Genomic DNA, 142,643 nt, shown 5'->3' with positions numbered 1-142,643 from the left:
CCAGAGTCCAGTACAGTGCTGTCAAGAAGGCAGCCTCTAAATATTGTGCATATGTACTGATATATTCAATCTTTGTACAAATGCATGTTTAATTTCCATGACATAAATATCAGGCTGCAAAGTGAATCCATATACATAACACTGTCTGCGTTTATGCTGAAGCTTCACCAGTCACATGCTGTTCAGTTTGGTAAGAAGTCCTAATGTTCAGCCTGGATTGGAATGTATACAAACACAGCTGCCAAAGTGGAGACTTGCGTTTCCATGCGCTCACACAATGGGGTGCCAAATACCTTTGCTTAATCTTTGTTTAGTTCTTTTCTTTGATGTTGTAGCAGTGCAATTTTTCTACTTTATTTGGAATGGAATTATTTGTGATGTGAAAACATAGTGGACACAATCCTAAATTGAACCCCTCAAAGGCATTCTGTTGTTTTGTGGTCTTGTATATTACACAGGAGACAGTTAGTATATGTTAATTGTTTGCTTGTCAGAAAATCTTACTTTTCAGATGACTGGATATTTTGATGCAAAAACTCAGTGAGATCTATTGAAGCCTGATGATCTTTTGCCTTTGAAGTAAAACACTGTAATGAATTAAATCAAAATTCAGTTCTCCTAAACATGACATGAATAATAGCCTACATATATATCCTGAAGAGCTAGACTATTGCCATTTTTTTTTAACCTGTAGACTTGCGTGAGATTTAAAACTCCTTGTACCTTGGCAAGTGGGCAAGTCTTTTCAAAGAAACATGGTTTACTGGAGGAAATCAGTTAGTTTTGAGAGATTGCTTTTGCTTTTCTTCCCCGCAGTTCATTGATTTTTGGTGTATTCACAGAATTGCGTATCATCAAAATCAGTCTTAGAATATTTTTAGTATACTAAAAAGAAAGTACACACTTATTAGCAGTAATTTCCCATTTTTTCTTAACTCTCCTCCCTTCCAGCCCTAGGCAATCATTAACAGATTCTCTGTCTCTATGGATTTGCCTGTACCAGACATCCAGTATACATATGTATATATGGAATCATACAATATTTATATGGAGTCATACATACATACGATATAGGATCATACATTTGATCCTTTGTGACTGACTTCACTTAGGATAATGTTTTCAAGTATCATCCATGTCATAGCATGCATCAGTATTTCAGTTATTTTTATTGTCAAATAATATTACTTTGTATGGATACACTACATTTTGTTTATTCATTCATCAGCTGACAAACATTTGAATTGTTTCCACTTTTGGGCTATTATGAATAATGCTGCTATGAACATTCATATACAAATTTTTGTGTAGACATATGTGATATAGGTTTGGATCTATATCCCCACCCACATCACATGTGCAATTGTAATCCTCAATGTTGAAAGTGGGGCCTGGTAGGCGGTGATTGATTCATGGGGGTGGAGTTCTCATGAACAGTTTAGCACCATCCCCTCGGTGCCTTTCTTGTGATGGTGAATGAGTTCTCACAGATCTGGTTGTTTAAAAGTGTGTAGCACCTTCCCCCTCTCTCTTCCTCCTGCTTCAGCTATGTAAAGTGCTGACTCGCCCTCTGCCTTTCGCCATGATTGCAAGTTTTCTGAGGCCTCCCCAGAAGCAGAAGTAGCTATGCTTCCTATATAGCCTGCAGAACCGTGAGCCAATTAAACCTCTTTTCTTATAAACAGCCTAGTCTCATGTATTTATTTATAGCAATGTGAAAATAACTAATACAATATGTTTTTATTTCTCTTGTGTATGTACATAGGCATGGAATTACTGATTTATATGGCAAATCTATGTTTAACCTTTTGAGGAACTATCAGAAAATTTTCCAAAGTGACTGTACCATTTTGTATTCCCATTAGCATTGCATATAATTTTTTAACCATCAAAATAATGGTATATTTTTGGAATTCATATAAACTTTGAATTTCTATATTTAATAATACTCAATATTTGAGTAAAATCTAAATAAAGAAAAATTTTTAACTGTTTAGAAATTATAGTTTAGAATCCAAAATATTAAAAGCTAATTGTTTTTGTTGTGTTTTTTTTATTAGTGACGGAGTCTTGCTCTGTCACCCAGGCTGGAGAGCAGTGGCCAGATCTCGGCTCACTGCAACCTACACCTCCTGGATTCAAGCAATTCTCCTGCCTCAGCCTCCCGAGTAGCTAGGATTACAGGCACCTGCCACCATGCCCCACTAATTTTTTTGTATTTTTTGTAGAGATGGAGTTTCACCATGTTGGCCAGGCTGGTTTCAAACTCCTGACCTCAAGTGATCCACCCACTTGGCCTCCCAACGTGCTAGAATTACAGGTGTGAGACCACAATAATTGATTTTTAAATTCTGATTTTAATATCCATTTCTCAAGCCAGGCGCAGTGGCTCATGCTTGTAATTTCAGCAGTTTGGGAGGCAAAAGTGGAAGGATTTCTTGAGGCTAGGTGTTCAAGACCAGCCTGGAGTATATGGCAAGACCTGATTTCTTAAAAAAAAAAAAAAAAAAAAAAAAAAAAAAAAAAATTTAAATACGAATATTTTTTGCTTTATTACATATTATGATATTTTGTAAGATTACAAGCTGTATATGAAGTTCAGAAAATTCAGTTATAGCCTGCCATTCATTCCTATGTTATAATTCAATGCTCTCCTATAACCTCTTACTAAATAAATAGGAAGTCTATTTAGTAATCAAAAGTAGAAAATATTAACCATCCCCATCATTTATAATTTCCATTTTTAATATACAAAATTCTTAATTTTTTCCAGATGTTTACCACTTGTATATGCAAATAAATAAAACTAAGAAATAATTACAATTTTTCTCTTAGATATAAAATACATTTTAAACTGGTCTTCTGATACTAATAGTTTAGCAACCATTATTATGGTCAGATTTTGATACACACACTCACTCACACACACACACACACACACACACAGATCTGTAGTCATCCCAAGATATTTTGGTGGATCATTTGTACTTTCCCTATACCTCTGCTTTAGTATAAAATATGTTTTTTTCCAGTATGAGACAAAAACAGTAGGATTGAGTTCTGTTTTTTAGTCTAGAACATAAACTATTCTCTACTTAGCAGGAATTCAAATTAAACACTACTTATCTTTGTAATCATTCAACATACAAATTATACACATAACTTACTAATATTTCAGATTTTTCCTGAAACATGCCCTTATCTTACCATACTTAGTACTTAGGATACCTTAGAGAAAAGTTTAATTGAAGAATTACTGAAATGTTTGAGAATCTGGCTTTGTACAACCTTTCTATCTAATGTCTTAAGGTATGATTTATAACATAAGTGATTTATCAGTCTCCCAGGCTGATGTAATCTTTTAAGTTTATATAGTGAAGAATCACACTATGAGTTTAAATAAGCCACCCAGCATGCTTTCAATTTATGTCATAGAGAGCTGCTTCTCTAAAGGAAATACAAAGACTCATATAGGTTTAATATTAGGTGATCACATGGGGCATTAAGATAATCCCATTTTCTACTAATCAGTAGTCAGCTTTAAACAGAAAATAGCATGACAATCCCCAACATCAGTTTTTTCTCTTGTGAGTGTTAAACTTTAGACTTTATTTCATTCCCTGATTTTGAAACTGCATCTGGATGCCTTAAGACCATAAAATTCTTCTGGATTGAGTATGTCATAAATTTGCTGCCAATTCTCAATAGATCCCAGACTGTAATTAAACCTTAAACTTTGTATCTTTATGATAAATGAAGCATAGTAAGGGATAATTGTGCTAAAAACAGGAAATGTACTTTCAAAACAAGAACATGTTAACCTCCCATATAGATACATATATATATATATATAATTTTTTTTCTGCCCTCATCTGTCATAGTTGAAACTTTCTGAAAGAACCTACTTCCTTCCTTGGCTCATGGTGAGTTGCCTGCATTCCACATCCCAAAGCAAGTCAGCATGTAATCCAGACAGAGCTTTTACCTGAAGTAAGCCAAGTTACAGATCCAAAAATTACTAGTTTAGTAATCTTCAGCAAGTAAATCTCTTAACCTAACTAAGCCTCAGTTTCCTCTTTTATAAAATAAGGATAAATCACACAGATCTTGCCCTTTCTAGAGGGCAGTTTTGAGGATAATTGATAAATGTGAAAAACTACTTATTTTTAAATAACCCTGTAAACTAACTGCCTTGCATTCATTTATTTAACATATGTTGGTTTTTAGAGAAATGCAAAATTTTTTTTCAAATATCAAATTTAGGTCTCGGTTTGGTCATTAAATTACTTGCACATAGCCAGCAATTTTATCTTTCTCTTAGAAATGATGCTGCATCTTTACTCAGTTTACGTGCTTTACACCAAAAAAGTCCATAGTCGCTGGGCGCGATGGCTCACGTCTGTAATACCAGCACTTTGGGAGGCCCAGGCGGGTGGATCATGAGGTCAGGAGATCAAGGCTATCCTGGCTATTATGGTGAAACCCCATCTCTACTAAAAATACAAAAAATAAACCAGGTGTGGTTGCACGCGCCTGTAATCCCAGCCACTTGGGAGGCTGAGGAAGGAGAATCGCTTGAATTCAGGAGGCGGAGGTTGCAGTGAGAAGAGACTGTGCCACTGCACTCCAGCCTGGGTGACAGAGGAAGACTCCGTCTACAAAAAAAAAAGAATTCCGTAGTCTAGAGTAATAATTGAATCTTAATTGCTTATAACAAAAATGCTGTTTTAGTTAAGTTCTGTGGTCTTCAGAGACCTAAAAAGTAAAAATAATCATATATTAATAAAGTACTATTTTATCTAACAACTATTCATATTATAGCTAGAGTAACTTCATTCATTCTCCCCAAAATAACCCAGTAAGGAAAATGAGGCACAAAGACTCTAAGGCACACTTAATTTGCTCATTTATGCATTCTACAAATCCTTTCTAAATGCTTATCAATTGCCAGGTTTGGTGGTAGAAACTATGAGACCTGCAGCCCTGTTTGATTCTTCCTTTGATCCTGCACAAGGTAAAGAGAGTGCACTTACCACTTGTATCTTGGATCTTCCTTAAAATCTTGTTTTACTTTTCGCAACACAAACTTCTGTGCCAGAGATGACCTACATTCACTACAAGTGAAAGTAAGACCTACATACAGTCGTGCTATCTACCAATACAGCTGAGCAGTCACAACTCCTTCTTCCTCCACCTCTGTCCAAGGCCTCTTTTAGTTCTGTAGACAAGGATCACAACATGGATACATACTGGCCTGGATTGTAAGCATAGTGGAGAAGCAGTCTCAGTGTCCCCTGCCAGAGTAAACAAACCTGTCTCTAGCACCATCTCTTCTTCCTCCCTCCCAACAATTAAGGAATTGTACAAAGCAATTTGGTTTTTAAAAATTCTATGAATCTCAAAATATAGGCTTTTCTCCAAGTGTCTGTCTTCTGTCTTCTTTAGTACCTACGTTCCATCTTATCAGTGACTTGAAATTTATCCTGCACTGACTTCTGATTGCTTCAGTCAGTGATTTCCAGCTACTTCTTGTTCTATTAGTTTCTAAAGACCTTACCCTGAGATAATCTGATTAAGTAGATCTGAGTGGGAAAACTGTAAAATCTTTTGACCATCACATAAGAGTTGTAGCCTTCAGAAACTTCTAATTTTCACAGTGTGTTGTTAAAACAAGCATTCTGATGAAAAATGAAAAGGTGAGTTGGGAGCTATAATATATAAATTATTAGTCACATAGAAAGGTAGCCGATCCTGCACTTGTTTTTGTTTAAGTACAGCTATAAAATAGATACAAAATCAAGCAAATCCAGGTTTGATTATATGTACGTTTCCTTATTATTGTCCTTTCTATTCCCAACCAGAATGCTCATTAGTGCTGAAATTCTTATATAAAATTTACCACTTTTATAAATCATTAACATAGGAGGCACAAAACAGCTATGTTGCCCAAGAAACAGCTTTTATTTTAATGCATCCTGCTAGCCTTCAAGCATTCTCTCCCCACTGCTTTCTGCACATTGTAGCATTATGTTCAATAGCAGTTTGTAGACTGTGAGTTAATCAAAATCTATTACCTGCATAATCAAACATGACATATCTATTAGTATATCTATCTTGTAATCTAAAAATTCCAGCTTTAGCAAAAACGGCTGCATTTAAAGAAAGTAACCTCACCAGGTGATTCTAGTAACAGGCAGTTATGAAAACCACTGTGTTGAACTAGTCTATATGTGTACATGCATATCACTATTACTGCAAACCTATGTACTACTCCAGAATCACATCTTCTGTACCACACTGATTCTTCCTTTTGTGATTCCTTTTGTGTTGTTACTCTGATTAAACACCTAAGAACCTTAGGACTCCTCCCTGACCCCATATATCTTATAAACTTTTAGGACCTGTCAATCTTCTCTGCAAATTATGAAACTCCTATTTTCCCTTCAATTCATTTCCTCTGGATTACCATCATTTAGCGCTTCCATTATCACTAATCAGAAATCTTACCATGCCATCTAACTAGTCCTATTCTCTATTCCTACCCACTCCCACGCACTGGTTTTTTGTTTTGTTTTGTTTTGTTTTGTTTTGTTTTTGCCAGAGCAATCTTCATACAGCACAGATCAGGGCTTGGCAGTCTTCAAGTGAAAAAATATCTTTGATGACTATTCATTCTGTGACTGGCATGATCCACCTCTTGAGCTTAGAGTTTGGGAAGGTCACAACTCAATTTTTCAAAATAAATTGCCTCAGGATAAAATGCTGCATTCTCAGAAGACTAGTATTTTTCCCTCGAGGCCTTTCCTCCTTCACTGAATGATCACAAAACCATGAGAACTTAATTTTAAAAGCCAATCCTACTTCAAAATGCTTTGTGATGATAAAAGTACACAGTAATGTAACCAGTCATCCAGCAGCCTGTTTTTCAGCCACCATTGTTTCAGTCTGTGCCATGCCATTGTTGTTCTAAACAGGTCTTCCTGTCATAAGGCACTATTGATAAAGACTTCTGCAATGGCTGCAGTAGTTCTAACACAAAGGAAGAGTGAGCCTACATTCAGAGTAAGTCCACCATGCTAGAAAGACAGAGTAAGGAGGGACTTTTGGATTCACCTACAGGATATATAGAACTAGGCCTTCTCATCTCTGTGCAAACTCTGATGTGAAGTCCAGGTCACCAGCCCAGGCTCCCTCTTCTCTTATACAAGTTCCTAGTTGGGGATCTTTCCTGCTGGAGACCTTGCTTAAGACCATCACAGTGTAGAAGAAAAGATCCAATAGGTAGATTTTTAAAATTCTTTTTCACCCAGATGTTTCTTGGGCTCCAGACAGTGATAATCTAGATCACGGTCTAGCAGAGGAATTAGACATGACAACAAAGAATTTTAATTATTTTTTAAAGTAGAGGTATATATATGTATATACCTCTACTTTATATATATGAAATAGAAGTGGTACAATAAAGGACTAATTTATTCTGGTTGGGAAAGTTAAGGAAGTCTCACCAAGTGCAGCTTCTGGAACCTTATGCTCAATGATAAAAAGATCTCCAGATGGATAAGGTTCGGTGCACGGCTGCAAAGGGAGTAGATATGAAACATTATGGACATCACATGAAAAAGCATAAAGATATGAAATAGTATGGAATGCTTGGAGAAACCAGAGTTTTCCCATGAGGATAGAGCACAGAAATGAGCATTGGGGAGTGGGAAAAAGGGAATTTATCCAGATTGGGTTAGAAAACAAGTCAAGAAACAATAAGCAAAGGCTTACAAATTGGGATATTACAACCTCAGGGAGCTATGGAGATATTTTAGGAGTGTGTAAATCTGTAGTATAAACATGGTACATCTTGCTGAAACATTGATTTCTCTTTCTGAGGGGGAAAAAGGAATTTATAGTGATTCTTTTTCTTTTTAACACCAAAAGTTAAATGTCATTCTTTTAGTAATAGACTCCTTGTTTCATTAACACTTAATTGAATAGGTTGGTTTTTTGTTTTTCGTTGGTACTCTTTGGGAGGTAATCAGTGACCTTTTCCATAATAATTTATGGCAAGAGACTACTGCATCCAAAGGTTAGGTCAACCCTAATCCACTATAATTCTTTAGCAGTATCTTAAACTTTTTAAATCCTATTTTTAAAGCATAGAATGTATAGAGAAAAGTACTTATACTATAAGTGTACAGCTTGATGAACTACAACAAAATAACCGTGTCTATGTAACCAATAACCAGGTCAAGAAATAAAACATTACCACCTATTTTTAAGAAGTTTTGCTCCATGCCAGGTAATCTACTAAGTGCTTAATGTGGATTTTGTCACTGACTGGGTATAGGTTAGTAACATTAATGAGTCATCAATGAAAGTGCAATTGCCTGACAGGTTGTTCCTGTCCACTGCCCAGAAAAAACCAACACTAAGAACAGCAGGAGTTGAAATAGTGAAACAGTTTCATAATTGCAGGGCCAGCCAAGCAGAAAGATGGGAGAAGTTTCTCAAATCCATCTCCCTGAATTTGGAGGCTAGAGTTTTTCAAGGATAGTTTGGCAGGCAGAGGGCTAGGGAATGCAGAATGTTGACTGGTTGGGCTGGGGATGAAATCATGGGTTCAAAGCTGTCTTATTGTGCTGACTCAGTTCCTGGATGGGGGGGTCACAAGAATAGTTGAGCCAGTTTCTTTGTGTGGGCTACCAGTCAGAGTGGTGCCAGCTGATCCATCAGAATGTAGAGTCTGATAGCTCAAACATCTGTTAAAAGAAAAACTTCAGCCAAATTAAATTTAAAGGAGTTTAATTGAGCAATGAATGATTTGCCAATTGGGCAGCCTCCAGAATCATAGCAGATTCAGAGAGTCTTCAGGGATGCCTCGTGGTCAGAACAAACGTATAGACAAAAAAAGAAAGTGATAGAAGTGACATACAGAAATCAGAAGTGAGGTATAGAAACAACTGGATTGGTTACAGCTCAGCATTTGCCTTATTTGAACACAGTTTAAATACTCAGCAGTGTATGGCTGATTGAAGTATGGCTTCTGGGATTTGCCAAGATTCAGGTACTGTTACAGGTGCATAATCCTAAATTAGGTTTTCAATTTTGTCTACCTATTAAATTAGGTTGCAGTTCCTCCACAAGGACTCAAATATAGAAGATTGGAATCCTTCTCAGGCCATATTTAGTTCACTTTAACATATCAATCTTAGGTTTTACAATAGTGATGTTATCCATAGGAGCAACTGGGGAGGTTAAAATCTTATGACCATTGGCTACATATCTCCTGAACCATAATTCTAAACTTGTGGTGAATTCATTAATTGCACAAAGACAGTTTTGGTCCCTGAGCAAGGAGTGAGTTAATTTCAGGATGAGACTATTATCATATTTGTTTTAAAGTTAAACTATAAACTACATTTCTCCCATAGTTAGCTTGGCCTACACCCAGCAATGACCAAGGATAGCTTGTGAGGTCAGAAGCAAGATAAAGTCAGGTATGTCGGATTTTTCTCACTGTCATAATTTTTCTATGACAGACTTCTTTTACTTTTGTAATTTTTGCAAAGGTGATTTCAAAAGAAGTCAAAGTTCCTAACCAATATATTCAAGTCACTCATTATCAGGGTCCATCTTTTTCCTTGTATTTTTCTCATGTCATACAACCCTATGTTCTAGTTTATATATAAATTACTTGCCATTTCCATGGAACACATCCTGATTCTCTCCTACAACTTTGCCTATGTTGTTTCTTCCTAGAATCTGTAGGGCCCTTAACTTTCCCTTACCTTCCCCCAGCATGCATAGGCACAAAGTCTTTTTTCAGAATCCAGTTTCAATACTATCTTTGCCATGATGTGTGCCCACTCTTCCTCACTGAAAGCAAACTTGGCTGCACACAGTGGCTCACGCCTGTAATCCCAGCATTTTGGGAGGCCGAGGCGGGCAGATCACGAGGTCAGGAGTTCAAGACCAGCCTGACCAATATGGTCAAACCCCATCTCTACTAAAAAATACAAAAATTAGCTGAGCGTGGTGGTGTGGGCTTATAGTCCCAGCCACTCAAGGGGCTGAGGCAGAATTGCTTGAACCTGGGAGGTGGAGATTGCAGTGAGCCAAGATCACACTAGTGTACTCCAGCCTGGGTGACAAGAGCAGGACTCCACTTCAAAAAAAAAAAGAAAGTAGATTCACATATTCAAACATTTCCACAGGACTTTATGTTGTAGAGGCCAAGTTTCTTGGCCTTTAGAATGAAGAGCCAACTTCCCAATGAGGTACAGAAGCTTATATACTATCCTGAGATTACAGAAAGAATGGAGGCTTGGATGCTGGTAAAACAGCTTATGGGAGGTAGGAGAAGAGGAATTCTATTCAGAGGCAATATAATTACTAGAGAATGATTAGATTGGGGAACAGAAATTCACTTGTAAACAGTTCTCTTTGGAATTTAATGATTTTTGGAGACAGTTATTAGCTTAAAAAAGGGTCTGTTCAAGTGTGGTTACATTTTTGGTCTTCTTTCCTGTAATGAATAATAACATAACAAGGAAGGAACAAGAACATTATTCTCTTTGGTGAGCCCTTAAGTGGACAGGGGGGAAATCTCTTCCAGTACTTGTTGATCTCTAACAGTTTTGAGTTTAAATATCTTATTATATTAGGGAGCCACGTGTTGGGGTGAAATATTTTTATTTTCTTCAGTGTATACCCTTGCTACAGCCCTTATCTTTTTCTACGTTGGATTATTGTTATCCTAATTTGACTAAGTTTGTTGAAGACAGGTTTACTCATGAATCATTTTCTATCCACTTAACTATTAAAATCTCATTTTAAAGAATTAACTGTGTGTAGGAGTCCATTTTCACATTGCTATAAAGAACTACCCGAGTCTGGGTAATTTATAAAGAAAAGAGGTTTAATTGGCTCATGGTTCCCCAGACTATACAGGAAACATGGCTAGGAGACCTCAGGAGACTTACAATCACGGCAGAAGGCAAAGAGGAAGCAAACATATCTTTACATGGTGACAGGAGACAGAGCAAAGGGAGAGGTACTACACACTTTCAAACAACCAGGTCTCGTGAGAACTCTATCATGAAACAGAACTAAGGGGATGGCGCTTAACCATTAGAAACTACTCCTATGATCCAATCACCTCCCACCAGGTCCTTCCCCCAACACTGAAGATTATAATTCAACATGAGATTTGGGTGGAGACACAGAGCCAAACCGTATCACCATAACATTTTGTACATGTGACATTTTGACATGCTGGTCATTTTACCAACCAGCACATCTATTTTTAGCCATAAAAAATAATTTGGATTTGCCTATGTCCAACAACTTGAACATCAACGTAAAATAACTATTTTACATATAGTAAGCATTGAGGTATTCAATATATATTTTCTTAATGTAGACTGAAACATAAAATACAATAACAAGTTGAAATTTAAAATAAATTAAGGTATAGAAGACTCTTTGTATTAGTGGTATATTGGATTAGACTTTGTATATTAGACTTTTGAACCACAACAGAAAACTCACTTAAGTTTTGCCATATTCTCCATAGGCAACCAAAATATATTATTTATAGAGTGATAGATATGTTGATATTCAAACACATGATATACTTCTTATTTTTTTCTATAATAATCTTTCCTTATTATCCATCAAGAAAAAAGTTTCTAGTTAAGCATACTGTTTTTCATCAGTACCTGAGGACTCAGAATGGAAACAAAAATTCTACCTGACTTATAACTTTAAAATGACCCAATTATATATAATTTTAAAATGCCATTCAAATGCTAATTATAAGGTAATGAAAAAGTAGTTTATTATTGACCATCATAAATCAGTTATTTCTTCCTTAGAATTAGTAAATTATATTAAAATTATTTGATTTATCCTTTGTCTTCCACATTATCACCTGCCTAACCTGGTCAGCTCCTCCATTTCCATTACGTATACACACACACATACACACACACACACACACACTATGACAAAGGTCAAGTTACAGTTTTCTAAGTATCTGTTTCAGTACTAGCCCACTGCTTTATAACATATTTGTGGAATTTGTCTTTAAGTATGTGAATTAATAACATAAAATATTTTAGGTTTAAAAGAAATGTAATGAAACCTTCTCTTCCTATTATTTTCCCCAGACTCTTAGGCCAGTCTTTCTAAACTGTCTTAATAAAATTACTCAGTGGGTAGTTCCTTGCAAAAAGAACTAATATATTGTTTATTTGTTTTGTATACATCCATAGAGTTCATTTAAAGATATCTTAAGTTGTTAGGAATCCTTTAAAAATTGAGGATGGTTGGTACTGAGGCAATATTTCTACTCTGTATCATTTCATATCAAAATATTTTGTCTTAATTAAAACATACCAAAGTGCTATGATATAAATTCTCTTTTGAGCAAAAACTGAATTTCCCTCATTAACTATAGAGATGATTTAGATTCCAGAATTTGAAATTAGTTATCTAATTTCCTTATTCTGTCCTTTTTTTTTTCTTATTGAGACGGAGTTTCATTCTTGTTGCCCAGGCTGGAGTGCAATGGTGCAATCTCAGCTCACTGCAACCTCTGCCTCCCAGGTTCAAGCAATTCTCCTGCCTCAACTTCCCAAGTAGCTGGGATTACAGGCATGAGCCACCACGCCAACCTTATTCTATTTTTTGCAAAGGAAGGAGCACTTGTAATTATATATGATTGTTCTAAACAATTATTTGAAAAGTGATTGTTATATATTTTATATCAGGCACATAAGAACCCTTGATAGTAAGATTTTGCTTTATGTAGACAGATAAATATATAAGGGACACATTTTATGAAATTAAAATGAGAAATTTCTGCCCTTTCCCAACTCGTGATATTTTTTTCATGTCTTGTTCAAGGGGAGTAGTATGATAGTGGTAACCACACACACACTCTGATATTTGTACCTTCACTCCTACCACAGGATGACCACCAGTAATAAAACAAATAAACAAATATTGGATAAAAACAAAAAAATGTTTAAACCAGAAATGCTTAAACAGAAAAAATCTGGCTGAAGCATGAGTTAAACATTGATGGTTTGAAGGTAGAGAAAAATTATTTTTCTCAAAATTATAATGTTTCTGCCTTAAAAGTTGTAAAAGTCTGAATACTCCTTTGGGGCCTCCTGCTCTTGGGTCCCTTGAATGGGACCATTAGGTATGAAAATATAGCAACTACCTGACTATTAGTCTAACTAATAGTGAAATAACTGTTAAACTTAATGCAGATATTTTACATTAAAAATTAGGCATTCTATTGTATAATATTGCATTCAAAGTGGTTTCTCCAAGATTTGTTGCCTATTTAAGAATAAATAAGCATACATCATTTGTATTTCCTCTGTGTGAAATTTTGCCTTCAAAACTATCACTTTTTTGTGGAGGTCTGTGGATTCCTTTTTGAGTAGTTATTCTTAGGATAAGCATTCATTCAATAAATCCACTGAATTCTTACTGTGTGCCACACAGACATTACTATAGATATGGGGGATAAGGCAGCACACAAAATGGACATTATCTTTGCTTCCTGGAACTTACAATAGGAAATAAGAGGGGGTGGATAGTTAGAGAAGGAACATAATAGACACAAATCATGTCAGGTAGTAACAAGTGCAAAGAATAAAAACGAAAGCATAGTAAGGAATGGAATTCTGGTGAGAGAGTACAAGGCAGATACTTTAGATAAGGTGTTCAGGGAATTCCTCTCTGAGGGGGTGCTATTAGAGCCTGGAAAAGAGCTTAACCTCAGAAGCAGAGAGACTACATGAGAGGCTCTGGAATTTGATGGACATCAATTAAAGACACAGCAGTGGTGGTGGTGAGAAGTGGTCAGTTTGAATGCATGTGTTAACAGGACTTGCTGAGGGGTCATGTGTGATGTATGAGAAGGTAGATATATTGGGTTCCAGTGAAGGTGATAGAATGAAAGGAGCATGTTTAGGAGCTAAGATGCTTACCTGCCATTCATTTGTGGAGTTCAAGAAAGCCATCTAGGTTGAGATGAATTTGGGAGAATATAGATTAAGTCCCTAGTATTGGATGAAATTATGAAATGAAAAAGAACAAAGACCTAAGGAGCTTTGGAGTACTCCAAGAAGAGGTCATGGAAACTTTTAACAGAGAGGATTAAAATGTTCAAGGAAGAAGACAGAAAATTACAAAAGCGTGGACAGAGCTAGATTGTTGAAATAAAACGTAACACACAATATTGGTTAAAATTGGAAAGAATTAGGATTGTTCTGATGTGTGCCCCTATTGAGGCCCTGTTGAACTGGATGTTCTCACTGTCAATCATCCCAGTGTAACCAAGTCCAAGTAGCTTAGTTTCAAAATGCATATTGAAACTTTTTCCTTTCTTGGGTTTAGCCTTGAAACATACTTTAAAACTCTGTTTCCTACCCTTCCCACCAGAAACTCCCTTACCCGCTAGCTTGCCTAAGCCTTTTTTTTTTTTTTTTTTTCCTCAGACAGGGTCTTGCTCTGTCATCCAGGCTGAAGTGCAGTGGCATGGTCTCGGCTCACTGCAGCCTTCACCTCCCAAGTTCAAATGATTCTCCTCCCTCAGCCTTCCGAGTAGCTAGGATTACAGGTGTCCACTACCTTGCCTGGCTAATTATAGTATTCTTAGCAAAGACGGGGTTTCATCATGTTGGACAGGCTGGTCTTGAACTTCTGATCTCAAATGATCTGCCCACTCAGCCTCCCAAAGTGCTGGGATCACAGGCATGAGCCATTGGCCCCAGCCCCAGGGGCTAATCTTAAGACAAATAGACACAAAGATCCAGCTGTGAAATTCCGGAGATTATCTAAAGGTGGTTAATCTACAACCTGGTCATTGTTGAGAATCTGATGCCAGCCTGAACTCCAGGTAGACCATGACTGAAGACAGCCACCAGAACAAGACACATAGACCTTGTACCCAGCACCACTCCCACACACCTGCATTCCAAGTTCCCCGTTTAAAACTACTCTCCCCTGCCTAAAGCTTGGGATGGTTCCTTTGAGGCCTGAGCCCAGCCATTCTTCCATTTTTCAGCATTTTAAAAAAAGCTGCTTTCCTTTTACCACATCTCACTTCTCATGCTTTGACCTCTTGAGTGGTGAGCAGCTGAACTTAAGTCAATTATACTAGAAAGAGGCAGATAAAGTTAGGAAATAGGGATATGGAAAGTGAGGCTTGTGTAGTGTGGCATGATGCCTTTTTACCACCGGGCGTCGTGGTAGTTGGGCCTGAACTCAGGTATGGAGAGACATGAGGCCTTCTAGAGGAAGGGGCAAACTGTCCTGTGACTTGGAACTGGGTGGAGCTAGGCCTTGAAGCTGTCCATAAAAGAAGTTCAGGAGGAGGGTTTAGACCTGTGGACTCTGGAAATTCTTATCTAGGACCCATTCCAATTGAATTTTGAATTGTACTTCCCTTCTGACATCCTCTTTTTAAAGTTTTATCAAAAATTGTACCCTGGCTCTATGCTACCATGGATGAAAATGAATTAACCTAAATGTGGACTCCCTATAATACAGCGATTAAGAGACTTGGAGCCAGACGCAGGAGACAAACTCCTCCACTGCTTTTTAGCTGAAAAATCAGTTAAGAGGTAAATTAACTAGTATAGGTAAGAAGTCCACAATAACCAGATGCAAGTAGTAGAAATGGGAATGGAAAGACATGGATTAAAGGGAGATTGATAGCTAATCATAAGTGGGACACAGGAGAATTTTTTAAATGTCCCTGAAATTTCTACTTAGGACAACTGAATAAATTGCTGTCGCCTGAAACAGGAACTAAAAGAGGAAGGTCATGTGTTTAGCAGGGATAATAATAAAATGATAGAAGGGAATGAGTGTTTATATCCCTCTCAATGCATAATAAATATGCAGAGAAACAACTGAAGTGAGGTATCCTAAACATATATATCTACACACACACACATGCTATGGCAAAGGTGAGGAAGGACATGATTTCAGTATGCACATGCTTAACTTATGTATATCATAAAAAATCAGGCTACGGAAGAGAGGAAGAATGCTATATGCATCTAATTTTTATTTTTTATTTTCACAGATCTGGGGATACAAGTGCAGTTGTGTTACATGGATATATTGTGTAGTAGTGGTGAAGTCTGGGCATTTAGTGCACCCATCACCCAAGTAGTGTACACTGTACCCAACAGGTAGTATTTCATCCCTTACCTTTCTCCCACCCTTTCATCTTTTGAAGTCACCAGTGTCTATGATTCCACTCTATATGTCCATGTGTATTCATTGTCTAGCTTCCACTTAGAAGTGAGAACACAGGCATTAGATTTGATCTGGGTCCTGATACTTAATTCAAAAAGAGAAACAAGGTAAATTACTCAGTTGTAAACTTACCCACTTCTTATTATTTCTTAAAAGTGTCTAATCATTAATTATCTGAAATACTTACTTAAAATAGAGATCACTGGCTCCTCTCCTGATGATTCTGATTTGGGGGTTCTGAAATACGAGGAACCAGGAATCTATATGTTTACAAGCATTAACAGGTGATTCTCATCCTTAGCCAAGTTTGGAAAACTATAATTAAAGGCAAGGTTCCCAGAGCCCCTAGTGCCTCAGTAATTTTTTCATGGTACCTCAGGCCAAAATAAATACCCCAAATTTCTATTTACGAAGTTGATAGATCCAAACTTGATAGTTGTAGTTGTTAATAAAGTCCAACAGATGTCACTGTGTTTCCCTCAAAAAGTTTATCCCACAGAACCCCTAGGAATTCCAAGGCACCCCAGGGCACTGAGGCACTGTTTATAAGCTACAGCCTAAAGGGAAATTTTTTCTGGCATAGTATATAAATAAAATCTCTGAATGGGCCTTCTATAAGATCATGCAACAAAGTGAACTTTGTGTTCCACAAATTTCTTTGCTTTTAATATCATTTGTTGCTGTTTTCATATGGTTTTTATATATAGAACAGGCATACTAAACATTTTTCTACAGAGGCAGAGAGCAAATTTATTTTGTATGTGTGTGTTGTGGGGGGCACAGATGACCTTGATTGCATATTCTTTTCTTATCCATTCTCTTGCAACCCTTTAAATACATAAAAACCATTCTTATCTCCTGAATTTGATCTACAGGCTGTAGTTTGCCAACCACTACTGTAGTTTTACAACCTAGAGTATCACATTACAGTGCAATTCAGTGAGGGTGATTCTGCAAGATTGGAAGCCCTCAATGTGTTTGTTTTCCTTTTTTCCCTTTTTGCTCCAGGGAAGACTGTGCAAGGAATACTGGAAGGCCCTACTGATTTCAAAACTACTGTAAACAGAGGGTTACCATAGAATTTTCTTGCTCAAAATTCTTGATTTAAGGAAAATCTGCAAGTTATTCCTGTTTAATAAAGAATACCTGCTGAATTTCCAAAAGGAAATAGGTTATTGCACTAAGCCCTTTAACACTTATTTGCTGATTATGTGAATGGCTAATGAGATTCCACAATCTTAACTAATAAGGCAATCCTTAGTTTATAATAGATTCATGTTTACAGAATATGCTATATTTCTAGCTCTTATTCCCAAAATTAGTGTGGCTGTCTTGAAATTATGCATTGTACTTAAACCTTGTATTTTATGTCGGTTATTTATTTATTTATTTACTGAGACAGAGTTTTCCTCTTGTTGCCCAGGCTGGAGTGCGATGGTGTGATCCCGGCTCACTGCAACCTCTGCCTCCTGGGCTCAAATGATTCTCCCGCCTCAGCCTCCTGAGTAGCTAGGATTACAGGCACCCACCACCACACCCAGCTAATTTTTTCTATTTTTAGCAGAGACGGAGTTTCCCCATATTAGCAAGGCTGGTCTTGACTTTTTAGAGAATCCAGTATGACAATTCCGCATGTTCCTATGCTAGTCACAAAAGAGATAAATATCACTGGCAATAGTGGTCTTGAGAAAAACTAAGATATTTCTTGAGGAAACTCCAATTCATATTTAAAAAGAAAAAAAGTACACTTTTTAAAAAGTGTACCATATAGACTCTTCCAAGTTACAATCTCTTGCAGCCTCCACCAAAAAGATGTTTGTTGATTAAAGCTTTCCTACAACTTTAAGTCATTACTTCTTTTACACATTGTCGTAAGCACCCTGAAATTACCAATGATAAAATTTTATAAATTTATACATCCATTTACTTTTTCTCCCATAGAGATTCCAATATTCCACAAAGCAGGGACAGTGCGTTTGGCTCACCTCTATCTCCAAGCACACAGAATGGTGTCTATTAGGTGTTCAATAAATATTTGTGAACTTACTGATCAAAGACAAAATTACATTTAGTCAGAATCATCCAATGAAAAGCATTATGCATTTGACGACTAGTAGACTTAGATTAACAGTTTGAGGACCACTGCTAATTTTGCTTGGGTCATTAGAAACATCCTTTTAGGGCTGCGGCGGGAAAATCCTATCTGGCCGACCTCCCTTTCTGTTATGCGCCTTTGCCACTCAGCTCTGATGAAGGAGCAGGTAAAGGCCAAGGAGGAGCAGCGATTTTCTTTTTCTTTTTCTTAATTTGAGATGGCGCTCTTTCGCCCAGGCTACAGTGCACTGGCGCGTGCTAGGCTCACTGCAACCTCCACTTTTCGGGTTCCAGCGATTCTTCTGCCTCAGCCTCCCAAGTAGCTGGGATTACAAGCACGCGCCACCATGCCCAGCTCATTTTTGTATTTTTAGTATAAATGGGGTTTCACCATATTGGCCACGCTGGTCTCGAACCCCTGACCTCTGGATCCATCCGCCTCGGCTTCCCAAAGTACTGGGATTACAGGCGTGAGCCACCGCACCCAACCCAGCGATTTTCTTGGCCATTTTCTTACCAACAGAGGCCAAAGGAAGCAGCAGTTCACTACATGGTGGGTTACCTTCGCAAGGAAGTTGCACTGGGCAGAGATGCAGCTCAGCAAACAAATCACTGCAGCAATTTCGGAGCTTTTTGACAACGCGAATTTTTTTTTTTTTTTTTTTTTCAAGACGAAGTCTCGCTCTGTTGCCAAGCTGGAGCGCAGTGGCATGATCTCGACTCACTGTAACCACCGCATACCAGGTTTGAGAGATTCTCCTGCCTCAGCCTCTTGAGTATCTGGGACTACAGGTCCGCGCCACCACGCCCAGCTAATGTTTGTATTTTTAGCAGAGATGGGGTTCCACCTTGTTGGCCAGGATGGTCTGGATCTCCTGACCTCTTGATCCACCCGCCTCGGCCTCCCAAAGTGCTGGGATTACAGGCGTGAGCCACCGCGCCGGGACAAAAATTTTGCCAAAGACCTAGAAATGTTTGCAAGACATGCGAAAAGAACCACCATTAACACTGAAGATGTGAAGGTCTTGCCCAGGAGGAATAATTTACCACTAAAACACATCACAGACAAAAGTGAAGAGCTCGTTCAGATTAATGTAGAACGAAAGGCACACAAGAAAAAGACGATGGAAACACAAATGCAGAGGTAGAGGGAAGTTAAGAATTAAACTCTCGCCCGCTGCTTGGAAAATGCAGCTTTCTGTAGGTAGAGATACCTAGTATGTGTATGGCCGCAAAGGGAATTTTGAAGGGATAGAGGTTTAAAAAAAGGCTAGATGGCTTTTTGTGTTGTTTTCCAAGTCGTTAAACTGCAAACGCTAGTTTTAAGAGAACTGGACCCTCAAGCAAAATACATCGATGTCTCACTCCAGCACGTACAAATGGTGTGTAGTTGAATGGTATACTGGAAATAATATCTATTGGAATTAATACAATTGTGTGGGCAATTTGAAAGGGAAAAAAAAATTCATCTTTCAGAGTGTATTTCCTTATGTGTCAAACTGCAATATTTCTACCTGTCGCCAGCTCCCGGGGATGCTGCTAGAATCACGCGGAAGAGCGGGTTCATTTGCTCTACAAACAGCGAAGGAAAGTGCAGACCAGTCCAGCCAACCCAGGCCACTGAGGCCAACTACTGAGGGACCTCCACGTCTCCTCCCTGTGTACGGGACCACCCGTAACAGGTGAACTCTGGAACGCCTAACCTCGCGTCACGGGGCTGCTGCCCCGCGGACGCCCTAGACGTCCTGAGGGAAGGCGGGGCCCGGTGGCGCCAGTGCCAAGATGGTGAGCCGCCGCAGACCCGGCTACCGGGAGCAACCGCTCTGGCGTGAGGCCGGAAGTCCCATCCTACTTCGCCGGCAGCTAGCGCGAAGCTGACTGGAACTCGACCTTGTTTTGGCGTTGCTAGGAGACGCGGCTCCTGCGCGCCCCCCACCGGCCGGCGCCTGGGCGGCGCACAGGCAGGGGGCGGGGCCTGTGGCGTGGAGCACCGTTAGGGCAGCCTGGCGCGCGGCGCCCGCCCGGCGCCCAGGACTCCGCCACCGCCCACGCCTCCCTAGTGCCAGCTAACAGGTATCAGCGAACCTCCTCAGCGGCTGAGAGAGACGCCGAGTGAAGAGGAGGGAAGGACGGTTAGTCAGGTGAGCCGCGGCGGGGTGGGTGGCCAAGGGCGACCACGCCCTGCCGAGGGAGAAGAGCCGGCCGTGTGCGGAGGGGCGGGGTGAGGGGATCCCGCTCCGAGGAGGGTCGGCTTACCCGGCGGGCGCGCCAGGTCGGATCTTCTGCGCCTCAGGGACCCACACAGCGGGCACCCTCGGGCCAGCCGACAAAGGGTTAACGCGTTGGCGGTGACTGCGGGCCCCGGATGTGAGAGCCTCGGCTTGGCGCCCTGGCCATGCTGCAGGTGCGCCGGGCCGGGTGGAGGCGGCAGGCTGGCGGCGACGTGACCGCTCGAGGCCCCCATTCCCCTGCAGAGGCCGCTCGGCTCCCTCCGAGAACGCCGCCTTTTCTAACTTAAGGGCAACAGGTGGTGCCGGTGGACCAAGAAAGCGCCCGGCTCTTCTACGCTGGGAGCGGCAGTTACCCTCACCAATTAGGGAGCGGAGGCGGGAGTTGCATGGCTGCTCTGATGCGGGTGACCAATGGGATTTGGAATTATGGGTGGACCGGGAGGAGTGGGCGTGGTCGGAGTCTGAGTCCAGCGTTTCTAGTGCGGCAACTGCCAGAGCTGCTTGGAGAGCTGAGCTGGAAGGACGTTGGGTGTGCTTCGCTCTGCGTAGAAACGCCTGCCAATGCGTTCCCATTTGGACCCAGACTCCATATCGGGAGGTGAGAACGTTATTTTTAAAGAGATGGGAGATAATAGTGATCTTGCAGTGCTGTTAAGCCTGTGGAATTAGATTCCCAAGATAGGACCTATGAGTTTTCTGCCAAATAGGCACTTTGTGGTTACCGCGACTTAGACCAGATACTGGTGACTGTGTTCTTTCCAGAATGAGGTCTTTGAGGTTTGGGGACCCAGGAGAATAGCATACATATTACTGCAATTTAAGTAAACCAAATAATTTCAATCACTGTTATTCCATCGTTTGCCTTGGATTGTATGCGTTTTCATATACGTTTCATCTCTTCTGGTTTGTTTAGCAAAGCAAGTTGTAAGCTATTCATGTTATTTTAGCAAAATAGAATAAACCTGTTTACTGTATTATTTCAGAAGAATAACTTATCCCTTCTTCCCTCTCCCAGCAGTCTTATAGCTGGATCCCCTACGAAGACAAGTTCTAAAGCAAGAAGAGGAAAGCATTTCAATTTGGGACATTTATTCACAGCTGGAAATGGGGAATGGGCTGTCAGACCAGACATCTATCCTGTCCAGCCTGCCTTCATTTCAGTCCTTCCACATTGTTATTCTGGGTTTGGACTGTGCTGGAAAAACAACTGTCTTATACAGGCTGCAGTTCAATGAATTTGTAAATACCGTACCTACCAAAGGATTTAACACTGAGAAAATTAAGGTAACCTTGGGAAATTCTAAAACAGTCACTTTTCACTTCTGGGATGTAGGTGGTCAGGAGAAATTAAGGCCACTGTGGAAATCATATACCAGATGCACAGATGGCATTGTATTTGTTGTGGACTCTGTTGATGTCGAAAGGATGGAAGAAGCCAAAACTGAACTTCACAAAATAACTAGGATATCAGAAAATCAAGGAGTCCCTGTACTTATAGTTGCCAACAAACAAGACTTGAGGAACTCATTGTCTCTTTCAGAAATTGAGAAATTGTTAGCAATGGGTGAACTGAGCTCGTCAACTCCTTGGCATTTGCAGCCTACCTGTGCAATCATAGGAGATGGCCTAAAGGAAGGACTTGAGAAACTACATGATATGATAATTAAAAGAAGAAAAATGTTGCGACAACAGAAAAAGAAAAGATGAATATCCATACCTATTATATCTGTGTGGAGTAGGTTTTCTCTGGTCTGATTTTGACAAATAGAAGAGTGTCTACAGCCTGGTTTGCCTGTCTGCCCTCCTGGATGCTATTAAAGCTTTGTTTTGTTGAACAATCAGATGCCCAACTCTGTTGCCTTGTGGAAGATGAGTAAATGCAGTGCTTCTTAAAGTGGTCTCTTCTCCCTACCCCACAATTCTTTTGGTACTACCATTTGGGGAAGCCAAGCAAGGATAGTAAATTGACCAGAACACAGTTGTGGAAATTTGACCTGAAGTTAGCGAAATAAAACTTTAAAGAGTGTCTACCTAGTGTTTTTTGCTTATATCTTTTAGGGGGAAGCCTTTGCAAGAAAATTGCATACAAGGCTTTGTAATGATAAAGTACTAATTGATGGAAATGTTCAGGTAGATTACCATACATGCAGTTACATTGATCACATTGGTCCACCCAGTCCTTTTTTGAAGTAAGAGACAAGGAGTAAGTATTTGCTTTTTAAAGTTTTGGCCAAATGATTTTTTGATACTTTGTGGAATCAAATAATTTAATGGTATAGTTTAATTCTAGATAATGTTTAAGTTGATCTGCCTTTAATAAAAAGATATTTGGGGTATATTCAAGTGCATGGATTAGTTTTCCTGACAAAGCATGTTTTGGTGTGTATTCTTTCTTTTTAGAAATAGCTATGCATTGTTCTACACAGGTTTAAAACAACTTTTTCGGGAATTTAGGGCTATTACAGAAATAGTTTGTTGTCAGAAGCACTTTCACTTGAAGAACCTAAAATAATTTACTTGACTCATTCATAGTAAATATGGGCATGTAAACTAATATGCACTGGATACATATATGGATTTTTGAAGAAGGCAATTGATTTAGTCAAGAGGATGTAATTACAATATGTGGTCTCTAAAATATTCCAGTTATGAGATATTTTATTAATATTTGCTGGCTGAAAAATGTGGTTTTTATATATTTTTGTAGTGTGTTGGGAAGAGCAAAAGCTTTATAAATGTACCTGATGCGCTGTAGAATGAAAATGTGAAAGAGATCCTGTATGTGTTCTGAGCTTTAATTTTTTGTTTACAAATTGATCGGTGTTACATGGGCTGTCCAGTCCTGATTATAGAGAGGAAGAAATGTTAACAGTATGACACATAAGAATTACAATGATAGAAAATGAAGGGTAAAATAACAAACCTGTTATATGAAAATTCACTAGTGCTGTTTACATTGGAATGAAAATCTCTGTAAGGAGGAAGGACCTTTTATCTAATTCTTACCTACAGGCAGAGACTTATTTCCAGTGATCATATATTACTAAATCAGCTTATTTTTTGTCTGAAGCCAACAGCTGTTGGTTCTGAAACTTACCAAAAGAAATGCACTTTGCTAGCAGGATTGGTTTTGGCTTTGGGTGTTTTTGTTGTTGTTGTTGTTGTTGTTTTAGTGGCATAACTGAGTTTTTGGAACCTTGATTCTTGTGTCACACAAAATAAATGAAGTAGCTTCATGTGGAGCCTTCGTATGTTAAATATTCCTGCAATAGTGATGGTCACTTAGAATGTTTATAGAAATGTGGATAATAACTACCAATAAACTACTTGAAGCACTAGGAGAACAGTATTTGACTTTGAATTTTGATGTATTTCCACTTTTGCTGAAGCTTTTAATTAGATGTGTAAAAACAACTGACCAGCTAGGCTGTTTGGTCCTATAGTAGTTTAGATCTGCTTAGATGTGACAGGCATTGAAGGCTGCTTGATTTTTTTTTTCTTCTTTCACTGATACTGAAATCATGGTATCTGCTGCAAACATGAGTAGATCCATGATGGATTAATAAAGCTTGCTGAAAAAAAAAATCTGTGTATCAATTAGATTTTTCAGTCTCCCTGTACTTTGTGTCTACCTACTATATAAAATAGTACTCTTTTAACTATTTCAAAAGTTTGTGTTTGACCCTTTGTGGCCTAAGAACTTAAGCAAATTAACGTTATCTAAGTTTTTCATATTTAATGGACAACAAAAGAGAAAATAGCATGACCACTGTACAAAGTTTGATTTATAAAAGACAATTCAGCTATAAAACTCATCATAAGATTTTCTAGATTGCTAAGTTCAAGTTCCTTACCACCTATTCTATTTATTAACACCGTAGTGTAATGAGTCTTTAAATCCTGAAGAGTTTAGACTATGCTCCTGTATCTAGTTATTATGGCATACCTTTTCCTAGTGCATATTTCTAAAATATTTTCTTGTATTTTAAGTTTCTGGGTTTAATACAAAATATTAATCAAGGACTGCTCAACTGAATCCAAATTATTATCAAAGAACAAAGTTCAAGAAAAATAAAATATTTTGATACTTAAAGATATTTAATTTTAAAAATGTGCAGAATTCTTAAAATGGTTTATAAATAGTATTCTTAAACCATCAGAAGTATACTAAGACTTATGGAAAAATTATTGGGAGACAAAAATACAAAGTTATAAATATATGTATATATGGGAAGAATTACTAAATGAATGATGATTTATGAACAGAGGGAAAGGCATAGACTTAGTTTGTACAAGGCTTTTTTTTTTTTTTTTTTTGAGACAGAGTCTTGCTCTCTTGCTCAGGCTTTAGTGCAGTGGCAGGACCTCAACTCACTGCAACCTCTGCCTCCTGTGTTCAAGTGATTCTCCTGTCTTAGCTTCCCAAGCAGCTGAGATTACAGGTGCACCACCACAGCCAGCTAATTTTTGTATTTTTAGTAGAGATGGGGTTTTGCCATGTTGGCCAGGCTGATCTGGAACTCCTAACCTCAGGTGATCCACCTGCTTCAGCCTCCCAAAGTGCTGGGATTACAGGTGTGAGCCACCACACCCAGCCTGTACAAGGCATTTGACACAAGGATTGTTCCATTAATTATTCATTGTGACCTTGAAGGAACTCTGGTATTTCAAGGTTCCATTTAGTATAATAATTTCCTCTGTAATGTAAACAATGATTTCATCAACAATAATAAAGATGCAAAAAAAGTGTTATCAAACTTTAGATATATAAAACAGCATTCAGCTGATGCAATTAAGAATCTTGGATATAGTGTCAAGCTGGAATTTTACCTTTGGAGCTGGAATTTTACCTTTAAGATTTAAATTTGGCAGAACATTCTGGAAATGGATCCTGGTGATATGCAATACTATAGTGTTTAAACCTTAATATGAACCAATATAAGGTGCCAATGTAAAGTAATAATGTTAACATGAAAATCTATGATCAGAAGTAATAGTCTCAACAAACCACAGCCAGAGTATGCATCCAGTTCTGTGCATGAATATTAAAAATATAGGAATACCTGTATAGGAAGCTAGTATAGGAGGATGTTAAATGTACTGGCTGAAAACATGAGCTTTGGAGTCAGATCAGTGTCAAGTCCTGATTCTTCCGTTATTACACATGTGACATTTTAGCAAATTCCTTGAAACTTACGATGAGAATGCCCTCCTGGGTAAATGAAGACTGTCCCATAGAATTTTGAGAGAGTTGAAATAACGTGTATTAACTGTTTCGCATATTGCCAAGCATTTGGTAAAAACTGACCTATTGTTAACCAGTAGGAATCAATATGTTTATTACTTCATCTGGGGCAATTTACTTGCAGCCTTAGTTTCTTCATTTGTAAACTGAGGATTATATCTACTATTGGAGTATAACTGATTAAATCAAGCAATGATATTTAGCAGAGTAACTGACACTTTATTAAGCATTCAATGGATAGTTATTAATAGCCAGAATATGTTATGATCAATCTATTTAAAGAAAATACTTGTTGATCAGGCATGGTGGTTCACACCGATGATCCCAGCACTTTGGGAGGCTGAGGTGGGTGGATTACATAGTCAGGAGTTCGAGACCAGCCTGGCCAATATGGTGAAACCCTGTCTCTTCTAAAAGTACAAAAATTAGGTGAGTATGGTGGTGGGTGCCTGTAGTCCCAGCTACTTGGGAGGTTGAGGCAGAGGTTGAATCTGGGAGGCAGAGGTTGCAGTGAGCCAAGATCATGCCACTGCACTGCAGCCTGGACAACAGAGCGAGACTCCATCTCAAAGAAAAAAAAAAGGAAAAAGAAAGAAAATACTTGTTTTGGCGGGTGGGGGTGGGGTGGAGGATACAACATGGTGAACTCATACATACCACAAAATGGCAACTTGGTGAAAGTCTAAATTCCCTTGAAATATGGATCATTTCCTTAGGTTTCTAAAGTACCAATTTATTGTAACACAATATTACCTTTTTCTGTAAGACAAAATTTAATTTAAAATCATGGTTATTTTCTATTATAGACATACATCAAAATATAATACCTCACTTTCAGACATTAAAAATTTGAAATTGTCTGTATACATTGTGGTTCCTCAAAATGCCTCAAGATTGTTATCAGTAATTCACAAATTTTATCTAATGATAGGAATCTGTATGCCGACATTTAATGGAAACTTGCAGTATCTGTGGGCACATCTGGTTGATGACAGTGGTTGTGTTTGTCGGTGATTATGTATGCTGTGTTATTTTCCAGTTACTTTCAGTCTTTGGTCTTGTTTTTGTGTCTTCTGTTTATGTTGCACTGAAGTGGAGATTACCTATATTAGTAGTTGATCAGAGATATTGAAGTTGATTCATTTCAATGAAGGTCTACCTTTAGATAAAATCTTAACTTTCTATTATGACAGATTTCAACCTTACCCAAAAGTAGAATAACATAATGAATACCCTAGTTTCAGTAGTTACCAACTTAGGGCCAATCTGGTTTCCTATACTTCCATTCACTTCCTTCCATGCCACTTTCCTTTTCCTTCCACTTGTGGATGATTTTGAAGTGAGTTCTGGGAATTACATTTTATTCATAAACATTTTTGGTGTATGTGTCTTAAAGATACTCACTTTAAAAAAAAATTTCACTATCACATGTAAAAAATATATACTTCTCCAAAATAACCAAACATCCATGCAGTGTTTAGATTTCTCTTATTATTTTAAATTTGTAAAAAGCTTTTGGAATCAGCATTCAATGGACTATAGTCTACCCATTGTGATTGGTCAATATGTGTCTCTACAGATGTTTTCTCTCTCTCCTCTCTCTCTGATTGAATATTCCCTGCTATGTAGTTTCCTACCTTCTGGGCTTTGTTGAATGCATCTCCATAGTGTTTACATGTTTCTTTGTACTTTGATTTTTCTGTAATTTTCTTTTTTTCCCCCAGGCTGCCTCAGAGGTGATGGTGCTTTGTACTCCCATCAGTAGGTATTATGTCTGGTTGTTGTTTTGTGATGTTGGTTGATGTTCAGTGTCTCAAGTCAATGACATCTAATAGAACTATCTGTAATGATGGAAATATCTTATGTTTATACTATCAAATATGGAAGTCACTAGCTACTGGAAATGTGACTAGTGTGACTGAGGAATTTAATTTTTAGTTTTATTTTAATTAATATTAACCTGCCACAAGTGACTGTGGCTACTGGAGAAGACAGTACCTGCAATATCCTTTAATCAAAGCTGCAGAATGGTGACATTTTATATTCTATCAGTCTTTATTTATTAACTGAGTCTTTCTATGATAAGAAACTTCTCAGCAATGATTTGGTTATTCTTAGATTCAGTTCTTAAAGGAAAGGAAGGCAAGATAAATGCACGTTTCTCTTGATTTACAAGTTTTAAAAATGAGTTGATTTCTTAGCATCCTGAAAAGATAATCAACAAGGTTTGTTGTTTGAGTGTTGCTATAAACTTACACATTAAGATATTATTTGAGGTCGGGCACGGTGGCTCATACCTGTAATCCCAACACTTTGGGAGGCTGAGGTGGTTGGATCACCTGAGGTCAGGAGTTCCGGACCAGCCTGGCCAACATGGTGAAACCCTGTCTCTACTAAGAATACAGAAAATTAGCTGTGCATGGTGGCACATGCCTGGAGTCCCAGCTTCTTGGGAGGCTGAGGCAGGAGAATTGCTTGAACCCAGGAGGCAGAGGTTGCAGTAAGCCGAGATCGCACCATTGCGCTCCAGCCTGGGCGAGAAGAGCGAAACAATCTCTCAAAAAACAAACAGACAAGATATATTTGATATAATTCCGCCTCTTCCAGCTTATTATTCCTATTTATGCATAAACTGTCTCAACTTTAGAGAGAACTGAGTCTTTTTCACATAACCCTAGTAATCTTCCGTGGTTTCTTTGATTTCTCATTGAACACAAAGTCCCTATCTTAGCCTGTACATTTCCTTTCCCAGATCTGCTGTTTTTCTAGGATGCCAGGTTCCTTTTATTAGGAAATGATATTTAGAGTCCAAGTCTATACTACTGGATTTGTCATTGTTTCTGGCCTTTTCAGTGAATTGTACTAGACTTCTATTTGTTTAAGATTAGATACATCATTGTTTCACAGTGATAGTTTCAATTCAAAGATTTACATTCAGAATGATAAGGCATTTATTTAGCTTCAATGATATTATTATTTCTTTTCATGCATGCCAAAAATATTAGTTATGAGCAACACACAGCTTTTTATTTGCTTTATTCCACTTTAATCTCAATGTAGTACCACTGTCAACAATAGGATGACTGGTAATGGTTTAAGAACGTTGTAGTTGCCTTTGTCCTTTAGGTATATCTCACTGGGGATAAATTCTTATATTTTAAGGTCACTTGAAATTTTTATTTTATGTGGGACTATGTTTTAGGTATATCTGTTTCACAAAATCTCTTATTTACTTTGTAGAAATGTTGACTCTGGTTTATTTAATAGAAACAGTTTTTCAAGTATATTTAAAATACTCAATTTGGGATAAAAAATTTACACACAATGCTTTAGGAACCTCTTTTTTATAAATTGAGATACATGAATATTTCCCACAATCATGAGGAATTTTTTTCTAGGCAATTTTTTGTTTTCAGTTCAGGCAATTGAATTGTTTTGTGAAAATTCAAGTAGTTTACATGGAAGGCATCTGATATATAACAGTCTCTGGTTGAAAAAGAACTCTTACCTTCCTGTTGTAGCTCTTTGTAATGTCAACAAGAATCTGATTTTTTGTTTTATGGGTTTTTTTCTACGTTACTTTTTAGTGCAGAAACTGAATAAACAGCATGTGATTAGAAATTGTGGGCATCCAATGGGCTGAAGTATTTCTTAACTATTCAGATGAACAATGTTTGTTTCCCTTAATCTACCATCTACCTGAAGATACCCTGAAATGGGTGAATGACAAAATGAAGTTCCCAACAATGGCATTTTTCTAAACTGGATATACTTCAGAATGGCTTAAGGAACTCTTGAGATTCCTAGACTTCAGACATTTTGAATGGAATCTTTAGCAAATGGCTCCAGTAATTTTTATGCCAACTCTTTGTAGGATGTTTTTTAAACACACGTAGATCAGCCAGATTTAGAAACCATTGCTTTGGAATTTAAAAATTGTGGACTGGGGATGCCAGAGGAATCATACTTTTAATGGCAGGAATAAAGGAATCATAAATAGAACTGGCCTAGTGAAACTTAACCTGTCTTAGACCCTTTTCCTTCTATATAGTGGAACATTTTTCACTGGCTTGGCATTTACGTCATAATAAACAAACTGAGAGCATTGTCTGATCCAGGAATGTCTCAGATCAGATGTCTTAGGGGAAATCTGAGTAAGCCCAGGGAAAGGCTATAGGGAATAGACACTTTTCCTTTTACTGATTTTATATATACTGTATGCTTAATAGGTGCTATCTTAGAAATTTACACATAGTCCTGCCCATCTCAAAAGAGATCAGTTAAAGCTTTAGAGGCGAAGTACTATTAATAACGAGTGCCTACAGTGTTTTTTCTGTATCCCTCTTGAGAACTTCGAATGTCACAGGTTTCATTGATCAAAGCCAATTATTTTGAGGACTAGCAGATATGGTAAGGAAAAATAAAAGATCTATGACAGTAGCAAAATTGAAGAAAATGGGGAGATCTAAATGGCCTACATCCAATAAACTCAAGACACATTTGATTAATCAAATAAAACATGTTTAGTCTATTCTATAGAAAAAGATGGGCCTTCTTGCTTGATCAAGCAGCAGCTCCTCATGTTAGAAACTGGATGTTTATTTTAAATTTTACAGATAGAGTATTGGCATGAATTAGTGGTGTAACTGAATCCAAGTTACTTAATTTCTCTTAGCTGCTGCCTTCTCACCTTTAAATGGCAACATTATCTCTCTTACAAGGTTATTTATGAAGGAAGCTTTATGAGTCATCTGGCATGATTTTTAGCAAGTACACCAAACATTCACTCAAGAAGTATATGAACAACTACCTCATGCTGCTAGGTGTTTGGAATATAGCAATGACCAAAACAGAGTAGGGTAGTGTGTCTTTCCTGCTCTACGAAATTAGCTCCACAAGGAGCAGGCATTTATCCACTGCCATATCCCTAGCTCTTAACAGGAGGAGAGGCATGTACATACTAAACACTCACATATGTCCATAATTAACAAATAAATGAAGCTTAATTCTAAAGGGATATCAGACAAATGTTAGAAAATAAAAAATGTGAAAAGTGCTATGAAGGAAACAGAGGGTAAAGATGAGAAAACAATAGGGCCGTCTTTCATTTAATAAAGTGGTTGGAGAAGATTTTTCTGATTTATCTAAAGAGCTATGGGAAGAGTAGAAGAAAGAGCATCTCAGGCAGAGGGAACTTTATGTGCAAGGACCCTGAGATGGAAAAATCACAGAACCCAAGTAGACTAAGTATGCTTAGAACTGATGAGCAAAGGAGAGAATGGCAGGATATGAAGTTGCAAAATCAGAATACAACATTTATCGGACTGACAGTTGTATCTTTAATTATATTTTGCTTTTATTTAGTCTTTATATATTTAATTACAAATTACTGATACTTTGTTTAAATCTGCCACATTTTTCCATTTGACCATTTGTTTATTTTTAATGTCCTGTCTTTCTTTTAGATTTATTAAGTCTTTTTATTCCTCCCCCCGCCACTGTTATACATTCTTTTTTTTTTTTTGAGATGGAGTCTCACTCTGTCACCAGGCTGGAGTACAGTGGTGCAATCTCTGCTCACTGCAACCTCCGCCTCCCAGATTCAAGTGATTCTCCTGCTTCAATCTCCTGAGTAGTTGGGACTACAGGTGTGCACCCATGCCCAGCTAATTTTTGTATTTTTAGTAGGGATCGGGTTTCATCATGTTGGCTAGGATGGTCTCAATTTCTTGACCTCGTGATCTGCCCACCTTGGCTTCCCAAAGTGCTGGGATTTCAGGCTGAGCCACCCTGCCTGGCCTATACATTCTTTTACTATTTTATGTTATTCCATAGTTGCAGCATACATCCTTGACAGAATAAAGCTTAATGTAAATTAGTACATTTACCATTTCTACTTTTTGGACGATATAAAAACATAAAAGCATTCTTAAACTGTATTTACCATCCTTCCCACCCTCCTCCCCCTGTGATATATGGGCTTTTGTTTTGAATTTTTAGCTCAACACATTTAAAATCCCTGAGACATGACTATTATTACTTTTTGCATATGTATCCTTTCTGTGCTCTATTTTTTCTTGATTCTCTGGAGTTTCATTAGAATTAAAATCTAGCAAAACTTTAATGACTATTATTACTTTTTGCATGTTTATCATATATATCTTTTCTGTGCTCTATTTTTTTCTTGATTCCTTAGAGGTTCATTAGAATGCAAATTTAGCAAAACTTTAATTTTGGGATCTGGGATCAGTTTTCTTCTGTCTGAAAAACTTCCTTTAGTATTTTCTCAGTACAGATTCTAGAGACAGACTCTCCTTTTTGGTTTCTGAAAATATTTATTTTGTTTTATTTTTAAGTGATTTTTCACTGTATACAGAATTTCAAGGTTGGTATTCATTTTCTTTTAGTACAGTTGATCCTTGAACAATGAGGGCATTAGGAGCACTGACCCCTACACAGTTGAAAATCTGTGTGTACCCCTGCCGCGTGTCAAACGCTGTGGGCGCCATCAACACCACCTACAAGCTAAATGTGATCCGTTGGTGTTTCTGCCCCGATGTACGTGCTCGCGTATGCGTGCTTGCGTATGCGTGCTCGCGTATGCGTGCTCACGTGTTGTGCCTGCGTGTCAGGCCTGGTCTCCAGACCCAGCAGTCTGGTCCTCCTGGCCATCCCCTCTGAGCTGGAGCCACAGGGGCTGAGACCTGCGGGGGCAGTCTCCAGGTCTGTCGTCAGCACCTCCTGGCGGGAGAGCTGGGGTTTACTGGGCCTCGGGTGGTGTTGGGTGTGAGCACTGCCCACACGCCTGGCTAGGCCAGCGTCCTGCAGCTCTGGCCGAGTGGCGCCCTTTCTCGTCCTGGGGTCGCTCCTGTGATCCTCAGTGCAGGGCCTGGGCACTCCCCGGTCCCTCCTCAGGCTTTGGTGGGTGGCTCTACGGGAGGCAGCAGGCCAGCCTCTGAGAGCCGGGACCGGGGCCGGGGTCAGGTCACCTCTGACCTCAGGGCTCCGTCCGAGTGCCCTTCCAGCCACCCTGTGGTGCTGTGACAGTGGTCGCCCCCAGCTTACCGGTCACCAGGAAGGGTTGGGGCTGCCAGCTCCACTCGGGGCCCCTGCCTGGCCGGGGGCCCCATCCGCCTCCTAAGAAAAGGTACTGAGGCCCCTTGTGCGTTCAGCAAAGCGTGTTGCGTCACCGGAGCCTGGTCTCGCTGCTATGCAGGACACTTCCTGGCCCCCGCTGGTTCTGAGAGCTTGTCCCCGGAGGAAGGTCACCCTGCCTGGCTTCAAAGGTGACAGGTGGGCTCTAGGGAAAAGTGTCAGGGACCTCTCCCCAACTGGGGCTTCTGAGGATCCCATGGCCTTCGAGATGTCCCCTTTCTGTCCTCTGTCCTCCTCGGGGGGGGGACCCTATTCCTGTCCCCTGAGGCAAGCTCTGACTCCATGTGCACTGACAGCTTCAGGCATGGCCCTGATGAGGCTGCACATGGCTGATGGGTGCTGTGGGAGGCCTGGCCACCCTGACCGTGGGGCAGTGGGGTCTCCAGATGGCCCACAGCTGGCAGCCAAATAGATGTTCCCCAGACAAGACAGGCTACAGGCCGACGTGTGGTCGGGTTTCAGTTTGGAGTGGGGGAGGTTAGAAGGGAAACCTCAGGCGGCTAGCGACCTTGGGCGAGGAGGCCTTGGGCTGTGGGCCGTTAGTGGGTTGCAGGGGACAAGCTGCCTCTCCCCAGGGAGTGGGCGGAGGGATGGGCAGTCGGAGAGGGGTGTCCCCTAGAGCCTCTGAAGGAGTCACTGGGACCACAGACCCCGTGAGAAAAAAAAAAAAAGGAAAAAGAAAATCTCTGTGTACCTTTTGACTCCCTTAAAAATTTAACCACTAATAGCCTACCATTGGCCAGAAGCCTTACTGATAACAAACAGAAAACACGTAATTTGTATGTGATATGCATTATATACTGTGTTTGTACAATAAAGTAAGCTAGAGAAAAGAAAATAGTATTGAGAAAATCATAAGGAAAAGAAAATAGATGACATTAAGTACTGTACTGTATTGATCCATATTGTAAGCTTATGTCATCTGTTTACAAGATGAATAGTCTGCCCAAAATAGTGGGCAACCACAGCTCCAGACCTCAATCTATGGTGCATATCCAGATATTCAACTTTCTCTTTTAATGTCATAACTTTTCTCTGCTTCTTGAGTGCACTTCCAGCACCACTTTTGGCACTTCATATGATTCCCATGGTCTTATTCAAGATTTATGATATTGCACTAAACATGGTGAAAAACAAGTGAGAACCATGAAGGATTACGTTTTTTTTTTTTTTTTTTTTTGAGACAGAGTCTTGCTCTGTCGCCAGGCCGGAGTGCAATGGCGTGATCTCTGCTCACTACATCCTCCGTTTCCTGGGTTCAAGCAATTCTCCTGCCTCAGCCTCCAGAGTAGCTGGGACTACAGACACAGGCCACCACACCCAGCTAATTTTTGTATTTTTAGTAGAGATGGAATTTCACCATATTGGCCAGGCTGGTCTTGAACTCCTGACCTCAGGATCTGCCCACCTCAGCCTCCCAAAGTGTTAGGATTACAGGTGTGAGCCACTGAACCCAGCCCAAGGGATCACTTTTTATTGCAATACGCAATTTACTGGAGAGACAACTACTCAAATGGTAATGATTAGTGTAACATGACTCTTTTTTTTTTTTTTTTGAGACAGAGTCTTACTATCACCCAGGCTAGAGTGCAGTGGCACAATCTCAGCTCACTGCAGCCTTTGCTACCTGATTTCAAGTGATTCTCATGCCTCGACCTTCCAAGTAGCTGGAATTAGAGGAATGCGCCATCACACCCCAGCTAATTTTTGCATTTTTTGGTAGAGATGGGGTTTCGCCAGGTTGGCCTCCACCCACCTCAGCCTCCCAGACTGCTGGGATTACAGGTGTGAGCATGACACAACATTTTAAGCTTGAGCTTACTTGCAACACTTGTACTGCAATAGCCTCAGGAGGTGGCTATGAAATTGTTACAGTAGTAAGATATGTACTATAGTGAATTTTATGCAGTTATGATTGAATATTGCATCTTTATTTTTGTTTACGTGTCTGTCAACAGCAAATGGTTTCAAGTATGGTCTGTAAATGTGTGAGAGAAAAGTTTTGGTAAATTTCAAATTACCAAAGTTAAAATTTCTTCTGTGAGTTTTTCAAATTGCTCCAAATCTCAAAAAAAAATTCTGATAAATTTATTGAAAAAAATCTGCATGTAAATGGACACAGGCGTTTCAAATCTGTGTTTTTCTACGGTCAAATGTACCTTAAAGTATGTCAGAAGTGTGGGAAAAAAAATTCAAAGTATTTTTGAGAAAGTGAGCTATCCTTTCACTCAACAATAATAATCACAGACGAGATTTCTGTGACCAAGAATTTCTCACCACCAGCAAGCAAGCAATCAATTTTGTAGCAGAAACCAGCTAGGTGTCCTCCAATTCAAGTCAATTCTGATACTATTTTCCTGCACATAAAACCACAGGTTGAAGCCATACACGGTGGCTGACACCTGTAATCCCAGCACTTTGGGAGGCTGAGACAGGTGGATCACTTGAGGTCAGGAGTTCAAGACCAGCCTGAGCAACATGGTGAAACCCCGTCTCTACTAAAAATACAAAAATTGGCCGGGCGCGGTGGCTCACGCCTGTAATCCCAGCACTTTGGGAGGCCGAGGCGGGTGGATCACGAGGTCAAGAGATCGAGACCATCCTGGTCAACATGGTGAAACCCCGTCTCTACTAATACAAAAAATTAGCTGGGCACAGTGGCGCGTGCCTGTAATCCCAGCTACTCAGGAGGCTGAGGCAGGAGAATTGCCTGAACCCAGGAGGCGGAGGTTGCGGTGAGCCGAGATCGCGCCATTGCACTCCAGCCTGGGTATCAAGAGCGAAACTCCGTCTCAAAAAAAAAAAAAAAAAAAAAAAAAAATACAAAAATTACCCAGGCCTAGTGGCAGGTGCCTGTAATCCCAGCTACTTATGAGGCTGAGGCAGGAGAATTGCTTGAACACTGGAGGCAAAGGTTGCAATGAGCCGAGATTGTACCATTGCACTCCAGCCTGAGCGACGAGAGTGAAATTGTCTCAAAAAGAAAAAAAAAAACAGGTTTAGGACTCAGTACCCAAGACCACCTCTGACCTCCATCAATCACAAGTCCGGGCCTATGGAACTTCTGACCTACCAGCTTCAAGGTGGAGTTTCCATACCCCATCTTTGGGTTTGATTAATTCGCTAGAATGGCTTGCAGAATTCAGGGAAACTTAATATATGTTTATCAGTTTATTTATTTCGTTGTTTTTTTTCTTTTTTTTCTCCTGATCCTGTTGCATCCTTCAAGGAAAGAGGCCACCATAAAGCCAAGTTGAGGTACCATGGAGATCTTTTCTCTCTCTTCCCACTTGCACTTTCACTCAAGTGAAGCCAGGTGTAACTATACAGAGCCAAGAGAGTCACGTACTGGTTTATTATAAAGGATATCACAAAGGATGCAGGTGAAGAAATGCACAGGGAATAGTAGGGGGGAGGAGGTTCAGAGCCTCAATGCGTTCAGCTATCCAGAAGCTCTCTGAATCCAGTCCTCTTGTGCCTTTTATGGAGGCTTCATTGGATAGGTATAATCGACAACTGTGTAGAAGTGTGATTAGACACAAAGCGTATGATCCACTACTAATAGGCTGAGTGGGGAAACTCAGCAAGGCCTATCTGGTTCAGATTCTTTTTGTCCTCTCTGTGCTGCATTCTTTCCTCCAGGAAATGTGGCAGGACCCCTTCTGAAATGGAGGTCTTATGAACTACAATCATGTAAGACAGGTTAGAGAATGTCTTTATGGCCAGCTCCAAGACAGAAAGGCAGGGAGGATTTCTGACTTTGGGAAAGGAGGAGCAGATGAAAGCAGGCAGCAGGTAAGAAAGAGAGATTCTGTTTTCTGAGGCCTATGTCTGTGGTTTTAAGTGCCCCAACATTAAATACTGTAACAAGGGATATGGGAGTTATAAGCCAGGAACTATGAACAAAAGACTATATAGATAGATATTATATCTATCTATATATATCTCATAATATCACACATATCCTTCTATTTTATTCTCATTTCCACTGTTTTTGTTGGGAGGTCAACTGTTAGTCTAACTTTTGCTCTTGGGAAGGTAGTATGTCTTTTATTCTCTGATTGCTTATAAAATTTTTTCTTTGTTTTAAGCTTTTGCAGTGGGACTATGTGTCTAGGGGTGGTTTCCTTTATACTGTTTTGTTAGAGATTTGTAGAGCTTCTTGAATATATGGCTGAAGCACCTGTAGGTAACACCAACATCTAGCTATCTATGGATCTGTCTCTTATTTTATTTTGTTTTGTTTTGTTTTGTTTTGTTTTTTAGACAGAGTCCAGTTCTATTGCCCAGACTGGAGTGAAGTGGCACAATCTTGGCTCATTGCAACCTCCGCCTCCTGGGTCCAAGCAATTCTCCTGCCTCAGCCTTCCAGGTAGCGGGGATTACAGGCACAGGCCACCATGCCTGGCTAATTTTTATATTTTTGTTTGTTTGTTTGTTTGTTTGTTTGTTTTTGGAGACGGAGTTTCGCTCTTGTTACCCAGGCTGGAGTGCCATGGCGCCATCTCGGCTCACCGCAACCTCCGCCTCCTGGGTTCAGGCAATTCTCCTTCCTCAGCCTCCTGAGTAGCTGGGATTACAGGCATGCGCCACCATGCCCAGCTAATTTTTTGTATTTTTAGTAGAGACGGGGTTTCACCATGTTGACCAGGATGGTCTCGATCTCTTGACCTCGTGATCCACCCGCCTCGGCCTCCCAAAGTGCTAGGATTACAGGAGTGAGCCACTGCGCCCGGCTAATTTTTATATTTTTAATGCAGATGGGGTTTCACCATGTTGGCCAGGCTGGTCTCAATTTCTTGACCTCGTGATCTACCCACCTCGGCCTCCCGAAGTGCTGAGATTACAGGAGCGAGCCACCGCACCCAGCCACTATCTCTTATTTTAATCAACTTTTGCCCTTTTACATTTCTTCTTTTTATCTGATTTACTGCCAAACATTGTAAATAAAAATTTTAGTTATGATTTGAGGCTCAGTAGGGTGTTATCTTTCCCCAGAGAGAATTTACTTTTGTTACTGGCGGCAAGGGTTGAGTTAGATCATTTCTCTGGACTTGATTTATTTCAGATCTTTCCCCAACATTTTCACTGTCTTTGTAGCTCTCTGATGCCTTCAAACAATTAAAAAACAAAAATTGTCTAGTTTTTCCAGCTCTCTCAGCTGGGAGATTGTTCTGAAACAGATTTAAAAAATATATTATTCTAAAAGCAATAGGAAGATAGTAAAAAGTTTTAAGTAAATATTTGACATAACCTGATTTCCATTTTAAAATGACCTTAAATTAATTAGTTGTTTGGTCATGTCTTTTCTTAAAATGTCACTAAAGCTTTCTTTTGCCTACATTTCTATTGATATCATCCTAGTCTAAACTATATCTAAGTCATTAACTTGAATTATTGTTTTTATCTCACTTTCATGGTCCCCTGAAAGCCATCTAACATATCAATGTTAGATTATTTATCCAGAGATTTGGTTTATGTCTATATTTGCGAATTAAAAATAGCTATGAAGGCCGGCTGTAGTGGCTCATGCCTGTAATCCCAGCATTTTGAGAGGCAAAGGCAGGTGGATCACTTGAGGTCAGGAGTTCGAGACCAGCCTGGGCAACATGGAGAAATCCTATTTCTACTAAAAATACAAAAATTAGCTGGCTGTGGTGGTATATGCCTGTAAGTCCAGGTATTTGGGTGGCTGAGGCATGAGACTCGCTTGAATGGGTGAGGCAAACATTGCAGTGAGCTGACACTGAGCTACTGCACTCCAGCCTGGGCAACAGAGCAAGACTGTCTCCCAACAGAAAAAGTGATGGGATTTTTAAAGTAGCACTATTAGTCACACAGAAAAGCAAATCAACTTAAGGTGATTAAGTAACTTGCCGAAAGTAACACAGTTAAGTCACAGCTATGTGTTGAATCTAGGTCTCTTCAATTTTAGAACCTATATCTATTATTTTATATTACAGATATGCATTCAAATTATATTTTCTTTAAATGAAGCAGCATTTATATTCTTTTGCTGCCAACAAAACTTAGTTAAAATTTAAGTAATAATAAAAAGTTAAAACTTTTATTGTTTATGCTCATTGATGTCAAAGTTGCTTGAGCTAAAATTGAGTAAACAGTTTTCAACCCAAGTGACTGGTGCTGTCAGAATGACAGAAACCATGTTGGGAATGAGGCCATCCAGGAAGAAATCTTTCTCTGTGAATGTCTGTTTGTTTGTTTTTGCATTTTTTTTTTCAATCAGAGATTGAAGGTTTTGCAATCCCATAAATAAAAAGTTCTGGGCCGGGCATGGTGGCTCACGCCTGTAATCCCAGCACTTTGGTAGGCTGAGGCAGGCAGATCACCTGAGGTCAGGTGTTTGAGACCAGCCTGGCCAACATGGCTAAACTCTGTCTCTACTGAAAATACAAAAATTAGCCAGGAGGCTGAGGCAGGAGAATTGCTTGAGCCCTGGCAGCAGAGGTTGCAGTGAACCAAGATCACACCATTGTGCCACTGCACTCTAGCCTGGGTCATAGAACAAGACTCCGTCTCCAAAAACAAAAAAAAGTCCTGGATATGGGTAAATAAGACTATAAAGATATTTCGCAAAAACAGCATGAGGAAATGTATATTCTTTCTTTCACCCATATATTAGTTTCATGATTCTTCTATAATAGGACTGTAAAGCATGAGGAAACTACAAAAAGCTACCATGTTAGGGGTGAAAAAGAAAGCAATTCTTCCAGATGTGGTTGCTAACAGATAATAATAAAAAGTGAAGTCTTGAGCCAAGACAAGCCTCAGCATGACTCAGTATAGACCAAGATTCCAGAAAAAGCTGATTTCTTTCCAAACAAAGAAGATGAAGTAAAGCACAGCTCATCCATATGCTACTACATTCATTTCAGTTTTGTTTCCATCTATCTTTTCAGAGATGTTTGACACTAGCCTGTGTCATTATTTATACTATTCTAGAATATGAATCCTTTCTATTTATACATAAACATTTACACTGATTTCATGTTTATAATATTATAATTTTAAAAAGAGGGTATAAGGTATAATTTAGTTCTTTGTAATTCCTTATTATTTGATTAATATATATTTTTAAAAGATCAGAGACTTTTTTTCCAAACTACAGATTCTTTTTTTTGTAAAGTTTTGTGGGTACATAGTAGGTGTATATACTAAAGGGGGAAGATGAGATGCCTTGATACAGTATGTAATGCATAGTAATCACATAATGGAAAATAGGATATCCGTACCCTCAAACATTTATCTTTTGTGTTACAAACAATCCAATTATACTCTCTTAGTTATTTTAAAATAAACAATTAAGTTATTATTGACTATAGTGACCCTGTTGTGCTATCAAATATTAGGTCTTCTTCATTCTTTGTATCTATTTTTATTTTGTACCTATTAACCAGACCCACTTCCTCTCCAACACTTCACTACACTTCTCATCCTTTGGTAACTATCCTTTCTACTCTCTACTTCCATGGGTTCAATTGTTTTGATTTTTAGCTCCCACACATAAGTGCAGACAGGAAATTTGTCTTCCTGTGCCTGACTTCTTTCATTTAACATGACTTCCAATTCCATCCATGTTGTTACAAATGACAAAATATCATTCTTTTTATACCTGAGTGGTACTGCATTGTGTATATGTGCACATTTTCTTTTTCCAGTTATCTGTTGATGTACACTTAGATTGCCTCTAAATTTTTGTTCTGATAAACAGTGCAGCAGCAAACATGGGAGTGCAGATATTTCTAAAATATACTGATTTCCTTCAATATGCTGATATACCTAGCAGTGGGATTGCTAGATCATATGGTAGCTCTATTTCTGGTTTTGGGAACATTCAAACTGTTCTCTATAGTGATTGTATATGGAATCTTTACTTTAGTCTTTACTAGGTACTACAGTAATTTTCATTTCTGAGAGTATTTAGAAACATTGAGTATTTCAAGCACTTATCTCTCCAGAGACTAAGATACCTATATCCCTACAAGCATGGACATGGATTGGGAATAAGGAGAAACAGAGCCTTTGCTGGGTTTTGTTTTGTTTTGTTTTTAATAAAATTGCTATTGATAGTCTTCCCATTAATCTCAGCCTCAATATCTTCTAGTAACATTTATCAGCTGAAATTGTCAATTTCCATTTCAGGTATACTTTAAATTCTTGATATGATTTGCAGGGGGTTTTAAAATTTTTATACTTGTTTTATTTTAGATGGTTACACTGTGTCGCCCAGGCTGGAGTACAATGGCATGATCACTGCTCACTGCAGCCTTGACCTCCTGGGCTCAAGTGATCCTTCTGCCTCAGCCTCCTGAGTAGCTGGGACTACAGGCCCACACCACCATGCCTGGCTAATTTTGTATTCTTTGTAGAGATGAGGGTCTCATGGTTGCCCAGGATAGTCTCAAACCCCTGGACTTAAGCAGTTTTCCCACCTCGGCCTCCCAGTGTGCTGGGATTACAGGCATGAGTTACTATGCCCAGTCTTCTTGATATCATTTTTATTTAGCTAACATATTTTGGAATATGATGAATCACCTATGTATCTTGGAGTGATTATTTGTAATTTCTTAGATTTGAAATGCTGTGATTCAGACCTGATAGATAGAATAGAAAAAGTTAGACTAAAAGTGTGATGGGATGACATGTAAGAGCTCTCTAAGAGACAGAAAGAATGATATTATTAAGACTTGGGTTCTGGAACCAGGCTGATTAGGTAAAAACGCTGGTTTTGCCATTTATCAGCTATATAACTTTGGATAGGTTATTTAGCCTCTCTGAGCTATGCTATTCTCAACTATTAAATGGGCTAACAATAATATACCCCTTTAGAGTTGTTATGAGGCTTATAAGAATCAATACATGTTAAGTATTTAGAATCTTGCCCTGTCCTTAGTTATCATACAATATTATCATTCTTATTAGATTACCAATAAAATTTTGTCTGAGATGCCCAAATATAATGAGGTTTGTACAGAACAGATATGAAATTTCTGACATTCTATCAATTAATATCATTTTCAGAAATACTCCAGGAGTTTGAATGAGCTATGGCTCACTCCCCACATAATTTTTATATCTATACCAATTCTGTACATGGCAGTCTGTGGTCTATATTATAATTAATAGAAGTGGATAAGCAAATTTTAAAACTGTTTTGGAAGAGTGAAGGGTGGATTATTTTGGCATAAGTAAACATGAGAGGATCAAAGAGATTTTTCAGGAGACGGCACTAAAATGTTGCCTCTTGGCTACAGAAAGGAATGTTCAGGGAGCTCTGATCTGCAGGATGAGCAGCAGGCAGCCACAGACATCTTCAGGTTCTGCCTTTATTGGACTCTTCTGACCCTCTGTTATAATTGAAAGTCAGGTGGAGAGAGGGCTTGTGCTGTACCCTGGAAGTCACCAATAATTCTAAGTAATAAATGTCACTGCTTTGATTACATAGCCTTCCTGAAATGTTGATGGCCTGGGGTTTTACAGGTGTAGTGTATACTAAATTAGCCATGACCACAAACAGGATGTCATTGTCATTCCTTTCAAACTAGAGAGCAGTAATTTGGCAATGCGTGAACACCTGGATTTGTGACTCCTTAAACCCGAAATAAAAGGGAGAGAAATAGTCTGAGTCAACTGTCTTTGTGACATCTGACCTATGGTTCTACATCTCTTTGAAAACATTGTATTTGGATAAATGTATATATGTATGTATATACTAGTTTTTCTTTCTTAGAAAAGTAGCTCCTTGAGGGAGGCATTACTTTGCTGTATTATGTACAACTATGTGGGTGCTACATGAATGTTAAGTACTACTACTAATATTACTGGTAATTCACAGGTGAGACATTTTGTGAGTCACCACTTATGTGTGTTCACAATGTTTGAACTTGGTTATACAAATATATCAAGTTATTTTTTATATGAACTTGATTATTAGGATATTTAATCATCCAAGTCAGAGTCAAGGACTAGCACTTCACACATTTTTTTTTTTTCACTTTCAATTTTGGAACAATTTGAAAGCCAGAGAAAAGTTGTAAGAATCGTATAAAAAAAGGTATGTATACTCTTCATGCAGAGACCTCATCCAGGGTTGGCCAGTTGTTTTAATAATGTCCTTTATGGTAAAAGGATGCAGTCCAGAATTAGTATGGTATCTAGTTGTCTCATATTGGAACAGTTTCTTCTTCCTTCCTTTCATGGCCATGTCATATTTGAAAATTATAGATCAGCCGGGCGCGGTGGCTCACGCCTGTAATCCCAGCACTTTGGGAGGCCAAGGCGGGTGGATCACGAGGTCAACAGATCGAGACCATCCTGGTCAACATGGTGAAACCCCGTCTCTATTAAAAATACAAAAAAAATTAGCTGGGCATGGGTGGCGCGTGCCTGTAATCCCAGCTACTCAGGAGGCTGAGGAAGGAGAATTGCCTGAACCCAGGAGGCGGAGGTTGCGGTGAGCCGAGATCGCGCCATTGCACTCCAGCCTGGGTAACAAGAGCGAAACTCCGTCTCAAAAAAAAAAAAAAAAAAAAAGAATTATAGATCAGTTGTTTTGGAAACTGTTCCTGAATTTGGGTTTATCTAATGTTTCCTTGTAATTATATCCAGGTATGGCATTTTTTGACAAAATTTCACAGAAGTGATGCTTTGCCGTTTCCTTGCATCCTATCATGTGGCACATGGTGTCAGTGTTTCCTGATACTACTGATGTTAACATTGATCATTTAAAGAAGATGGCGTATGTGAGCCTTCTCTATTGTAAAGGTACAATGTTTTTATATATTTTGGAATGAGTAATTAGTTTGTGGGGAGAAATTTTAAGACTGTAAAATCCTGTTCCTCCACCTACTTTTACTCATTAGTTTTAGCATTCATTGCTATGTCTTGCTTGATTATTATTATATTGGTTGAAAAATATTGATTTTCTATAGCTTTCGCTTCTTCTACATTATTTAATATTAAATACCCCATTTATTTATCTATATCATTGAGGACTCATGAATTCCTATTTTATTCAGTGTACTATATAATTCAGTACTAGCATCATTTCTTTTGATGCTCAGATTGTTTTAGATTTGACCAGTAGGAGTAAGCGCTTTTCCAGGTTGGCTTCTGTGTCCTTTTGACATGTTCTCACTATTCTTTCAGCACTTCATTACTTCCTGACACAATCAGATGATTCAAGTTCATTTATTCTTTCCTTGTCCCTGTCCTGAGATATGCCATTCCTCCAGGAAGCCCTGTTTCTTTCAGTAGAGTGGCATTTAGAAACCAAGATCTGGGTACTAGATATACTACAAGGATACTACTCCTTCTAGGCCTCCCTCAGTGGAAAAATAATTTATATATATGCATATCACTGTTGCTCTATTTCCCCCTCTCTTTTTCTTTCCCTCATATATGTGTATGTATGTATAACTACCTACCTATATATTTATATATACACATACATACTTATTTATGAGTACACACCAACACCTCCAATTCCTATTTCCTGTCACCACAAGGGTTTATTATAGTTTTCTTCCTTGTAATATTCATATATTCCTTCTCTGATAGTATAATGATAATGACTTCTATTATCTTACTGTATTAATTGCTCAGTTCCCCCGTATGTAGTTAATCTACCAAGCTTGCTACACTGACTTCCTACCCTTTTTTACCTAATTGCTTTTTTTTTTTTTTTTTTTTTTTTTTTTTTGGTGCTGTGACTCAGATGAGCCTAATTGCTTTTTCAATGAATAGTAAGTAAAGGACAGAGTAAAGGATGGAATGAAAGAGGAGGAAGAAAGAAATAGAATAACATATTTTGACATCTAAATTAAAATTTAAAGATAGATTTTTGCATTTTTATGTGTATAGGAGTAAGTTTCTGGGAATCGAGTTTATTCTTAATTTTTTTAAGAACTTGAAAATAGGCCAGCTGTGGGGCTCATGCCTATAATCCTAGCACTTTGGGAGGCCATGGCAGGTGGATCACTTGAGGTTAGAAGCTTGAGACCAGCCTAGCCAACATGGTGAAACACCATCTCTACTACAAATACAAAAATTAGCCGGGCATGGTGGCACATGCCTGTAATCTCAGCTATTCTGGAGGGTGAGGCACGAGAATTGCTTGAACCCAAGAGGCAAAGGCTGCTGTGAGCCGAGATTGTGCCACTGCACTCCAGCCTTGGCAACACAGTAAGATTCTGTCAAAAAAACAAAAAACAAAAAAATTGAAAATATATTCTAATATTTTATCTTTATGTATTCACTCATAATACTTAATGGTAACAAGCATTAGGCATAAGAAGATGAATGAGACAGAGTCTGCAAAGTTCAGATATGATAAAGCAAGAAGATAGGTTAAAATATTAATAATTCCTATAATAGCAGAAGAGTTATAATAGAGGAATACAAAGAGTTTCAGGAAGAAACTGAGGTACATTATTATACAGAGAAGAGAGCAATAGATTTTGCATAAGCAGCAGAATAATTTGTCTCTTCATTAAGAGACAGTTCACATGCTAAAGATTAATTTCTGGTTGGTCTTCTGAATTCTGGCTTTTTCTTAACTATTTTCTTCAGCTCTAGTCATGCTATAGAGGACGAGAGAAAGTTAGACAGTGAAATCTCCCTTCATAGTCAGGACAGTGACTGAGCAACAGGGAACACAACTATTCCTTATGGGCCTGGTGTCCTGTTTTTCCCAGCCTTCAGGTTGGGAGCCTTTAGCATATTTTGCATATAACCTCTGACTTTGCAATGGATTGGAATTTCATTATGTTTAATACCATATAATTTTTTTAGTACTGTATATTTTTGATGGCTCTTAGAGCCACTGTTAAAAATATTTTTATATTACCAAATACTGCCAATATTCTAAAATTTTTGTTCAAATGTGTCATTATGCATAGTTAATGGACTTAGTAGGCAAAATCAATTTTTATTTTTTTGGTTAAAGGGTTCTCCATTGTGTAAGTGCCTTTAAAACATGCTTATTAGTTAAGTATCTCAACAATGTAGAATGTGGGTTGGTTTTATCACTCTCCAATTAAAAGTTATTGCTCCATAACTTCCAAGAAAGGAAGTTAGGCACTTGGAGAAATTGGTCCAGTATTACATTGTGGAAATAGAATAAATAAATCCAGATTAATGATTCTCAACCTGTTTTCTGCCCTAAATCATCAGAGAGATAAATAGAGCCTCTGTTGTAAAAATGGAGTTTCAGATTCTAGCTCAGGAAGCCATTATGACATCTCAGTACTGGCCTTCTAAAATTTGATATGTTCAATATTCAAAGAAAATCTATTTAAAAAGACAAAATACTGAGAGTACAAAAAAAGGAATAGTCATGTAATACAGAATTCACCTTTCTCTAAGCCTTATAGAAATGGACAGTTCTTTAAATATTAAAACATACCACTAAGTAAAACTACCTTTCTCTATGCCTTATAGAAATGGCCAATTCTTTAAATATTAAAATGTACCACTACCCCAATTATATATTTTATAAAATAAAAATATTTCTTAACTAGTAGTAGTATTACTTACGATTGAAATCATCTGTGTATATTTGGTATGTGACCTGGATAATGGGTCACACCTTGACAAACATTTCAGGCCTACTGAAAGCTGGTTGTAACAGGATGGAGTTTGCATGAAGGGCTCATTATGATTACATCTTGGACACAGCACAGTAACAATTTCTTTTTTTTTTTTTTGAGACGGTGTTTCGCTCTTGTCTCCCAGGCTAGAGGGCAGTGGTGTGATCTTGGCTCACTCCAACATCTGCCTCCCAGGTTCAAGCAATTCTCCTGCCTCAGCCTCCCTAGTAGCTGGGATTACAGGTGCCTGCCACTATGCCTGGCTAAGTTTTTGTATTTTAAGTAGAGTCAGGGTTTCGCCATGTTGGGCAGGCTGGTCTTGAACTCCTGACCTCACGTGATCTACCTGTTACAGCCTCCCAAAGTGCTGGGATTATAGGTGTGCACCACTGCACCCAGCCAACACTTTTCTTATGGCTTTGATAGTCACAGAGTTCATAGGCAATTCATGTAAACTCAAAATGTTTAAGTAGTCACATGAATGACTGCAGTTTGGCAGTCTCTCTATCTCTGTGTTTCTACTCATTTCTATATATCTAGAAATTCGGCCTCAGTCATCATCTTGGGCTCCTATCTTAGTGTAAGTAGAATTACTCACCATTACTTACCTTGAATCTAGATGGTTTCTTCACTGCTACTTTTTTTTTTTTTTTTTTTTTTTTTGAGACGGAGTTTCGCTCTTGATACCCAGGCTGGAGTGCAATGGCGCGATCTCGGCTCACCGCAACCTCCGCCTCCTGGGTTCAGGCAATTCTCCTGCCTCAGCCTCCTGAGTAGCTGGGATTACAGGCACACGCCACCGTGCCCAGCTAATTTTTTGTATTAGTAGAGACGGGGTTTCACCATGTCGACCAGGATGGTCTCGATCTCTTGACCTCGTGATCCACCCGCCTCGGCCTCCCAAAGTGCTGGGATTACACACTGCTACTTTTAAAACCAGAAAGTCACCACGTCAAACACAATCTCCTTGTTCATTCTTTTAAAGCCTTCATTTTATTCCCTTTGGTTTCACTCATAACTCTGGTAAAAAAGGTAAATGTCATGTTAGTAGATAAAAATTTTTGAAAATTTGTTTTCAAAGTGGTTAAAGGAAAATACTCTTCTGAGTGTTTTCCTTCTGGGTTGTTATTAGTAAGAAAAATATTTTCACAATAATACTATCAAGCATAATATTGAGCAAATTATAATACTACCCTTATTACACAGAGAGTCTCAAGAAAAAAGGTAATAAGTATTATTTTGCATTTAGTGATAGAAATATTAAGGCTTACAGTAACAACTGATTTTAAAATAATGATTAATTTTCCAGCTAAACTAGTCATTTGACAAGCATTTACTGAAAGTACTTGAGAAAACAGCAGCAGTAATGATAGCAGTAATAAAGCATAGCAGGCTAGACTTGCCTTTTTAATGCTCGTGACTCTTGTGTAATACAGATAATTACCAAACTATCGAAACCACTGGAGGAATATCCTGTAACATGGTTAGGGAGACCTTTGTCCTCAGATTTATTAGCTAATGACATTGTATAATGATTTGGCAAGTAATTGAATTCTGTTGACTCCTAAATGTTTGGTAATATGTAGTTAAAACTATAAAGTGTCACAGAGGACATGGAGTTGGCACCTTTTCTTTTAGATTTTTCACAGTAATCTTCCAGTATGTTCTTATTTTTCATGGAAAAACCTAGTGTATCTGTCTCCCAGCAGGTGAAATGAAATGTCAACAATAGACTTTCATTCTGAAATTCAGCAATTTCATAAGCTTATTGAAATTGTGTTTATCATTTGCTAAACTTTACTGGTATAAATATTGCATGGCAGAAATAAAATTATGAGTTGTTGGTACATTAGTTTATTCATTTAAACTTTTGTAACACAAAGTTCATAACATATTCTGTATTTCTGCCAACAAATATCTAAAGTCAGTGTATTTTTAAGTTATAATATCTGCAATCATAATAAATATCATAGGTCTTTTAAAATATAAAAATTTGATAAATAAAAGTAATATGAAATGTTCCAAGTCACAATGGCAGTAAATATGAATGCTAAACTGAAATATGAAAATCTGGTTGAGGATTTGCTTAGAGTAAGTTTATGAAATTTGTTTTCAAGAAAGAAAAACATAGATTGAAAGTATTTCTTTTTAATATGGTTTCAATTTAATTTAAAAACAATGCAACAAAGCCATTCCTATGTACACACATAGGCATTAAAGGTGTTCCTAGCACAAAAATTTTCAAATGTTCCTAGTTCACTCCACCCTTAATATCTGAGTAAGTTGGGAAATAGGAATACCTCATTCGTTTATTAAGTACTTAGCCCCAAATTTAGTAGTAGCAGTTTGCATAGTGTCTGACAGATGTTTCTGTGTTCTCCTAAAAATTTAAAAACACTCTATAACACTCCTGTGGGCCTATAGTATCATGGTTGGGAACCATGGTCCTAGCAGCATTAAGAGTGTGTGTGTATTGTAGGGGAGAAAAAATATTTTTACTCGACTTATATTAGGTTCAGTGCCTGAGACCCCTGTATCAAACAAAAAACTAACAACCAAAAGCATACACATTTATTTAATATCAGTTTTATGTGACACAGGAACCTTTAGAAGGAAATGAAAACTCAATAAACAGTTTTCAACCTGAGCGTTTTTCCATAGTAGGTTTGATGAAGAGTGGGAAGTCATGGAGAAATATGACAGGACAAAGGGGATATGAGCTGCATGTAAAGAGCTGAGAGAAACTTGTCAAGGCTTATTTGTTCAGATCACTCTCTGAGACTCTGTGTCTTTGGAGATAAGGATATTCCCTTCCTCCAGGAATAGGGAAGCACCTCTCAAATAAGGATCTTATGTACTGCTTCAGTGGGAGGTCACAACATGTTTCCTGATTTTATGACCTGCTTCACTGGAGAAAGGAGGAGGAAGTTCACAGAGACCTTCATGCTTATGCTGTTTTCTCAAATTCCTTTAGCTTAAAATACTCACTATGCCAAGGTGCCATATTTTGGGGTAGTGTGTCCTGATGTCTCTCTCTCTCTCTCCTGAACTCTCTTTCTATCCACATCCACAGGCACACTTAAAAGTTAGTCTCCTGTATTTTATTTGCTAGGTAAAATTTGTTCTAATTTTCTCCTAGCGCTTACCATGACTTGGTATTTTCTTGTTTACTTAGCTGTTTGTATGTTTAATGTTTGTCTTCCTTCACTGGGCTATGGGATATAATAGAACAGGAAAGTTGTCTGCCTTGTTCTCCACTGTATTCCTAGAAGCTAGAACACTGCCTAGTGTATACTAGATATTCAATACACACTATTCAGTGGGTGAATACACATCTTCCAACGATAAATGTTCATTCTCAAGGACAGTGCGTTGTAGACTGAAATATTCTCTAACTGCCATATATTTTATAAGAAACGCCACCTTTCTTGGAGTTCTATTATCACATAGTGCAGTTTATCTTTTACTGCTCCCAATTGTGCTCTTCAGAACATTTAGAATAAAAAAGGAGTCAGGTAATCCAGTTACAGAAAGAAAAGCTTTGAAATAAATCACTGTCCGACAAAAACCACACAACACACAAACACACATACACAAAACCCACTCCGTTGTTACATTTAGTAATCTTGGTGAAGGGAAGGGAAGTCATATATTTTACCAATTAGAGATATTTTAACCTTTTGTTTTCAAAACTTTAATAAAACTTTCAATAATGTATTGAATGTTAATTTTCAGGAGACTGTCAACATGTTAGGTTGCTCTGGGGTTAACTTTATAAATGTTTTTTGACAAAAATCTCACAATAAAGCTTCTGCTAACTATCCATGCATATTTTCAACTTTTTTGGAAATGTATTATATACAATTTAATAAATTAAAAGCATTTTGAAATGTGTTAAGTTACTGGGCTTTTCAGTAGTTTCAGGAAAGGTAAATCAATATAGTGTTTCTGGTTCATCCTAGTAAATGATTCTTTTTTTTCCTATGTGTTTCCTTGGAATATAAGTTCTACAGATCATTGAAATGTAGTCTTTTTGACAAGAAGTTTACACATCTTTGGGTAAAGGTGGCTAAGCAGTCTTTAGGCAAAATGATCCGATGAAATTAAACTTGAGCAATTATGAGGGGAATCAATATGGACTGATTATGAAAAATTCAGACCCCTTTTTCTTAATTTTCAGGGACCAGAGGATTTTAAGTTATATAAGTTTCTAAACATGTATTCTGTTTATTGAGATGAAGCCTAAATTGGTGATGGTAGTGGGGTATGTGTGTGTATAGAACCTAAAAAAGCATTCCACTGACACCTTAAGATAGATTTTAACTGTCCAATTAATTTGCATTCATGAAATGTGTAACGTATCAATATTTTGCTCCCAAAACACAGATCTGCAGTGGACACTGACAATCAAAGCTTTCATGATTACTTCACAATATTCAGCGATCCATTCCATGCTAACTGGGGATGTTTGATTTTGCAGCCTTTTTCAGAGCAGCTGCTAAAGGTGGCTCCACATCATCAGAGGGCTTCCCTTCCTCAGTCTGTGAGAGCAACTAGGCTTTGCATGAATCAAAGGAAGAAAAAGCAGGAGTCTGGCAAGAGATTGCAAAGAGCAGGCACTGGGCTCCACTAGAGTTCCTTCCCACCGCGTTTCTCATCCTGTCTTCTGCTTAGTGGATGTGTCTGCGTGGGCGTGCACACACATTAGCTGATGAAACCCCCTTCCTGTTGCACAGGGTCGGAACTAAGCAGGGTGGGTGTAGCTTTGGAGGGTTCTGAAATCTAAGAACCAGCTTCCTTTCCCACCGCTTTCCGCTGAGTCAGTTCACTGCAGAGTGCTCTGCAGGATCTGGAGGCCTTTGTGTTCAGATTATTTTACTAGCTACAAAAGCCACACCCTTGTGCTACACAAACAGAACACTCTGTCCTTCCAGGAGGTCCGTACTTTGACCATAGCTCTGGGATTTCAAAGCTGCCTCACAGAGGCTTGCCTATTGTGATGTAAAGTGTTGGGCTGAGTGACTGTCCCTGTGTTATAATGCAGCTTCACAACTGCTAGTTTAATGGCTCACAGTGCTGCTAGTGGGGCGTTGAACAACAGACCCTATCATTTAAAAGTCTCAGAAATCCATTTAGTACCAAAAAAGTTCAATGACAGAAAAAATGGAATCATATTTTTTGATTTAGAAAAAATCTATTCATTTATTTTTTATGTTTTATTTATTTGTTTTAGAGACAGGGTCTCGCTATGTTGCCCAGGCTGGCTCAGACTCTTGGCTTCAAACCATCTTCTTGCCTCAGGCTCCTAAGTAGCTGGGAACAAAGGCATGAATATACCTTTCTTCTTTCCTTCCCCCTTCCTACCCCCTTCCTTCCCCCTTCCCTTCTCTTTCCCTTTCTTTTCTTTCTCTTTCTTTCTTTCTCCTTTCTTTCCTTTCTTTCTTTCTCTTTCTTCTTTTTTTTAAAAAAACAACACACATCTATTTATAGTGCACACGCACATATTAGGATGGTAAATGACCATTGGTGCACAGGCAGCTGGAGGAAAGAAACTGTGTAGTGGAAGGACAGCTGAACTTGGACTCTGAGCTTCAGTTGGCAACCTAAGTCCACTGCCTTCCAGCCTGGGAGCAATCATCTTCATGAGATTTTAATTGTATTCCTGTTCTCCTCAAACCCTGTTACAGGCTCAAATGCATCTTAGATAAGTTTGAATTCAAATAACAATAAATCACTGCCTTTTACTGAATAGTGATTACATGCACTATACTAAATGCTATGCCCATTTTCTCTTTTTATTTTCAAGGTAACTTTATGAAGTCACTTCTGTAATCTTCTTTTCACTAATGAGGGAAGACAGGCTTAGAGGTGTTAAATCTCTAGAGATGGCCACACTGTTAATAATGGGGAGAACAGAACTTCTAGCAAGATCTGTTAGTCTCCAAGGCTCACGATTCCAACTGCTAAGAAATTTGGCCCATTAATTATAGTAGCCTTGGCGTAAAGTAGAGCTTGGAGTCTAGTCTGGTCAAACTAGGGGGCCAGAAGTCCTGCTTTGAAGTGCTGACTTAGGAAGCACATTTTTATTTAGACGGGGTACTGGAAGTGCTGATAAATATTACTGGAAAACTAAGCACCTCCCTCCACTGGCCCATCAAGCTCTCTCCCACATACGCTTGGCAGAGTCATCATTGCCTCTTTTATTGCTTTGCAACCTTATTTCATAAAATTATTTGGGGATCATTTTTGCTTCAGCTGAGCAAACCTCTTTAAAGTCTTTCTTTTTGCAATGAGACCTCCTTTCTGGAATGGATATTCATTATCATCCATCAAACAACAGCCTAACTCTTCTTCAGAGTGATCTCAGAAAACATTCATGATGACATTTCTTTTTAGAATTTCACACTAAATTTTAGTTATTACAAAAAATGTTGTAAAACAACCTGCTCTTACCCTTTGTTTGTTTGTTTTCTTCTTTTTCCTTTCGATACAGGGTCTCACTTTGTCACCCAGACTGGAGTGCAATAGTACAATCATAGCTCACTGAAACCTCAAAGCCTGGGGTTCAAGTGATCCTCTTGCCTCAGCCTCCCAAGTAACTAGGTCTATAGGCACGCACCACCACACCTGGCTACCCAGCTAATATATGCGTGTGTATTGATATATATATCTTTTTAGTAAATATATTTTGTCTGTTTGTAGAGACAGGATCTTTATTGCCCAGGCTCATCTCAAACTCCTGGTCTCAAGTAGTCCGCCTGCCTCGGCCTCCCAAAGTACTGGGATTACAGGTATGAACCATCTTCCCCAGCCATTTTTTCCTTTTTCTTTTTTCCCTCCTTCCTTCATTCCTTCCTTCCTTTCCTCCCTCTTTCTCCTTCCTTCCTTCCTTCTTTCCTTTCTTTCTTTCTTTCTTCTTTCTTTTCTTTCCTTCCCCTCCCTCCCCTCCCCTCCCCTCCTCTCATCTTCCCTCTTTTTTTGGAGACAGGGTCTCTCTCTGGAGTGTGCAGCTGCACAGTCTTGGTTCACTGCAACCTTCACCGCCCAGGCACAAGCAATCTTCCCACCTTAGCCTTCTAAGTAGCTGGAACTACAGGTGGAAGTCACCACACCCAGATCATTTTTATATATTTGTAGAGATGGGATTTGGCTATTTTACCCAAGCTGGTCTCAAAGTCTTGGGCTCAAGCGATCCACCCACGTTGGTCTCCCACCCAGATCATTTTTATATATTTGTAGAGATGGGATTTGGCTATTTTACCCAAGCTGGTCTCAAAGTCTTGGGCTCAAGCGATCCACCCACGTTGGTCTCCCACCCAGATCATTTTTATATATTTGTAGAGATGGGATTTGGCTATTTTACCCAAGCTGGTCTCAAAGTCTTGGGCTCAAGCGATCCACCCACGTTGGTCTCCCAAAGTGCTGGGATTACAGACATGAGCCACTGCACCTGGCTTGAACCAATTTGCTTCTTAACTAAAGCCAATTGGGTCTGTCTGAGGCATTTAAAAAGTTTTTGGCTTATATATACAATATTTTTATATTTTTATTTTAGATACAAAACCTTAATATTAGTCAAAATCAATATAAATAGCACTCATTTGATGAGAAGAACTAAATACAAATAGTTCCAAGAAGTGTTAATATTTTCATCTTAATTGTTTTTGTAAGACTGAGCTGATTTGATCACTCCTTCTAGAAACACTATTCTCTCGGCTTCTGTGATATCATACTCACCTGATTTCCTTTCCACCTCTCTTGCTATTCCTGCTTGTTCTCCTTTGCAAATTTTTACTTCTTTACTCAACTGCCAAATGCTACAGCATTTTGGATATTCTTTGGTCCCTTTTCTCTATTCATTTTCTATTCATTGCTGACCTCATCCAACTCCGTGAATTTGAAAACGATCTTTATGGTGATGAGTGTAAAATTTCTATCTTCAGTCCTGACATCTCCCCTGGTTCCAGATGTCTAGTCTATGTTTCCCTTTGTATGTATAATTAAAGTGGTTGTCCCATGGTAGAGAAAGGGACTTTTAATTTTCTCTCAATGATTTCTCTCCTAAACTTGTCCATCTAATTAAATCACTATTTACCCTGTTGTTCAAACTATTTCATGGTCTTTTGTTTCTGTACCTCTCTATATCTCTTCTCTCTCTACAGACTAGCTTTTCTGCTATGTATTACTTTCCTAGTGCTGGTGGCCAGGGCTGGATCCCAGTTCTAGCCTCTGGTCTGGAAAAGTCACTATGGACCAGGCTCTGTCAACTATAAATCCTGATCCACTACAGGCAGAGTAGGATAATGATCTTGTTCTATGATCAGGTCTCAGGCATGGTTGTGGGTGGGGCAATTTTCGGAGAAGGCAGTTGGTGATGCATGGGTTGGGCAGTCTTCCCAATAATGTTTACTACATAGTCTTGCCAAATTTTCAGGAGTTTTTACATTCCTGACCCCCTTCACTTGCACATTCATGTAAAGAATCAGAAAAGAAGGATCATGCCTTTATCAGTTGTGACTGTAGTCCAAAGACTTCTTTTTCTGCTCTGTCATTTGTCTTTTTCTTATTAAGAAATAACTTCGCCTATATGATTTACCAGCCCTCCTTGATATGAGGCCTTTAAGATCAGTCCAGCAGGTTTTATTTTACTTTATTTTTTTCCTGAGTGTGCCAGCCCAGTTTAGACAACATGCACTTGCCAAGTAGGCCTTTTGGGAGGTAATCAAATAAACTAGGAGCTGTGATGACTAAGTAGCCTCACACTCAACCAGAGTCTGTTAAAATTGTCTTAATTGTAACCTTTGTAATACGATCCTGAGTCACTGTGGGGGTGTGGGGGTAGGGGTGGGGAGAGCACAATTATAGGATTTCCCTGAAACAGAAGAGAAAAAACAGGAAATGCTCTTAATTTTGACAATTCAATGAAAGTTTGAAGGATGATAAAGATTCACTTTTCCTTTGTTTCTTTATCCTTGCTAAGGCAGCTCATCACAGAAGGAGAGCTGGTTTGTACAATCTTATCTTTCTAAAAGAAAGTGGCATTCATGCTAAAAAATGAGGGGGAGAAGCCTCTGTCTTCATGAACTAGAATTATTTTTACTTTTCATCTTATTTTTATTACTTTAGTTTCTCGAGTAATTTTCAAACGGAAATCTACTGATTTTTTTTTTTTTTTTTTTGGCTGGGATAGGCCTTCCTGTCTAGTGTTGCAGCCATTTCCACTTAATAATTACAGGGTTGTTATGGAAATTCCCTTTTAAAAGTATTACTTTAAAAATTGTGCAGTATTGCCCCCTCACAAGACTTAAATACTTGCATCACACAAAGAATAAATGATGTGTGAATTTTTTTCTGTAGGATTGTGGCCATTAGAGAGAAATGAAAGCAGTATTTTAGTAGCCTGTTGCTTCACAGAATAAACATTGCCCTTATCATTCTTTGTGGATTGATTTTTGCCTGTTTGATGACAGAATTCTTCACATGACAGCTAACTTGTTTTGATTTTTCAAAATATCACAATACCAAATATGGTACAATCATAATTTCTTCCTTTTTCTCTCTTTGATCCAAATTATACATAAAAATTGAGAACATGGCGGGGCGTTGGTGGCTCATGCCTGTAATCCTAGCACTTTGGGAGGCTGAGGCAGGCAGATTGCCTGAGCTCAGGAGTTCGAGACCAGCCTGGGCAACACGGTGAAATCCTATCTCTACTAAAATACAAAAAAATTAGCCGGGCATGGCAGCCTGTGCTTGTAGTCTCAGCTACTCAGGAAGCTAAGGCAGGAGAATTGCTTGAACCCAGGAGGTGAGGTTGCAGTGAGCGAGATCGTGCCACTGCACTCCAGCCTGGGCAACAGAGTGAGACTCCCTCTCAAATAAAACAAAACAAAACAAAAAAAATGGAGAAACAAAACCAAGTCATTGGCAATGATATTCACAAACATATGAAAAGTAGAGCATTAAAAAAAGGTATGAATCATAAAATTTTTTTTTATTAACTAGATAAAATCTTGAATGATATTCCCACCTGTTTTCAAGCAAATGGATAAAAATCTCTGATAAAATAATGAAGACTCTGGAGAAGATTCAGGTAGGGGCTCCTGCTCTGCCTCTTCCTTGTTTTATTCAGTGATAATTCCATTGTTGAAAAAAAAAGAGGAAGAAAAGAGTCACTGATAAAGCTTCCAAATATTCCCCGTAGGAGAGAATTATACATTTTTCCTAGAACTTTTTTGCTTTGGATAAAGGGTTCAGTGGTTCCATGAGTTTGGGGATCAATGTTGCATACATACTCTGATTTCAGACCCTAGCTTCTTAAGTTCCAGTCCCATATACCCATCCATGTTTACAATGTGTCCTCCTGGAAGTTCTACAGGCAATTCAAACTCCAAAACTTAACTCTCAGTGTTTGTTTCCATATCTGCTTTCCTCCCATTCATTTCCTACCATCTGTCCCATTTCCCAGGTCAGAGAATTGGTATTCATGCCACATACCTCCTTCTATGTCGCCACCCTCTAACTCTTCATCCAAGCCACCCGGTTCTTTTTACTTTGTGTCTTTCTGATCTCTCTGACATGCCTTCTTTTTCTCTCTTTTTCTTTTTTCTTGAGATAGAGTCTCACTCTGTCACCCAGGGTGGAGTACAGTGGTGTGATCTCGGCTCACTGGAACCTCTGCCTACTGGATACAAGTGACTCTCCTGCTTCAGCCTCTTGAGTAGCTGGGATTACAGGTGCTCACCACCATGCCAGCTAATTTTTGTATTTTTAGTAGGAACGGCGTTTTTGCCATATTGGCCAGGCTGGTCTCGAACTCCTGACCTCAGGTGATCCACCCGCCTTGGCCTCCCAAAGTGCTGGGATTACAGGTGTGAGGCAACGCACCCAGTCTTTTTCTCTAGTTTCAATCACTGACCAGGCTCTCACTTGGTCTGCCTGTGATTACTCTCCTCCTTTTCCTCAAATTCATCCTTCACACTATTGCCATAGATTTTCTATACAAATCCACCCTAGAGAGTCCCATTTTCAAAATACTTAGATGGTTTTGTAACCAGGGCGGGGGCAGAGGCTCAGCTCCCTCCCCATGCTTGCCAAAGATGTAACCCGGCAGCGAGCAGGGCTGTGGGGGGGTCCCAAAGACGCTCCCAGTTCTCCAATCCGATGTTTTCTCCAACGTCCTTGGCTTCTCTTGCCCCAGGAATGGTGAAAGGGGCCCCGGAGGCGCGGTGAACTTACTGTTGGAATAAATATCGTGGACCCAAAGAGTTTAGCAGAGAAGTGATTCATTAGGCAGAGAGAGAGAAAGAGAGAGAGCTCCCACGCTGCCCTGCGAGGGGATCCAAGGAGGAATGCGCATAGGTAAGGAGCAATGGGTTTTTAACCTTGGAGTTATTCGCGTCCCATTCATGTTCTTGTCCAATGAGAGAAGTTCTTTCAACATTTCACTAGAGTGGTTGATCTTTGACTTTGATACTGGATTGTCTGCTAGGTCAGCAACAGAGGTCCTTCCTCCCAGAGCTTTTCCGGGCTTTTTAAACAAAGAGGTTCACCTGTAATTTCTGCCTAGCCTGCCAGCAAAGTGAGGCAAAGAACTTTATGTCCCAGAGCGGGGCGTGGATGGAGGCTGGTGCTGGGAAGCTCCTGACTTTGAAACCACACCCCTCGTGGACTGGGGAGGGGAAGTTTTTTGTTCCTTAGCACTGTCCTTCAGTTCCTCTTTAAAATAAAGTTCCTACCTCCACTCATTCTCCCTCAGATCTCCTGTCTCCCTTACGTGAAGCCTATGCTTCAGAAGTTCCCCGAAGTTGATGCTCTCTCTTTTCATCACTTACTGCTCATACTGCTTTGCTGGAACCGCTTACACTCCTGTATGTTGGCCAGCTTCTCATTCAAAGCTCAGCTGGTGTGCAACCTTCCCTGACAAGTCTGTCTCCACCTTTCTGAGTAATATGGTTCTCCTTTATGTTTCCTCAACATCTTGTACGTGCTCTGACACAACAAAAGGCAATGTGATACTCAATAACTGAAAAGAGCATTGCCACTGGAATCAGAGTCCTAGGCTTGAATTATGAGTCTACCACTTACTAATATCAACCCAGAAATATACTCTAATCTCAATGAACTTCATTTTTTAATCTATAAATAATAGATAATAACTGCTATATTACAAGGGTAAGTAAACATAAGTCTGTTTAAGTTTTAAGTAAAATAAAACATATACAACATTTTTAAAAAGTGCCTAGTATGATGTAGTTGGAGCTCCCCCATAACTGTGGGTGTATCTGTTCTGCTTGGGATCCTCAGGGCCAGGAAGAGAGTTGACTCAGAAACGCTGCTAAGATGTCAGCATTTGACACTATTGCCAACTTCCTCCTATAAATACACTCTCTCGGCTTAAATTTCTTGACACAATTCTCATCTCTGTTCTTCCTATCATTCTGGCTGCTCTTTTTTCCATATATTTTGCTGAGTATTCCTCATATACTTACCCTTTTAGAGTTCATCAGGCCCTGTCTTACTGCCTCTTTTTAATCTCGTTCTCTCTTTACCTCATTCGTTCAAAGATTAATTAACCAACTGCATAATAATTGCTTGCCTTCCTTTTCCTGGAAACATGCAGAGTAAGAATACTTGGTATTTGAGGGAGATGGGATCATGGATCTGCATTTTTAACAAGTTCTTTAAGTGAGTCTTCAACACACTACTTTTGAAAATTGTGACTGTAGAAATTTCCTTCTCGCCTGTATCTTCAAACACTATGCATTTACTAAAGATTTTTAAATTTATGTCTCTGTCCCAGTCTGCACTGTTGTATTCCCAACCCATATAGCAAACAGCCTCTTTGGCATTTCCTTTGGAAGTTTCTCAGGCAACGTGTTCAAACGTAAAACTGTATACTTCTCTGCTAAGTATTTCTTAAATGGAGCAGCCTCTACTCAAATGCCCAGACCTAGGGACAGCCATCTCCTCAGTCTTTGCTCCCTTTCCTCTAGACCAGAATGTGGATACTATCTCTTGAATCTTTCCATTTCTCTCCAATCCCACTGCACACCCGCTAGTGTAAGCCCCAATTCTCTCAGCCAGGATGTCTGTAATAGGCTTCTAATTCGTCTTCTTAATTGCAATTAAGTATGGGCTCTGAATTCTGACTTTTAGGTTTCAAAATTCCTATTTGTCAAAACTTGTTTAGCCTTAGTTTCTTCTACTTTGAGATGGGGATAAAATAGTACCTACCTCAAAAGATTTTAAAGTGAGTTACATAGGTAATTCATGTCAATCTGTTTGTAATGTGTGGAACACACAAGAAGCTCACAATAAATTTGTATGAACCACTGCTACTCCCTTTCTGCCCATCAGCCACCTAATGATAGTGATCTTTAAATAGGCAAATCAAATCGTCGTATTTCTCTTAAAAACCCTTCAATGGCTTTTTTTGTTGTTGTTTGAGACAGAGTCTCATTCCATTCCTCAGGCTGGAGTGAAGTGGCACAGTCTCGGCTCACTGCAACCTCCACCTCCTGGTTTCCAGTCATTCTCCTGCCTCAGGCTCCCGAGTAGCTTGGATTACAGGCATGCACCACCACACCTGGCTAATATTTGTATTTTTAGTAGAGATGGGGTTTCGCCATATTGGCCAGGCTGGTCTCAAATTCCTGACCTCAAGTGATCCACCCGGCTTGGCCTCCCGAAGTGCTGGGATTACAGGTGTGAGCTACCACGCCCAGCCTTCGATGGCTTTTAATGTCTTTAGACTACAGTGATTCCTCAGTATCCTTGGGGTAGTGGTTCTAGTACCTCTCCCCTATTCCTCACACCCATGGATACCAAAATTTGTAGGTGCTTGAGTCCCTTATATAAAATGGTATAGTATTTGCATATAACCTATGCACATCCGTAAAATTTCAATCATTTCTAGATTGCTAATACAATGTAAATGCTATATAAATAGTTGTCATACTATATTTTAAATTTGTATTATTTTTATTGTTGTATCTTTAAGATTTTTTCCACATATTTTTGATCCAGACTGGTTGAATGCATGGATACAGAACCCTCAGATATAAAGAGCCCACTGTATTGACCTCTATATGGCTTTTGTGATCCTGTATGATTGTCTAGCCACAGTTTAATGTTACACTACCATTTTTCACTACTCTTTCTTTTGATTTTTTTCCCTCCAGCAATTCTGGATTTCTTTCATTACTTGATGATACCATCCTCTTTTTTGCATACAGGCCTGCATAGTATTTCAAAGGTTTTAGGAGAAAAAAAAAAAAAACTTTCTTAGGGTGGGCTACTTCCTTTGAGTTCAGCTTCTCCTTTTTACCTTTTTATACCAATTATCACAATAGTAATTGTTTTCTTTGGCATTATTCCCATATTCCACTTTGATACTGAGAAACATCACTGTCTTCTTCACACTCGTTTTCCCCCGGTGCATCGCACACAGAAGACGTTTGATAATTTTCATTGACTGAATGAATATGGTGCTCAGTATTTAATCATTTCCCATTTCTCCTTTGCACATTCTCTTTTTTTTTTATTTTTTTGAGATGGAATCTCGATCTGTCACCTAGGCTGTAGTGCAGTGGCGCAACCTTGGCTCACTGCAACCTCCACCTCCTGGGTTCAAGTGATTCTCCTGCCTCAGCCTCCAGAATAGCTGGGATTACAGGCACATACCACCACGCCCAGCTAATTTTTTGTATTTTTAGTAGAGACTGGGTTTCGCCATGTTGGCCAGGCTGGTCTTGAACTCCTGACCTTGTGATTCACCTGCCTTGGCCTCCCAAAGTGCTGGGATTACAGCTGTGAGCTACCGTGCCCGGACTGCATACTCTTTCTTAAATCGTAATTGTATTTTCTCTAGAATCTCACTTTGGATATTAGTTGTGTATTCGGATTCAGTAAAAATAACTGAATAATGTCCTAAAAATTCTGGGATTTCTATTGGAGAAGTGTTTACATCTGCAAAATTTTTCCTAGAAAATAAGTTCCCAGAAATGATACATTTTTGATGTTCAGTAAGTAAATTATTCATTCAATAAAATTGAGTGTTCTTAATTATGAAAACATTTCTTAATCCTATATGGTATGTTACTTCTACTTAATATGACAAAACTGCTTTCAGACATATTATTAAACTTGAAAAGGGATATTAGCTTTTATTTGGATAGGACTAAATATTTTATAAAATGCATTTAATTATTGTCTGCCCTTTGTTACTTTTCAATATGATTGTTTATAAATATGTAATTGATCAATTCTGACAACTAATAGAAAATTGGAGGTCTATGGTATTGAAATATTGATGTTATCAAGAATCCTTAGATCATTTTAAGTTTTCTTTCTTTCTTTTTTTTTTTTTTTATTTATTTAAGAGATGGGGTCTCCCTTTGTTGTCCAGGCAAGAGTGCAGTGATGCAATCATGGCTCACTGTAGCCTTGAACTCCTGGGTTCAAGTGATTCTCCTGGCTCAGGCTCCTGAGTAGCTTGGACTACCAGTGTGTCACCACACCCAGCTATTTCTTGTTTTTTTTTAGTAGCAAAGAGAATCTTTAGCTTTTTCTTTCTGACTTGAAGCAGGTCATCAGATTGTCAACAGCTGCACCTTTCCTCATTTTGATGCTTATTCCACCCTTTATTTATCCCCATAGCTTCTCCCACTGAAATAAATGGGTAATTTATTGGAACCCAGCCTGTTAATTAGTTATACACCTTTAACATTGACTTGAATCTTGGAGGCCCATCCCAGCACCTGCATTGCTTCCAAGATTTTTAGCCTAGTGTAGTGGCTATAAATAGCTCATTTCTATCTACACTAAAGTTTCCCAAAAAATTAAAAATAAATAAAATGTTGCTGTAGGTAGAGACAGTACAAGAGTTTGTTGAAGAAAAGAAGTAGAATTTGTTGAAGAAGCAGAGTTTGAAGTTGTTAATTCTGGTAATAACTGCTAACCAGCTGCGAGATAAAAAATATGATGAAGAGAGAAAAATTGAGCCCTAGGTCACCATTATGTCACAGAGTCCCTCTGTGCCTCTGACATTAGCTCTTCCCTTAGGATATACGTAGTAAAAAACGATTTTACATATTGCCATTTACTGAGTGTCTAATATATGCAGCAAGCTATCTCAAATCTTCTAATTACATATTTTTGAAATGAAGAAACTGCCTATCGTTTGGTTAAATAATGTGTCCAGAGTCCCTGGTACAGTAAAGTTTCTAACTGTAGGGACTGTTTTCTTTTCAGGGTATCTCACTGCTTTTATCCTCAAGTGATTTACTTTAAATCATTTAAAGCAGGATAGCTTTGTATTCAAGTGGCTGATTTTACAAATGACCCATTGTGGACAGGTGCGGTGACTCAGGCCTGTAATCCCAGCACTTGAGGGGGCCGAGGCAGGTAGATCACGTGAGGTCAGAAGTTTGAGACCAGTCTGGCTAACAGAGTGAAAACTCACCTCTCCTAAAAATACAAAAAATTAGACGGGCATGGTGGCAGACTCCTGTAATCCCAGCTACTCGGGAGGCTGAGGTGGGAGAATCGCTTGCAGTGAGCAGAGATCGTGCCATTGCACTCCGGCTGGGGGGTACAGAGCCAGACTCTGTCTCAAAAAAAACAAAATGACCCATCTATTGCAGCTCCCCCAGCCCCTCCTCATGCCCAGGTAACATTGGTGGACTCCTCTTTGGTCTACTTTCTTCGTTACTCCACACCTCTCTCCACCTATTAGGAAGGTGGCCTTCCTTGAAGCTATCATGTCATCGAAGTACTGCTTTCATTAAGTCATAACTCTACTTAGAGTTGGCTTTGTTCAGAACAAAATAGTTAATCTTTGTACATAGTATAAAATGAGAGAAGGCCTTGACCAAATCTTTCTCTCTAGAAATTCCATCAATGGAAATTTGCTTCTTTGGCTTTAAAAGTCACTTAAAGCTGTTTAATTTGCCTGAAAGGGTTAACACTTTTTGCCACTATTTAGCTTAAAATGAACATTTTTGTCAATAGTTTTCCTTCTACTAATAAGCTGAGATCAGCTTTCTCGAGTAAATGTCGCTTTTAATGCAGGTTGGGGTAGGATGGAGTGAATGGGAAAGGAAGATGGGTGGATGTGGGCTTTAAGGTATTAATGAAGTTCAGTTTTGGAGTAGAACTCAAAGGGAGAGCAATTCTAGAACAATTGATATTCTCTTGTAATAATTGGAACTGCCAGAGATTGGCAAACTCTGCTGCTCCTCCAGAGGAGGTAACACGAAACGCAAGGAAAGTGGCTATGGCTCAGTCTTGGAGATAAAATGCCTCCCAGTTTTGCTAAGGGTAACTAACTACTGAACTCTGGAAAAGTGATATTGCATCCTTGTCTTCAGCCACAAGTTTTTCCCTAGTAAAAACACTTCCATCTGAATATATTTTGTCTCATTCATTCTAAGTCCTATCTATGTTTTGGTGAGAAATTATTAGGTTGCATCCTACAAAATCCCATACAACCTACTTTGGGAATTTTTTTGTAAGTACCCTGGGGAGTCTCATGAAATTGAAGTGGAGCACATATAGCTGGCCTCACGCAACCTGGACATTTGTTGGGAAGTGACTATTTTTCTCCCTCCGTAGGGCTACATGACTTTTTGTTCCACCTTCTCTATGTGTTTCTGCTGTATTCTTTGGTCTCTGGAGACTAATTTCCTATAAACATTTCCATATAGGAAGGGTAAAGGAACAAAAATCTGTGGTAATGGTAGTGGGAGTGTTATAGGACTTGTACAGAAGCCATAAGCAGCCTGCTTTAAATCAGACTATGTGTATTAATTTGGGATGGATTATAGGGGGTTTCAGCTACCACTGACACACCATCACATGTCCCCATGAATTTGGCCTGTATGTGAAAATCCTGGCAGATGACTCAATGTGGCCTTTCAATGTCTCAGTTCCAAATTCCTAGGCCAGAGAATAGTTGCCCAGCTTCAATCTTTCATATTGTGAAAAAACATTAGTGTTCAACCCCATTATTAATATTTCCCTCCTCTTCCAGCATAGTGTTTCAGCCCAAATCAAGAAAGATTCAAGTGAACAGGTTTCTGTAATAGAAGGAACTTGGAGCCCTGTACTGTCCCGGATGTTATCACCTTGGTATTTCTTTTTCGTACAAGTGAAAGACAGAGCATGTATCCTGATTTAGCGTGGAAAGCAAATTAAAAGCACCCATTGGTAACAGCCTTCCTCAAATCCCCTTACTAAACATCTCCCATTTCCTTTGCTTAAGCTCATTTCCTGACAGCCAGCCGTCTGCCCTTCGGGACTCTTTAATTGTAGTTTACTAAACACAAGCAGCTATGTGCACTGTCTCTTCACTTGCTGACATCATCTTTGGAAGGCAATTTCTTAGACTTCTCATCTATGTGAATTTTTTGATATGATTAAATTTTATACACACATGCACACAAACACCATGCATGTAGTTTAAAAAATAACTGTTCATAATACATTAACAAGTCTAAAAATTGTAAGCAAAATTAAGACCCTTTTTATTTTCAGGTTTTGTTTTTAAATGACAAATATCTTTGAAACACTTGCATACTTACTCTAAAAGAAACATTTTTTTTTTTTTCCTCTGGAACTTCTAGGAGAAAAACAGCCTTTTTTTTTTTTTTTTTTTTTTTTAAGAGTCTTGCTCTGTCATCCAGGCTGGAGTGCAATGGCAGGATCTTGGCTCACTGCAACTTCTACCTCCCAGGTTCAAGCAGTTCTCATGCCTCAGTCTCCTTAGTAGCTGAGATTATGGCACCCACCACCACACCTGGCTAATTTTTTGTATTGTTAGTAGAGATGAGGTTTTACCATGTTTCCCAGTCTGGTCTTGAACTTCTGACCTCAGGTGATCTGCCAGCCTCAGCCTCCCAAAGTGCTGGGATTACAGGCCTGAGCCACCATGCCTGGCCCAGACTGATTTTTTTTTTTTTTTTTTTAGTAATTTTAAAATTTGAGTCTATTCATAAGGCAGTATATTTATTGGTGATATTTTTGACAGTTTGTTATATTACAATTTGAAATGCTTGGCTTCTTCCATTTTTACTTTGCCATATTTTCTATTTCAATCATTTACTTAAACTTATTTCTTATAACATAAAAAAACCGTATCCAGAGCTCACTTTTTTGGATTTCCTCTTCTAAATAAAATAAGACTACACTCCCACCCTTCTTTCCTACCACCGCCCAACTCCCGCCCCACTATCCTCTGTCTGCAGTTTAGGCCAAAATGTGTGTGAGCATTAAAAACAAAAACAAAACTAAACCATGCAAGCAGGCTGCAGCTCTGGCTGGGTTCCAGGATTCCATTAGCCAGACAATGGGTGGCCCCAGCATGTGTAGCCTGAGTGTGGTGGGAGGAAGCCTATCTTGCCCTCTTTCTTTGAGTGTCAGGCTGTCTGAGCAGGGTCTAACGCAGGTTGCAGCTCGGAATGGGGTAAACAGATTATTTTGCAAATAGTTGGTAATAAATGTTTAGCATGGCCTGTACTATTTATATTTGCATTAAAAGTCAATTAAATTCTGTAGTGTGCATTTGATATTCTATTTTACATGTTTATGTTTTTCCACTTAGAATAGTTCAAGTAAAACTGAACTAATTTTGGAATAACTACAGGAAAGCAAGAAATAGCTTAGCAGAAAACTAAAAATAGATAAATTCTTTTAATTTGTTTTTCTTGTTTATTCCCAAAAGACTTGCCAGTATACTTGGGATTATAGTCTAAAGACTAACAAATCAAACAATGAAAAATGCAAGGATTAGCATCTTATTGCATTAAAAAAGCAACTGCTGCCTTCTATATTTGGATTTCTGAATCTCTCAGCAATTTTGTATTACTCTGTATGAAATTACCAAAAGTGAAGAGGACGAACATCTGATAAATGTACAAGCCTGAAGTTATATTTTTGAGGGGACATTTTAATTTAAAAAACAACACGTGTAAAACTCTTCAGTTTACCAAGCACTTTGACCTATGTTATTTCAGTGACTCCTCCAAATAACCCAGACAGTCTCTAGAATGTACAATCCATGAAGACAAGGACCTTGGATAACTAATCATGGCATTCATAGATCCCCCTGGAGAAAACCTCTGAGTTCCATTGAACTGTAATGCACCAAGGTTGGGATGGTACTTTACATATAGAATTTCATCTCTTAACTGCACCTCCCAACTACTCTCTCCTCAACCTAAATTAGGAATTTTTACTATCACATTTTACATGATATTTTAATATCACATCTTACATTATCACATGTAAGACCTACCCATTCTTAGCAAACTTTTCTTTTTTACTCAAAGCCATCATAGCACAAAAATTATATGCTTAAAGTTGTGCAGCCTTTATTGACAGATCTAGGACATCTATCCATATGTTATGTCTCTAGCTACAGTCCTCTTTCCACCAAATGTCACCTGTTATTGTAATTTTTTTAATCCATCATTATGCAAACATTGAAGAACAGGGAGACATCATAAGTCTGGGCTGGAATAGACAGCTAAGTTGTGGAATGAACCTAAGTGTCCATTAACAAATTAATAAAGAAAATGTGGTACATATGCACAATGGAAAACAACTATTCACACTTAATAAGAGAGAAATTCTGTCATTTGCAACAACAAAGATGTACATGAAGGACATTATGCTAAGTGAAATAAGCCAGGCACAGGAAGAGAAATACCACATGTTCTCACCGGTATGTGTAATCTAAAACAATGGAACTCATAGAAACAGAGAGTGGAATGGTAGTTAACAGAAGCTGGGGGCTGGTGGGAATGGGGAAGTATTAGTTAAAGAATACAGTGTTTCAGTTAGGAGGAATAAATAGGTATTTGATATGATGCATATGTTAATTAGCTTGATTGAATCATTCCTCGTGGTATCACAGCACCACTTTGTAGCTCATAAATATATGCAATTCTAGATCATCAATATTCAATCAAATAAAATAAAGCAAAAAGAATTTAGGGTTGCTTCAGAAGGTTGATGAGGCTTGAAGGAAGACTCACAATCCATCCCAGTCAGATTAAAGAGGGTAGAAAGTAACATACAGCCCCCAAATTGTCTTGGCTAACAGCAAAGTGGAAAAACAGGATCCAGACTTTCAGGATCCCTGTGTTTTTGTTCATGCCTCCCCTACAATTCTTTCTCTCCTGGGGAAATGCCTATTTTTTAAGGTCCACTCCTTTGTTACCCTCCTCATTTCTCACCTCCTCACCCTTTAAAGAGTCACTTTTTCTCTCAACCTTTAGAGAAGGGTAGGGCATGCTGGCTTTTTGAGCTTACAGCAAAGGGTTAGCATCTAAGGAGACCGATTCTGAGGTCACATGTACCAACAACATGTGCTGACTTGGATTTTTTGGGTTTCAGTTTAAGGGAGTGTCCTACACACTTTACACAAACATCCATTCTAGGTTATTTCTATCAAGTGAACTTGAGTCAGGCAGGGGAGGGCAGTGCATATACACCAGGAGGAAAACAGCATGTGTGGGGCAAGGCAGAAGCTGTGGAAGTAAACAGGATATGGGTGACCTAGGAAAAAAATCCCCCAAACAGCATAAGTTTTTAGGCACATCTGTCACTAAACTTTGAACTTAACAAAGACAGAAGGTGGGTTGCCATTTAAGAAGGAAAAAAAAAGGAATACTCTTGTTTTCTTCTCCATACTTGTTTCTAAGGGAAATACATTGATTGGAAAATCTCAAAATCCTTACTGTGTGATGTTTTCCTTTTTCTATTTCATATTTTCTATTCATAGTTTAACATGTTGCATTCTGCATACTAATTTGATCTAAAATCCTGATTTTATATTTTTGATTTGAGAAAATAATCTTAGTTGAATTCACAAAGATTTTTTAAAATAAAGTAGTAAATGAAAAAGAAGAAGAATTTCTCTTGACTTTCACTTAGAACATGTGGTTTCTTTATCAAAGGATGACAGGTTCTCCAGCCACACCCACGAAGTCTTAAAAATATTGATAAAGCTATTACTGCAGACATATTCTTGCATAAAAGAAAGTAAACATATTTTGTGGAAAAATATATTTTCTCTAAGTACACGGTGAAGCAAAATGGTAGAAAATGTGTATACATTAATGCATTGATACGAACTTTTAAAAATCACCACAACACTTTAGCTTCTGATTTTATTCAGCTTCACTAAATGAACATTTCTGAGATATTTGAATTCCCACAAGTAGATTAATTGAGTGGAGAAGTTTATAGACTTCATTTTAGTGAAATGAAAAAGTTATTAAAATATACAAATTATTTTATTTGTATAATTATTCTAACAAGTATCTTCAAGCATCTACTGTGACTAGATTAAAAATAAATTCACCTCTAAATTCACCTATAGCTGAATTCAAAGTCAAGGCGAATTTTGAAGAAAAGGTTTGAATTCAGTGGAAAAACTGATTAGAAGCAGGTTATTATTTTCTTATTTTAAGATAAAAAGAGTACATTCATCCAGATTGCATATTTTCATATTTTCCAGTCGATTTATAGGCCTACTTACACCGTTTTTGTTTTGTTTTGTCTTTCTGAGACAGGGTCTTGCTCTATTGCCCAGTCTGGTATACAGTGGTACAGTCATAGTTCCTTGCAACCTCCCGGGCTCAAAAGATCCTCCTGCCTCAGCTTCTTGAGTAGCTGGGACTACAGGCATGCACCACCATGCCCAGCTAATTTTTTTCTTGGTTTTTGATTTTTAGTAGTGATGAGGTCTCACTATATTGATTAGGCTGGTCTGAAACTCCTGGACTCAGATTATCCTTCTGCGTCAGCCTCCCAAAGTGCTAGAATTACAGGCGTGAGCCACCATACCTGGTTTCCTACTTAGACTATTGTTCCTTCAATTAAATATTTTCCCTAACTTTTTTAACTTAGATGCTGTATTAGTCTGGGTCCTTCAGAGAAACAGAACCAATAGCATATGTGTGTATGTGTGTGTGTATTTATATCTACCTAACTAGAAATTTATTTATATTTAATTCGTATTTGTTTGGCTTATGTGACTGTAGAGGCTGATTAATCCAAAATTTGCAGGGCAGGCCAGCCGGTTGGAAACCCAGGGAAGGGTTGTTATAGTACAAGTCCAAAGACAGTGTTGAGGCAGTTCCTTCTTTCCTGTGGGACTCCAGTTTGTTTTCCCTTAAAGCCTTCACCTAATCAGGTGATACCCACTACATTATGGACTGTAATCAGCTTTACTCAAAATTTACTGGTTTAAATGTTATTCTCATCAAAAAAATAACTTCACAGCAACATCCATAGTGGTATTTGACCAAATATCTGAGTACTGTGGCCTAGCTAAGTTAACCATAGGAGTTGGCAATTATAAAACCACTCTTTCAATCTCTGAAGTTAGATATTCAAGTTAGATTCTATGAAGAAATAATATTTCAACACTATAAAGGGAATGGAGAAATTTTCCATGGGTTCTATGGTAGATAATAGAGCTTAATAGAGTTGCTAGATTTAGCAAGTAAAAATACAAGATGTGCCAGGTGTGGTGGCTCACGCCTATAATCTTGCCAAGGTGGGTAGATCACCAGCCTGGAGTTCAAGACCAGCCTGACCAACACAGAGAAACCCCATCTCTATTAAAAATACAAAATTAGGCAGGCGTGGTGGCACTTACCTGTGATCCCAGCTACTCAAGAGGCTGAGGCAGCAGAATCACTTGAATCAGGGAGGAGGTTGCTGTAAGCCAAGATCATGCCATCACACTCCAGCCTGGGCAACGAGCAAAACTCTGTCTCAAAAAGAAAAAAATATAAGACGTTTAGCTAAATTTGAATTTCAGATAAACAATACATTTTTTGATATAACTATGTCTCACACATTGTATGGGGCTTACTTACACTAAGAATTTTACCTGTTTATCTGAAATTCAAATTTAACTGCATGTCCAATATTATATCTGGCAAACTTACTGCTTTGTATTTACTACCAAATTTTTTTTGGAGAGTGGGTGCATCTTGCCCAATCTAAATTTGTGTCCCAGCCCCCAGTTAGGTTGGCAGTTAGGCACATAGCTATGACCAAGGAAATCTGATTAGAAGTCAAATGACTGACTTTTTCATTTTTGCTCTTTGATCTTTTCACTTTCTTACTTCCTTATGTGCAAAAGCCAATATGGTGTGTGGAGGCGGTAAAGCCATTTTGTGACCTTGAAGATGAGGGGCACATATTAAAAATGGCAGAATGAAACAGACAAAGTCTGGCTTCATGATGAGATCTTGAATTGATTTACCAGCCCTGGATTGCCTGCTCTAGAATTTCCTGTTATGTGAAACATAAACTTCTATTTGCTTAGGCCACTGTAGTTATGTTTATTTTACATGAAACTGCACAGAAACCTAAAAATTGGAGATTCCCATGAGTCCTTTGCAATCAAATTTAGAAAAAAACCTTAGTTTACTTCTGTAAGATATATATTCTTTTCCAATCTTTTAGTCTAAGAAACCAATCTTTCCTACTTCCTGATTTCTAAGTGAATTGGGGTGTAGAATTGTCTCTATAGCCAGTCTGAGGAAATGATAGGTTTTTCCTTCTGTATTTTGTGTACTTGCTCACACAAGTATGTGCTGCAGCAACAGTTAATTTTGTCAACTACCAAGAGTGGTTTGCCAACTAAGAGAGTGGTTTGCATTTTATAATAACCTTGGAAGAAAAAGGATTCCCTTTTTTTTCTTTAAATTCTGTTTCAGTGTCTTTAAATTCTGTTCCAAATTGTGTGCTCTCTATCAGAACAAGTTAATCATTTAAGAAACAATAATATAATCAGCTACTTTTCCAAGAGATACTGTGTAAAAGTAGACATTGTCTAATTCAGTGGGATTTAGCAGTCCATGAAGATGTTCTTGGAATATCAGGGGAAAAAAGGCAGTTTTTAATTAGTTCTAGTAAACCAAGTAGTAGCTGCAAGTAAGTTAAGTACTTGAGTAATACAAGTAAATGTGGAAAAAACAAATATAGGACTTTCTGTATCTGAAAAAATAATGCAGCTCTCTCATGAGAACCTAGGCAGTTTAGATTTGTCAGGCACGAAATAAGTTTAGTATACTTTCAAAGGTACATTTAGAATCATAATATCTTTTGAAGTCTTTACTGTTCACACAAACCTGGCCCTTCTGTTCACTTCAAAGGAATTTGTGAATTCCAAGAGCTGTTTGTGTAATAAAGGATTATATCTGGTCCATTGAGAACACTGTACAGACAGAGGACATAGTACTTGATTTTTATATGACTGAATAAAGAAAACTGGAAATCACTTATGTCTTTTGGTTATAACCAAGCCATTCAACCTTTCTGAACCCTAATTTATCAGCACAAAAAGTAATAATGATTATAAATATCCTTTCCTAAGGAGTGTTGAAATGAATAACATGAAAGAATTAATACTTTGAGAAAATAGATCTTCTATCATTTGCATCATGATTGCTTTTCAGGTTATAAAAACATTTCTTTGGTGAATAAACCCATGTTTGGCAATAGTTAGTATATGAGTTCCATCACTGAAAGGAAATGTATAAAAATAAGAATGTTTTAAAAGTAATGTTTTTTAGATAATATATTGACCATTATTTTACTTATAATTTACCCAATTATTATTATTATTATTTTTTGAGATGGAGTCTTGCTCTGCTCTGTTGCCAGGCTGGAGTACAGTGGTGTGATCTTAACTCACTGCAACCTCTGCCTCCCTGGTTCAAGCGATTCTCCTGTCTTAGCCTCCCAAGTAGCTGGGATTATGGGCATCCACCACCACACCTGGCTAATGTTTGTATTTTTAGTAGAGAAGGGGTTTCTCCATGTTGGTCAGGCTGTTCTCGAACTCCTGACCTCAGGTGATCTGCCTGCCTCAACCTCCCAAAGTGCTGAGATTATAGCCATGAGCCACTGCGCCTGGCCAGCTTCTGTCTTTTCTTTGATCCTTCCTTTCCAGTTTTTGAAGATAAAGCAGGAAAGTCTTCTCTGAAGATACTTGGTAAAAACTCCCCCCACCAAAAAAACACGTGCTTCCACTTCATTGACAAAAATTTACTGCAGTTTGGCACCTGGGTCTAGTTCAACTGGCTGATGAGCTGACTGATGTGTTCACCCTGATAGCCAGGTATGCCCATCTCCTTGAGGAAGCCCGCTCTATTTTTGGAAGCATTATGCGCCACTGAGAGGTGGAAAATTTGCAAGAACCATGAGATCTCCTGGAAATGCTTCCCTGGGCAGGCAATTTCATGAATGAGATCTTCCAAACAAATGACACCAAACTTCCCCAGGTGCTCCTCAATCACTGTGTTGTCTGTCAGAGGAGATGATCTTATTCTCGACCTTGGCTTGTCCACATTTCAAAATGAGCTCCCGGGCAGACTTCAGATTTGGAAATTCCCAGGTCACGTAAAGTTCCGCTATATGCAGCATTTTCAGGTTCTGCGGGGGTGACTTTTACAAAGACAGCACTAAAATTTTTTTTTAGACGAAGTCTTGCAATGGTTCTCTGCACTATCAAACTCATGCCATTGATCCTTTCGATGCATACAACAAGGGCCAAGGAATGTTTATCTGGCAATTCCAAGGCATGAGGTTTCACTTCTAGTCGTCTGAGACACACCTTGTCACGCTTCTGACGCTGGGAATTATGTAGGAATGATTCCAGTTACTTAAACCCGAGCCCCCTACCCGTTTTATTTTTCTCTGTTCCTTCTTTGCCCAAAATGGCTGCTTTGCCTGGATAGCTTTGAGGGCTTGATAAACCTTCCTCTTTTTCAGGAGATTTTCTGGAACCAAAGGGATTTTTCTTTGCTCTTGCTGCGCTGTCTTTCTAGTGTTACAGCTACTCTTTTTTTTTTTTTTTTTTTTTCTTGAGACAGAGTCTGTCGCCAGGCTGGAGTGCAGTGGTGCAATCTTGGCTCACTGCAACCTCCGCCTCCCAGGTTCAATTAATTATCCTGCCTCAGCCTCCAGAATAGCTGGGATTACAGGCACCTGCCACTATGCCCAGCTAATTTTTGTATTTTTAGTTGAGACGGGGTTTCACCATGTTGTCTAGGATGGTCTTGATCTCTTGACCTCGTGACCCTCCCACCTCTGCCTCCCAAAGTACTGGGATTACAGGTATGAGTCACCGTGCTCAGCCGGTGTTCCCTATATTCAAAATGCTATGTATTTACTTATATACCTACTTACTTATGTATGTATAAAAATAGAGAAAACTAGCAAAATAAGAAGCTCCGAATAAGAAACTCCTAAAAGGAGGAGTGGGGAGATGGAAAACCTCCCTGGCACTTCTTTCTGTCACATCACATTTAGTCTAGTTTCTGATCCTCAGGGACATGCCTTAGGGCTACTGCGGTGATTGGCACCTCTACACCAAGTCATCTGATCAGAGTAAGCAGTTCCAACTAGTGCATGGAGCAGCCTGCCAGCTACCTCCTATCACCAAGGTAAAGTGTTCATGTTGGAATTTTCTTTCTTTTTCTGAGCACCAGAATTTATTCTGATTTAGGCTCGTTTGAACTGTGCACTCCTGTCTAAAGGCTGTCTTAGACGTTAATTTTAATCCAGTTTTCCCTGTGTCTAAATGTGAGGGATGGCCAACAATATAATTACTGCCTATGGTTATTCAAATTGAGACATGATGTTTAGAAAAAGTATTAGTCCACGTTCACTTTTATGCAATGAAGTACACTGAATACTAAAACATAGATGTATTTGAGAATAATTTCAAAGTTGAAACCCTGTTTAGCAGTTACCCAGAAAATTCAGCTAATCAGAAAATTACAATTCCTAAGCATTCCACAAATTTTTATGATAAAAAATCAATATAATTATACTCAGCATAATTTAATTTTATTTACAAATAGAGCATTATCTTTACATGTTTTTAACTAATCATGATATACATGCAACTAAAAACCAGTCTGGACTTTCTTGGTTACTATCAGAAGTTCATGCCACCCAGCTTCCATGTCACACCACCCTTAACATGATCCAGTTCCCACCCCTTCCACCTTCCATAATCTTTCCACTGTGCTCATTGTGCTTTTCTACAAAAGGAAAATCTCCATTATGCTTAATTTATGTTTTTTTCTCCTGCCTTATGGGACATCAGATTCCCACCATTTTCCTTCTAATCCACTGGTTTCCCCTTCATGATTTTTTTAACTGACCTTTTTGCTTTTCCCAACTTCTAAATACTGGAGTGTTTTTCACTTTTCTAACTATACTTTCTAGATGAGCTCATCCAATCTCATGGCTTTAAATAATTTCCTTCTCTGACTTTCCCTTTGAGTCCTACACTTCTACATGTTTGTTTATTCCTTATTTCTATTTTGGCATCTAATTGGCATCTTGAAATTAACATGTAAAATAGGACTCTTGAATTTCACCTTCTTTTTTTTTTTTGAGATGGAGTCTGGCTCTGTAGCCCAGGCTGGAGTGCAATGTCGCCATCTCAGCTCACTGCAACCTCCGCGTCCTGGTTCAAGCAATTCTCCTACCTCAGCCTCCCAAGTAGCTGGGATTACAGACACGAGCCACCATGCCCAGCTAATTTTTGTATTTTTTAGTAGAGACGGGGTTTCACTATGTTGGCCAGTCTAGTCTTGAACTCTGGACCTTGTGATTCGCAGGCCTCCGCCTCCCAAAGTGCTGGGATTACAGGCTTGAGCCACCGTATCTGGCCAAATTTCACCTTCTTAACTCAAAATTTGCTCTTGCCTTTTTCTTCCTCACTTCAATATACAGTATTTATATACATTCGTGCTCTTAGGCACGGATATTTATTTAAAAATACATATCGCTACTTGAAATTTTGTGATTTATATGTTAAATAATGATGGGGCATAATTTATCTTGTTCACAGTTTATACAGAGAGCCCCTGGTCCATAATTAACAATTAGTATTTGTTGAATGAATAGACGAATCGATTAACACTGTGGTTTTATTTTTAATGTATGAAATAGGTAAGAATCTCTTCTCAAAATATGTTATATCTCAGACATTTTGAAATTGCTTATTCAACGTGCATATTTTTAAATTTTTTTCCCTAAAATGTAGTGAGAATTTTTTCTTGAGTTTTGTTGTTGAGAGACCTGGGCCTCATCTTAGCATTCTTACTTTGGTGAGGTTTATTTACTTTTCTAAAAATTGGTTATCTCAATGATCAGTTCAGAAGGAAGGATAATGCCTCTTACCTTGTTGAAGTAAAATATGTAGGGCGAATAAAGGTGCTTCTCAAAGAAGCTGGCACATGTTAAGTCCTCTATGCATAGCAGTTATTTCTAACATTGCCTCATGCCATCAACAACCTTCACACACATTGCAGTTTTTTAAAAACAAAAAATAAATCTGGGCATGTGATAAAATACAGTGGATCAGGAGTCTGGAGAACTACCCAGTAGGCTGGGCTCTGCCACTTACTAGCTCTACTAAGAAGCTAAAACCATAGAAACCTCTCTGATCCTTAGAATCTTCATAGATAAAATAGGGAGAATGGGGTGCATAGGGAGGGTAGAAAATAACTATATCATTTAAAAATTTGTTAGATCCCATCACACGCTATAAGTTCTGTGATTCTATGTGTATGGAAAGCTGTTTTCCAATTTCAAAGAAATTGGGAGTTTCTTAGGAGACTTTATTTTAAAATGAACATTTCTCAAATCAGTTTGGTATTTCCTTATCATTTGTGAGGCAGCTGAGATGAAAGTGTGGGATTGGAGCAACTGAGGAAAGAAACTGATGTTTTGAGAGAATTATCTGCACATGTTTCAGGCTTTAATCGTAGTTCGTCCAATGAATCAATTGTAAACGAGTATTGAAAGCAAGTGTGATTTATCAGTCTCGTGGGATTTAATTTGGGAAAAGATGGCCAAATGTGATCCCAGTACCTGAAATTAATCATTTTGGTAATTGGTTATGTGTTAACATCAGTAAAATTCATGTTAGTCTTATTTACATGATGTTAACTAAGTCTCAGGGTATTTTCCACAATTGAATTCACTATGAGATTCTCTTAAAACTAATTGTATACAGAATAGTGCTTCCTCCCCTCAAAAGGTGTTCATCTCCTAATTCAAGACATCTGTGAATATGTTACCTTGCAAGACAAAAGGAACTTTGCAGATACTACTACGTTAAGGATTCTAAAATAGAAGGGCTTTCTGGGTTGGCCTGGTGCAATTCACAGTGTCCTTTTAAAAGGGAACAGGAGGTGAGACGGGACAGAAGATGCTTTATATATGGAGGAAGGGGTTACAAGCAAAATAATGTAGGTGGCCTCTGGAAGGTGGAAATGACAAGGAAATAGATTCTAAGAGCCACCAGAGGGAACACAGACCTTTGGACCTATTTTATATTTCTGGCTTCTCAGAATGTAAAATAATAGATCTTTCTTTTTTTAAGCTACTAAGTTTGTGGTAATTCCTTATACCAGCTATAGGAAACTCATACATTTACTTTGTAAATGTGACTATATGATAGAATTTTCATGAGAAAATCTTTCTATTAAGTTCATGATTGTTAGGTTCAGTTAATAACTTTAATTAAAAATTTTCAAAAATGTTAATAATCTGGAAGTTTAGCACTTGTGACAAGTTACTTGTAGCTGTATTAACTACAGGAAAATCACCCAGAGTAACTTCTTATTGTGAAACATCTAATTAGGTAATGTTTTGTATTGGGAAGAACACATAACCTAACATCATTTCTCTTAACAGATTTTTAAATGTACACTACAGTATTGTTAACTATAAGCACAATGTTGTACAAACGATCTATAGCATTTATTCATCCTACATAACTGAAACTTTATACCCATTGAATTAGCAACTTCCCTTTTTACCCTCCTCCCAGACTCGGGCAACCACCATTCTACCTTCTGTGTCTATGAGTCTGTTTACTTTCAATACCTCATGTAGATGGAATCCTGCAGAATTTTTCCTTCTGTGACTGGCTTATTGCATTTAGTATAAAGACGTCAAGGTTTATCCATGTTGTCACATATGGTAGTATTTCTTTCTTCTTTTATGGCAGTATAACTCATTTACTCTTTTGAGAAGTGATTTTTATTGGATAGATATCCCAGAGATTGTATATGAAATTACTGAAATAGCTGATCTAAACATAGGATTTCCCTCTGTGATGGTTTTGAAATATGACCATAAATTAAAAAGGCAGTTCTCCTGCTGAGTATGGGTTGGTTCATATGGTGAGGAGCTGGGTCTATAGCCTTATGAGTGACCCGACTTGGAAATAGATCCTTCAGCCTCATTGGAGCCTTGAGATGAAGCCTTGGGCCATTGTTTCATTGTAACCTTGTAAAAGACCCTGAGCCAGAACCACTCAGAAACAGGCATGCCTCATTTTATTTTATTGTCCTTTGCTATATTGTGTTTGCAGATCGTGCGTTTTATATAAATTAAAAGGTTTGTGGCAATTCTGTGTCAAGCAAATTGATCAGTGGCATTTTTCCAGTAGCAAGGGCTTACTTCAGGTCTGTGTGTCACATTTTGGTCATGCTCCCAATATCTCAAACATTTTCGTTGTTATTATACGTGTTATGGTGATCTGTTATCAGTGATCTTTGATGTTATTATTGTAATTGTTGTGGGGTGCACATATCATGGTCATATAAGATATCAAACTTAATCTGTAGATTTTGTGTGTTCTGACTGCCCCACCAACCAGCCATTCCCCCATCTCTTCCTCTCCTCTGTATCCCTGAGATACAACAATACTGAAATTAGCCAACTAATAACACTACAGTGGCCTCCAAGTGTTCAAGTGAAAGGAAGAGTTGCATGTCTTTCACCTCAAATCAGAAGCTAGGAATGATTAAAGCATGTTGAAAGCCAATATAGGCCAAAAGCTATGTCTTTTACTCCAAACAGCCAAGTTGTGAATGCAAAGGAAAAGTGCTACTCCGGCGAACACAAAAATGATAAGAAAGTGAGATAGCCTTATTGTACATTTGCAGAAAGTTTTAGTGGTCTACATAGAAGATTAAACCAGCCATGGCATTACCTTAAGCCAAAACCTATTCCAGAACAAGGCCTTAACTCTATTTAATTCTGTAAAGGCTGAGAGAGCTGAGGGAGCCAGAGAAGGAAAGTTGGAAGCTACCAGGTGTTGGTTCATGTGGTTTGAAGAAAGAAATCATAGCAATAAAGGGCAAGATGAAACAGAAAGTGTTGATATAAAAGTTGGAGCAAGTTTTCCATATCTAAGATAATTGATGAAATTGGCTACACTAAATAACAGTTATTCAATATAGGCCAAACAGCCTTCTGTTGGTAAAAGATGTCATCTAGGCCTTCCATAGCTAGAGAGAAGTCAACGCCTGGCTTTAAAGCATCAAAGGACAGGCTGACTCTCTTGTTGGGGGCTAACATAGCTTGAGACTTTAAGTTGAAGTCAATGCTCGTTTGCCATTCAGAGCATCCTAGGGTCCTTAGGAATTATGCTAAATCTTCTCTGCCTGTGTTCTAGAAATTAAAGAACAGAGCCTGGACAACAGCATGTCTGTTTACAGCATGATTTACTGAATATTTTAAGCTCATTACTGATACCTACTGCTTAGGAAAAAAAATCCTTTCAAAATATTACTGCTTATTGACAATGGACTTCATCATATAGGAGCTGTGATGGAGTTGTAGAAAAATATTTATGTTTTTATGCCTTCAAACACAGCATCCATTCTGCAGCCCATGAATCAAGAAATAAATTCAATTTTCAGGTCTTATTTAAGAAATATATTTTGTAAGGCAATTGCTACATAGATAACGATTCTTCTGATGGATCTGGGCAAAATAAATTGAAAACCTTCTGGATAGAATTCACTATTCTAGATGCCATTAAGAACATTTCTGATTTAAGGGGGAGATCTGAATAGCAACGTTAACAGGAGTTTGGAAGAAGTTGATTCCAACTCTCAAGGATAATTTGGAGGGGCTTATGACCTCAGGGTGGAAGTCCCAGCAAATGTGGTAGAAATAGCAAGAGCACTAGAATTAGAAGTGGGGTTTGAAGATGTGACTGAATTGCTGAAATTGCAAGATTAAAAAAATGAATGGATAGCTGGCGTTGTATCTCACACCTGTAATCCCAGCACTTCGGAAGGCCAAGTCAGGTGGGTCACTTGAGGTCAGGGTTCGAGACCAGCCTGGCCAACATGGTGAAACCCTGTCTCTACTAAAAATACAAAAATTAGTTAGGTATGGTGGTGTGCGCCGGTAATCCCATCTACTCAGGAGGCTGAAGCAGGAAAATTGCTTGAACTCAGGAGGTTGCAGTGAGCTGAGATCACACCATGGCACTCCAGTCTGGGTGACTCTGGAGTGAGACTCTGTCTAAAAATAAAGGATAGATAAGGAGTTGCTTCTTCTGGATAAGCAAAGAAAGTGGTTTCTTCGGATAGAATCTACTCCTGGTGACAATGCTGTGAACATTGTTGAAATGACAATGAAGGATTTAGAATATTACTTAAACTGAATTAACAAAACATTGGCAGGGTTTGAGAGGATTGATTCCAATTTTGAAAGAAGTTCCATTGTGGATAAAATGCTGTCGAAAACTGTCACATGCTATAGAGAAATCTTTTATGAAAGGAAGAGTCAATTGATGGGACAAACGTCACTGTTACCTTATTTCAAGAAATGGCCATAGCCACCTCAGCCTTCAGCAACCACCACCCTGATCAGTCAGCAGCCTTCAACATCAAAGCAAGATCCTCCACCAGAAAAAAGATTGTGACTTGAAGGATTTAAATGATTGTTAGCATTTTTAAGCAATAAAGTATTTTTAAATTAAGGTAGTACATTTTTTAGCCATAATACTATTAGACACTTAGACTACAGTATAGTGTAAATGTAACATTTATACATACTGGGTGACAAAAAAATTGCGTGTCTTGCTTTATTGTTTTATTTGCTTTGTTGTGGTGGTCTGGAACTGAACCCTCAATATCTCAGAGGTATGTCTGTATGACGCTTCTGGATTTCTGACCTGGAGAAGATGGGTGAAGTAATAGGAGTTTATTGTTTTAAGCTGTTAAGATTTGGCATAATTTGTTATGCACTAATAGAAAATGAAGACACCCTTTCATATTTTTCCTAAACTAAATATTATTATTATACGATGCAAATGAAGAAACTACTGTTAATGTTATTGAGAATGTGTGCTTTTTTATTCTTTAGCAATAGAGAGAATGGGAATGATCTAGGCTGGATTATGCTTACTATTTAGAGAAGTAGAAAAGTGAGAAATTGATATACTTTGAAAATTCCCTTACAAAGACAAATTAAATTATTCACTGGAAAGTGACTAATAGAGGATGAAAAGCTTAAAAACAAAGACTTTTCTTCTGCCCTTTTATTCCCAGCCTGTCCTACCAATTAATATCATTTAGCTTTCACAGTTCACAATCAGGTCATATAATTAGAGAAAGATTAATCTCTTCTGCCTTGGAGAGGTTGTTAATTTAAACTGTTTGGAAACCACTTAAAGAAACCCAGCGAAAGACTTAGAGAAATGGCGTCTAGAAATCATGTAGAAAAACTGTAAATGGAATCAAAAGTTAGAATAATAACTCTATACAAGTACTAGTGCCAAAATGTCTCAAAATTAAAATATGACAAAAAATATTTTTTATTCATGAGTGTATCAGATGTCAAAATGTGAATGTTTTATCATTTATTGACAGGAAATCATTATTTCAAATAGTGTAATTACAGCTGACATGGATGAATTATTTGATTTTAGCTTAGATGGTCTCATACTTTTTGTACTCATTTTTGTGTCTCTAGAAGTATACCATGTAAGTGAATACTGCAACACTTCCCTCTTGACAAGTTAGATTGATCTGAAATTTGTCCTTTGAAAGAAATAGTGGCATCTATCCCCCAAAAACTTGATTGTCTTTAGAGTAACTGAATGGCACTGTGAAAACATTGTATTTCATTCTCAGTACAGGTTTCTAGCTGCAGAAATAGAAAATCTCCAATCTTATTGGTTGCTTTGTTGAATCCATGTCCTCAAGTAAAGAGAAATCTCTTGTAATAAAAGAAAAGGTTCTGGCCAGGCACAATGGCTCATGCCTGTAATCCCAGCACTTTGGGAGGCCAAGTCGGGAGGATCTCGAGGTCAGGAGTTCAAGACCAGCCTGACCAATATGGTGAAACCCCATCTCTACTAAAAATACAAAAATTAGCCAAGCATGGTGGCAAATGCCTGTTATCAGGAAGTCTGAGGCAGGAGAATCGCTTGAATCCGGGAATCGAAGCTTGCAGTGAGCCAAGATTGTGTCACTGCACTCCAGCCTGGACGACAGAGGGAGACCCCGTCTCAAAAAAAAAAAAAAAGTTATATAATCAAAGCATAGAGGTCAGACCTTAAACAGAACGACTATTACCCATTCTCCTTCATTTGGAACAATATGATTTTTCTATGACTGAGACGGATGCTGAATATGAATACTGCTTCAGTTTAATCATGCCCAAACCATCGCTTCTTTTCCGTTCTCAGTGAATATAAACCCACAGGGGTAGAGTTTCCAATCAGAAGAACTTGCCTCCTAGAAGCTCTCTAGCACTTGCAAGTTAGTCTACAGCTTCCATATACAAGTAAATATTCGAAGGATTTTCCTTTAAACTGCAATCTGTCTCCAGGCCTCTTTAATCATTTATAGGCAGTGACTTTATTGTGTGAAAGAAATGGCAGACAGGGCCCCCATTTTTGATGTCACTTCTTTAGGTAGTTATAATAGCTGTACTTCCTACGTGGGGTAACGGGTCCAGGAGAAGGCTGAAAAGCTAGGGGAACATTCCCAGCCAGAAAAAGCAGGAGAAACAAAGAAATCAATGGAGATGCTGTCAACGCCAGGTCACACAGAATCCCTGCATCCCTTCATTGAGAGACCCTAGACTGCAGCTGTTTCCTCTAATTCATTCATGTTGTAGCTGGGGCCTTAGGTCAAAGCTCATTACTCTGTTCCCCTTATTCAAACCCACCTGATCTTCCATATTCTCTCTGAGTGTACTTCAGGGATGAAAGAAAATATGCCTAATTTTATAAACAGATTGACTGCTACTTACCAATCTTTCTTTATATTTAACTTTAATTAAAGAAAAAAAAGACTACAGTAAATGTCCATTATTTTTCCTTGGAAATAAAATGGAAAGAAATATAAGCATACTAATCTTTGCTGGAATTTATACAATGATCATATTTAACTGAAGAGCTAAATGCATTTTCTTGTTACCAGAAGTGGGTCCCGATCCAGATCCAGACCCCAAGAGAGAGTCCTTGAATCTCGGTGCAAGAAAGAATTTGAAATGAATCCATAGAGTAAAGTGAAAGCAAGTTTATTAGAAAAGTAAAGGAATAAAGAATGGCTACACCATAGGCAAAGCAGCCCGAGGGCAGACTGCTGGTTGACTTTTTTATGGTTATTTCTTGTTTATATGCTAAACAAGGGGTGGATTATTCATGAGTTTTCCCAGAAAGGAGTGGGCAGTTCTCAGAACTAAGAGTTCCTCCCCTTTTCAGACCATATCAAGTAACTTCCTGACATTGTCATGGGATTTGTAAACTGTCTTAGTGCTGGTAGGAGTGACTTTTAGCATGAAAATGCATTATAACAAGTGTATAAGGAACAGTGAGGATGACCCGCAATCAGTTTCAGCGCCATCTTGGTTTTGGTGGGTTTTGGCTCGCTTCTTTACAGCATCCCTTCATCAGCAAGGTCGTTTTGACTTGTACCTTGTGCCAACCTCATCCGGTGACTAAGAATGACAAACCTTCCTGGGGATGCAGCCCAGTAGGTCTCAGTCTATTTTACCCAGCTTCTATTCTGGATGGAGTCACTCTGGTTCAAACTCCTCTGACATTCTCACCAAGTTTACATGCACTTTGCTAATGTACTTACTTGGGAACTTTTCTACTTATTCTTTGACTTTCTCTGTCTTTTGTAAAAAAAAGAAAAAGTTTCCCTTTACATTTGATCCACCTACCACCATAGATTCCTATCTAAAGAACATATACCCAAAATATGTTTGAGGAAGAAAATAAATGGGCCGGGTGAGGTGGGGTCTCAGTTTCAAGATGTTAGAAATAGCCTATGGAATAGCAGGATTAGAAACATTTTAATTAAAAAATAAAAGAGCAAAAATTAATGGATTTTTTTTTTCTGATCTGACCAAATTAGTCAGAATGATTGAATCAGGCTCTGTTGCCAATATTTATATTCTAGAAAGTAAAGCTAATTATTTCATTTTATATGCTATTAATATTTGATATGATTGTTCCAGAAAACACAAACTTATTATTAAACAGTTTGTATTTAACAAGTAATTTGAATAGGATTCACTAGTAATATCCTCTTATCTACCCTGCCAGCTCTCACCCCTCACCTTTCATGGATGACTATAATGGTTTCTTCATTCCTTCTCTGGGGCTTTGAAGTAAGCATATTTGTAGGACAAAAGTTAGCAAGTCTACCCAATAGCTGCTAGGATGGGATGAATGCAAAAAGAGCTGGCAGAAGAAATGAAGGACTATTCAGAGCTATTTAGGCAAACTTCACTAGAGATGGGACACCTATGCAAGTTAAAAGAAAAAATGATAACAAACTGACCATTGTTAAGAAATAGATATGCTCATTTTGATCAAACATATCAATAACCAAAAGAATAGACAGAGTATGGTCCTAATATTAGCCTTTTAATTTGCAGTTCCATTGAAAATTGAGCACTGTATTTAATTTAATTAATTAATTTATTTGTGTTTTTCAACACTATTGCTAGCTTGAAGGGCACTTTATGTAAAGATGTTTGCTTATTGTATAGATGGCCTTTTCAGTGAACTTGGCTAATAAAGTTTGTTACTCCTTCAACTGCATAGCACAAGTGAGTTCTCTGCATAGCAAATGTTTATTAGAAAGTGGCTTGGGATCTAAATCTGTGGGAGAAGAAGAAAACAGAATTGGGGTAGAGGGAGAACTGCTATGTAGACCTGAACAAATGCCTTCGTTGACCCCATAGGAGCTTTGAAATTAACAGGGTCTTTCAGTGTTGCTGTGGTTTGGAGGGAAATAGTCTGATCTCTTTACTCCCATGTCAGTGGTTAGTCCTACAGTGTAGGAAGGGCAAGACCTTAAGCAAGGTGCATGGTGGCTCTCTGCAATAGAGGCAGTCCCCGAGGGTGTTGATAGTTGATGGTGTCTGATGATAGCATTTTCAGCAGCTGGACAAAAAGTCTTTCCTTGAAGTAACACCTGAATGCCAAATCTATATCACATATCTGTGTGTCCATTATACCAGTTTAGTGGCCTTCAAGGATTTTTCACTATGGTTCAGTTTGTTTGTGCTGCTATAACAAAATACTTGAAACTGAGTAATTTATAAAGAATAGAATGTATTCCCATAGTTCTAGAGGCTTTTCATTCAAGATCAACGTGCTGGTATCAAGGTGCTTTGGTGTCTTCTGAGGGCCTGTTCCATTGATGGCAGCTTCTCTCATCTGCATCCTAACATGACAGAAGTCAGAAGAGCAAAAAAGGGCAAGCACTGTGGGAATCCTCTTTTATATGGCATTCTTTCAATTCCCAAGGATGGAGCCCTCATGACCTAATCATTTCCTGCAGGTGTCACCTTCTAATACTGTCCCCTTGGTGATTAAGTTTTAATGTGGATTTTGGAAGGGACACAAACATTCAAATCATAATCGTCCACATCATCCACAATAAGATATACCCCTTATATCACCACATGGGAGTGTATGCTTGTGCACTCTCTCTCTCTGTGTCTCTCTCACACAAACACACATTCTCTCTCTTACATAAGTAAAAGTTTAACAAAATAATATGTTTATATTTGTTCCTTTTGCATGTGATGTACTGTGATATTTTAAATTTCATTTTGTTTTGTTCCATTTCATTCCATATCATTGTTTTTCTTTACTTTTAAAAATGCTGTTTGTAACACACTAACCTGATTTCTAAGATAGGACTATTAGACTGCAACTCACAAAGCTGAAAAATATGATATGAGATAGAAAGTAGTCTCATATGCGTGGAATAGGCTAGTGTTTCATTACGTGGTTGGATTACTTTCATTTCCAGGAAGCAGAAAAGAGCTACAGTAGGGTTTTGCAGATCTGTGGACTCCGAAAAGATGCTATGGATCATAACAAATTTCTAGTCTTGAATGTCTTGTTCCAGGTGGGATGTCATTTATGATTATTTGTTCTGACAACATGAGCTCCAGGCATGATTTTCAAAGAAGAAAGATGTGAATAGTAATGTCAGTGAGAACCATGATTTCCAGTTACTTACAGAGTTTTAAGAGGAGGTCAGGTAAAGACATACTAGTTTTTTCAGACAGAGGATTCCTGTGATCTGTTGTTTACTGTAACTTTCACGTGAGAGGAATTATTGAAAGAAACATTTGGTGTTATACTTCAGAATGTGAGTTTTGAAATGCCCGAAATAAAATACAGGGTTAAATGCCTGAATGGGATAGTATAGCCATAAATTAAAGTTAAGAAAAAAAAGTTAATTTTAAGGCAAAGATATGAAAAACATCATGAATATAGCAGTATGGAATTGAGAAAGATGACAAATAAATAATGTCTTTCTACTGTGCCCAAAACAATACCACCACCACCAACAAACTAAAAATGCATTCTTTATGCTTGAAACTAGAGAAGTGAGTTCAGGATCCTTATTTGTACAAGATTTATACTCAAACAAAATAGGAACTTAATCACAGGTAGTTAAAATTTAAGCTATATAAGCAGAATCAATATGGTAGTGTGGGAGAAGTGTAAACACACAGACATAATGAGAAAGAAAACAACATGCGTCTACTATTTTCCATGTTCTATGCTAGAAAATCTACAACTTTTTCTCATATTTAGTCCTTGCAGCAACCTTCCGGGTGGACTTGATTACTGCCATTTTTATAGATAAAGAGCTTGAGGCTAAGATGTAAGTAACTTAGCAAGATTAGTGCGGTCAGAATCAGAATTCACATCTCTGACTGTCCCCTTTTTTACTACTTTGAAGTCATGTGTATGTTTAAGTTTCTGTCTTTTAAAGATCTCCAGAATAAATACACATTAAAACTGGACATGTGTTTACTCATATGTCAAAATAGAAGTTGAAAGCTGGTTAATCAATTTACTACCACATTTCTATATTTTGTACTTTTGCTGTTTGTTAGATGGGAGTATTACATGTTTTTAAACAATTATCTCTATTATTAGAATTTGATAATTTCTTCTCATTTTATTGTATCTATATTATATTTCAGTCAGCTGTTAAGACATTCAGGGCTGCTCTTCCTATGAAGTAACCATTCTTTATTCCTTTACTTTCTTAGTAAACTTACTTTCACTTAAAAAAAAGGAAATGCAGAAGTCAAATTTTATCAATTCAAACAAAGTCACAGGTTTGCATATATATTGAAGAAAAGTTGAAATGAAAGTCAACCAAGATCTGGAAACTAGTGGAAATAAAGTCTTTTATGGATATATTTCATATCAATTATATATAACTATTACAATGGTTATAGTATAATATCACTATTATAATGTGATTTTTAAGCATGATCGTATCTAAGAAGTATAGTACTATGTTTAAAGGGAATAGCAGACTCTCTTTGATTTGTCAGGATTTATCCATACATGAGCATATATTCACTTCAGATGTTACTGCTGTATTACCAACAGTAGTTCTACAAAAAAGGATAAGAAGCTTATAAAGGACAGACTTTAAAAAGTCATTATTAGCCCAGTTACCTCAAAATAGTACAAGAAATTAAGTGATTGACCTCATTAAATAGCTCACCTCACATCATTTTATTCTCCAGAAATTAGCTCTGAGAAGTGTTATAGGACAAAATTGACTTCAACATCAGAGATGAAAAAAAACAGAAAATGTTTCCAGAAGCTGATGATGACATTAGGAAGGGTAAAATATAATCACATTCTCTTTGTTTACTGTATTAGTACAAATAAAATGTCAGAGTTTAAATTTTTTGTGCTACAGCTTTTATGTCTATCTCATCTTGGTTATGCAGTGGTTTTTAGCCCTCTCTGAATTTGGTCTAGTCATAAAAATTTCTGGGTCTCACTTTTCCTTACCTATAAAATGGGGATGCATTTGAAATTTGCATTCTGTGTACATTATTGTTTTTCTGAGATGTTTTAGTTATTCATCATAAGCATAATTACAAGAGACTGTAAGAAGATTTTGAGGAATTTGTACTTAAGGAGCAGGAGAGGGCAGTTTTATAGTTTGGATTCTGATGGGGTTTTTCTGTGTGATATTGAACAAGGCACTGAACCTCTCAGTGACCCAGTATCCAAACAATGCAATAGAGATTCTAATTTGTACTCCTCATTTCTCACTGATGTCTGTTGAGGATAGACAACCTGGAGGTACAAATATAACAAACCACAAATATAAGGTATTATTATCCTAAGAATCTGCCACTACAACTGAAAAGGAGAATAAGTTGTTCTAGTGGTGAGTCAATGAATTATCCATGTCATATATGAACACAATTTTAACTCCTGCTTCACCTAAAACATTTGTTAAACAATGATACTTGGAGTATTTATTTTACTGTCTTTTGAGATGAGTGTTCAATGATGCTAGATGGCTTAGAAATCAAATCTTCTTACATCTTTTGGAGGAAACATGTATTAGGTATTTTGGGATGTATGTATTCCAAAATAATTATGGAAAATAAAGACTACTTTTATTTTGATACCAACTTAAAATGGTATTTCTGATGATCATCTTCTAGTCTCTAAGTACGTATTATTATACAGAAGTTGTTGAAGTATCTAACATGCTTTTTATGAAAACACATTCAGAATATTCATGTGTGGGCTTCACACATTTGTAAGTTTCAGCAAAGATGAAAGATGTCACATTTTAACATTTGACTACATTTTCTATTGTAGTTGAAGTGTTGAGGGTAACTGAACTGCCAGTGATAAAGTACAGAGAAAGAAAAGTCCAGGGTCTGGGCTTGGGCCTGAGCATAGACTGTATTTAAGCAACTGCAGCTAAAAATAAAGCCCATAAAGGAAGTGGAAGAGAGTATTAAGAGAGGAAGGAGGAAATACAAAATAGGACTGCACAGTTCTAAAAGCTAAGGGAAGAGAGACTTTCCACAACTAGGACTTGGTTGACGTAGGACAGAGGAAATTTGAAATGGCTGGGACTCAGGAGCCACAAATAGAGTCACGTGATGAATCACTGAAGGTCTAAAGAAAAATGAATGTCTGTTAGTATGGGGGCCTGGTGACAGGGGCTGGCCGTGAGGATCAGGGACCCAGCTGTGAGCAGTACTCCTTGAACACCTGGTTCTACATACCTGGAGGCCTTGGTGAAGATTAATAGGATTCAGTACAGGAGAAATGGATGGGAAGCCAAAGGACATACTGAGATGTGTTTGGGACAACACGGAAACCCAAAAACTTGGTGAAGAGCATGAGGCTGAGGTTCAGTGAAAGAAATACAAGTGTTCGTTTCTAGAAAGAGGGAATATTATCATAACAGTGGTAATAACAAAAGGGATTTTATGTACACCTGCAGAGTTCTGTGGAGGTTCTTTTTATTTCACAGGTTTAGAGGCTTAACTGATCCCTGAGGCTTGGATGACATTTAAACTAACAAGTAGAATTTAAGTGCTTAGCACATAGTAGATGCTCAATAAATACTTGTTGAATGAATGAATTACATGATCTTATTTTTGGAGAATGAAAGTCTTCTATTGTTATCTAAATAATTCTAAAGGTGTTAATTTACCACAGTGTTTTCTAAATGTTTCTATGAAAACAAATATATCAAGGCATTAATAAGTTTTAACATAAAATATTTTGAACAAGTGAGTCAGGAAACTGCTAGATTAAATAAAGTTAACTACATTTCTATGTTGCAAGACTTTGCAGAGACTATATTAATATGTGTTAAGAGTCTCTTAAAGATATGGTATTATGTGGGCTTTTCCAAATGTATTTGATCACAGAACTCTTTTCAACTACACAACCTTTCTTTCTTGAAGTATCCTCTGAATTAGTGTTACAAAGAACATGGCTTAGAAAGCGTTAGAATACAGAATCACATAAAAATTAATAGAAGGACAAAATAGGAGATGCATTTCGCCAGTATTAGAGTAAAAATATGTGAAAGTGCCTTTTTATGGAATTGCTAGAATTTCAAAAAGCAAACTTTAAAAGAATTGGAGAATCTTCATTGTACTCCTAATGTTCATCCCTAGGAATAAGAGGCCAAGAATCAAGAATCCTTGTTTACTTCCGGTCCCACAGTTGGATGCTGGGCTGGATAAATTTGAAGAATATGGGACATTTTTGGAAAATTTGTATGGGATGAGGAAGATTATGAGTCAGAGGCAGTCAGTCATTGCAGTCTGTACATTATTAAAGCTCTATGTAATTTTTTCTACTTGAATTGCTTTGGGGAAAAAGAGCTCCTGTCTGTGCTTATGGGGAGTGGGTGGGTGGGAGGTATGGAAGGAGAGATCTTGTTCCTTTGAAACTATAAGATATTATCCATTGCTGTGTCTGTCTCCCTCCCACTTAAGGGCAGAGTGTGTGCCTCTATTCACTTTTGTATAGACAGCATTTCTTACCAACCGTGGCATGTATTAGGTGCTTAGTAACTATTTGAACTGAATTGAACTAAGAGGATCCAAAGAAAAGTGGCAGAGCCTGTATTCTTACAGTGCCCATTTTTCCTCAAATGGCAATGTCATGGCACCCCTCCATTCCCATTGTGTGGGTAATCTGTGTATTGGAACACTCTTTCTTTAGGAAGGTGTTTTGTGGACATTGCTACATGCTGTTTTCAAGGTGTTTTGCACCATGTTTCACTGGAGTGGATTTGAATGTATATTCTAAAGACAAAGTCCATAAGCTGTTCTTTATTGTTTACAGTGACACATAACAGGGACCCCCTCTAAGGTTACAAAGCTTATAGTTCTGGGAAAGGAGAAGGAAACTGGCCGAACAACTGAGCTAGAAGTTACGAAAGCCTTTATTTCCAAAGAACTAGGCGGGAAAGGGATAGTATCATAGTGATTGATATTTCATCCCTTTCTCCATCTTTTCATGAAGAAGGAAGTTTGACTCATTTTAAACCAGACCTCAGAATAATGTCATCTTAACAGTCACTAACAGACTTCTTAAAAAATGAGATTCCTGAGCTGTGTGTGGTTGCTCATGCATGTGATCTTAGCACTTTGGGAGGCCAAAGTGGCAAGACTGCTTGAGCCCAGGAGTTCAAGACTAGCCTGGGCAAGACCCCATGTCTGTTATTAAAATAAATTTTTAAAATGAGACTCCTGGAAAAGTATGTTCAACATTATTTGATAATATAAATCTTTTGGTGGACTTCAAATCAAGTTAAAATAATATTTAGTAAAACTATTATCAAATATTAGAAGGAGAGTTTTTAGGTTTATTTAACAGTTAAACATCTACGGTAACAAAGAACTATGACTGTCATTATGGTACCAAAATAAATACCTTGTATCTTCAAAGTTGTTTATAGTTGAGTTAGAGAGACAAACATGTACCAAGATAATAAAGTAAATGAGAGGAGGTAATGTAAGTCAGGTAGAAGATTTGAATTCAGGCTGAGTGTTCAGCACCCTTAGTCTCCAGATGTACACACTAGTTTAGTGACATCAACATGCTGACATCCCAGCCCAGCCATTTGGTTGGCTTTGAGATTCTTTACCAGGGATGTATCTGTGTTTCAGATAAGCAAATTAACAAATATTTGAATGAGTCGTTAGGATAGAAAAGCCAATTCCAAAGGATTCCTTAAGAGAGAATCCCTCAGTGCTTACTAAGAAAATAATTCAAAGCATCCAAACACCACAAAAATTCTAGTATCTCCTGAAAAATATATTCCAGCTCTCTCTGATTCTTAAATTCAGAATTTAGAATAAAATTCAGATAGGTACTTCACAAATCATGTGACATAAGAAACAGACCATAAACCCTGACACGCTGGTGCTGGCCCAACACTTAGGTCTAATATTTAGTTCCTGATTGATCTCAAGAGAAATGTCTTATTTCTTCTATGCCTCTGTCCTCTCCTGAAAAACAAGATGGTAGCATCTAATGCAAGGGCTCATGTGAGAACTAAAGATATAATGAACGTAAGTTTAAATTCCCTCCTTACATTCTCTCATAGAATCATTTACCTCTTTTTATAGCACCTTTTACAGTTTGAAATTCAATAATTATAAAATTAACCCTTTACTGTTTGTCTCCTCTGCCTTCTGCAGGGAGATACACTTCCTGAGGGAAGGAACCACGTTTCTCCTGTTTACCATGCTGTCTCCTGCTCTAGCACATCCTTCAGCAATGCTGACTGGCAGAAACCAGAGCAGTACGTGGTATATACTACGCTATCGTAAGCTATTATAAGCATTGCTTCTTTTTCTTCTCTCATCCAGAAACTTGGAAGTTTTCTTTTCCTTACTCTGTTCTCTGTGAGTTTTGAGAATTTCTGTACTTCTCTAATAATGCACAATATTGCGGGCATAGTGCCCTCATAATACTTCCTACGTGCTAGTCATATGTGGCATGAGCCTTCTTAATCAACACTAAACTCCTTCTGAATGAAAAGCATAATCCCTATTACTTATATCTGTATTTAAAATGGAGTTTTCCCTGAATTGTTTCTTACAGATGAATTTCTGGGTCTGCTTATACTGTTTTGCAAATTTTTCTTTTATTTCCACTTACATTGATAGGATAAAGTAAAGATTTAGACTAATTATTGGTACCTTTGCATTTCACTACTATTATACTGTTCATTATTTCACATATACAGTAAGAAACTATATGTCCCTACATTATATTTGTCTAAAGGCAGAAGGAAGATTAAAGATATCATCCAACTCAGTGTTTGCTCATTACACTCATTTTCATGTTGACAAACTTCCTTATGAATACAACAGTTATTCCCTGATTTCTGCAACTCATGGCAGCACTAAAATAGATTACAGCTCCAGGTTTGTCTTCTGCTTATATTCAGGACGAGGGCTCTGAAGAACTGCACATTTCCAGGAGTGGCGTTTCCATGGAAACTTGGACAAAGGCAAAGCAAAATAATTCTTCAAGGCCCATGAGAAAAAAAATTCCACCTTGCTTTTTATTTGCAGTTCTATGTCCCCTGAGCAGTTCAGCCAGCTTGCCACTGCCCTTGCTCTCTAGGAATCCCCATTTGAAAGTTATATATAGCATTATGAATCTCGAAAATCTGTGAAATAGGATTTGATGAGTATAACTGAAAAGTTATTTTTCCAGAAGGCTCAAACCCAGAGGTTTATTACAATACAATTTTTAAAAGTTAAAGCATACATTTAAGTAGCTACTGAATTTGTGAATATAGGGGTGCTTTTAAATTATAAAATCCTTAAAAATAGGCTTTTAAGGATTTAAGAGAGTTTTAGGGCAAATAAATGGAATCAATGATTAGAGGCAATTTGGCATTTCAAGGCAATTTGCTGGCTGAAAATAAAGACCAGGTTAAATGATTTTTGGTAAATGTATGAGTCATATGTCTTGAGTAAACATATGTCATGGGGTTCATATAAAGAACTTTGGAGAATGATGTTTCTCCTGTTGGTTTGCAAAATCCTATACAGCAGGCTGACTGTCGTATTTATTCTTGTATCTTCCATGGCACTAAACACAATACTTTTAAGGCACTTTGGGAGCTGGATGGGTATAGTGAAGAGCATTCACAATCTCCCTCAGAGTCCAGCACCAAGTTCAGAAACAGAGTCCTCTCCGCTTCCTAGGCAAAACTATTGACACTATTTAAAACGTCATTGTACAGTTCACATTTCACTTTCTTTTATTTATTGAGCTTAATCGTAATCATATGCAGAAATATATCCACTCTTTGATGCATTCTTTCGACAATGACTTCTGAATAATATACCAGGTACTGTGCCAGGGACATGCCCTCTAGGAGTCCATAAAAAGCTGCTAACGTTAAAAAGATGATACAAAACTAAAGAAAAACACAGACAGCAAAATGTGACAGTTACTGTACTCTGTAATATCTCACAATGTTGAGGACTGTCCTGGGTTTTATGGGTGTGCAGAGCAGGAGCGTGTGACTCAGCTCAGTGGTGCCTGTCATACGGGGGTTAGATCAGGTAAGGCCGCCACAGAGATATGTTTGTTCTCAGTCTTGAAGGATGATTAGATGTGAATAAGGCAATCAAGCGGGGAAACACATTCAGAGAGAGGAAACATATGTACAAACACAGGAACGTGGAAGAATGCCAGTGTTTCAGGCACTGAACGTAGGGCCTAACATAAGGAGTAATGGGCATGAGCTTGAAGAAGGCAGAATCCAGGTCCTCAAATGCCTTTATGCAAAGTTAACAAGTGGAAATTTTATCCTAAAAGTAGGGAATCCACTAAGTAATCTCAGTAGAAGAAGTGCTAAATCTGTACCGTTGTCTAATGGACGTTTTAGGGGCAGAGGAAGTCCCTAATAGAAGGGAGATCGGTTAGGGGCCAAAGAGGCAATAATGACTCACGATGGTGAGGGTCAAAGCTAGGGTGGCGTAGACAGGATGGAGGGGATAATGAGATCTGGAAGGTAGCTGAGCTGCTTGGTAACCAATTGTTTCAGTCAGGGTATTAAAAAAAGAGGGACTGTCGTGGACTTCAAATTTCTAGCACAAGTGCTGGGAAAGTGATAATGTTGTTAAGTGAAATTATTATAAGAAGCAAAAACAAACAAACAAACAAACAAAAAACACCCATAAAAATTTAGGATATGACTTTAACCTGACTGCTCACCTGACCTCATGCAAGATTCTTAACCCCTTTGAGCTTCATTCCTTTGAGATGAGCACATTGGATTGTTTGGAGGATTAAATGAGATAATGTTTATAAAAATTCACACATTAGCTCAATCTATATTTTGTGAGCATTTGTTATGTACCAGGGTAAGAGGTTCAGAGTTCAGAGGTGTCTAAGACAAAGTTTCTGCTCTCATAAAATATCTATTGGATGCGTGGAAGATAGACATAAACAAGTTAACAAATAAATGAGTAAACTAATTATAGATTTGGAAGAGTGCTTTGAAAGAAACAGAAATATTGATATGACAGTTACAGACAAGGTTGAGAGTTCCACTTTTTGATACGTTGTTAAGAAAGGCTAAAAGTTGCAAGGAAGTTATTCAGTCAGAGACAGCTAACCATAGTTGAGGAAGAGCATCTCAGGCTGAGAAAACAACAAAGACCCTGAATTGAGAAAGAATTTGGAAGGACAGTACACACCTAGCAAATTCCTAAATATAATAAGCACATAATAAATAATAGATATTAGTTTAGACACAAGGAGGCATCTATTGATTATATACTCTCAACAACTAGCTTAACAAAATACCTCATTCATTTATTGCATAGATTATATAGTCAGAACAATATTTTAAATTGACAGGTTTGTAAATATATCTCTATATTTAGGAATGTAAATGGACTGGCTCATGCCTGTAATCCCAACACTTTGGAAGGCTGAGGCAGATGGATCACGAGGTCAGGAGTTCGAGACAACCTGGCCAATATGGTGAAACCCCGTTTCTACTAAAAATACAAAAATTAGCATGGTGTGGTGGTGCCTACCTGTAGTCCCAGCTACTTGGGAGGCTGAGGCAGAATAATCACTTGAACCCAGGAGGTGGAGATTACAGTGAGCCACGATTGCGCTACTGCACTCTAGCCTCGGCAATAGAGTGAGACTCAGTCTCAAAAAAAGAAAAATAATGTGAATACAATTTAAATGGAGTGAAAGGTTGGGGAAGAGTTCTCTAAAGCAATATTGAGGTTTATGGACCAGGAATTCCTGTAGGGAATTGTGTGATTAATACTCTTTTCTGTGGTATTGGAAGTATATTTTTCTTTATTTTCCAATTAATTTTTTATTTGTTTCAGTCAGATTCAACCTTAACATCAGTGGATCCTCCAAAGATGGGAGACTAAGTACATTTTTGAAGTCTGCAATCCACACAACTCTATATAGAAGACTCTATGTTAACTTTTATGCTTTTAGTAGAAATCTCTGTTATTAGTCACTGCTGCATTTTTCTGTGCAGCGATAGAAGATATATTATTTAAGTGATAAAAAAATCACTCAATATAGATTGTGTTACATTTTTTAAAATTGCAAATGGCATATGTTAATACAGGGAAATTATTAAGTAACTATCCCATCCTAGTGTTCAAGTATCATGTCTGAGAGTGTACTGTTTTACATGCAAAGGAAAGATTATAAACAACTTCTGTTCCACATCAACAAAGGCATTCAAATTTGGTATTAATCCTAGTTAAGCAATCTGCCTGCCATTCATTTGATTTGTCTTCTTAAACTAGAATGCATAGTAAAAATGGGTTGTAAATATTTGGTAGTTATAAATTTAGGATTGAAAATGTAATAACATTAAACTTAGACTGATGTGTTAAAGCATGTTGACAATATCAATTAAAATTTTAAATGTTAAAATCAAAAAAGAAATAGCTTAGCAGACGTTAAAACCACAAAATAGGAATAGGACTATTCTAGAATTCAATGAATGACAGCCTCCACATCTGTTCCGAGTGAATGCTAACAAATAGCTAATGAATATAAACAGTCTATTTAAATGCTACTGGAAAATTCCCCTTCAACCAGCAGCTGGCATGACTGTTGTCATTCAAAGGGCTTAAGTAAATGTCAAATAATTGAATCATTGAGGAACTGAGATGACAATGACCTACATTTTCCTTAACACTTTTTGAAAATTCTTCCCTGGGCTAGTCAATAGATTATGTTTTATAATGGTATTAAACTAAAGAAAAACCACAAGAAGTCAAAGTTTAAATAGGGCTTAACTCTTTCACTGGAGATTCCTCAGGGAAATTGGCTGTGGCTCTTGCAAACCAGGTTGAGTGTGTCTCTATAAAATTGCACTGCTAGGATCCTGAATCACCATGTTTTATAGATAAGAGAAATACAAACTTCACATGAAACAATGTGTGAAATGTGGTGCTCCAATCAAGTACAAAGATTGCCATATCCTAGCATAGGCAGCACCTTCCAATTCTTTTCCTGCCTCCGTATAACTCAGTAAGTGTGTCCTTAACATTTTTTTTTTTTTTTTTGAGACGGAGTTCCACTCTTGTTACCCAGGCTGGAGTGCAATGGCGTGATCTCGGCTCACCGCAACTTCCACCTCCTGGGTTCAGGCAATTCTCCTGCCTCAGCCTCCTGAGTAGCTGGGACTACAGGCATGCGCCACCATGACCAGCTAATTTTTTGTATTAGTAGAGACGGGGTTTCACCACGTTGACCAGGATGGTCTCGATCTCTTGACCTCGTGATCCACCCGCCTCGGCCTCCCAAAGTGCTGGGATTACAGACGTGAGCCACCGCGCCCGGCCGTCCTTAACATTTTTAAAGGAACTGTAGGCCAACAAGGTGCTCTTTGCTAGAATTAAGGTCCACATTCTCCCTGTACCCCCATTTCCTGTATTTTCACTTACTGCTGGCTTCTATATAGTTTTCATTAGCTCAGGTACTTACATATTCATTCATTAGTTGGCATCTTCTAGCCTGACACTGTGACTGATCTTGGATTTGCTTCTTGATTCTTTCTTTGCCTCTTGAATCCAGTATAACTATGTGTCTTTGGAACTGACTCCAAATATTTTTCTGTTTTTAGTCTTGCTACACCCTGCTCTGAGGCTAGAGGTTATAGGCCTATACAGCAATACCATTCTAGAAAAGACAATCTTTAATAATAGAGATTCTAATGCCAAATCCCACACATTCTTTAGTAATGAAGAGAAATAACTTCTACATCCTTCGAGTTTATCAATATTCATAGCAGATTCTCAGAATTTTAATGGTTACTCAGATTTGAGCTCTGTGATATAAATTGTCCAGCTAGTCTGTAGAAAGCAAGACAGCTTATTGCATCTGAAACTATAGCAAGACAACAAAATTGCTTATTCTAGATGTGTTCTGAATAGTTTTATCATGTTCACTGAAGATGTAGATTATGAATGCAAAAGGTAACATTAATTTGCAAACATTGCAATAAGTTACATACAGTTGATGTGTTTAATACAAACTACTGAAACAAGTTATTGAAAAATTCTCTGGGAATTCATGAGATGATCTTTATTCTAGATCAAAATATACTCAAGGTTATCCTAGATGTGTGAAATGTGGTGATGATAGGATAAATCTGATTCCAAAGCTCGTACTTTAAAACTAGCCTCCCTGTTTTAGTTGTATATTAAATATGTCCGATAGTGTATACTTCTTGTTCTCCTCCCAGAGGCTCTGGATCTCCTTTACTTGGTGTAAACAACTATTGCCCAGTTCCTTTGCTCACAGTTTGCCACTAACAGCTGTCATCAGCGGCCCTCTTCCAAGACTATCTTTGGGCTACAAATTGCTTTACCCAGCAGCTGGGAGGCAGGGTTGCTGGAATTGCCTAGGAGGCTACCCTTCTCAAGTCCAAGGAGAGATTAAGTCTGCAGATTAGTACCACAGACACAATATTTAAATGAGTCTAAGAAGCACATCTCTCACCTTTTTACATGTTTGAACTGGGATGTAAGTATCATTGATTTGTCATACTTTAAGTGGTAGTTTTCTTTGTACTCACAATAAGGATATGTCTGAGGGTTGATGGTGAATTAGAGTCAGTGAAATTAGGGACTAGAAAAGAGTGAACAAAAACTGTTTGAAAATAATCATGAAGAGGTTTAGGAAAGAGCTAACATCTAATCTGGTAATATGTGGAAGTGTCAGGCAAGTTGTCCTATTGTTTCGCAGGTACACTACCTGGAAATAAAGGCCAATCATAGTTTAGGTAGAAAGTTAAAGGAAGAGAGCAACATTTAATGGGAATCTACTCTGTGTCCAGCACTGAAGTAGGTTCTCTGCCTTCAGTAACTTTTTCATCTCATAATAAATTTTTGGGCCAGGAGGTGACATAATCACAAGGAAATTTTTTGAAGGAGATCCAGCTCGAAATCAGATGTTTGAGAATTACTGCACTGATTAGCATCAAGATGGTTTTACAACCTTCTGCTCTTGATGACTTATATTTTCCCAGCAGCTAAACTCCCACTCTAGACAGGAACATTCTTAGCTATAGAGCAGGCAGATACGGGTTCTCATCCTCATTCATTATTGGGAAACCAGTGGTCACCAAGAATTGGATTCAACCAGTTGGCCTCTTATATACATCCTTTCCAAGGCCAGAAATGGCCTGAAGTGGGAGAGAACTTACAGTTTGGAAGTAGAGAGATGGAATAATAGGTAGTCAGGTAGAACATCTTTGGGGTCTTTAATCTGTTCATCACAATATGAAGTGCTCTTTTCATTAAATCCAGTATTTGAAAGATTTTTTTTTCTATCAAGTGATGTTTAATCATAACTTATTCCATTTTCATTCATCTGTAACTGTCAAATGGAGTTACTGGGCAGCAAAAAATAGCTAAGATTACCACTTTGAATTGATATAATTCATCAATCTTGCTTACATCCTTTCTTTCCTTAAATATCCTTTGTCCCCTTTCTGTGTACCAGCAGTGTATGGGTAGAGGAAATACAGTGAGAATATTGCTGCTTCTCTGCCTTTGGAGGCAGAAAACAGCAGCAGAGTGTTTTGATCTAGGAATGAGACCAGAGTATGATACAACCTTAAAGGAAGGACTCCCTTAATCTCTTTTATAACGTGAATCCCTTCTGAGAAAAAAAAAAAATTGAATACATGAAATAAAATGCATCACAATATAAAAAGAAACTGACTGTAAGGAACTAAAATTCTATCTGTAGATCCCAAGTTAAGAATCACTGGGAAGAAGTTTGTTTTGAGTGAAAAAGCCAGATGTTGATGGTAAGAGGGTAGAAAAGAGTATTCCAGGCAAGAGAAACATTACGTGGAAAGAATAAGAGGTAAGAGTAAGACTAAGAGGCCAAGGCACAGGCAAAGAATTTGCTTTTCCAGCTCAAAATGTAAGGCTACTGTAGGTCCTGCTAAAAACAAAGGGACTTGCTCTTTTTAATGATCTATGCAGCTATAATAAGGGCACATGCATGATGCACCCTTTAGTCTAGTTAGTCTGTTATACTTTGTCATATGTAACAAACAGAATATATAAAAATCTTTCTATAAATGTTTTCTGTGATTATGTACTAGTGAGAAAATAAATGTGTTGTTTTAGGATATCAAGCTGCAAATATTACTCTGCTGATTTTCAAAATGAATGAGTTTAAATAGACTATACTGATCTAAATCACTTTTTATGTACATTACTAAATCAGGAATCAAATTACAGCTGGGGACCTAAATGTATATTTGTAAGAGATATTCTTTTCTGAAACTTGGATTTTCATTCTGAAATACCTTTAGTAGAAAAGCAAAGCACGCAATAGTAGTTCCACTTTTCTATAATGTGTTTCTAGTGATTAGGTCATTATGCAAGTTTCAAAAGACACGTTACATGTATCAGATATTGTGTGCCTATTGCATGGGGACTCAGTAAGTACTTAATGAAACCAAAAATACTTTTAGCTAATGAATGAAAAGAAAAGCAATGCAATAAACATATGCTAAAGACAGTTTAGTTGTGTGTAAAATCATAGAGTCACTCAGTTCTTAAAATCAGAAAAAAAAAATGAAATGTTTTAATTGTGAACCTTCTGCGTAATAGCTTCTGTAGCTGAAAAAAATCCCTGAGACTCAAGTTTCTTTACAGGTAAAACAAGGATATTAATACTAACACTTGGGATTAACTAAAACACTATGTAGAGAGAACTAAAGACAATGCTCTTAGTACAGTATAGCAATTAGTACACTATAGTTTCTTCTTCTTTCACCTGGACTCTCCCGACCCCTCTGATCAACCCACTTACATATACAGATAGTTCAGGAATTGACAGAAAGGAGTAGAAGTTGGGTAGAACAGAGAGTTTGAACAGAAAACAGACTAGAGTTGTTATGTAAGATTTTTTAGGCTATTGATTTGAAAATCATACTTCCCCAGATACTTTCCAGATATTAGAGTTACATATGAATGAATTTTAATCATTCAGAGACCCCCAAAAATACTTTTTGCATATGATGGCAGTTTTTATAAAACTATACTGAAGCAACAATAAAGGTAGATAAATTAAAACTGTTCCGATGGCATGTGCCTGGAGTTCCAGCTACTCAAGAGGCTGAGGCAGGAGTATCACATGAGCCCATGAATTAGAGGCGACAGTGACGGTAATTGATCCATTGCACTCCAGCCTGGACAACAGAGTGAGACCCCATCTTTTAAAAAAAATCAAAAGAAGAACATGTTCTGAGATGTATTTTCTAAGATGGAACAATGTAAGCTAAAAGAGGTTATATATACATAGAAATTTTTCTTGTGATGTATTTTAAACTCTTAACATTTGATCAAATTTGACAAACTTATTGGGAACTTATTAGTTGTCAGGCTCTGCACACAGTGCTTCAGATCCCAAGGCAGATAAGATGTGCTTGCTGGCCTCAAATAAGTCTCAGTGGAATTGAGAATTGTTGTGGGTAGGAGGTATTGGGATGAGTGAAAGGCTAGGGGAAGTGGAACCCACTATGCAGCAAAATAGCTAAATATTCAATGACTTGAATGTAATTATAATATAATTCCAATGTAGGGTCACAAGCAGATAAGTGAGCTATTTAATTCTACCTGGGGTAGGAGGAGAAGCCTCTAGGGAGGTGACAGGTTCTGGGATTATAAAAAAAAAAATTATAGACTTAGTAGTTGAGGACAAAACCCAATCTGAGGAAAGATAAAGAGATTTTCTACAAAAAGCAAGACAGACTGCTGAATTATGACAGAAATTGAGAGACCGCATTCTACCATAATGCTTTTAATTTTTTTTCTCAGCGTATTTTTACACATACAGTCACTCATACATATTCCTTAGGAGTTTGAAAATTGTTTTTCAGTCTTGCTTTTTACATTAGGAAAAATTGTGGAGTAACTGGATCCAAATGTTCTGTCATTCTGTTACAGAAGAAAGAAGGAATTGAGTTTCCAAGAAAACAATTTGATACTTTATTTACCTTTATGTGAATATTCACCTTCAAGTGGTGAGGGGTTCACACAGGCAGAGGAGTTCTGCAAGATAATTGCTAATAGGTGCCCTAATATTTGTATTTAGTAGGTATCCTGTAGCTGATGCTCCTCCTCATCTATCTCTGAGGCATCTGCTTTCTAGAATTCTTTATGGTGTCCTTGTTAATCCATCCTGAATTCAAATGAATCAAGCAAAACACTACATTTAAAGTGAACAAGTGTGTTTAATTGACTCATTCTGAGATACATGGCAACCAAGAAAGCCCAAATCAATTGTGTCACACTAAACCAACAAAAACTTCTTTGCAAGAAACCCTTGCTGTTATGTCAATATTTATTGCTTACTTCTCATTAGAAGCTACACCCAAAGTTGCAGTCCTCTCCAGAGTGAGAAATGTTAAGGCACCTACAAAGCTAATTATATTGCTTTTGGCTTATCTATTGGTTGTTATTTTCTAAACCATCTATCCATACCCCTTCCCCCCACCATGCCTTATGTAGCACTTCTTGTGAAGATCTCTTGTTGGTTAAACAATTCACAATTATTAAATGTGACTTTCTAGAAGCTGCAGTCACCTGGATAAGCTGGCTTTTGCTGCCGGAGGTTGGTAGGGGAAGGAGGGTGGTGAGTATTTGAACCAAGTATTGTAGAATAAATAGTTGAGCCTGCTGTGGCATTCTGCCACAGGTCCTCCCAGATCCCCTCTTCTTTTGCTGGAATTCCCTGGCTCCCCTCCAGTTCACCCAACTTATCAAACAGATTGTTTGGCAAAGGATAGTAAGAGGTAGAAAATAAGTGGAATTGAAGATTTGGGCAGACACACTCCAGTTTCTATGTAGTATCTCCTAGGCTGTTGATGTGAAGATCTTAGTACTCCAGATACTTTACATATATTTGGGCTAAATAGGTATACATTGTCATTTTAATTGTCAAAGTTACTTCAACTTCTACATAAAAAGTCACATTTTAAGAGACTTTAAAAAAGAACATGGCAGTTTTTCTCCTGATGGATAAGTGCATACCACAAGTACAATATCAACTGATGGCTTGTCTTTCTTTTTTTAAGTGAAGTAGGACTTGGCTAGATTGTGACTAATTCTAGTTCATGAGACATGCATCCCTATTAATCTGTAATCTGTGATTGGAGTTTCTGTATTTATTTTGGCAAATGAATCTTCCAAACAATGACGAGCTGTTTTAGGGCATATTAACCTAATGATGCTCCTTCTTTTACAGAACTAGTTTAAGATTCCAATTGTGTTTTAAAAGAAACATAAGTTTTTAAGCTTTTTACTGCATAGAATTAGCATTCGTTTTAGTCTTTTCGATTATTCATGGACATAATGAACAAGCTGTTCTATTTGTTGACTGTGGATATCCTGTAGCTTCTAGGCTCCACATTTCAATATGCAATAGAGTTATAATAAAATATGAGCAAGGCAATAAAGCAGGAAATATTGTAATATATCTTTGTAATGAAGGCTTTGAATGCAGAAAGTTCCCAGATCTCTTCATTACAGTGCCAGCTGATAGTGTATTTCTCAGCTTTCATTAAAAGAAAAAAAAGTTGTGGATGTGTGATTCTGCTGAATAAAGCTGTATATAAATGAAGTATCTGCAGCACAATCAGAGGAAACATATTTTTTGTTTTGCCAGTACTTGCTTATGTTACTCATATGAATAATATGATTGATTTTTACTTTATCTCCAACTGGCAGTATGGTCATAAATCTATCTGTGAGGTACCAAGTGCAGGATAAAATGTTATTTTTCCTCAGTGTGGTCTCATTTGATTACAATTGCAGCCTTGCCTGGCTGCATTCCATCCATAATTAATCGTCTCTTTGGTTTCCAGTTGCAGCGAGGCCAGGGCTGTAACCGTTCACATCTTTAGATGATGGTCTACTACGCCAGCTGGCAAGTGAATGGAGACCTTTCACACTGAGTCTAATGGGCGCAGAAGGCTGAGTCTTTGTCAGGGCAGCTCTTTAAATGACATCGTGCCAGTGAAGGTCCGACTTGCTGTGGCTGACAGTCTCTTTGGCACCTCACCCTTCTGAGTAAACACCATATGCAGAGAGGTTTCATTTTGCCAATTTATTTTAGTGCCTTTCATTCCATGATACAAAGTATTCTCAGTGGTGATAGGAAAATGAATTCCTTTAAGGCTTTACCTCCGGGGCCTGATCACTCTCTCTTTCCTGTGTATTGTGTTGTAAAATCTCATTAGCATTACTGACTGTCAGTTTGTCATAATATAGATATTTGTTTCCTATCATATTATTTATTACTTGGGCATATGGTTGCATATTACTCCCAGGGAAAGAATGTGAAATATACCAGGCAAAATGTTAGGTAAGTATCCACCCATGTCTAACACTGAGATTTATTTTTGAGCAAGAGGGCATGCTACAACTCAATTATGGGTACCAAGACATATTAGATGTAATTTTAAATAGATATATTTAGTACTTAATTCACTTTCTGTAGTGCTACATTAAAAAGAGCTAACTACATGGGTTCGTATCATTTGGTATAAATTATGATAAAATCTTATAAAGTGTCAGAACTCCAGTCCATTTGAGATTGCTCAAAAAAATATTGAAACACAATTCTCAACCTCAAATGTCTTTGGGAGCCATGCAGGTTACTCTGAGGGAAGTGGGTCAAGTGCAATGATTTTGAGAGAGTAAGGATGACATTAAGGAAGCAGCCACAGAAGGGGTGGCTCTAGCAGATTATTGGCATTTGGGGAAAATGAAGAAACTAAGGACAGTGGGTCTGTTACAGGAGCAGGGTTTCCGATCCAGAACCCAGGAGAGGGTTCTTGGATCTCACACAAGAAAGAATTCAGGGCAAGTCCATGGAATATAGTGAAAGCAAATTTATTTTAAAAAGTAGAGGAATAAAAGAATGGCTACTCCATCAACAGAGCAGCCTCAGGAACTGCTGGTTGCCCATTTTTATGGTTATTTCTTGATGGTATACTAAACAAGGGGTGGATTATTCATGGCTCCGCTTTTTAGACCATATAGGTTAACTTCCTGATGTTGCCATGGCATTTGTAAACTGTCATGGCACTGGTGGGAGTATAACAGTGAGGACAATCAGAAGTCACTTTCGTCACCATCTTGGTTTTGGTGGGTTTTAGCCAGCTTCTTTACTGGAAACTGTTATCAGCAAGGTCTTTATGACTTGTATTTTGTGCCAACCTCATATCTCATCCTGTGACTTATAATGCTTTAACTGTCTGCTAATGCAGCCCCGTAGGTCTCAGCCTCATTTTACCCAGCTTCTATTCAAGATGGAGTTGCTCTGGTTTATACACCTCTGATAGGTTTAGCAATGGCATCAGAAATGATCCTTCTTTTGTTAAAATAAGCCAAATATCTGGATTTTTATCTGACACCCTTGTTTTTAAATGTTAACTAACTCCAAAATGTTAAATTAAAAGACAATTTAAAAAAGATGCCATTTTTAAAGACGGCTGAACCTGCAAGTTGACTTTGCATTGTATCAAAAGTCTTAGAATAAGACATTTAAAATGGGCTTCTCAACTGTGACGAGGATGCCTGCTCTTGTCATTCCTATTCTACATAGTTCTGGAAATGCTAGACAGAGAAATCAGTCAAGAGAAAGAAATAAAAGGCATCCAAAAAGAAAAAAAGTCAAAATATCTCTCTGCATTGACAATATAATTTTATATGTGAAGAACCCTAAAGATTCTGCCAAAAACTCTTCAAACTGATAAACAACTTCAGTCAAATTTCAGTATACAAAATAAATCTAGAAAAATCAGTTGCATTTCTATATATCAATAACGTTCAAGCTGAGAGCCAAATAAGAATGTATTCTCATTTACAATAGACATCATATCACATGCAGGCACACACACACACACACACACACACACACACACACACACACACACACAGAGACAAATATACATAAGAATAACTCTAACCAAGGAGGTGAAAGATCTCTCCTCAAGGAGAAATACAAAACACTGCTAAAGAAATCGGGGATAACACAAACAAATGGAAAACATCCTATGCTTATGGATTGGAAGAATTAATATTGCTAAAATGGTCACACTGCCCAAAGGAATTTATAATCAATATTGCTAAAATGGTCACACTGCCCAAAGGAATTTATATTTTCAATTATATTCCTATCAAACTACTAATGCCATTTTTTTCACAGAAATAGAATGAAACCATTCTAAAACTCATACAAAACCAAAAAAAGAGCCCAAGTAGCCAAAGTAATCCGAAGCATAAAGAACAGAGCCAGAGGCATCTCATTATCTGACTTCAAACTATACTATAAGGCTACAGTAACCCAAACAGCCTGATACTGGCACAAAAACAGATGCATAGACCAATGGAACAGAAGAGACAACCCAGAAATAAAGCTGCACACCTACAGCCTGATCTTTGACAAAGTCAACAAAAATAAGCAATGCAGAAAAGACTCCAAGTGGTGCTGTGACAGCTGGCTAGCCATAAACTGAAGAATTACACCACATACAAAAGTAACTAAAAATGGATTAAATATTTAAATGTAAGATCTCAAACTGTAAGAATCCTAGAAGAAAACTTAGGAAACACCATTCTGTACATTGGTTTTGGCAAAGAATTTACAACTAAGTCTTCTAAAGCAACTGCAACAAAAAACAAAAATTGGCAAGAAGGACCTAATTAAACTTAAGAGCTTCTGCTCAGCAATAGCAACTATTATATCAACAGAGTAAACAGACAACCTAGAGGATAGGAGAAAATACAAACTATGTATCTGACAAAAGTCTAATGGTGAGAATCTTTAAGGAACTGAAGCAACTGAACAAGCAATAAGCAAACGACCCTATTAAAAAGTGGGCAAAAGACATGAACAGACCTTTCTCAAAAAGGACATACAAGCAGTCAAGAAACATATGAAAAATCCTCCCTACAACTGTCATCAGAGAGTATATATTTTATCAGTTACAGCAAAAGTATGATAGGTGAGTCTGGAGGGCAGGTTAATTGCATTGCTTTGATGAGCTGAATTGTTTTCTTGAATGTCCTTCCCACCCAATTTGCAGCCACTGCCATGTACCATAAAATAATCAAAAATGAAATTTTCTTGTTGTATTTTCTAAGTTTATGCTTCCATATAACCTGCTTTTTATTTTGTGATGCTGAAAATAGTTAGAATTTGAAGATAGCAGAAAATATGATGTTATTAATTTAACAGTGTATTCTGCCATGTAATCACTGTAGAACTTAGATTTGGAATCCAACATGTATACTGGTTTAACTCATGATTCTGAGGAATGTTCTAAGCAAATTTTGAGGGAGAGATAGTGTAGAAAGATGGTATATGAAAATTCAAGGAATATGAGACTTTAGAGCTTTTATTTTTTTAAAAGAGATATAGCAAATGAAGACATAAGTTCAGAAGTTTATATTCTAGAGAGGAAAAAGAAGGAAATAAAGAAAACAAATATAGTTAATAACTTGACAATCTTAGGTATACACAAAATAAAATACGTCTTTATTTTTTTAAACCAAATTAAATTTGATGGTAAGATCTTGTTCATTAAGGCTGCTGGGAAGTTATTGGGGCAGCTCTTTTCCCTGGGCTTTAGCAAAGGTCCAGGGGTCTAACATAGATTGAGGCACTCAGTGATGTTCCTCTGGTTTTCAGCACTACTGCTTCGTCTCAGATACTTTGGTTCCAGCCTCTCATGAACCCTTGAAAACACCCAACTCTGTGGTATCCTGTTCATTCTTGTACACAAAAATGCTGCTCCAGGGTTGGGAGGCCTAGGGATACAGTCCATCTTTCCCAGGTTACCATGCAGCCATTGCCTCTGAATTCCTCTCTCTTAGCACAATACATTAATGAGCCAAGATTTATTTTAAAAGAAGGAAGATAGTCTTTATCCACTGTGATTATATTCTTGCCCAGCTATGTTTTTGGAAAAGGCACAGGAAAAATTATCTAGAATGAAATGCAAATCTTACAATAAAAATAAAGCAAAAATAAATATCCTAATAAAGCTTATTGACTCATAGAATTTTGAAGTATCTCAGAAGAAACAAAATAGAAATATCTAGGAGCAGACAGAAAGGAAACAATGATGGGGGTGGAGAAGAAGCTACAAAGAAGAGAAAGTATTTGTCATTATGGAAAATAATGAAGGGAAGGATATGGATAGGGAAAAGATAGATAGGGAAATTTCAACTGAATTTTACAAAGAAACATAAAGTTTTATCTTACCTACTTTAATGTAATTTGTTTTCCCCAAAACAATTATAGTACAGAAAAAATGATAATTTCAAAATATTTAAGTAATTATAAATTCTCTAATTTTATAGAACTCTTTTGAAATTACTTTCATTTGCATATCAAGATACAATTTAGCATAGATATATTAGCCAGAAAACAGTGTATTTCTCCATTCAAGAATTTGATGCATCTATAGGTGTTTTCTTATTATTAGAACTATTACCTGACTATTGTAGATGTTGATATCATTGTAGACAAGCAAATGAGTGATCTTAATGCTTGTCTAACAGAGAAACTAAAATATATTTTTAAAAGGTATTAAGTATATCTCAAAGTCATTACAATGAAGGCCACATGTACACATTTAGAGGATGAATATGAGGCTTAATATTTTGATTTATAGTTTGGGTTTTAGTTTCCATTATATAGGGATTAAAAGTAGTGTATTATGAAAGTTTGGAAATAAATGAAAAATAGATGGCTTTGAATACTGTTCCATGATTCAACAAGATGCCTCAGTGATGATGGAAGATGTACGTGAATGATGTAGAAGCAATAAAAATATTGCTTTTTCCCACTCCTAGATTTCAAGCAAAAAGTGCTTCTACCACCATGCTCGGCTAATTTTTGTATATTTAGTAGACATGGGGTTTCACCATGTTGGCTAGACTGGTCTAGAACTCCTGACCTCAAGTGATCTGCCTGCCTTGACTTCCCAAAGTGCTGGGGTTACAGGGCGTGAGCCACTGTGCCCAGCCTAAAAATGTAATTTTAAATATGCGTGTAATTAAATTAATATATTAAGGATGATAAGTAGGGTTTTGACTCTTCTAAAATTTTATTTACTTTTTAAGTTTATTTCTGAGCAAAATTAAATAAGGTTTTGGGGGTATGGGACTTCTTGCATTCAGACATGTAAACCAATTGGAATTAGAAGTTCGTGTGCACCTGAAAACCTGAACACAGTGGAACCTCAGAGGATTCAAAATTTAAAGCAGGAGTTCTTAAGCTTGAGAAAATATTAGGGAATCTGTTAATTCTTTGTAACATATGTGAAACAAGCCTTGAGTGCCTATGCATATGTGCATGTTTTCTGGGGTGAAGGGAGTACATAACTCTTTCTCAAAAGTATCTCAACCCTTAGTTAATCAAGAACCAGTGCTCCGAACATTGTAAGTTGAGGGGTGTGGTCACCATACTTCCTGCAGGGGGGAAGAGAAAAGTAGGAATAGAATGTGCTTGCACTCTAATGTGGCCATAGATTGTATCTCCACCAAAAGTAAAGAGTCTAAAGAAATATTCAAAGAGCTAATCTAGAAAGATATTGACATACATGTTGGAGAGAGGCATTGAGAACTAGTTACAAAAATTTCTAACAAATGGTGGCTTTTGCAATGAAGTAAGTAGCAGCATTCCTGGTGTTTTGTTCAGAACAGAGCACTTGCTATAAGAACCATGAAAAAATCCTCAAAATAAGAACCAGTAAGCTTTCCTAGGTTGTGTGTAAAGGTGTCAAGCAAGTGACTGGAAGTTCAACCAGGACTGCAGCCCCAGAAAATGCCTTATCCTTCACAGGAGACCGAGGCTAAGTAGGTGGACTATGAGTAGGTGCCATGGACACATCCCAGGCTCAGGCTGGTACATCCTGCTTGTCTGAATTGTAATTAACTCAAGAACTAGGCAAGATGAAGCTTGTAGCTAAACAAGACTGAAGAAAGGCATGGAACTGGTTAAGGTATGGTTCTGTAGACTAAAGCCTTGAACTCCAATCAATTAGGTGATGACATGATGACTCTAGGTTATACCTGTTTATAAAAAGCAGAGATTTTTCTTATTGCCCTAATTATACTTCATTTTTCTTGTTGACATCTTGGTCTTGCTGTTTACTTGTGATGAATAGATAAAAGAAATATACCTGGGTATCATTGACACATACTTTCTTATTACTTAAGAAAATAATTTCAGATCACTGGAACAAATGATGAATCCAAATGCCATTGCATCTTTAGGCTATCATTATATTCTAGGTCGTGTAACTATCAACTTTCTTTTATAGGAAAAAGCAAATATTACAAATTAATACAGAAATCAAGCAATGAATTAAATCACCAAATCCTTATAATCACTAAATATTTGGGTTTTGAAGTAAAGATAAAAAGATAATCTTTACTGCGTTACAATGATGCAAAACTCTTACTGTAGTTAATGGGAACAAAATACTGAATTCTCTGACTATCCTACTGGAAATTTCCCCAGAGAAATGGCTTAATAGTCATAAAATTAATTCTGTTAGGCTGTAAAATTTTCATTTTCCTAATTAAAAATGCATGTTTGAACTAGACAGTATCACAGTTTATAGCTATATCTGGCCACCAGTTTCTCAGAAGTGTATTTAACATAATCATTTTTCATGCCTCAATTTTTTCCTTCCTGTACTATTAGATTAAATCTCCAAAAATTCTCTGAAAGTCATGTTAATACTGGCTTTCATTTTTGAGTAAAGAAAAGGAGGAAGCCAATATTCTTTCTTATAAGTTTGATTTAAATAGTTAAGCAGCCATTCACTGGAATCTCATCTCATCTATGATGCATATTTTATTTACAGGATAGGGCACTTCATTTTCCTATGCTTCATGTCTGAAATACTATTATTGCATGATGGTATGCTATATTTAATAAATGCCTTCAGTTTTCTAATGCTGCATGGCATTTCTATTTATTTTTCTTATCTCTTTTTGAGTTGAGGATAATGAACAAAAATCTACACTGGGTTCAGTTTAAATTATTAAATCACCGAAATTCTCAGAAACATTAACTTGAAATATAGTAATTCAAATAAACATTAGATACTAAAAGAACACCTTTCTTTAAAGCATAATATGGTAAATGACTTATCCACAAATGATTTAGAGTATAAGCATGCATACTTTTACTTGGGTGTGTATGAACTCTTTGCTTGTCTCTAATTTATTAATAAGAAAACACTTTACATGGGTGTGCACAAAGGAAATGATGTAGGAGGAGGAATGACAAAATGTTGGTTCAGGATATCTGCAAGTAATATAGTGTCAAAAATGGCTTGATGATTAAAAATAAAATGGCTTGATGAAAACAATCCTTGCTTTCCTTATACCATTAAAGCAATGAATCATTGGAATCATTACAGCAAAGAAACTGTTGTGAGAATCTAGAAGGAAAATAGTTGGAGGAGTGTACTTTAAAAGAAAAACAAAAGGAACAAGAGGGAAAAAAGACAATTGAAGGTTTCAGGAGGGAGAAGAGTAGTAAATTGCCACTAGTTCTGGTTCCTGGAAGAGAAGCAGGACCCACAGCAGAAGACATTTTTGAAGAGCAGTGCAGCCTCTTTAAAAATTAAATTTCACAGAGAACAATGAGAGACAGGAGAATGTTTTAGGCTGGGGGATTTTGAAGAGGCATAATGGCCATTTGCATTGCATGACATGTGATTGAAGATCTTTTTGTGTTAATTAGGAAAATGTAATAATAGCTTAGAATGTTGGATAATGTATTTGGGTTGATAATGATGTCTTAGAATTGGTGCTGGTGTTGTAGTTACATAGGAAAAGAATCTTCATTTTGGGAGGATTCATTCTGAAGTATTAGTAGTGAAATGTCAGGATACATATTGATTACTTTCAAATGCTTTGACGAAAGAGAAGTATGTGCTATGTACAGAGGAGATGGAGCAGTTGTGATAATTTGTACATCTTTGAATGCAAGTGAAAGGTGTATGATTTTTATGCTCTTCATTCTCCTTTTACTAGGTTTGAACATTTTAAAATAAACTAAAAATAAATAAATAACATCATATCCCACAAACAACAAACAAAAAGTGCCAGAGAAGATAGTATAGTGAGGTCACATATTTATTGTTGCTTCCTTTTGTGACCGCATTGGAATACAAATGAAATGAATGTAAGGAAGATGTCTTGCATATTACTAACTTCTAGAATCAGAAAGTGCATGGAAAAGGGGTGCTTGATGATGCGTAGAGGAGGAAGTCACACCTAGAATGTGTATGAAGGGGAGACCTAATCTATCTGGAGATCCTCTGGACTCAAGTAGTTATCATGGAGGGTAGAAATAAACGGTGAGACTTTAAATCTTCACACTTTTCATGTAATAATTACCCGAAACTCAGCACTTACTCACAAGCAGAAATATTAGGGAACTACTCTGAAAAGAAATAAAAATAATAAGTGCAATTAGTTAACACTGGTATTTCAAAATAAAGCCCTATATTCTGGCATTAGAGATTCTCTAGCATAAGAGCTCTCTCCCTCCCTGCTATCCATAAAGCAAATGCACCAATTAAGTCCTGCTGACATATTCAGAACTCTCCATCAATAATCTAGTGTTGCAATAACTATAAACAGAAAATCAAGAATCACTAATTTGATGAGTGCTTGCAAAATAAAAAAGTATAAAAATAAATTTTAAAAATTACTTTGGAGGAAAAAGAAAATTCATTAAAAAAAGAAGATTAAAAACAAATAAGCAAGCAAACGACAATCCCAAATATTTAATATGTATTCTTAGAGAGATTCGAGGAGAATTGTATTATTAAAATAAGAACAAAATAAAATGAAAAGGAAAGTCAGAAACACCAGAGTCCTTACACGTTAAAACATGAGTATTATGTTAATGTTGACCTTAATATAATGTTGAAAGATAAGTCAATGGAATTATTGAGGAAGTCAGCCTAAGAAGTTCAGCATGTTAATAACTGGTATTCTAGAAGAGAGAAAACAGATAACAGAATACTATCAAAGAGATATTAACATTACTGCTGATGATAATATTACTGATAATATTCACATTGCAACTGATAATACTAATATTATGATGAATAATGCAAGTTGAGCATCCCAAATGCAAAAAATCTGAAATCTGAAGTGCTCCCAAATCCAAAACTTTTTGATCACTGACATCATACTCAAAGAAAATGCTCATTGGAGCATTTCAGATTTTGGATTTTGAATTTGGGATGCTCAACCAGTGTAATGCAAATATTCTCAAATTCAAAAAAGATCCCAAATCAAAAACAGTCTGGTCATCAGCATTTTGGATAAGGAATACTCAACCTGTAATAATAATATTAATAATAATTATAATTATAATATGTTGCTCTACTAGTTAACAAATATATTAACTAATTTAATTCTCCCATCAGAAAAGTTTTAAACAATTACCTGTGGCCTGAAGGCAGTACAATATTAGTATGATGCCAGAGTGTATGCTCTTAACCATTTGTGAAAAACATTAGTCATTAAGATGACAGGACTCATTAAGTGCTTAGTCCAGCAATATTAAAATGTCTAAGAAGCCAAAAAAAAAAAAAAGGTAAAATTTTGTAACATCAAGGAAAAATGACAAACTTGTAGATTTCTAAAGATGGAAAAGAAAATCAACAACAGCTAGTCAGCCAAAATGGAAAAAATAATCCAAAAGGCATTATATTTCTTAGTACTAACCCTAATGTTGGAAGACAACATTCAGAGTTCTGAGGAAAAAGGTAGTTCTGGACTTAGAATTTTATACCTAGTCAAAATTTTATGTATGATGAAGAGAAAATATATTTTTAGATGTTCAAGGACTGTAGTATTTACCCTTTCTTAGGAATTATTATTAGACTATATTCCAGCAATATAAAAAATGATGTATCTGTTAAAGGACAACAATGTGAGGGAATGATGTATCTTCAAATATTTAAAAGATCTGAAGAATTCTTACAACTCAATAATGACAATCAACTCAATTAAAAATGAGCAAAAAAAAAAAAATTTAAACAGGTACTTCACAAAAGGATATCTACAAATGACCAGTGAGCATATGAAAAGAGTATAAACATCATTAGTTATTAGGGAAATATAAAATAAAGTTGCTATGACTTACCATTACATATCCAATAGAATAGCTGAAAGTAAAATAGTGACAATATCAAGTTCTGGCAAGGTGGTAGAGCAGTTAGAACTCTCATATTTGGGTTGTTAAATGGTACAACTACTTTGGAAAACAGTTTGGTAGCTTTGTACTAAAAAATTCTATCCCACAAGTCCACTTTTAGGTTTTTAACCAAAATAAATGCAAACCTTTGTCCTTACAAAAAATTGTACATGAATGTTCATTCAGCATTATTCATAACAATCCTAAATTGGAAGCTTTAACAGGCAAAATTGATAAACAAATTGTAATATAGCCATATAACTGGACAAACTGCATAACAACACGGTTAGATTTCAAAGATCTAAGTGAAAAAGGTCAGACACACATGAATATGCATGGTATAATTGCATTTATATGAAATTATAGAAAAGGAAGCTCTAATCTCTAGGAAAAGAAAGTAATTCTATCTGGCAGGAGGTGCAAGTGATTGAATACGAGTGCACATAGGGAATTTTTCTGTGTGATGTTGGGTGGTTGACATTTGCCAGCTTTATAGATTTGCCAAAACTTGTTGAAATGTGCTAAAGTGGATACATTGTTGTATGTAAATTTTATTTCAATATAGTTGATTTTAAAAAAGAGAAAAGCATGAGATTCAACAAAGAGTATATTTCTTCAAATATTCGTTAAGGGAAGTCCCAGGATGGTAATTGTATAGACTTGGAAAACAGTCAAAATTGGAGCAGAGAGATGGAGGGTTCTTCAGGAATTTGTCTAGAAAAGAAATACGACTAAGTACTTGAAAAATACTTCATTTTATTTTTTTATTTTAAGTTCTGGGGCACATGTGCAGGATGTGCAGGTTTGTGCAAAAATTTAATGATGTACAGAATGTGATTAGTGGACTATAACAAAAAAGAAAAAAACCCGTCCAGCTGAATTTAATATTAAGTGCATTCTCCACTGAATGGCTCAGCTATGTAAACATTGTATGATGATGTTAATACTGCATATTCAACTTTAGAGGATAAATGTTAAAAATCTTGACAATGTGAAAATACATGGAAAGCTGGCACAGGTTGAGAGGTAGGAACAGTTGAGAAAAAATGAAACCAAGAGGTACAGACTGTTGTTGATAAACAAGAAATGAAGGTTCAAATATATTGTTTGAAGTTACTGAGGTGAACAGAAGGAATGAGAATAATGTTCACTATTTGGAGTGGAAAGGAGAGGGGCAGCGGGAGATATTTAAATAAAACAATCCCTAGCTATTATAACAATCGATAGAAAATGTCTACATTTTTAAAACCAAGAAATAGCAGAGTAAGTGAACTGGGTTCAATAGTGTCCTCTAAAATTTATGTGTACCCAGAACCTCGGAGTGACCTCATTTGAGTCTTTATCTGCAGAGTTGTTGCCAATGTAACTAAGTAAAGTTAAAAGGAAGTCATTGTAATCCCAGCACTTTGGGAGGCCGAGGCGGGTGGATCACGAGGTCAAGAGATCGAGACCATCCTGGTCAACATGGTGAAACCCTGTCTCTACTAAAAATACAAAAAAGTAGCTGGGCACGGTGGTGCGTGCCTGTAATCCCAGCTACTCAGGAGGCTGAGGCAGGAGAATTGCCTGAACCCAGGAGGCGGAGGTTGCAGTGAGCCGAGATCGCGCCATTGCACTCCAGCCTGGGTAACGTGAGCGAAACTCCGTCTCAAAAAAAAAAGGAAGTCATGTTGGACTAGGTGGGCCCTAAATCCAATGATTGATTTCCCTGTATGAAGACCTTGTGAAAACACAGACACACAGAACAAAGTGAGTCTGTGAAGATGGAGGCAGAAATTGGAGTGATGAAATTATAAGGTAGGGAGAGGCAAACAAGGATATTTTTCCCTAGTCCCTTCAGTGAGAGAGCATGACCTTGTCAAAACTTGAGTTCGGACTTACAGCCTTCAAAACAGTGAAAGAATGAATTTCTGTTACCTTAAACCACCTGGTTTAAGTCATTTGTCATAGCAGCCCTAGGCAACTAATATAGTAATCAAAAATATATATTTAAAAAAGATATGAGAGTAACCACAAGAAGAAACAAGACCAGTTAAAAGTCACTGCTACTGGGAAGAGCATTTGTAAGAAGAGAGTGATAAAACAGATTTTTCTTACTTTTCTTCATCAAATTATCTGCATTTGAAATTGAATACTTACATGTATTACTGAATTAGAAAATTTTTAAAAAGTAACTAAATTAAAAACTTTCCAGGTCAAACATAAGTGAGTGGATAATTAGGTAGGGAGTTTAGATAACTGAAAATAGGGCATAGTCAATCTGAACACAAAGATTTGAACTTCAAATAGGACTACATATCCCAAAGGGCACAATTGTGTGAGTTGATAGGTCTAGTAAAAGACTCAATAACTGAGTTGAATTGCTCTAATTTAAAGACTCGTTTTGTAATAATGAAAAGAACTGACCTTGAATTATGTGACTAAGAGTATGATGTGATAATGTCTCCTCTCTAAGAGACAAATGAAAGGCCAAAGTTCTGAGAAGATTTCCCTTCCTTATGATTCAGCTCTTTTGTAGAGGAAACAAATAGAATTGAAGGTAGGAGGTGAGTGCCTAGCGTTTAAGCATATACTGGAGGAATCAGCTTAAGTAATGCCCTTTGTGCCTTTGCTGGCTCCAAAAGAGTATGTAGAGATTGTAGAAGTCTCTTCTCTAGAATTTCCTCACCTTGATTTTGCTCCACCTCAGGACGTTTCCAATGATCACAAACCCAAGTCAGTTTCAAATGGCTTTACATTAATCAGAAAGTGAATGACTGATATATACATGTGAGGTAGATACATGTCTAAAATTAGTAGCTAATGGGTGATAGAATCACTGACTAAGCCTGATTATCACTAGAGATTCTGATTCAGTAGGTATGGGATGGAGGCAGAGATGCTGTATTTTTTTATATGTGGTAAGTCATACACAAGTAACCAAAGAACAGATTTTAATTGTCTTTTGGTTTTGTTTATTTGTTTATTTGTTTTTTGAGACAGAGTCTCGTTTTGTTGCCCAGGCTGGAGTGCGATGGTGCCTTCTTGGCCCACTGCAACCTCCGCCTCCCAGGTTCAAGTAATTCTCCTGCTTCAGCCTCCCGAGTAGCTGGGATTACAGGTGCCCACCACCATGCCTAGTGAACTTTTTGTATTTTTAGTAGAGACAGGGTGTCACCATCTTGGCCAGGCTGGTCTCCAACTCTCCAACTCCTGACCTCAGGTGATCTGCCCACTTCAGCCTCCCAAAGTGCTGGGATTACAGGCGTAAGCCACCATGCCCGGCCTTTAATTCAGTCTTTATCTGTCCTGCAACTCCAGGTAAGAGCTCTGCTTCAGTTCTCTCACTTTGGAAAATCAGCCAATGTCTAAACTGCTTGCTTCCCACAAGGGTGACATACTAATAAATTGGCTTTGGCTTTACTCAGAGGTACTGTGTTCTCCAAGCATGGTTTTCCCTTAGCAAGTGAGAAATTCAACTTTGTAATAGATATTATGAGAGATGTAGTCACTTCCCCTGACAATCGTCAAATGATTCCGACCTCTGCCTTCACATTTTTTCCAGAGTTGAAATGTAGTGCAGAATCACCTAGGCAAGTAGTCTTAAGCCAAGCCAGTCTTCCTTTCCTGATTTTGATTCAATGCACTCACTTTACACTCCAATGTGGTAGCTGCTCTGGGTTGGTCTCAGCACCTGTCTCTTTACATGGCAAACCTTTTATTGGTATGTGGAGAAATGAGAGAAATAAGGACAATATTCATAAATCAGTTCAAGTTCATTGAAGTAGATAAAAATGACCCCCAAAGTGTATAACATATGGGGTTATTTTCTGGAAAAACTCTATGAAACCATCACATTTACAAGGTATTGAAAGTTAAGCATTGAATACAGAATTCAAGGGATTTGTTGAAAGAAAACATTCTACACTTAAAGCATAAATTAAAATTGTGCATTGTGTAGTAAGTAGCAAGTGTCCTTAAAAGCATTTAGAGAAATTGGACTCCATCAAAATTAAAAACTTTTGCTCTGTGAAAGATCCTGTTAAAGGAATGAAAAGGCAAGCAACAGACTGGGAGAAAAAATATATCTGACAAAAGTCTTGTATCTAGAATATACAATTTTGAAATAACTTTCAAAATTCAACATTAATTCAAAAAAACTCATTTAAAAAATAAGCAAAAGATAGGAACAAATGTTTCACCAAAAAGGATATACAGATGGCAAATAAGCACATGAAAAGATGTTCGTCACTAGCCATTAGAAAAATGCACAATAAAACCACAATGAGGTATCACCACACACCTATCAGAATGGTTAAAATGGAACAGTGGCCCACCAAATGCTGGTGAGAATGCAGCCTAGATCATTCATGCATCACTGGCAGGACAGTACCAATGACATAGCCACTCCAGAAAATAGTTTAGTAGTTTCTTTTAAAGCTAAAAGTGGATTTGCCATACAGCCCAGCCATTGTACTCATGGATATATGTCCTAGATAAATGAAAACTTACTTTCACACAGAAACTGGAATATGAATGTTCAGCTTTTTTGTAATAGCCTAATACTGGAAAGCACCCAAATGTTCTTCAATAGATTCATGATTATAGAAATTGTGGTACATCCATATTATAAAATACTGATCTGTTGATACACATAATAATCTGTATGAACTTCTAGGAAATTATGCTGAATGAGAAAAGCCGATCTGAAAAAGTTACATACTACATGGTTTACTCACATAACAATTGCTAAATGACATAATTATAGTTCTGTGCCCCAAAACAATGATTCACTCAACAATGAACTGCATATATGATGGTGGTCCCATAAGTTTATAATGGACTTGAAAAATTCCTGTCATCAAGCGTCATCATAGCCATGGCATTGTCATAGTGCAATGCCTTACTCACCTGTTTTTTTGGTAATTTGGATGTAAGCAAACCTGTACTGCCAATCCTGTGAAAGTCTAGCACATACAATTATGTGCAGTACATACTAGTTGATAATGATAATAAAGAACCATGTTACTGCTTTCTGTATTTGCTACACTTTGTGGTTATTTTAGAGTGTACTCTTTGTACATGTAAAAAAAGTTAACTGTAAAACTGCCTCAGGCAAGGCCTTCAGAAGTTATTCCAGCTGGTTTTGTTATCATAGGAGATGACAGCTCCATGCACACTATTGTGTATTGTGCATTGGACAGTATATTCAAGTGTTTCACATTCACTCAACACTCACTCATGACTCACCTAAGGTAACTTTCAGTCCTACAAGCTCCTTTCATGATAAGTGCCCTCTACAAGTGTACCGTTTTAAAATCTTTTATACTGTATTTTTACTGTATCTTTTCTATGTTTAAATATGTTTAGATACACAAATACTTACCATTGTGTTATATCTGCCTACAGCATTCATCACTGTAACATACTATACAGATTTATAGCCTGGAAGTAATAGGCTATACACATATAGCCTCAATATATAGAAAACTATAGCATCTAGGTTTGTATATGCACACTCCAGGATGTTCACGCAATGACAAAATCTCCAAATGACACATTTCTCAGAACATATTCTCATTTTAAGTGAGACATGACTGTGTATATAGAGGAAAACAGATTAGTAGTTGCCAGGGGTTAGGGATGAGGGTGGTAGGTATGGCTATAAAGGGTAACACAAGGGTATTTTGTGGTAAAGGAACTGCTTTCAATCTTGACTGTGGTGATGGATGCATGAATCTACACACATGCTAAAATTGCCTAGAACTAAATACATACACACACAAGTGCATGTATAACTTGTAAAATCTGAATAAGCTCTATGGTTTGTACCAATGCGAATTTATAATATTGTACTATAGTTATGTAACATGTTAACATTGAGGTAAGGTTTATGCATCCAAAGGGCACACATGATCGTTCTTTCCATTTCGTTGCAACTTCCTGTGTATCTATAATTATTTTATTTTATTTTATTTATTTTTTGGGATGGAATCTTGCTTTGTCATTCAGGCTGGAGTACAGTGGCATGATCTTGGCTCACTGCCTCCCAGGTTCAAGCAATTCTCATGCCTCAGTCTCCCAAGTAGCTGGGATTACAGGTGTGTGCCACCATGCTCAGCTAAGATTTTTTGATTTTTTTAGTAGAGATAGGGTTTCACCATGTTGGCCAGACTGGTCTCCAACTCCAGACCTCAGGTGATCCACCCACCTCAGTCTCCCAAAGTGCTGGGATTACAAGCATGAGCCACTGTGCCCGACCTATAATTATTTTAAAGTAAGAAGCTATACATTAATGATGTAGTTTATTTCAAGGTCTGAGAAGTCATTTATAATTACTGGAAATTAATTAATCTATGTTTAAAATGTATTTGCTTTGGGCAGCTTATAATTCAGTAGCTTAAAAAATAATTCATTACCTCTTCAAAAAATACCACTCCAAAAAATGAAAGGTAGGCATCAACTGGTAGAGATCTTATAGATCAAATATATTAGAAAATCAACTTTTTAAAAATATGCAGTTCAAGGTACTTGTAAAAAATAAAATATTATTATGATTTTAACTTAAAATCTTTTGATTGAGACATCTTAGTTGCCAAATATCTTCTCAGAAACCACTATCTGTTATTTTAAGATTCAGAAATTTTAAATGTTTTATTTTTGTTTGATTTTTATTCCAATTTAGTTTTTAAAAAACATAGTTTAAAAATGGTTTTTATTAAAATTCAAAAATCAGGAAATGTCTGCTCTAGTGCATGTAAAATATAATTTTTTTTTTTTTTGGTGGAGTCTCGCTCTTGTCACCCAGGCTGGGGTGCAGGGGTGCAATCTCTGCTTACTGCAACCTCTGCCTCTCAGGTTCAAACAATTTTCCTGCCTCAGCCTCCAGATTAGCTGGGATTACAGGGACCTGCCACCATACCTGGCTAATTTTAGTATTTTCAGTAGAGACAGGGTTTCACCATGTTAGCCAGACAGGTCTCAAACACTTGACCTTGGGTGATCCGCTCGCCTCACCTCCCAAAGTACTGGGATTACAGACATGAGCCACCACACCTGGCCTGAGTTTCAGTGTGGCAAGTGGAATTGACTTCTGTTCCACAATTAAAATGTCACAGTTAAGAAAATCAATTGAAAAGGGAACCCAAGCATGTCCCAAGGAATACTTGAGCCTAGTTGTTGTTTCTTACGTTTTTTTTTCCAAAATGAAACCATATTAATGTATAAATATGAAATTAGTTTTCCTATCTATGAACTGTTTTGTAATTATGAAAATTTTAGGGTGCCCTACATTTATTTTTAACTGTTAAATTTATTTTCCAGTGGAATTTTGGGGTCCCTGTGTTTTGTAGACTTTATTAGAGGATGCTCATAGTCCTCACATCTCCTACCTGAACGCACCAGTAATCATCTTAGTGTCAACTTCTAATTCAAATTTCCCCATAATCCACTCACCAGAACCTGTGCCATGACTTCTAGTCCATCTCAGAGAATGCTGACTACCAAAAGCCAACAAGCTCACTGGTAAAACCATGCAACCATGCATTTTTCTGTTCCTCTTCTTCTTTTTTTCTAGACACAGTCTTACTCTGTCCTCCAGGCTTGAGTTCAGTGGCACGATCTCAGCTCACTGCAACATCCACCTCCTATGGTTAAACAATTCTCCTGCCTCAGTGGTTTGAGTAGCTGAACTACAGGTGTGCACCAGCACACCCAGCTAATTTTTGTATTTTTAGTAGAGACAGGGTTTCATCATGTTGGCCAGGATGGTTTCAATCTCTTGACCTCATGATCCACCTACCTTGGCCTCCCAAAGTGCTGGGATTACAGGCATGAGCCACTGTGCCCGGCCATGTTCGTTTTCTTTAAAGAACTTTCTCCTCTAGTTATTCTGTCTGTGAAAAACTTGTGTACCAGGTCTTATTGTCAGTGAGTATTTTTAAACTGACTGAGTGTTTAAAAAGTGTTCATTCACCTGGAACAGAGTAAGAATTATTTGTATAGTGTACTAAAATTACTAAATTTATCTCTTAGATTAATATTCCAGGCAACATGCAAATTGATACATTCATATGTACCTCAGGCCTGGAAAACAAGTTCCAGCTTAAACCTTAAAAATAAATCTCATAAATTTTAATTGTACTTTCTACTAACATGTAATTAGATTTCATGATATTTCTGAAGCTGAAGGGGTATGTGATTATGAATTTGCTATAGGGAGACTTGTGTGTTTTCACACAGATAAGCCCTATGGCCAAGAAGCCTTCATGTACTGTTTACTGTATGTTATAACCAGATGAATTTAATTGAAAAGCACAGTTATCTAGAAGCTTTGACAATTACTTGGAATTTATTTAGTGGCTCAACTCTGGCCTTCATAGATTTTGCATAGCCATGGTAAATGTATGCAATAGATGCAGCAGCATATATTCCTGGGTGATGAGGACAGGCCATTAGCAGATGACTCAGGATCATTTTCTTCGACAACTCTAGAGACTTAATCAATTTCAGCCAATGCTTGCTTAAGAAAGTGCTTATACCCCCTTGGGAGATGACTTTAGGTGTTGCATTGATAAATTTTTAAAATAGTTATATATTTATGTTGGTATTTGTTACAGTTAACATAATTGTAAACCCATGATTTCACATATATTCTTTCTTAAGATAAATAAAGAAAAAAGTGTAAGTTTACATAAAGAAAATACTACATAAGGCTGGGCGCAGTAGGTCGTGCCTGTAATCCCAGCACTTTGGGAGGCGGAGACGGGTGGATAACGAGGTCAAGAGATCAAGACCATCCTGGCCAAAATGGTGAAACCCCGTCTCTACTAGAAAATACAAAAATTAGCTAGGCGTGGTGGCGTGTGCCTGTAGTCCCAGACACTTGGGAGGCTGAGGCAGGAGAATCACTTGAACCTGGGAGGCGGAGGTTGCAGTGAGCCAAGATTGTGCCCCTGTGCTCCCGTCTGGTGACAGAGCAAAACTGTGTCTCAAAAAAAGAAGAAAAGAAAACATTACATAAATAAAAGTACATAATATATTAACATTATGTGAAATTGGCAAAAAAATTTTGAAAAACATTCTGAGGGAATGAATTTTGTGAAATGATGTTCAAGACGTGGAGAACAGTGTTAACATTAGAAGGAGGCAGAAGAAAACAGGAAATAATACTAATGCTTATTACTAAAGGTACCATTTTACTGATGGTTATCTCATTTAAACAATTTCAACCATATGAGGTAGGTGTTATTACCATAATTTGCAGGTAATACAATGTTAAGTAAGTAGTGGAGTCAGAATTCAAACAGATATCTCTCTGCTTCCAAAGCCTATACATTTTTCTCTTCAAAGAAAGAGAAAATAGAGGATAAGGCCAAATAGACATTTAGGAAGATGTGTTTGATTTCTGGGTCTGGCACTGACTCAATAGTTTATTAAATTGTTGCCTGCTATTTTTCATCTTTAATGGGCACAAGGACTGACCACTTGTAGTTTGTTTTGGAAATGACAGAAGCCAATACCTCTAATATATGCAGAGGTTTTCAAGTGAAAGATAAAGGCAGATTACTATGTTATTATTTTTAAATTTTTAATTTAGCTCAGTAGTTCATCAGATCAAAATATACTTATAAAAATAAAACCGGTGTTTATGGGCAGTGTCATTCTAACTTTATTTTGTTATTTTGGTCAACAATATTGTTCTTTGAACTTAATTATGGGACTTGTGTTGGGGAACACTCAACTTAATAGCAACTAATCACAAAAACCTGGCAGTAAGTAGAAATGTGGATGAGGAGGAAAAGCAGTAAAAATGACTCTTAGTAAAGTCTAGTTCAAAACTCTTCATTATTTCTCTGAGAAAGGAGCCATACATTTCCAGCATAAATGAGAGTCTTGATTTTTCAAGATATTCATTATATTAGTCTGTTCATACTCTGCTAATAAATACATATTTGAGACTGGGTAACTTAACTGACTCACAGTTCAGCTTGTCTAGGGAGGCCTCAGGAAACTTACAATCACGGCCAAAAAGGGAAGTAAACATGCCCTCCTTCACATGGCAGCAGGAAGGAGAAGTGCAGAGTGAAGATGGGGAAAGCCTCTAATCAAACCGTCAGATCTCGAGAGAACTCACTCACTATCATGAGAACAGCATGAGTATAACTGCCCACATGATTCAGTTACCTCCCATCAGGTCCCTTCCAGGACACATGGGGATTATGAAATTACAATTCAAGATGAGATTTGGGTGGGGACACAGGCAAATGATATAGACATGCCAATGAAATCGAGGTGTTCTTCCTCTTCTCTCTCAGGCCTCCAACAAGAACCATTCCACACATCTCTGAATACTTTCACATGTACCACACATACGCATGCTGCAAATACATAGAGTACATGTGCACCTTACACACACACCACAGCTATACAACTCACACACACACCCCACACAAACTCACACATGCAGCAAGCACATACACACATACAATCCATACACCTACACCCACGCTCTACTGACACCCACACACACCATTTGTATCACAAAAATATTCACACCACTCCATACATACCACATCACACACTGAAGCCACAATACGCATTCACATACTGCTCCACACACCACACAACTTGAACAGGTACTACACACATACTACAGGCACCACACAAATGCGCACACCACTCCAAATACACTCCCACACACTCACACCACCACCATCCATACGTACAACCCCACACAGTCATGCCTTGGAAACCAGGAAATGAGAGAATTAAGATTGCCTATTGACATTTAAAATTTTAAATATATATTTAATAAATCAAAGTTGAAGTACAATAAATTGCCTTAAAGCTCTGTTTTCAAAATATAGGAGAGTTATGAGTAACCTGTAATGCTTACTAAAAATACTATAATGGCCCTGCCCCAAACTGGAAGCAGAATCCCCAGAGAAGAACTCAAAATCTGTGTGTTTAATGAACCTCTTACATAACCCTTTTTGAGAAAAGATGGTTCCCTAGTAAGACTTGTTTGTCACTTGAGTGAGGCAGGAATGGATTTTCCTGACACTGATGATGCTTCAGGCCCCATAAGTCCTAGGCCCCTAATATTCAAAACATCTATGAATAAATAATATCCACATCATACATTTGAAGAAGGGGCTCTCTCAGGTGGTAGGAGGGGCCAGCAGCCTCTGCCCAAACCTTGGGGTAAGGGATTCCTTCTAAACAGAGTGAGGTCAGTCCTGGGACTGAGGGTAGGGATCCTGCTACCAGGGCACACTTCACCTCCATTGGCAGAAACCTGACCCTGGTCACCTGGAAATATGCTGGTGCCATTTGACCCCTAGGAAAGATCTGGACCAGAGACTGAAACACAGCTTGGATGCTGCTAGAACCACTGCCTCCCTGCAGGACTGCTGCTCTTGCTGGAACAATTGCATTAGCAGAGGGCCTTGTAGGTGGCATGCAAAGTTTAGTCTTCTCCGTGGGACCCTTGTCCTGCTATTTGTCCCCTAGTGCCTGAGGAAGAAACAAGGGAGGAAGACACATATATGGCATTACAAAACAGCTTGAGAAACTAAACTTTTCTAAGCCTTGATTAAAAAAAAGACTGAAATATCTTTCTATTCTCTGTACAGAAAAAAATCATAGTTATATAAATAAAGGATCAAAAAATATAGTAAAAATATTAATTAGTGCATTAAGCAGTTAGTTAATATTAATATTCATGCAAATATATGATTTCTCTAGGCTTTGTGATGCTTTGGTATTTATTAGCCTTCTACGTTTGTAAATGTTGGTGATTTGTCCTTCTAAATAAATGATCACGTTTATACCAAATTTTGCATTCATGTTTTTCAGAGATATCCAAGTTATGTAAACTTTAGGACTAACCAAACCTGGATCTATCAATGGAATTATAGAAAATAAACAATCACACAGACATTGCCAAATTTTATTAATGAACTCTTTATCCCGGGGAGATGCTGCCTTGCCCAGCTAGGCCAGTTTCCTGCTTACTTCTCAGAGATACCAATTGTGTAGATTGAAACCTGTGTCTGTCAGTCAGAATCAGATTCCACTAAATATCTAAATCATATTCCACAATCATCAGCCACTTCCTGATTACTTGGCTTTCCATGTAGATTTTTAAGAAGAGAGGATGTGCTGCTCAGTTCTAGTTTCATTGGCTGATGTGTGCTGTGTGTTAAGAACCTGGTTTATTTATCTTGTGATCTCTGCTAGTGAGAATCTGTGTTTTGGAAAGTAAGTTACTCTGGGACAGAAAATCAAACTTTTAAACTGGAAAAACTATTGAGGGGCAAATGCTGGTCCTTGGTATTTGCACAAGGGCAAACATGTCCTATGGAGAAGCACTCCTTGTACCAACTGCTAAAGGCTCACATCTGAGTACCTCTCAGGGCATTGCTCTCTGCTGATGAAAGCTGCCTCACCCCAGTTTACAAATGCTCACCAGGGGTAAATCACATCCATTGACTGTTGAATGGGGGAGATGAGTGGACGCTTGGCCTTTCTTGTCTAATCCAAAACAACTCTGAAGACCCGTTCTTGCTCTGTAGTTCCCTGTGAGATCTTGTGAGGCTTCTGTTGCTACTGCATTGAAATTCTGTCCAATCCTGTCACTCTCACTCCCTTATAGTTGTTCTGCCTAAGAGCATTTCCTAATAAGGTTACTGCATGCAAATTTGTTTCTTAATCTTTTTCTTGAGAACCTTGACTAAAACTGTAATAGACATTCATTACTTTTTACTTTGAAATGTAATTTGTCATTTAATGTTTGACCTTCTAGTTTCCATCTTGTCTTTAGTAGTGATGCCTACAAAATAATATGTTCCATTTATGATCAACAGCCGTAAAACTGCTAATCTGAAACAAATTACACAATCTTTTAGGTTTGAAATGTATAAAGGCACAAATGCATGAATGACTAGTAGAATCATCAGTGCCTGTTAACATACGACAAGTGACATATTACCAAGTTTCTTGATAGTCTGGTATGCATAGTTTCTCTTATAGTTTATTTAGAAATTCTACTTTACACATTGGGATATTACATAGAATTTAACTCAAGGAAGGCCATTATATTTCTTTCTTTCCTTTTTTTTAAGATGGAGTTTCACTCTATTGCCCAGGCTGGAGTGCAGTGATGTGATCACGGCTCACTGAAACCTCTCCTCCTCGGGTTCAAGCGATTCTCGTGCCTCAGCCTTCCAAGTAGCTGGGACTACAGTGTGAATTACCACACTCAATTAATTTTTTTGTATTTTTAGACAGGATTTCACCATGTTGGCCAGGCTGGTCTTGAACTCCTGACCTCAAGTGATCTGTCCTCCTCTGCTTTGCAAAGTGCTGGGATTACAGGCATGAGCCACCTCACCTGGCCGGGCTGTTGTATTTCAGTGTTCCTTTCTACCAAAAGCAATGAGTACCTCTTATGAAAGCAAGCATAGTGATGGCCAACAGTGGTGATGGCTTTTGGGGTTGTCAGATGTCCAATATCTTTGGGAGCAGTTATATGACTCAAAATCTAAAATTTCTCCTACATTTGAATAAAGGAAAGAAATAACATTTCTGTGGCTTTGTTGATTAAAATCCAGATTGCTTCTGCTTCATAGGCTAAGAAAACCTGTGCAAACAAACATTAAGTTATCTTCATCCAGGGCACAGATTACGCAGTTGCTAGCCAATTTCCTTTTACCTCTCTTGTGTCAAAGTGATTTGTGGATTTTTTTCCAAAGACTCTGTTGTTAATCAAAGTGATAATAATGACGTTTATCCTTAGGCAAATTGTGTGTATTGCCAAACCTGCTACTGCTTATTTTAATTTGTGAAAATTATAACTGACCCATTGTGTATGTGCCAGTTGAGGAATATGCTACATCTGACCTACTTATGGGACTGATTAGAGGCCAGAAAAAAAGACTTATAAAACTCCATTCTGAGGGCAAAATTTCTCTCAAAATGTTTTCCTGAAATCCTTCTCTTTATTTAAATGTGATGACCAGTTAGACATTGGCTGGAACAAAATTTTTCTGATCTTGAAAATATATTTTTAAGGAAGCAGTAGTAGATATTTTCAGTTTATGTTTCGTTTTGTGAAGAGCTGGAATTACCAACTTTATAGAAGTAGAATTTCTGTGGAATATTTAAATGGACAAAAAAATTTCAAAAGATATAAAATATGTAAATCTTACTAAAGACAGCATATCCTGATGGGAGATAGAATTATAATTTGACTGGGGCCAGGCACGATGACTCACGCCTGTAATCCCAGCACTTTGGGAGGCTGAGGCAGGTGGATCACAAGGTCAGGAGTTCAAGACCAGCCCGGCCAGCATGGTGAAACCCCGTCTCTACTAAAAATACAAAAAATTAGCCAGGCGTGGTGGCGGGCGCCTGTAGTCCCGCTACTCGAGAGGCTGAGGCAAGAGAATCGCTTGAATCCAGGAGGCGGAAGTTGCAGTGAGCTAAGATTGCACCGCTGCACTCTAGCCTGGGTGACAGATGGAGACTCCATCCAAAAAAAAAAGCATCATAATTTGACTAAGAGATTACAAGGTAGTTAAAAAATTTCAGTTTTCTTTAATTGTGGGAGACTAGAAGACATGTTCTGTTATTCAAAGAAATGTTATGGAATAATTAAAATACACATTATTACATACATTAATACACCAAAGCATTAAAATGTCAAAGTAATTGTCACACATAAACAAGATTCTAAATGTCCCATCCTCCAAGATGTGTGGTACACTTTAAGGAATGGCTCCAGTCCATCAAAAAAAAGTGTGTCAAATCTGAAAATTATGTTGCATGAGATAACCTTTCCTGAGGAAATTCATTCTTCAGTGTGCCTTGATTCTAACTTAATGCTGGCACCTCATATTATTGTCTTCAGTTTACTTATGGCTCTGCTTCCAATTTGAGAATTGGCCCTCTGGGTTCTTTTGGCAGTCCTTCTTGGACTGATAGCATAAACATGCCTTCTTTGGGCTTCTCCTCAGGGATTAGCCTTCTATTTCCTCCCTGCTCCATCTCTATACACTTGCACATACATATCTGTGTGCTGGCCTTCAAGGCAGTTTTAGCTGAGTAAGGTCTAGACTTACTCATTTTTGTTTTAAACTCAGAGAGAAGAGTGAGAAAAATCATACTTCTTTCTCAATCCTGGGTCTACCTCCACTACCCATCTTCATTTTTCTTATTTGGTTGTCTAAATGCATTTTTCTAAAGTGATATAGGGGAGGTGTGGAGAATATATTTGTGTATTTATGTGTTTTGGAGGACCAATTATATAATTCAGTCATTTCAAAGAAAATATTGTTATTCTGCCAGTTACCAGTTAGTTCCTACCCAACTTTGAAAGCCCACTTAGGTCTCTTTAAAGTGTTCAAATGTAAATAGTAGAGCATTAGGATAAGGAAGATTATACAAATATGTCCAAGCAGAGGAAATTGCTCATTTTCAGAAGAATAAAATATAATTATCATTGTTGTATACATGTATATCTTGTTGGACACATTGTTTTTAAATATTTATTTAATACATCAGAAGAAATGATATTTGCTTTGCAAAAAAAATACCCATATGTCAAAGGAAATGAAAATACAGAGTCATAAATTTGATCAAAGAGATACAGTAGTCAGTGCTTTTAAAGATTTTTAAAATGATCTTCAACCAAAATCTGACACAAAAACTAAAAATGTGCAGCTGCTTTGATGGTGATGATGGTTGTGGAGTGGCAGGGGGATTGAGAGAAGGCCCAACTGCCACCTCCAGTAATGGCAGCTGAGTCATCCCTTCAGAGAGCTGAATCCTTTTCGGATTGTCACTTGAAAGTTGTATTAATCCAACCTTTTCATTTCACAGCAAAGGAATCTGAGGCATAGGGTTTAAGGGACATCACCAGAAATTCCCAGTTAATTTGTGGCAGAGACTTCTTAAATCTTATGTTCCTCATTAACAGAGTAGGACTTCTTGCATCAAGACACATCAATATGTATACATATTAATCATAATATAAATGGTCCAAATTATTATGTACTATGATTATATATGAATTTTATGGAGAAGCAGTGTTTTCAAACTGTCTCTCAATTTTCAAACAAGTCACAAACTCTTGATTTCTGAACCATCGGAGTAATTTAAAGTAGCCTAGCCCATCCAGATATTTGATCAAAAATACTCCATGAACTAGAGTCTCATTTACTGTAGTTCTGAATTAAGTCATTCCATGGATGGTAAAGAAATATAAATAGCTCTAAAGAGCTTCTACATTTATTCAAAGCTTAAGTTGGCTGCTGCTTGGCAATTTTAAGCTGATAAAGAATAAAGGCCACCCTATGTTAAGCTCTTTATCCAGTTGGCTGTTTGAAATGATTTCACGGTTCAGGCAGGGAGGCTGGCTTGGTAAACATATCATTCACAAATAAGTTCTGTAGAATCCAGTGTGTAAATTGAAGAAACTAGGAGAATGTTTGGCCTTAGGACAACTGTGGAATTGGAGTCAAAAATAAAAGTATGCTGGTGATTCCCCATTGACTCAGGGAGTGCCTGCCCAACCCTGGAAGTTATTTCTTTGTGTTCTGTTTTTAGAGGTTTTTAGCTCTGTTCTAAAAAAGAAAAAAATACTGAATGCCTATCGTAGGGCACTGAGTCCATCTTGAAAAAGAAGAGCATAACTCTATAATCTTTCTCGCTAGTCCTTTCCGGTTATCCTTTTTTAGCCTCTGGGAAAAAGTGCATGGATTTTCTTGCTTGTGGAATGGTTTCTTGCTTGTAGACTCCTTAAAGCAGAGAGGACTCACTCATATTTGGATTCTATGTAGTGGGTTCTCTGTGCAAATTAATTCTCAAGTCTGATAGCATATTCTCTCTATGATTCCTATGAAATCATTATCCCTGCCTTGATTCACTGACTCACTTCATGCCATCAGGATGGAAACTCTTTAAGAACAACATCCTCCTATCTGAGTAGGCAAGATTTTACTGTCACAGCACACGTGTACAAAGTCAGATACAGCTGGGAGAGTCATCGGCCCTCAAGGTAGTCATTAGTCCAGTGCGGGTAAGAGTAGGGCAAGATGGGTGGCAGGTGAAATTATTATTAGGGGTGAGGTATTGCATCACTGTAGGCACTATAAAATGCTTCCTATGTGGAAGGGTGTAAACCTAAAGCGCAAAGTCCGTGGACACTGAAAAGTGGCTGGGCTGGTTTGACAAGATGGGGCAGTAGGAAGGAAGTACAGATTGTGTTTAATCTTTCCTTTTATTTCCATTTCTCCCTAGACATCAACCTTTCCTAACTACTCCATCCCTTACACCTTTAGGAATTTCCCTTCAATATTGTACCTGATCGACATTGGACTCTGGGCAACCAACCTTCTCCTTTTATAGCTTTAGTTAACCCTTACCTGCCCTGTCCTCTTCCAGGAAAGTATTAAACTACTTTGGGTTGAAGTCAAGTGCAGCAGTGCTGAAGCATAAGCTGAATAGGCTTTAGAATCAAACAGGCCTGGGTTCTGTGATTCCCCTTGTATATCCTGTGTGACTTTAGACAAGTCATTTGAACTATCTGAGTTTCAACTTATCAGTAAAACATGGATAATGTATAGCTAATAGTCATTTTGAAGATTAAGTGAGATAAGATATGTGAAGGAGCTAGTATTTAAAAAGATTAGTTTCTTTTCATCCTTTCCAATTTCCTACCAATTCTACTCAAAATTCGTAGATTAACAGAAGTCTTAAATATATGAAATATCTGATGGTGGAAATTTTGAACATGAAAGGTATCAATGAAATGATTTCCAAGGAAAATTCCTTTCTGATAGCTTTTCAATTATGTATGTGAGTATATTTGTGTGTTAAGGAGAATGTGTAGGCACAGAGTATGTTGAGTATCTTTTGATTAAGCCTTCATTTTTCCATCCTTGACTTTGCCCCAGGAAGATGACTCATTTGTAATCTTTATCACCTGGCTCCTGCACCCTCTGGCTTTTAATTAGGCTGAGCGTTTGGAGAACCACTGCAAAAGATCTAGAGGCATATATTTCTCTTGGTAACTTACAGGAAGTTTGCCTAAGGTGGCACTGCTGCTCGAGACAATTAAGGCTCTCATGTCCTCGTGCTTCCTGGTGTGCTGGAGAACAGGGAAAGGAAAGGGACTCTTTGCCAGATCCCCTAAGGCTGCTGTGCTCTTCTTGGAAGGTCGCTTATCCTTTCAAGGCAAATTTCTCTGCATGACTCTCTCCCAGTTCCAGTAACTGCCCCTTTCCTGTGTCCTTTTGGACTTAGGGATGTTAACTCCTTACCAACACAGCATTCTTACACTACCCATTGTGATTCTCCTAACAGTCACACCTCTGTTAACAGTCTTTTTGCAAATGAACCCCACTCAAGTTATCCTAATTTGAGGATACCATCTGTTTTGTTTTGGAATCCTGATTTATACACCACATAAACAGAGTAGAATTGGAGAAGAGGGCTAATTCCTATAATGCAAATTAACAAGGTTAGTAAGTCAGGCTTCCAGAATGTATAGTTATGTTTTCTAGGACATGTTTTGACTTGAGGTGTGTCTGAATAACAATCATTATTGTTTAAACCTCATCTATGATCTTGCTTAATGCTTAATGAATGTTACTTGGAAAGCAGGATCCAAAATTGTAAGAGAAAGATGAGAAAGTCGCCACAGGAAGAAAACAGATGTGTAGAGTGCACTTTCATGAAGATATTCAAATACATTATGTTGAAATAAATTTGGATTTTTTTTTTTTAACAATTGTGCTCTTAATTATGATGAATTTCTCTTAAATTTTTCTGACCTCAGGCTTTATCTGGGTTATGGAGTTTCCTTAAACCCCTTAGTCTGCATACTGGAACAGTCACACTTCAGACTACTGGAAACTAAACAAATAGTAGGAAGACATCATCCGTTAATGCTATGAGTCTTCTTCCTGTTGCATCTGGCTCTTTTAGATTTGGTTTTGAGGAGATTTGATGAGGCAAAACTAGACAGAAGAAGAAATTTGGTGAAAATTTAGGAGCCCAGAATGATGGTGGCATTGATATAAGTCCACGTCAGGTGTGGTCTCTTTTTGGCCCAATCTTAAAAACCCAGCCTTCAGACAGAACTTATTTGTTTACATACAAATAGAGTCCAAACAAGAAACTTTCATTGGGCTAAAGAAGAATTCTCATTTTTTAACTTTCTTGGTGGTGTTGTTTTCCTTTAACAAAAGACTAAAGAATGTGGCAATGCAACATTGAAAATACTAATTTTTGCTCTTCCCGAGGCGCTTGAGAACTTTACTCATTTGAACTTTAAATACCTTTTCTACTTCATGTTATTCATTTGACAGCAATTGTTTTAAGAGACAGATTACTCTTTCCTGGCCATCTTCTCTTTGGTTAACATAGTAATATACTTAAACCATGCATGTTTCACAAGGACTCGGCAACATTTTAGGTATTTGCTGTTTGATTGGTGCTGCATTAACCTAGAGTGTAACAAGCCTAGTGATGGTTGTACAAGTGTCTACACTCATTGAACTTTGTATTTGCAGAGCAAATACATGCAGTTATGACATGGACGTGAACACAAAAAGACAGAATTAGCTATTTTACTGTGTGGCAAGTAATACAAAATAATTCAAAGAGAAGAGATTCTTTTCTACATGACTCCTCAGAAATGTTTATTTTATAAGATAACATAATATGTGTTAAAATACGATAATCTCAGCCACTGTTTTGTTGTTGTTGTTTTACTGGATATTTATTTCCCAAAACTATTTGCTTACCTTCCCATAAAATAATTCTCAATCTTACATTTACTGGGGAAGAGCTAATTATTTCCTTTACTTGATTAAAAAAAACCTTCTATATAGACATATTATATTCTGAGGTTAAAAATCATTTAACAAGGTCTTTAACAAGAACCTGCATATTCTGGACTTCAGGTGGATATTTTATAGTACACAGAAGCTTGACTTACATATATGGTCTTAATCTGGGTTGTACTGGGATCAAAGGGATCCATGGGAAGAGGTACATCAGTTTTTGTTTTTTTCGTTTTTTTTTTTTTAACTTAAGCTCGTACTGTACTTTATAACTAGAGGATTTTTTGTTTGTTTAGTTTTGTTTTTTAAGACAGGGTCACTCTGTCACCCAGGAGTGCGGTAGCATGATCATGGCTCACTGCAATCCTTCAGGCTCAAGCCATCCTCCTACATCACCCTCCTGAGTAGCTGGGACAACAGGCCTACGCCACCACACCCAGCTAATTTTTGTACTTTTTGTAGAGATGGGGTTTTGCGTTGTTGCTCAGGCTGTTCTCAAACTCCTGAGCTCAAGCAATCCTCCTGCCTAGGCCTCCCAAAATGCTGGAATTGAAGGTGTGAGCCACTGTGCCTGGCCAGGAGTATTTAAAAAATCTTAATAATGATTACAAAGGAGGTGATACATTTTCTTAATAGTAATTATTTTATGGATAAATGTTAACTGTAGAGTTCTTTATGGATCACTATTTGGATGACTCAGTTATCAATTTCTCTAAAAAAATATGCAATGGAAGCCTATTGTGGGGGCAAATGACAGATAAGACAATAAATCAGATAGCATGTGCTGTGTGAGTAGGCACAGAAGAAGATAGGATACGAGCATTTCTAAGTTAAACCTCCTGGAGAGCACCACTGCTCACAACTTAGTGATTTAGGAATGGAACCATCAGGAAGTGAAGAGGCATGTAAAAGGAACAGAAGCACAGGCGTCAGTACAGTACTGTCTGACAAAACATCTCACAATTAATGTCATGATATTTGAAAAGCCCACTATTATCATTAATTCTACAAATTCATACATGTGCATATTAAACTGTCTGAAGATTGAAAAAAGGTATACCACGAAAATAAATTCTCTTGCTGCCCCAACTCTGTATTCCAGTTTACTTTCTCACAGATAACCATGGTTACAGTTTTTTTTTTCTTTATTATGTTGAACATAATATTTTCATCAGGATACCTTCCTCTGAGACATTTTTTGGTTTTATATTGAGCAGGGGTCTAACTCTTAGGAGATCCCTCCTCATCAAAAGTTACTTCTTGGTCACTCTAGAAACTCTAAGGAGGCAAGGTCGGATACCTTGTGTGAGTAGTCTCTAGAAGATAATGCTTCTAATAATTCCATTTCAAATCAAGTGACCTTGGAAAAGCTCTGAGGATCTTTTTCTTTCTGGAAAGGGCCTAGACTTTGAACTTGGATTTAGTACCAACCTATAATCTTCACCTGTAGTACTAACCTATAATCTTTATGTGGATCTCAAGAGTTTATTATGGTTTACATGCATAGTTGTGAATGCAGTTTAACTCTCAAGGCACATATGGTTACAGGATAAGTACAGACTGAAGGGCATTATGTCTCTGGCTTGTTATTTCCCAGCTAAATTTGAATGACAACAATCAGCTCAAGTCTTGAACTTGTTCTGCATTAGCTATTCTGTACAATGTGTACAGAAGAGTAATAACTTTTTAAACAGTCAGAAATCTAGCATGATGTTTTGATCATATAATAGCTAATTGAAGTATCCTTCAATTAGCATGCTTAGTTGCATCATCCTTTCAGTCCAAGGTGATAGAAACTGGCAGTAAAAGATCAGATCTGTTTCCTGCTCACAAACACCTTTAAATCTCCTTAGGTAAAAGCTGATCAGTGATTAGAAATTATAACAAATTTGAAATTATATAACAAATTAGAAATTATAACAAATTATAACAAATATGAAGATAACAAATCATGAGTTACTAGTAACTGGCTTTCAGTTACAATTCCTGTGGTGTAGAGTGAGTAGACGACTTCCTTTTCACTGTACACATTTGCACAATTAAATTGTGGAACTGCAGAATTGGAATTTGCAAATGTGTAGAGTGAGTAGGAGTGAGTGACTTCCTTTTCATTGTACACATTTGCCATTTCCAGTTCCTCAGTTCCACAATTTCATTGTGCAAATGTGTACAATGAAAAGGAAGTCTCCTACTCACTCTACACCACTAAACTTCCGGCTCCTCCCAGGCCCAGAAACAACCACTGCTAATGGTTTCTTGTGCATTTCCCCAGAACTTTCTGTTTATGTAAAATATATAGATGACGTAATTCTACAAATATATAAGATAATTTTACGTAAACAGAAATGTATTATATGCAGTGTTCTGTATCTTGCCATTTTTACTTACATTTTATTTTGCAGATTTTTTTTTTGTCCACGTCACACTTGGATCTATTTCATTCTTTTTAGCAGCAGTATAATATTAATTTATTTACGTAACCAGTTTTGTAGCTATGGACATCCTTATTTTATCTAATATTTGATTTAACAGATTCTGAAGAATACCGTATTTCAATTTTGCTTACATATTTATATTTCTCTGTGGCATTGTTGAATGACGTGTGCAGTTAGAATTTTGACAGTCAATGTAGATATTGCCAAATTACCCTCCAAAGAAGGTGCACCATTTTTACTCAAACCAGCAGTTATGATAATGCCTATTTTTGCAGATTTATTTTAATATCATGTATTATCAACATTTTTCATCATTGTCATAGTAAAAGATAAAAAATGTACTTCATTTCTGTTTTACAGTCAAATATATATAGTCAATTTGTCTTTTTTCTATTTGAGTTATTGTTATTACTTGTTCTAGTGGGTTAATGGACTGTTGTATACTAAGAAAATTAAAATATATTTACACATTTTAAATAAACTCTAGCAGTGTTTTATTTCTTTTGCCTTTCTAATTAAATTTTTTGCCATGTAAAAATTTGTAATGTTTATGAAAGCAAGTCACTTAATGATTTCTTTTATAAATTTCTGGACTTTATGCCTTGTTTAGAAAGGTCTTTCCCATTCCAAGATCATTTTCCTCTAATTGCTTCATTGTTTTCATAGCATAGTTTTGATTTCAAATTTTATTTAAAAGTGTTTCATATTTTGGGAATTTATCTTTATGGAAGGACTCAGGTTTTTTCCCCCACATGACTAGCTAATATTTTCAGTCTCACTATTGATGTATCTCACCTTTTCCAGCTGATTTGGAAAGTGACATTTATCATATGCTAAATGTTCATACACAATTGTTCTATTTTGGGATTGTACCTTGATGATTTCTTTGCTCTTGAAGAACTGCCATATTTTAATGTATGTTTTAACAATCGAATGAACTAATTCTTCATCACTACTCTTCTTTATTTCATGTCTATTCTAGCTTGCTTATATTTTGTTTAAGACAGGATCTCACTGCATAGCCTAGGCTGGTGTGCAGTGTCGCCATCTCAGCTCACTGCAGCCTCGACCTTCCTGCCACCTCTACCTCCTACAGGCTTGCACCACTGCACCTGGCTGATTTTTTTTGTATTTTTAGTAGAGATGGGGTTTTGCTATGTTCCCCAGGCTGATCTTGAACTCCTGAGCACAAGTAATCCACCTGCCTTGCCTTTCCAAAGTGCTGGGATTATAGGTGTGAGCACCACACCTGGCCATATTTTTGTCTCTTTATTTTCAATTTTCCCCATATAATTTTAATGAGGTTCCAAAATATAAAATTTCACTTGTACTTTTGTTAATAATCACATTGAATTTATGAATTAATTCATAATTAATTAATTCATGGGCATCTACAATTATTACAATGTTGTGTTTTTAAATCCAAGAGCAAGATATATTTCTATTTATTTATTCCTTATTAGGTAGGATTTTCAGGTTTTCTGTATCTTACTTATTTACTTATTTATCTTACTTATTATTTACGTAACCAGTTTTGTAGCTATGGACATCTGTATTTTATCTAATATTTGATTTAACAGATTCTGAAGAATACCGTATTTCCATTTTTGCTTACATATTTATATTTCTCTGTGGAATTGTTGAATGAGATGTGTGCAGTTAGAATTTTGACAGTCAGTGTAAATATTGCCAAATTACCCTCCAAAGAAGGTATGGGTGTGAGTAAAATACTCATACACATATACATTGCATGCATGTATTGAAACAATGTATCTAGGTTCTGTTTCAGAATATTTTATTTGTTTAGTTCTATTATTTTATACTTGTGTAGCTTTTGCAAAGGGTAACATTTCTTCTTCTGCATTACACTTTTTAAAAATATGTATAGGAAAGCTATTGATTTTTCTGAAATAAGTTTTGAAGTAGCCACATTTTTAAGTTCTCTTATGTCTTCTAATAATGTTTCGGTTATTGTTTTGTGTTTTTCAGCTAAATAGAGTTGTTTTAGGTAACAGGTATGATGAAAAACTTTGGGGAAGTGACTTTGTTCTACAATTCACTGTAGTCATGACCAAGATTCCCACTGTCCTAATCTCTATGTTGTTGTTGTTTTTCAGACAAGTTCTTGCTCTGTCACCAAGGCTGGAGTGCAGTGGCATGATCATGGCTCACTGAAGCTTTGAACTCTTGGGCTTAAGCCATCCTCCCACCTTAGCCTCCCTAGTAGCTGGGACTATAGGCATGTATCACCACACCTGGCTATTTTTAAAATATTTTTGTAGAGATAAGGTCTCACTATGTTGCTCAGGCTTGTCTCGAACTTCTGGGCCCAGGTGATCTTCCTGCCTCAAACTCCCAAGGTATTTGTTGCAGTGCCTCCAGGGAAAATTTTTATCAGGCATCTATATCCCACACCATTGATGGTGATGGGAGTGGAAAGATTCTGCCTAGAGACAAAGTTAAAATCCTTGTGCTACAGGTACTATATAATTGGCCTCTATAATAGTAAAAAAATTTAAAAAAACCCATAGGTATGTGCATGCACATACATATAGATGCATACATGTGTCTATATACCTATACATGTATATGTTTATACATGTGTATACATAGCACTTTTAAATTTTAATTTCGAACAGATAATATATATGGTTCAAAATTTAAAAGTATAAAAGATATACAAAATAAAAGTACAAAAAATCTCCTTTCCATCCCTGTTCCCAGATCCCAAATTTCTGTCATGGGAGTCAACCTGTTTTATTAGTTCTTATTTACCCTTAATTCTAAGCATGTACAAGCAAATATACACATTTTTAATTTTTCACACAAATGATGGTTTTCTCTACACACTATTTCTATATTTTATTTAGGGGTAGAAGTCCATGAATAGGAAAGATGAAGATATAACACCAAAAATGTTTGTGATTCCTTTCTTTTTTTTTTTTTTTTTTTTGAGATGGAATCTTGTTCTGTCGCCGAGGCTGGAGTACAGTGCAAATGCGTGATCTCGGCTCACTGCAACCTCCACCTCCCAGGTTTAAGCAATTCTCTGCCTCAGCCTCCTGAGTAGCTGAAATTACAGATACCCTCCACCATGCTGGCTATTTTTTTAAATTATTTTTTTGGCATTTTTAGTAGAGACGGGGGTTCCACCATCTTGGCCAGAATAGTCTTGAACTCCTGACCTCATGATCCGCCCGCCTCGGCCCCCCAAAGTGGTGGGATTACAGGCGTGAGCCACCATGCCTGGCCTGTGATTCCTTTCTTGATGAACAGATCTGTTTTCTTCAGGTTTTATTCACTGTTACCCTCTGTTAAAGATGTCAGACACAAATCCTAGGAGCTAGGACTGAAAGGCAAAGCGAAGGGACAGAGTCGCAGTGTGCTTTGCTCCACCTGCCCGACTGACTTGGTTATCTGGCTAATCTGATCCCTGATGCCCTCTTCCCTTTGTATTTCTTCTATGGGGCTCCTCACTTCCCAGTGGAGTCAAAACAATGATCCATCAGCCATGCACAGACATGTCTGGATCCAGCTGTGGGCTTTGCCATGTCAGTGTGCCAACTGGCATAAATAAGATGAGCAGGACATGTTTATGTATGAATGTATGCATGCATTTTAAAACTGCTCCTTGCTAATTCAGCCCCAAATCATGGCATGATGCAACTACAGGGCTTCAAAAAGACTACCCCACTATCTTAAACCAGAATCCTCCTGTCATATGGAGCATTAGTTTTCTTTTAATTCCCTCCAACAATATTCTTGGCACATAATTTAGAAATAAATATGTCTTGTTTTAAAGTTTTATTTTATCTTTCATTGATGCGTAATAATTATACATATTTATGTGACACAGTGTGATGTTTCAATACATGCATACAATGTATGATGATCAAGTTAGGATAATCAGCATGTCCATCACCTCAAACATTTATCATTTCCTTATAGTAAAAGCATTCAAAATCCTCTCTTCTAGCTATTTTGAAATATGCAATATATTATTGTTAACTATAGTCACTCTATTGTGTAATTGAACATTAGAAGTTGTCTCTTTTTAATCTCATAGCAAAGGAGTTTAGTTCTACTTCATAGTTGAAAAACAGAATAATTTGTATATGATGGAGTAACAGTGTTTTAGGGACAAATAAATAATTTGATTGAATTCCATGTATGCAACCTTTTATGATTGAGAATAAAGCGTTAAAATGCAACCTTTAAAGGCAAGGCATGATAGTGTATTTTTTCTGCATTCAAAAAATAGTATGCTTTTTTAAAAAAGCAGTGTTTCTAAAGATATAATTTACATGCATGTATTTTACAATTTAAAACATACAATTCAATGGTTTTTAGTATACATACAGAATTGTGCAACCATCACCATAATCAAATCTTAGAAAGTTTTCATTGACTTCAAAGAAAGCTTATACATTTTGGTAGTCACTTCTTACCAGATCCCCTACGACTCATCTCTACCCTGCTGCCTAGCCCTAGAAAACCACTAATCTATTTCTATCTTTGTAGGACTGTCAGTTCTGGACATTCATATACATGGAATCATATGACAACAGATGGTCATTTGTAACTTTTATTTAGCAACTTTTTGAGATTGGTATATATTGCAGCATATGTTAATACTCCATTCCTTTTTGTTAAATAATATGTATTGTATAGATATGAGTATACAATGCCACATTTGGCCATTCACCAGTTTTTGGACATTTGGGCTGTTTCAGATTTGGACTATTAAGAATAATATTGCAGGAGGCCTGGTGCGGTGGCTCACCCTGTAATCCCAGCACTTTGGGAGACCGAGGCGGGCAGATGACTAGGTCAGGGGTTCGAGACCAGCCTGGCCAACATGACAAAACCCTATCTCTACTAAAAACACAATAATTATCCAGGTGTGATGATGGGCGCCTGTAATTTCGGCTATTCAGGAGGCTGAGGCATGAGAATCAGTTGAATGTGGAAAGTGGAGGTTGCAGTGAGTGGAGATTATGCCACTGCACTCCAACCTGGACGACAGAGCAAGACTCCATCTCAAAAATAAATAAATAAATAAAGTAATGTTGCTGTAAACATTGGTGTATAAGTTTTTGTGTGAGCATGTTTTCAAGTTTTTTTTTTTTTTCTTTGAGAGGGAGTCTCACTCTGTTGCTCAGGCTGGAGTACTGTGGCACTATACTGGCTCACTGCAGCCTCACCCTCCCAGGTTCAAGCAATCCTTCCACCTCAGTCTTGCCAGTAGCTGGGATTACAGACGTGTGCCACCATGCCTGGCTAATTTTTGTATTTTTAGTAGTGGCCGGGTTTCACCATGTTGGCCAGGCTGGTGTTGAACTCCCAACCTCAAGCAGTTCACTCACTCAGCCTCCCAAAGTGCTGGGATTACAGGCATGAGCCAACGTGCCTGGCCTTCACAATTTTATTGAGCATGTTATCTAGGAGTGAAATTGTTGGGTCATGTAGTAACTCCGTATTTTAAGATTTTTAGGAACTGATACACTGTTTTCCAAAGTGACTATATCATTATACAGTCCCACCAGCAATGTAAGGGAGTTCTAACTTCTCTGTATCTTCATGAAAAATTTACTGACTGTTTTGAAAATTATAACCATTCTGTTGGTTGTGGAGTGGTATCTTGTTTTGACTCAAATTTCTGTAGTGATAATTCATGTTGAACATTTTTTTGTGTCCTTAGCCTTCTGAATACCTATTTAAGAAATGCCTATTAAAATTATTTGTGAATTTTAATTGGAATGTTTGTCTTTTTATTACTAAGTTGTAAGAGGTCTTTATTTTTCTGGATACTAGGCCCTTATCAGATACATGGTTTACAAATATTTTCTCCCATTCTTTTCCCTTTCTTCAGATATCACATGCAGCAAAAACGTTTTTAAATTTGATAATATCCAGTTGATCTATTTTTTCCCTTTTGTCACTCGTACTTTTGATGTTGTTTGTAGTTTCATCTCTATGATTCCTTTTAAATTATGTTTTCTGAATGATGTAATGTGTCCAATTTCTTTTCTTTTGCATATATGTGTCTACACTATTTTAACACATGCAAATGAATATTCAACAAATAAGTAATTGCCTTCTTTTTTTTCTTATAGGTTACTGGGGTACAGGTGGTGTTTGGTTCCCTGACTAAGTTCTTGATTGGTGATTTGTGAGATTGTGGTGCATCCATCACCTGAGCAGTATATGCTGTACCCTATTTGTAGTCTTTTATCCTTCGCTCCCTTCCCACTCTTCCCCCCAACTCCCCAAAGTCCATTGTATCATTCTTATGCCCTGT

The 142,643-nt window shown here is 37.6% G+C and overlaps 1 protein-coding gene, 1 non-coding gene and 1 pseudogene across 5 annotated transcripts; 1 reads left to right on the top strand and 2 right to left on the bottom strand.

Moving 5' to 3' along the window:
* The first annotated feature begins 20,442 nt into the window (after window positions 1–20,442).
* Window positions 20,443–22,632, top strand: ARL4A (ADP ribosylation factor like GTPase 4A). 4 transcript variants are annotated; one of them, XM_012450725.3, is made up of 3 exons: window positions 20,502–20,516; window positions 21,087–21,204; window positions 21,625–22,632. In XM_012450725.3, exon 3 carries the CDS (start codon window positions 21,711–21,713, stop codon window positions 22,311–22,313), a length of 603 nt encoding a protein of 200 aa, XP_012306148.2. In that variant the 5' UTR covers window positions 20,502–20,516; window positions 21,087–21,204; window positions 21,625–21,710; the 3' UTR covers window positions 22,314–22,632. The 4 variants fall into 4 exon arrangements, with proteins under 4 accessions (XP_012306149.2, XP_012306150.2, XP_012306148.2 ...); XM_012450726.3 differs by lacking the exon at window positions 21,087–21,204 and having other exon boundaries at window positions 20,443–20,516; window positions 21,622–22,632; XM_012450727.3 differs by lacking the exon at window positions 21,087–21,204 and having other exon boundaries at window positions 20,448–20,516.
* A 13,584-nt stretch (window positions 22,633–36,216) lies between these two features.
* On the bottom strand, window positions 36,217–36,348 carry LOC135276584 (small nucleolar RNA SNORA64/SNORA10 family). The gene has a single exon (XR_010344142.1). It is a non-coding gene; the product is annotated as a small nucleolar RNA SNORA64/SNORA10 family (small nucleolar RNA).
* A 36,367-nt stretch (window positions 36,349–72,715) lies between these two features.
* Window positions 72,716–132,187, bottom strand: LOC105716264 (ribosomal protein uL30-like; annotated as a pseudogene).
* Window positions 132,188–142,643: the final 10,456 nt, after the last annotated feature.

This window comes from Aotus nancymaae, unplaced genomic scaffold (assembly GCF_030222135.1).
Source record: "Aotus nancymaae isolate 86718 unplaced genomic scaffold, 86718_ANA_hifiasm-v0.15.2.pri h1tg000025l, whole genome shotgun sequence".
Classification (NCBI taxonomy): Eukaryota; Metazoa; Chordata; class Mammalia; order Primates; family Aotidae; genus Aotus; species Aotus nancymaae.
This window is presented reverse-complemented; position numbering and strand designations above follow the sequence as displayed.

What these genes read in the sequence shown, in the direction of transcription:
- ARL4A (XM_012450726.3), top strand. Translation starts at nt 21,711, where the DNA reads ATGGGGAATGGGCTGTCAGACCAGACATCTATCCTGTCCAGCCTGCCT.